The 128542-nt window shown below is 44.3% G+C and overlaps 2 protein-coding genes across 2 annotated transcripts; both read left to right on the forward strand.

Annotated features, from left to right (window-relative positions):
• Nucleotides 1-703: 703 nt before the first annotated feature.
• Nucleotides 704-34266, forward strand: LOC127215516 (threonine--tRNA ligase 2, cytoplasmic-like; the record flags this gene model as incomplete). The annotated part of the gene is given in 17 exon segments (XM_051175932.1): nucleotides 704-825; nucleotides 2835-2917; nucleotides 2920-2951; nucleotides 6471-6535; nucleotides 7506-7584; nucleotides 8974-8991; nucleotides 8993-9121; nucleotides 10265-10372; nucleotides 17460-17626; nucleotides 18382-18544; nucleotides 23191-23328; nucleotides 25901-25978; nucleotides 26081-26181; nucleotides 27734-27838; nucleotides 31479-31551; nucleotides 32698-32812; nucleotides 34029-34266. Coding segments are annotated over 17 exon segments (1725 nt in total), but the record flags the coding sequence as incomplete, so codon positions are not given.
• A 1541-nt stretch (nucleotides 34267-35807) lies between these two features.
• LOC127215515 (TM2 domain-containing protein 3-like) lies at nucleotides 35808-45231 on the forward strand. Its single transcript, XM_051175930.1, is given in 7 exon segments — nucleotides 35808-35930; nucleotides 36216-36308; nucleotides 37443-37478; nucleotides 37481-37626; nucleotides 40825-40999; nucleotides 42156-42231; nucleotides 44908-45231. Coding segments are annotated over 7 exon segments (783 nt in total). The 5' UTR covers nucleotides 35808-35839; the 3' UTR covers nucleotides 45074-45231.
• Nucleotides 45232-128542: the final 83311 nt, after the last annotated feature.

The raw sequence follows: 128542 nt of genomic DNA on the forward strand, positions 1-128542 counted from the left end.
TAATTTTAATTCACAAGTAAACTTAAAATTAATTCTTTATAAACTAAGCTAATTTGTTTGTCTTAGTTACATTTTAAATAATACTATTTCTTGAAATTTGAAACTAGTCAGTTTTCTCTTGAATTTGTGGGGCTGATAACCTGCCCTTTGGACTATGGTAATTTGTGCTCAACCCATACCGGGGTCTCCAGCTCCCAGCAACATTCCCTGGCTTATCTTTTCCTTCTTGAGCCATCTTTCCAACTTTTCTCAAACTTCCATAGTCGCAAAGCATAGAAACTCTCTGCATGGCAGGAGACTGCTATGCAGATGTGAAATCTCACTGACTCTGGTGGTAATATCCCCGGGGAGCCGCTTCTCTGTCTGTGTTGTGTCCAGACGGCTGTCTTCGAGAAACTGAACTGGTACCCTCCCACCCCAAGTCGCACCATGAGAGGATGGGCTGGTTCTGAACAGTCAAGGGCACAGGAGGAAAAGTGGGGAGTAGCTGCACCATGGCTGCAGTGCTCAGCAAAGAAATCCTGAGATAGACCAAGTTCTCCCAGAGTATCGCCAGGATGCAGGGGATATTCCCATCCAAGCAGGCAGTGGAGACTCTATTCTTGGTATTTATCCTCAACATCCATCCCTTGCTCCACATGTTATCCTACTCTGATGTCCCATGAGAGTTTTGGAAGCACAGCTTTCCTGTCCACACCTTCAGGTGTACTGGCACGCCAGTGCCCACATACTATTGGAGGCCATGGAACTTTACTATGGAGGTCATCTGAGCTACGGCCCACCCATTGAGAATGGCTTTTATTACGACATGTTCATTGAAGACAGGTAAGGCTGCCCAAAGTGCTGGGTTCTGCTTGCATGTGTACATGCCATTGTTTTATGGTTACATGTTATAGCTCAGTCACAGTATATTGTGTAATTATCAAACAAAATTATTTTTCTAAATGAGCCTAGATTGGAGAGCAACTTTCAACATACCTACTAGAGCATGACACCAATTCAAACCCAAAACATGTGCTCCATGCCAGAGAGCAGTTGTCTGCTTCTGCTAACAATGGTCGAGGCACTGTCAACGTTGCCGAACATCGTGCACACTTGAGTGCCAGGTGGTGGTGGCTCACAGGGTCTCACAGTCAGTAGGTCTGTGTGTAGAACACAGCATGATGGCCCTGCCTCTCTCGCCCACCACTGCTCTGTATCCCTCACGGTTCCTAGGGACACCACCTAGAACAAACCAAAACCTTATGTCCTTCTAATTCGTCCGTTTCTAATACCTCCATCTATCCCAGCCCAAGTTCAAACTCCCCTATGCTCCTCACTACTCCATCTAGCAGCCCTGTCTAGTTTTCCATTTTTATCTCCTAAACATTTCTGTCAGTTTCTTTCCCTCACGCAGACTCACAGCATCTCCTACTTGGGCAAATGAAGAACATCTTGCCTTTGCCTGTCACTCTCATTCTGTGTAATGACGTCTCTCACAGCATATCTGGCATTATGTAGTGGGGGCTTTTGTTTTTAGTTTTTGTTTGTTTATTTGTTTTTGAGATACAGTCTCACTATATAACCCTGACTGGCCTGAAACTTACTATGTAGACCAGGCTTGCTTCCACATGCTGGGATTAAAGGCATGTGTCATCACACCCAAGCCGGCTTAGCAATGTTTCTCATAGTCATTTCCAGTCTGAACTGTTTTTACCTGTAAGTTTAGAGGGTACTCCAGCCTATGGGTTGCATCAAACTGTGGGATGCAATCCCTTTGGGGGTCACATATCAGATATTTACAATACAATTCATAACAATAGCAAAATTACAGTTATGAAGTATCACTGAAATAATTTTATGGTTGGGGGTCACCACAATGAGGAACTTTATTAAAGGGTGGAACCATTAGGAAGGCTTTAGAGTATGTTTATTTATAATGCTTGAACCCTAAATATATGAGGTTTTTGTTTATCTTGGCTGTTTTGTTTGGTTTCCCCACATAACAACTGATTCTCAGCTCTCTGGATAAATTAACCAGGGCTAACCCAGACCTTCAGCTCAAGTCTCAGTCCTGTGGCAAGGGTGCCACATTGCTGATGCCAGTCACAAGTGGAAGCTTTCTGTATGTCCGACCCACAACCCACTACTTGGGTTCAGGAGTTGGTAGACTAGGCTGATAGAAAACTATTGATTTATTATGGCCATTCCAACCGGTACAAATGAGCTGCCAGGAAGAATATGGTGCTCGCCCATGTCTCTTGGGCTGTACTACCTGCTTTTGGCAGCTTTTGGAGCCTTGTTGTTCAGTGATTTTTCATGGATGTTTTTGTAACATACACATATTCAGTGAAATCACTCGGCCATTGATGATAGACTTTTTCTCCATCCCTTCTTGCTTTCTAGAGGGGGGCTTGGGGCTAACGCCCCACCTCTAGTAATCCCTTGGTCTCTGGAGGTCTCCTTCATGCTATTAGTACAGTGAAGGCTTGGTTGCTGATCAAGACACTCTTATCGAAGCAGTATATATAGTGCCCTCTCTTGTTATCATACCCCAGTTTCATGCAGGCAAATAAGAGTTTTCTGGATGTTTACCTGACAGTGACTCTCAACCTTCCTAATGCTGCTCACACATACCTTCCTCTGAGGCTAGCTCCTACCAGCCACACTGAGGTAAGGATATGGGGGAGCCCATCATACAGCTCTCCTGAACAAAAGTATGTGCCACTAAAGCACTAACACAGTTGAGCAGGTGTGCCGATTAGCAGTGACGGGTAACAGGACCAAGGTAGAGGAGGTGGATGGCATCTGGAAGATCATACCAAGCTCAGGTCTCTTCTTCTTTGGTATTTAAGAGTGGTGTCCAGCAGTGAGTTGTCTGCCCTGGAGAACATATGTAAAACTATCATCAAAGAGAAGCAACCCTTTGAAAGAATGGAACAGAAAGAGACTCACTCCTGGAAATGTTTAAGGTACTGGGGAGAACAGCATAAAATTCTCTCACTAAGAAGGAATAGTAAAAGCTATTAACATAGACTAGCCTTTTCTTCCCTGTTGATTTTCTGTTGGCTTAGAGGCTGCACCTGAATCTATTGACATTTTAACACTGTCTATGCCCTATAGTCACCCTGCTCCAGACTATAGCCTGGCTGGATTTCAGATCCTACTGGCTACCATTTTGCAACTAGTCTCTATTATTCTGTTTACCAATAAAGACTTGGAGCTGTTTGTTGGGGGTGAAAACCTGATAGATCGAGAAACTAAGAAGCAACAGCTGATCTTTTTGGCCAGAGACCCAGCAAGAGAAGCATCTCTTCACTCATCCTAAAATCTCTAAGTCCCTCCCTCCCTACTCCTTCCTGTGTCTCTCTATCCATATTCCTGACTCCTCCATCCTCTCCATGGCTAATTCTTATCAACTGTTCTTTGGATCCACCCCGGATAATTTTATTAACACAGTATCAGAGTTTCCACGGTTGATCAAATATCTCAAAACACTTGACCAGTTGCTGGTTGTACAGTCTGAAGAGCTGTTGTGAGGGTATCAGTAGTCACATGTACTGGCCCGCAGAGCTGTTGTGAGAGTGTCAGTGGTCCATGTACAGTCTGCAGAGCTGTTATGAGGGTGTCTGCAGTCACACGTGCAGCCTGCAGAGCTGTTGAAGTATGTCAATGTTCACTTGCTCTGCCATTTCCTCTTGTTTCCTGGAGACATTTCAGGCAGGTAAAGACCAGGTGAGAATTTTCATGTATGTTTATAGGTCTGATCATAGTGGAGTATGCCTACTATTGCAATGCTGGGAATTACTGATCTTCTTGGAGAATGAAGTGTTGCTTAATTCTAAAGCAGAAAGTATGGCTAATTAACACATGAACTAAAAATGTGACCACTGCTCTCAAAATATATATTTATAATCCTCAAAATATATCACAAAATCCTCTTTTACCTTCTTCACTCCCTCCCTTTGAATTGTTTGTTTATGTGTGTACATGTTGCCTGTGTGTATGTCTGTGTACCATGTGCATGCTTATGGCTGTGGCAGCCAGAAGAGGGATTTGGATCCCCTGGAACTGGAGTTACAGACAGCTTGTTAGTCTCCATGTGAGCACTGGGAATCAGACCTGGGCCTTCTGCAAGAGCAGAATGCTAGCTAATATTCCAGAAGCCCCTCTCTGAGCTCTTAATTAACCTTCTTGTTTGTTTTAAATATTTAACGTGGAGTGGCTTGCATAAGACTTTATGGGTGCCTTTTTTATTTTTTTTTTTTTAACCAATGTACTTTAATAAATTAGATTTTTTTTTCTTTTAAATAATACAATATCAAAGAAAATGCATACTTTGAAAATACAGCAATGTCAGTTTAGGGGACTGAATTTAAGAGCTAGGTGGTTTGGGTTAAAGATACAATTATTACTTTTTGTATGGTAAAATATGTGAAAGTAACAGTATTAGGGTTTCTATTGCTGCGAAGAGACACCATGACCATGGCAACTCTTACAAAGGAAAAAATTTAATTGGGGTGGCTTATAGTTTCAGTTGTTTAGTCCATTATCATCATAGTGTGTGACATGATGTCATGCAGTGTCATCTGCAGTCAACAGAAAGTGGTCTAAACTATGTGTAGTTTAGCATGGGAGGCCTTATGGCCAGCCCTCACAGTGACACACCTCCTAATAATGCCACTCCCTATGAGCTTATAGGAGCCACTTACATTCACATTACCACAGTAACATTACAATTTTAACTATTTTTGAATACACAGTTCTGTGTCATTAAGTATATATGAAAACATCAGCTCTATCAACTCACAGGATGATTTCCGTCTTCCAGAGTGACAACTCTACCATTGAGGGCCAACTCTCCTTTTCCTCCACAGCCCACCCTGGCATGCAGCCCTCTGCTTACTATTCTGTGAATTTGATAAGAACCTCAGTTCAATGAATCACTTGCTATTTACTTTTGTGACTGGCTTGTTTCACTCACTGTAAGGCCCTCAGGAGTCACTAGTATTGCAGAGTGTGTCAGAATTTTCTTCTTTTTTTCTTAAGGCTAAATAATAACCTCTTCCGTGTGTGTGTGTGTGTGTGTGTGTGTGTGTGTCTTTGTGTTTGTCATTTCATCTGCCCATAGATACTGGAATTGTTTATATTCTAACAATTGTGTACACACTGATATGAATGTGAACATAAAGATTTGTTTGAAATGCTGATTATGTATAATATTTATATAATATACATATCAGAAATGGAATTGCTGCATCATGGGGTACTTCAGTTTTAATTTTTCAGGACCTTCCACAGCATTTTCCAGGGCAGTCTCACCATTTATAGTCTACCCAGTTTTTCCACATTCTCTCCCATACTAGTTTTCTGGCTTTTGTTTTTAAGGCACCCATTCATTGGGTGGCTGAAGTAGTGTCTCATTGCACTTTCCTTAGGACATAATGAAGCCGAGTTTATAGTGCACATACTGTGTACCTTCCTTGGAGTCTGCTAAGGCCTGTTAGCTGTCTTTGAATGAGAGTGGACTTAGTTGTGGTTTGGTTTGCTTTATAACAACTTACATGTTCCTGGTGTCAGTCTGTAACCATCAGTCTATTACAGATGTTACTTCCGTTCTGCTAGCTGCCTTGACTTTTCAGCTGCTCCTAAAACTAACCATACCAGCTTTTGTGAAGGAGAATGCCTTGACTTGAACATACTGGGATGAAACAGTTACATTGTACAAATGTGTTTTTTTTTTTCTCCCGATAGCTGTTTTTAGTTATTTAATATGAATTAATACTTGATACTGCAATTATTACAATGAAAGCAGAGAAAATTACCCTAGTTTGCTAACTGTAATGATACCATGGCTTTTTAGCAAATGAAGTGATGTGGTATAAACTTTGTAATAATGGAAATGTGCCTTAAGAATTGGATTTTACTTATGTAGTTAAAATGGGATCTTCTAGAAGAATGCTGTCCAATAGAATCTGTGCCAAGTGTATAACCTTGAATCACATGACAGCTACACTTTAAGAGTAAAACAAAGATGGAATTAATTTTAAACACATAGTTGATATAAAAAATCTGTGGTTCTGTGTGTTTATACTCATGGCATGGTCATATGTGAGAGCTTACCAATCATGTGACTCTAGGGTCTCGTACTGGACTGTGTGCCTCTTTGCTGTGAGCACAGCATGTCCATAGTGTCCAACACCTCAAACAGAGTAGAGTGTCTCTCAGAGCTTCTTAAAAAGAATAGTTTCCAAGGCATTGGTGGTGCACACCTTTAGCCCAAGCACTCAGGAGACAGAGGCAAGTGGATCTCTGTGAGTTCCAGTCCAGCCTGGTCTAAAGAGCTAGTTCCAGGACAGGCTCTAAAGCAATACAGAGAAACCCTGTCTGCAAAAACCACAAGAAAAAAAAAAAAAAAAAAAAAAAAAAAAAAAAGAATAGTTTCCCCATTAGAAAAATTTTGTAATAATATGTGGACGTTTTCTTTGTAGTACAATAAATTTAAATGCCGGATTCTGAAGGAGAAAGTCAACACTCCAACAACCACTGTCTACAGGTTTGTGTGTACCAGTTTTAAGAGGCTCAGTGGGGTCTTGGAGCTTAGCAGGAACTGCCCTGAACCCTGGTTGGGAACAGAGTGTGACTTTCTGGCTTTATCACAGTGATGGGACAGTTTACAAGGATGTCTCTACATACATAGTGTCTTCAGAAGTTCGTGTGAGGTGTTTGGATTTGCACAGAGAGAGCGATTTGAGGCTTGATGGGTCCCCCTCCTCTCACTGACCCTGAGTTAAAGTGTGCCCCACACATGTAAAGAGTAAGTCTTTCCTAAAACCTGTGTCCTGGCTGCCTTCCTGTGCTGTAATAAAACAGGCCGAGCAAAAGCAGGTGAGTGGAGGAGGTGCTTTACTTGGCTTATCCCTGGTTCAGTGGGTCCCTGAAGAATGTCAAGGCAAGAACCCAAGCAGGCACTTGAAACAGAAACCACGAAGAAGGAAGGCAGAGACAGGCAGAGCTCCATCTTCAAGGCCCATCTGATCTACATAGAGTTCCAGGACACCCAGGACTACATAAAGAGACCTTGTTTCAAAAAAACAAACTAACCAACAAAAATGAAAACAAAGGGAGAGGGAAGAAAGGAAAGAAAGGAGAGAGAGAGGGAGGGGAAGAAAGAAAGGAGGGAGAGAGATGGGGGAAGGGGAGGGAGAGAATGAGCAAGGGAGAGACTGAGAGACCCTGCTTCCTGACTTGTTCTTTGCTAGCTTCTTACATGGCTGGTGACCACCTGCCCAGGAAGGTGCTTTCCATGCTGGGCTGGGCCCTGCTGTGTCAATTAAGACAATCAAGACAAGTCCACAGACCAACCTGATAAAAACAATTAGTCAATTGAGACACTGCTTCAGGTGATTCTAGGCTGTGTCAAATTGACAGTTAATGCTAACTGGGACAATATGATAATGTGGTCTATAATGAACAGTCCAAAAAATCTTTAACATTCTGGGTATGTCTTAAATCTCTCATTATAGGTGTGGTCCATTAATTGACCTTTGTAAAGGCCCCCATGTAAGACACACTGGAAAAATTAAAGCCATAAAAATTTTCAAGGTAAGGATTTTTTAAAATTTGTAAATATAACAAACAAGGTAAACTACATAAGGGATTTCACTATGTCTGCTTTAGTCTGAACATGATAGTATTTTAAATTCTTCATTCTTATTTCACTAAAGGAAATGTTTTATAATCTTGATAATTAAAACACTATGTAGCTTTTGATTATTTAATCTTATTCTAAATGTTATAATGCATATCTTTTTATATGGCTGTTTCTTAAAGATTTATCTTTGTTGTGAGTCTGTGTGTGTGTGTGTGTGTGTGTGTGTGTGTGTGTGTGTGTGTGTCTGTGTCCCTGCAGAGACCAGAATTGTCAGATCGCTGAAGTTACTGCCTGATGTCAGGAACTGAACTCAGATCTTCTGTAAGAGCAGCAAATGCTCTTACCTACTGAGCCATCCCTCTAATCCTCTATATAGTTTTTAAATATACTGTTCCTTATTTAGATGTCCTTGTGTTCACAGGTTTCACATTCATGGATTTAATCAACTGACAGATGGAAATATTTGAAAAACAAATTGTGCCTATGTTGAGCATGTATAGACGACTATGCACATGGGGGTTGGGGATGGTGGGGGTGGGGGGTGGTAGTGATGCCATCATTTCCTAAACAGCACATCAAAATGGATGTATACATAGTATTTATTTTGCATTTGGTACTTTAGAGGTGGCTTAAAGTATACAGCACTTTGCACAGGTTATGTGCAAATGCATCATTTATTTAAGATACTCGTTTGCAGATTGAGGTGTCTGTAGAGGAGGTAGAACTAACCTCTGCAGACACCAAGGACAACTGTGCAGTAGAGTTTCTAGATTGCCCAATGAAGAGAAAATAAGAGCATCTTTCTGCATGTGAGAATAATGCACCACAGGCAGAAAAGAAAGGCAGAAGGGGTGGAACCCTGCCCTAGCAATCATAAGCAGCAGAGCTGACTTTGAGGTCCCAGCCTTTCTGGACCTTGGTTTTCTTTCTGGACCTGGGTCTTAATTATCCACCACCCACTGATGCTTTTCACTTCAAGCCATAGACCAGAGCGGCTGACACTTCATGAACCTCTGGCCTTTTCTGGTTCCAGCTTGGTGATCACAGCTGCTCCCCTAGTCGTTCCTCCTTCCTGTTCTCTGTCACTTTCATTCCTAGAAGCCACAGGGGACTTTATGAAATTTGATGATTAGTGCTATAATTTGGATGTAAAATTTTTTTTTATTAGACTCAATTTAAGACTCTTCTGAGCACTACAAAATCTGTATCTGAGGATTGTGTATGCCATAATAGAAAACTGCATTCACATTGTAGAGTGGTGTTACTGTCAAATGTTTGATTAAAAAACAAAACAAACAAACAACAACAAAAATAAAACACAGTATCTTGCTGATGTTTAGAATTCCTCAACATATTGGGGAAGGCAATCCTGAGATGGAAACATTGCAGAGGATCTATGGAATATCCTTTCCTGATAGCAAAATGATGAAGGGCTGGGAGAAGTTCCAAGAGGAAGCCAAGAGCCGGGACCACAGGAAAATCGGGAAGGTATACCCACACCATCGTCACCCAGACACGCCTTTGTTGCCCATGACTGTCCCTCACAAACCAAAATCTTAAGAGTAATATTTCTTCTTCTCTCTTTTATGGTCTGTTCTGTTGATATTTGTTGCCTGCAGCTGAGTTCTACCATATCCACACTCCAAAAGTCTGCTAACCAGTTCCCATTCTTGTAAGGAGTCAGGGTTTTTTCCGCCCACCGCCTGGTCTTGTCCCACCGCCGCGCCAACCCCAATTAACACACTGAGACTCTGTATTAGATATAATTCTGTTGGTCCGTTACTTGTTTCGGATAGCTATGTCTTAAGTATTAACCCATTTCGTTAATCTAATATTTCCACATGGTCTTCTTACCAGGGAAAGGGGCCAGTGTCTCGTCTCCCCAGTCTCTCCATCTTGACTCCTCCCTTCCTACTTCCTCTTTCCTCCTTGTCTCCTAGTCCCACCTATCTTGCTTTTCTATTGGCCAACAGTGCTTTATTCATTAACCAGTATGAGAAACATATATACATAATGGCATTTCCCATCACGTCCTCTTATCTTTTGTTAGCATTTTAAAAGCTCTTGTGAGAGTTTATTTTTTCATGATATAAAAATAAAGTAGGGATTTTCATCTCCATCCTTCAAGGATTGAGCTATGTCATGTGATGGGCAAATATTCATTTATGAAGCTATCCACATTTGTTGTGAGGAGTAGTTGACAGTGGGGGCTGCTAGGAGACACTCCATGCACAGGCGCAGACTCTCAGGGGTTGGCACCATAGGAAGGGTCACATCACTTGAAACCCACCTTCTGCAATGGACCTTTTATCTTATGTTATCCCTACATGAGACCTATGTATAAATGTTGGATGAAAACTCAGTCAATTAGCTACTGATTTATACTAAAAAAAAAATGAGTAGTAAATAAAAAAAGATAACAGAAAAGCAAATTGAAGCTAAGTAAATATAAGTGATCATTTTACATGTGCTGTTTTATATACATTATATATCTGGATAGATACTGAGGAACTTTGGGATGCCTAGTAATAGATGATGGGAGGGTAAAATGACATTTTATGACTGTCACATCAGGTATGGTAAACATTAAGAAGAGATGAAATTTGAAATGCAATTATTGTTTCAATCTAGGAACAAGAACTTTTCTTCTTCCATGACCTGAGCCCTGGAAGCTGCTTCTTTCTCCCAAGAGGGGCCTTCATTTATAATACACTTACAGATTTCATCACGAGTAAGTTAGTTTTGGGAAATATTCTTATTTATCTGCATTCTATATGTTATTATCTTCTCTCATAATTAAGTGTTTCCATTAAATTTTAGTACTATAAGAATTTGTATTACTATCATATATTACTATAAAATGTCAGATTCTGACATGGAGATGGGTTACTTTCTAGAATTTCATAAAATACAGGCGTTGCCCTAGGTCTGTAAGGGTGTGGAACATTAGCGGTCTACTGAGTGTACATCTCCTGTGGCCGAGAATGCTCTGAGGGGGCACTGCTTCTCAAAGGTGGCTAATGGGCTCTCAATGCATCTGCTCACTACAGTGTGACCACCAGGTGACCAGACATCTCCAGGAGGAGATGAAGTTGTATTGACACCCTGAGGTTGAGCATGCTCTGTGTTGCAGGCTTAGGACTTCGAAGATACTGTTCAGAGATGGGCCATTTGGACTGCTGAAGTAATTTTCCAGCCTTCCCCCCTGTTTAGTCTTTTGTGTAACAATTATAGCCTTGTACTGCGGCTTGCTCTTGACATATCTGTGGTGATCCCTTAAGAGTGTTTTGTTTAGAATATAGTGGGCCTTATGGTTGGTTCCTGTTGTTACCTTAGTTTGTGTGAAGGGATTCAGATGTTTCCACAGTCGAACTGTCCTTCAGTGCATTTCTCAGAACATACTGAGCAGTGAGCAGTGAGTGAGGCATGCTCTTCCTAGTTTTACTACCTGATTTCTGTGATTACTGATCACTCTCGGACACCCCCCCCCAAAGACTGCCGTGCTGCCTACAGTTCATTTGCAGAGGCTGCAGTTGACTCAGTAAATTTGTCTTCAGATCTGTTATGAAGACAATACTCCAGTCTTACCTTCATGCTCCATTCTGTGACCTCATGTCCACCTTAGCACCTCCTTCTGTTCTTCTCCATGCTGGCTGCTGTCTTCATGTCTGGGATTCTGAACTCCTGTTCTGAGCATGTCTTCCACCTGCTTGTTTCTCATTAACTCTCATCCAAGGGATCACTTTCTTCAGGGCCTTTCTGGGGAAAGGTGCATTCATCACATGTGCTGGGCCTCTTCCTTCTCTTCCTTCCCTTCTGGCACTGTGCCTATGGAGACTGAGGTTGACTCTCTGGGGTAGCACTTAGCCTGTGTTCCTTCCAATAAGGACAGTCACTATAAGGCAGTAGATCAGGGGCAAGGGAGTGAGGCCTGAAGGGTTGTTGAGGCGTCTGGAGATTTTGGTGGGTGGCAATGACTACCCACTGCTCCTGTCTTGTGTTCTTTGCTTAGATGTCAGCACAGCCCTGGTACCTGAAGCTCTGGGTTGAGGTGTGGACCATGGAGAATAAACACAAAGCCTTTATAGTGGTCTTAAAGGGCTCTCTTATCTTTTATAGATGCAAGACAGACATGGCTGATGATCAGGCCCAAGTCTGATTGTGTGGGTTGCTGCATTGGAAAGCATTTAAATACACAACCCCAGGGGTCTCTAATGTCAAGGTAAGGGCTGAGCCCCTTAAATTCTGAATACCCTTGTGTGAAGTAATTGGTCTCAGCATGTATAAAAGAACTTCCAATGAACTCAGCTAATTTTTATGTTGTTTTTTTTTTTAACCTTGTTTTTTTTTTTTTTTAAATGGGGATTCATATAGTTCAGGCTAGCCTTGAACTTGCTATATATCCAAGGATGGCTGAATTCCTGGATTTTTCCTGCCCCCCTGCCCAAGTGTTGAGGTTACAGGAAGTGCCACTATACCTAGCAACTTCAGATAGTTGTAGCCCTAATTTTCAGTCGGGGGATTTTGATTCTTTCCTCTTCAATAATTTTTCAATTATGTGTCTTATATAATATATAGAATAACTAGAGAATGATGCTGTCTTCCAGTGGGATTTTTCACCCTTTTCCAAGATGGAAAACCACAACTCAATGTCCTGGTTAATTTTGTTCATTTGTTTGTTTGTTTTGACACAAGCTGGATGGAACCTTAATAGAGAAAATGCATCCATCAGATTGGCCTGTAGGCAAGTCTGTGGTTATTTTCTTGATTGATGATTGATGTAGGAAGAAGGTCCAGTCTCTGTGGGTGATACCATTCCTAGGCAGGTGGTCCTGGGTTGTATAAGAAAGGTAGCTGAGCAAGCTATGGGGAGCAAACATGCAACACCCCTTCATAGCCTCTGCATCAGTTTATGCCTCCAAGTTCCTGCCTTTAGTTCCTGCCCTGACTTCCCTAGGTGATGGAATATGACCTGAGAGTTTTAAGCTGAAATAAAGCCTTTCCTCCCCCGAGCTGCTTTTGGCATGAGACCCATGTGGTTTACTTTCATTCTGTTGGAAGGACATGGTTCAATGTGTCTCTATTTGACATGCTAACAGGCTCCAAATGTCAGCTCTGCCCCCTCTCCTGTGTTCTGCTACTGAGGAACAAACTATTCCAGTCTCATCTGGTTGATACACCACTGAATGTCCAATAAGATCTGGTTTGAGTACAGATGAGGTTCTTTAGTAGCAAGTACCTCCCTCTCTATCTTTAGACCTTTGAATGGGAGATATAAGGCACCCCTTAGCTACCTCCCTCCATCCTCACATTATATAAAGATGCTGGAGGGAAAGGATACAGTAGACAGTTCACTTCAGAGATGGCTGGATGGCTGGGGAGGGGAGGATGGTAACAAGGCTGTAGAAATTCTAATGTCTACCAGTTGTCCCTGGGCCCACCTGGTCTTCCCTGTGCTGACATCTGTCAACACAGATTAGCTTTGTCTGGTCTTAAACTTCATGCAAGTGGGATCACACAGTACTTGTTTTATCTTGATGCTTCTTTTGTTCAACTTTGTTTCTGAGAGTCAACCAAGAGGTGGTAGTATGATAGGGGTTGGCAGCGTTATTCAGGTATCCCATTTTGTGGGTGCAATACATGATATTCCACTATCCTGTAGGTATTTAGTTCCCCTCCAGTTTAGAGCTACTATACCCAGTCTACTGTGAACATTATTTTCTTCCAGTGCATACAACTGCTCACTTCTGGTAATTGAAATCACAGGACAGTTGTTTGGACCAAGCTTCTATGCTGGACTAACAAGGCAAAATGGAGTCAACCATGCTAAGGTTTATCACCAAGCAAAGGGCCTGCTGCTTACCTCACCTTCAGAGAGACCTGGGTCAGAGAGGGACTAGCCATACTCCTTCAACAGGCCGTTTTCTGTTGGCATGAGAGTGACATTTCCCTCTGTGTTCATCTCTTAAATGAAGTAATGTAGAATATCCAAAGCTACCACATCAGCTTTTTCTTGTTTTCTGTCTCCTGTTCCCTTCTGACAAGGAAAATAACTTTGAGATGAGTGGTTCACTTTTGGCTTTTATTTCCTTCTTAAGTCTTCCTCTGTCCTTGAAACCAGATGCCTTTCTTGAGTTTTCAGAGCATTTGCCCTTCTTTAAGGAATGAAATGTAGCTCAGTTCTAGAGCAGAGAGTAGAGCCATTTAAGATACTAAATTGTAATTTTGTCCTTTAGTGTTCTCTTTAAAAGGATTGCTAGGTCATGGGGTATTTTTATTTTATTGTAGACTGATTTTGAGTCACAGTCTTATTATATCCACATTAGCCTCCTCTTGCAATCCTCTTGCCCCGCCTCCCATTTCTAGATATTAAAGATGCATACCACCACATCCAAGCAAAACTTGCTTTTCTTCCATATTTTCCTCTTTTATGTGCTGGGGTGGATAGTAGAGATTGAATACAGTACTCAATTTTATTTTGAGACAAGGTCCATTTAGGTTGACTCTTGGATTTGTAATGAAAAAATCTCCATGTTCATGTATTGATAGAGTTAATATTGTGAACATGACTGTCTTACCAAAATGAATCTGTACATTCAGTCCAATCCCAGTCAAAACCTCATTCTTCACAGAAATAGAAAAAAATTAATTCACATGGATACACAAAATATACCAGATAGCCAGATCAGTCCTGAGCAAAAAGAATAATGATGCTAAGGTACTTCCATACCTGATTTCAATTTATACTACAAAGCCACAGTAATGATAATAAGAAAAGCATTGGTCACTAAGTATGATGGCACTTGCCTTTAATCTCAGCACTTGGGAAGCAGAGGCAGGTAGATCCCTGTGAATTCCATGTCATCCTGGTCTACATTGAGACCCTGTCTCAGACAAACAAAACAGAATACCTAGCATGGTACTGTCATAAACATAGATACAAAGATCACAGAAAAAAAAAAGTCCATGTGAAGATGCCATCAAGATTCTGTAGGAGACCAGATGGAGGGGCATGCTGCTGGTTTGTGGGCAAGGCTGGTGTGGTGGCTAGTTTTATGTCAACTTGACATTCAGGCTGTCTTCTGAGAGGAGGGGGACCTCCTAAATTAAGAAAATGCTTCCATAAGAAGGGGCTGTAGGCAAGCCTGTAAGGCATTTTCTTAATGCTTGATGGGGGAGGAGAACCCCATTGTGGGTGGTGCCATCCCTGAGCATGTGGACCTGAGTTCTATAAGAAAGCAGGTTGAGCAAGTCATGGGAAGTGAGCCATCTTGAACAAACCAGTGGGCAGCACCCCTCCATGGACTCTGCATCAGCTCCTGCCTCCAGGATCCTGTGCTGTTTGAGTTCCTGTTCTGACTTCCTTCAATGATGGACTATGATATGGAAGAGTAACCAAATAAACCTTTTCCCTCCCAAGTACTGTTGGTGCTGTTGTCACAGCAATAAAAACTCCAACTTAGACAGCTGGGTCATGGGCACTGCTAGGTCCAGAAGCTTGCTCTTTCTCATGATTGCCTTTCTTTGCTCTTGAAAAATTGACAGCACAGTGTCAGACAATAGTTTCACTCAACTTTTTCTGTTGAAAAGTTCAAATCTGTAGAAAAAGGTGCAATGAGCATGCATTGATTTCATTGGGATGTATCAGTTGGTAGCATTTTGCATTCATGCTATCCTATATGTGATTACATATTATATGTGTGTTATAGAGAGATACATATTACCTATGTGTGTATATTTTATATTAAAAATGAAGTATCTCTTGACTTCCAGACATGATGGGATATGCCTGAGAGGCCAAGGCAAGGAAGCTTATAAGTGTGAGGGCCAACCTGGGCTAATGGTGAAACTCTGTCTAAACAACAACAAAAGATTCATCTGTAAATAAACATGGTATCTACTGATACTTTGCTTCATAGAAAACTGTCTTATTTGGTTCTGTATGCCATAGCAAATTTCTAGAGATTTAGTGGCATATATATATATATATATATATATATATATATATATATATATATATAATAAAAAGTTATTTTTTTACAGTCGAAGGATTAGAACTCAAGTCGGGTCCCAACAAAGTGAGGTAAGTCTGTTGAGGGCCTGCTCTGGGTTACAGACAGCTGCCTTTTTTGGTAGTTTCATGAGATGCCCAGGGGTCCCTTTGATAGGGGTACTAATCCTTCATTACCTTTATGGCCCAATCAGCTGCCTGAGGTCTCACCTGCTATTGTCATCTTTTAGGGTTAAGTTTTCAACAAATGGATTTGAGGAGAGAATACAAAACTTTATTCAAGAATAGTTTGGCATGATTTTTAAACACCTTGATAAAACATTGATATCTAATGTGGGTAATTTTTTTTGAACATCTCCTTAGTTCTGCCTTAGAAGAGGTCTCTAATAAACACAATATACACTTACATGTGCACATACACATAGACCCTTGGTTTCCAAGATTATCTTTATTTGAATGTATAGAAGTATCTGTTATAATTACCAAATAATTGCCACTATTCATGTAACATATAACTTTGTTGAGGGTTTCTAAACTAGACAAACATGCAGGGTAGTTAAGTGTCCTGCTAGGTAGCTGAGGACCAGTATGTCTGCCATTGTACTGTGAGTTGTGCTTTGCTGGAAAACACCAGGGATAGCTCTTTCCACCATAAAAGTATGCTTTTTTTTTTTTTATATGTGAGAAATATATTTTAAATTGTTTGAAGTATGGTGATCTAAATTTGTGTTATGTGTTTATTAAGTTATTTACAAATGACTTAAGTGTTTCTAAGAAAATATCAACCAAATTAATATGTTGAATTAAAGATAGAAATAAAATTTTAAAACTTCTCAGGGGGGGTGGGTATTTCTCCTTTCTTAGTCTCATGGAGTTAATGAAGGTGCTAATAGGTGGGAGAAGCTGCTGTGGCTTCATAGACACCAACTACTCAGTTTTTTTGTACTTAAAACTGGATGGGCCAGTACTATAACATGGAACATGCCATCCAGACTTACAAATTATAAAATTATTAGGTCTTCTAAATCATAGGGTAAAGGTGTTATCGTTTACTAAGAACACAGGACTTTGAAGTTTTTAGTTATAGTTAAATAAGATACTATGCATGTAGAATTTCATTTACTAAGTTTGAAAGGACTGAAACATGTGTGTCTATACTTTTGCATCTGTTTGAATTTATGTTCTGTAAGATACCCGAACAGTTTAAAAGAGGAAGAATTCATTTTGGCCCCCAGCATCAGAGAGTCCATTGTTGGCTGGCTCTGCCATCTGGGGACTGTGCTGAGGCAGGGTAGAAGGGCTGGAGAAGCAAAGCAACTCACCTCCTGACAGCCAGGAACACAGGAAACCAGATTCAGAAGATGTAGACCCTAGGCAGACATCCAGGGATGAATGTCCTCCAAACAGGCCCTGCCTCTGAAAGTTTCCATCACTGCCCAATAATATCATCAAATTTGGAATCCAAGAGTGAGTTAATCGACTGATGAAGTCAGAGTTCTCACAGCTCAGCCCTCTCTCAAGGCTGGAGTGCAGCTGTGGACCGGTCCTTCAGCACATGAGCCTTCTAGGGCATACTTCATTTCCAAATGGCAGTACTGTGGTGTGCTGTGAAATAAATACACTTTGAATATGCAAACTTCTTGTTCATAATCCACAAAACTGCCACTCTTAAACCTGCCACACCCCAAACCTGAGGAAACAGTATTTAATAGAAGATGACATGATCTTGAGTAAAAACAAGTTGCTCATAGTATTGCTCTGCTTGGAGTTGTGCTGTAACTTGGTAGATTTTAACATCAACCATTTATCTTCAAGGAGGAATATCACAAGCGTAACTTCACTGAAGTGATCTCTCCTAACATGTACAACAGTAAACTCTGGGAAACCTCGGGCCACTGGCAGCATTACAGTAGCAACATGTTCACCTTTGATATTGAAAAGGACACTTTTGCCCTCAAACCCATGAACTGTCCAGGGCACTGGTGAGTACCGGACACGAAGGGGAGCCTGCATGTGCACATAGCACCTCATCAGAGTTAGCTTTACATATTGTTGCTTTGCATTTTTAAGTGATTTCCTGTAATGGGAAGAGTGGAGGCAGTTGATCATCTTACCTCATCATTTCATTCTAGAGAATGAAACTTCTGTTTAAAATGTGCCTGGTCTTTGGCAGGCAAGGAATGTTAGCTGGGAACTCTCATTTTCTACATTTCTCAGAGAGTAATAGTTTGCATTGATTTTATAGATCATTGTATTTGTCTTCCTAATTATAATATACTTCAAATATGCATGTTCATCAGTTATTTAATTCACATACTATTTGGGTGATTGCAATAAGATCCACAAAGTCCTGATCAGTGGATGATTCTGCGGGTGGGCGGGGGGTGGGGTGGAGGGAGGTGGGTGGTGGATGTGGAGAGGCAGCATTTCAGGAAGCGGATAGCATAGACAGGATTCTTTCTCAGTGCTGTGGTGATGGCAGCTCACAGTTGGTCTTCCTAGAAGAGGGCTAGAGCTATCAGTCACTTTTATGGCACATTGTTAGTATGTGAGGCATAGGGTTCAATCTCAGGGCCCAAACAATAAATAAAAAATAATAATAGGAGAAAAAAGAATTGCCTGTTGATTGAAGACCCAGCACAAGGCATTTGTACATCTTGAGATTTAGTTTCAGAGTGTTAGATGTTCACTTTTCTCTCCATCATGTAAAGTATGTTCAATCTCGTATTTTTTCTAGTTTAATGTTTGCCCATCGCCCACGATCCTGGAGGGAAATGCCCGTTCGATTTGCTGATTTTGGAGTTCTTCACAGAAATGAACTGTCAGGAACTTTAAGTGGCTTAACCAGAGTTAGGCGCTTCCAGCAGGATGATGCTCACATCTTCTGCATGGTGGAGCAGGTAAGCAACGATATTGGGGAGGACTGGCTCTGCAGACCTACAGCTCAGTGTCTTCTAGCTGCTGTGCAGTATGAGGTGTGCCCTTGCCTCTGCACATTCACAAAGAGAAACCTTTCCTGGTCCTCTGGTTTAGAGTTAAGAGGCCAATCATTTCCTGGCATTGTGTTTATTGTTTTCCTCACTTACTTTATTAACTCAAGTTCCACAAGTGGGATATTTTAAGGGGAATTGGGGTATTGTTTTCAGTGTATTGCCTGGAACTTAGTTTTACCTTTTCAAATTAAAATTGCCATGCAAGGGTCTCCATCAAACACTGCTAGACAGTTTGATCTGGCATAGAACAACAGCATGTGGATAGTTTGCCAAGAGATGCTGCACTATATGACATGTCTCAGGAAACTTAAAGGATTCGATAAATATAATGTTTCCTGACCATTGAAATCACTGTAAAAAACAATATTAGAAATCTGTTTGGAAACTAAACAACACTCTTTTAAATGACCCATAGATCAAAGGAAAAATACAAACTAAAATGAGAAAATATGATCTATGCAATAAAAATAAAAACACATCATAAATTATGGGATGTCATTAAAATGATGTCCATAGGTACATTTTTATCACCCCAGCTTCTACTTAAACCAAGAAAAGACAAAGAGCCAGTAATATCCAGTGTAAGACAAAGAAAGAAAATAAAGTAATAATAAGTGTGCTGTCTAGTTTTTATGGCAACTTGATGCAAACCAAGCTTAGTTTGGATGAAGGAACCTCAATTGAAGAAATACCACCACCAGATTGCTTGTTGACAAGCTCATGGTGAATTTTCTTAATTGATGTTTGATATGGTAGGGCCCAGCTCACTGGGGCAATGCCACTCCTGGGATGATGGTTCTGAATTCTATAAGAAATTGAGCATGCCATGAGGAGAAAGCCAGTAAGCAGAACCCCTCCATGTCCTCTACTTTAGTTCCTGCCATGGCTTCTCTCAGTTATGGACTGTGATATGGAAGTGTAAGCAAAAGAAACCCTTTCCTCCCCAAGTTTATTTTGGTCATGATGTCTCATCACAGCAATTGAAACCTTATCTAAGACAATGGGCAAACAAGAGACTTATTTGGTTCTTAAATTCCCCCTCAAGTTTGTTACTGAAGGCATGGCCCCTAGCTGGTGGTGCTCCTGGGAGGTAGTGGAAACCTTAGAAAGTGAGCCTTATCAGAAGAAGTCATGGGAGTACCATGAAAGGATCTTGAGTCTCAGCCCTGTCCAAGGGTCATGAGGTGAAGCAGCCTTGCCCTACTTCAGGCTCCTTGCCAGGATGCAAGTACCAGAAACAACAGAGTCAACTGAAAACAGAAAAATAAGAGAGGACACCAACAAAACCCAAAAAGCGGGTTCTCTGACAGGATCAACAAAATTCCTAAGCTTAAGAAAAATGTTAGAAATAGGGTGTCATTGGTAGAGACTCCTCAGATACTCAGGGGGTAAGGCATATGTTTTTATCATTGCAAAAAGACTTTTTTAGACCAACAAATAAATAGACTAAGTTTAAATATTTGATTAGAAAGCCGCCAAAGTCACATGCTTCAGACATGTTTATGAATAACATTATGTTAATAAATTTGGCAACTTGGATAAAGTAGACAGATGTTTAAAAACTGCAAACTAAAAGCCTTTACTCAAGTAGAATTCAATGAGTAGCCTTGTGGCCATCACAGAAATTGAATTGACAATGCATGTTGGTTTCACTGACTCTAAACACTGAAGAAAATTCTAGACTGAATGTTAAAGAAAACTGAAGCAGAAGAAGTCATTATCAACTCATCCTAGGAGGATTCCAGTGCTCTGAAACAAAACATGACAAAGATATTTCTAGAAAAGACTGATCTGAATGTGATACACAAAGGGCACTGTGTCTTAACCAAGAGGAGTCTATCCCAGAAATGGAAGATGTATAATGTTAGATACTGGTTTAATATTACAAAATGAAGCATTGCAATTTACAGTATTCTCCAACTGAAAGAAAAGAAAATGTATCTTGAAGCTGAAGAGATTGCTCAGTGATCAAGAACACATGCAATTATTGTTCATGCTGAGAGCCCCAAGTTTGGTCCCCAGTATCTACATGATGTACAGACATTCATGCAGGCAAAACACTCATACACATAAAAACAATTTTAAAAAAAGAAGAAGGAACATCTCAATAATTATCCTATCAGTGGATGCTGGAAAAGCATCAGACAAAATCCAACATTTGTTTCCCACTGAAAACTCTTAAGAAAGAAGGAAGAGGAGATAACTTCCTCAACCTAATGACAGATACCTCTGAAAAACCTAAGTAGAAGCAAAATAAGATATCACCTCTCATTGGTTCCATTACTAATTATTGTCCCGGGGGAATTTTTGTTCCAGGGAATCTCTTAATGAAAGAGAGATATATAAACAAATAAGCAAGAGAGAAATAAACAAGCATCCAGGTTAGAAAGAAAATGGAAATGTTTTACTTGTAGATTGTTTGGCCATGTTGAGGCCATGTACTTTCTGCTCTGGAGTCAGAGCTACCCAGCTGTTGAGCAGCAAGAATGAGCCCTTTCACCCTTGGGAGTCTTGAAGAAAAATTCCACTCCCACCTGGGAGTAACCAGTCTGGAACAGTATTAGTAAGAAAAACCAAAACAATTTTCTGATCCAGAATCTCATCCTAAATGCCCAGGACTCAGAAACTAAAAACACTCATTGTGCCAATAATCAGGAGCACCTCACCTTGAGTGAGAAAGGACAGCCAACCCTTGAACAGCAGCACTATTCAGCACTGTTACCTCTCTTGCATCACAGGATTCCTTGGGATAATAATTACTATTAGAACCAATGAGAGGTGACATCTTTATCTTGCTCCTACTTAGGTTTTTCAGAAGTGCCTGCCATTAGGTCGAAGAAGTTCTCTTCCTTCTTTCTTAAGAGATGACTGCCATGTTGACATTATCGGATGAAGGTTTTCAAGATTTGTTCGTGTGTGTGTGTGTGTGTGTGTGTGTGTGTGTGTGTGTGTGTGTGTGTGTGTTATATTCAGACACCCACAGAGGCCAATAGAGGGCATCAAAATCCCTGCTTGAGTCACAGGCTTCCTAATGTGGGTGTTGGGGAATCTGACTTGAGCTATCTCTCCAGCTCTATGACAAAGATATTAAAGCAGCCATCATAATGTTTTTTGGAGACAGTTACAAAACCATTTCAAACCAATAAGAACCATTCCAAGACTCAGAAACGGGAAAATTCCAAGGAAGAAATAAAGATCACAGTGAAGAACTAAGTAGAAATTTAATGGAATGTGTAATTAAAAGCCCAAATAAAAACTCAGTAATTGGATCCATGAGCAGAACATAGGAGACAGGAAAATCTATAGATATAAAAATAGAATCTGAAAGGCAGGAAATGAAACTGGGGAAGGGACTGGCCACACATGACTTCCACCTGACCTCCATGTCCTCACCCTCTGCAGGGACATGGGAGGGGATGATGATGACTGAGAACTTTTAAAATCCATTAAAAGACCAAACCTCCAGAGTCAGGAAGTCAAGTGCTCCGAACAGAACACACCCAGAAAAATCTATACTAAAATGTGAGTTAAATGTGAAAACAAAAAAAAAGAAGAGGAAGAGGAAGAAGAAGAAGAAAAATAATAATAATAAGAAGGAGGAGGAGGAGGAGAAGAAGGAGAAGAAGAAGGGCAGAGCAAAGGAAATGAAGAGTTAGAAGAGAAAAACATCCCAATTTGAATGATAGCTTTTCACATGGTGGTCAGCAGTGGATCCGCCTTTTTCAAGGACTAAAAGAACTGTTGTCCTAGAATTCCCAGTCTAGAGAAAATATCCTTCAGGAGTGATGGAGAGGTAAAGATACCAGCCATGCCACAGAAGGATGGCTATGAGTAGAGAGTGAGGCAGAGGATCGGAACATGAGGGACTTTAAAATTGTGAAAGTAAAAATAGGTAAACATTCTGTTTTCCTTCTGAGTTTTCTAAGTTATGCCCAGTGGTTGAAGCAAAAAAATATATCCTTGCCTGATATGGTCCTGAATAAACAGAGAGGAAATGCTTAAGCAAATGATGCTATTAAATGGAGGAGGGTAAAAGGAAGTGGAGTTTCTACATTCATTTGAACTTGTAACTCATGACACCTGTAGGTTACAATGCTATACAGAACCCAGAGAAAACTAAAATCATATATGCAGAGATACACTAAGATGCCCGTGTATAGGTCTCAAAAGAAATTTTAGTCAGTGTTAGCAATGGAAGGTGCCATCTGCATGGTGTTAAAGCCAAGCTTTGTGGGGTTGGAGGGATGCCTTGTTGGTGAACACTGCTGCTCTTGCAGAGGACCCGGACTCAGTCCCCAGCATCTACATCAGAGCTTACAACCATCTATAATTCCTTTTCTAAGGGATCTGATACCTGCTTCTGGCCTCTGCAGGCACAGGCATACATGTGGGGCACATACATACAGGCAAACATACTCACATAAAAATTCTTAAAAGCTTTTTTAAAAATCAGTTTTAGTGACTATTTGACACAAATAATTTGTTGTTTAAAATGCCATGAGTGAATTTTAAGTTGGTGTTCCATTTGAGTGTTTCAACTGCTTTAATTTCAGATTGAAGAAGAAATAAAGGGGTGCTTGCACTTTTTGCAGTCTGTTTACTCAACGTTTGGCTTCTCCTTTCAATTAAACCTGTCAACACGGCCTGAGCACTTCCTAGGAGAGACTGAGATGTGGGATGAGGCTGAAAGGGTAAGCACTGTGACAAATGTCACACGCCTGAGAAACTGCCCTTCCCTGGGGTTGTAAACTGAGGAGTCGGGGAGTGAGTATGCACACTGTGGAGTATGGCTGGCCAGTTCTCACCACCTCAGCAACCATCTGTTTTACACTCTGAAGCTGATGTGAGATTTCATTAATTGTCTTCAGTGCTGGTCCACCTTCTCTAGAACACTCACAGACAGGAGTGAGAAGAATGGGGGCCACTGTATGGAGAGTGTAACAGTTACGTTCACTTAGGGAGTAGATGGGGGCTGGGCAGAGGTGCAGACTCGGGCTTGAGCTGTGATAGGGTCTCCTCCTCACACACACCCCTGCCCTGTGCCCAAACTATACTCTTCTTCCCTGCCTACTGAATGGAGGACCAAAGTCCATTGAGACCTCCCCTAGGAAGGATGCTGACTCCAAAAGCTCTGTGGGGAACTACATCTCACTGAGGATCAGGACTGAAAAGAGATGTAATGGTGGTGGCTGTGCCAGGGTGACAACACCTACTGCATGAGGCTGTGCTCAGGAACGTAAATGAATTCATGTGTAGGAGCTAATAATGGGCCTAGTGCCGGGCAGATGTGCAGTTGGTCTGTGTGTCGTCATCACCATCAGTCTCACTCAAACCATTTAGAATGGATGGGCATGGCATGGGGATAATGGGCAAGAAGTCTTGACATTTTTGCTTTTTGATTGATGTGGCTAAAGTTTCGCAGACAAGCCTGACGTCTCCCAGGAATATGGCATTACAGGGTAGACCTTCCTCTCTTATGGTGGCTTTCTTCCACAGTGGTCACCTTTGATCATCTGGGAGTTAGGGAGATGAATGTTTAAGGGGTTTTATTTTATTGTTTCTGCACTGTTGTCCTCGTCGCTTTCTTCCCAAGTCACTGTGATGGCTTGGAAACAATCAAAGCTTTCTTAGCCCTCTGTAGTCAGCTCTGCTCCCATTGCACTCCCTCACCCTGTCCACAGAGGCCTGATAACAATTTGGTGACCCCTGCTTTATAGTCTTCTCCAAACCTTGGCCTATCTTTGGATTTTTAATACGTTGGGAGCTCCAAGACCCTCCAATTGCTGTCATGGGACATCAGTTTCTCTGTCTAGTAGACATTCTCCTTCAGAAACAGTACAGTTGAGGAGGAGACCCCTCACCCCACAAGCCTGGAAAGCACTTCTATGCAGGTGTATTTTCTTGGTCCTAAGAGAGGGGGTGGCTGCTCCTATAGAGCTAAGCCCACTAGGGATGTTGGTGGCTTCTCAGGAATAAAATTCTCTCTGTTAAGAACACACCCTGACTGGGACCCTGGAAAAGCCCACCAAGACCCCAGGAATCAGTTTTGTGGTAATTCCAGCTGCAATGCAGAAGTACCACCTCCCAAAAGACCCCCTGCCTACCAAGTGTCAAACCTTTCTTTGGCCACAGTGTATGGGGTTGTGACAGAAACCTGGGTGGAGTTTCACATATTGTATCTTGTGCTCTCCAGGGAAGCTGGCCCAGGGTTTCTTCTATTAGTATTCACCTGGACATTCACTCACTATAAGTAAGTGCCAAGCATCTTCACCATAAAGCCTGAGCTGGCTAAAGCTGAACATGAAAGTGAGGTTCCATCTCTATACCAGTAAGACATAAGGGTTGCCCCCCCAACTGAAGCCAAGTCAAAGAAATACAAAGAGAAGTAGTGCAGTTCTGTCTTTGTCTTCCCTCCCACCACACACAGTGAGAAAGGGAATCAGGACCAAGGCTGTCAGCCATCATCATGTGTGGAAGCCCCACCTACAAAGAGATATAGTTGTCAGACACATCACCAGGGGACACATTGTTCTGCTTTGTTTTTGCCAGCTTGTCACAAACCTAGACATATCTGGGAAGGGAAAATCTCAATTGAGGATTACCTCCATCAGATTGGCCTGCAGGCATGTCTCATGTCTGTGGGACATTTTCTTGATTGCTGATTGATGTGGGAGGGGCCCAGTTCACTGAAAGTGCTGTCCTTGGGCAGGAGGCCCTGAAAGGTACAAGAATAAATAAATAAATAAACAAACAAACAAATAAATAAAGCCAAATATGAGCGTGTTCCCTTGTGGTCCCTTCTTCAGTCCTGCCCCTTGGCTCCTGCCCTGACTTTGCTCTGTGATGACTGTGACCTGGGCCTTGTAAGATGAAATAAACTGTCCTTTCTCAAGTTAGTTTTGGTCATGGTCTTATCACAGCAACAGAGAAGCAAACCAGGAGACACCTGCTGTCAGTGTGTAAGACAAAGAGGGCCTTCACTGGAAGGAAGGCCTTTTCTAGAATCCCTTAGAACAATTTAGGAAACAGTGCATTTCCCCCAGTTGAAATGTACATACACTTCAGAGTCAGAATCATGTGATCATCCTTGCATTGTCCTCACTCAGCAGTTTATTGAAGGCAAAAGACACTTGATAAACATGCATTGAATGAAGGTAGGATGTAATTAATATGTATAGATACTGATGAGCTATATGGGCAAAAGGATGAGTATGTAATAAAGAAGACATTTTTAATGATCTTTTTTTTTTTTTAAACAAAAAGCAACTGCAGAATAGCTTGATGGAATTTGGAAAACCATGGAAAATGAGCCCAGGAGATGGAGCATTCTATGGCCCTAAAGTAAGTAGAGCATATACCTGAGAAACAAGAAAAGAAAAAGAAAGAGAAGGTTAGAAAAAATATATAAAGACTGTCTCTAAGCAAATATTGCTTAATTTACAGATTGACATAAAAATTAAAGATGCTATTGGCAGATACCATCAGTGTGCTACAATTCAGCTGGACTTCCAACTGCCTATTAGGTTTAACCTCACATATGTTAGGTGAGTGATTCTAATATCTTCATTATTTGTCCTAAGATCATGGGCAATACAAACATAAGCACCATTGAGTTCTAGTGTCTAGGTTGTGTACTAACACTTGTGGACTTATATATAATCTGGGGATTGTCCTCATGCAATTATACAGCTAGGTCAAAATTCTTAAGACTGGCTACTTTATAAAGCAACTTAATTTATTTGACTAAAATTCTGGCAGCACTAAAGTCCAAACAGCATGACAATGGCATCTGGCTCTCATGTCTAAAAATTCCTCAGTTCAAAAGGACAGAACTCAGAGTTAATAACTCTGGAGTGGAGTGTCCTGTCTGCCTTCCTACAAGTCAGTAGTCACCTGCTTGGGGGAAAAAAAAAAAAAAAACAAGACAAAAGGATTTCAGAAGCAGTGACACAGTGCAGAGTGACAAGGAGTGAACCTAAGAAATAGAGGGTGTGATATTTGTATGGTGTGTGCATCAGGAGATTGTATCAAAGGCAAAACAGTAACTTAAGCGAAGGTTCAATCCACATTCTTGGAATGGGAAGAATCAATATGGGAATCATTGGTTCTTGTCTAATTTACATAGGAAGTCTAATCCTCTGGAATTGTTTGTAGGGCCTGGGCATTCATTCTGAGATTTGTTGGATAATAGAAGTATGTACGAGTAGCTTTTGGTCAATAGTTGAATGAAATGACGATGAAACAGAAAATGTTGGACGCACAGAGGCTATCCTACCTTCATTTCCCACACGAAACAGCAAAGAACATTTAGGAATATTCCATATTGTTCCACCTGTGGAGCAGGTGACATCTGCATAGGTCCATGTAGGAACAAGATCATGATGCTCTTGAGTACCTTCCCCCATCCCCTCCCTGCCAAGCTCCCTGGGATCTACCAGACTTCTGCCAGAATCTGCAGTGACCATCAGCGGCAGTGTTCAGCATCCAGTTTTAACACACGTGCATTAGGTTTGTTTTGTTTGTCTCGGGTGAGACTGTCTTCCATGTCATGGGTTACATGTGCTGAGTAACCAAGCTTTACCGTCTGAGAGTGTACACAGGTCTTGGTGCGTCTTGCTTCATTGAAGTTGGCAGTTACAGTTGGCTTCATCGTTTTCTCCTATAGAGAAATGATGAACTGTAAATTATGTGTCTTGGCAGTGTGTGGTCTGAGAGGTAAATTTTACTGGTAGACTCTAAAATGAATGTCAGAAGTATTTTGGAAAAATAAAGCTTACAATGGAGCAGTGGATGAGGCAAGAATTGGATTAAATAAGACTAGCTGTGAGTGGACATTTGTGAAGCTCAGAAAGGGTTCGTGGAGTTCACTATACCCTTCAGCTTTTGTGTATTAAAGTGTTCTCTGATAAAGTGATTTACAAATAAATGATTAGTGAGAAAGGCAAAGTCTCAGGAAAGCTGCCAATAAAAACAATTTCCTGATGAAGATACCAAAAAGAAATTAATAATAATAACAAGCAACACTGAATATAGGGCAAGGGGTAAACCTATAGCCAGTCTTAAGGAAATACCTAACATGAGTTTCCATGTTTTCAGTAAAGATGGGGATGACAAGAGCAGGCCCGTGATCATTCACCGTGCCATTCTGGGATCCGTGGAAAGGATGCTAGCCATTCTCTCAGAGAACTACAGCGGGAAGTGGTAAGTGACGTGCAAGCAAGGCTGAGTGACTCCTTCAAAGTTAAGTCTGAGCAGATTAAATTTCTGCCTCATAGTTAGCAAGTGTCCATGCAGCAAATGGAGAATTCTTGTTCCATTTGCCGGGTTGGGAAACAGGAATACAGGCAGAGTGGCATCAAACTGTAACTCTATGTTGAAGAGTTACCTTTTCACCTTTTTCCAGCCCACCAGAGTTTCAGCTGTTGTCTGGAAAACATGTCCTCTCCTATGGTTTCATGCCTTATCACTGCCTTCCCTTTCAACTTTGATTGTTACCCTGGGGAATCCCTGTGGCTTGTGACCACAGAGGACAACACATGCATCTGACTCACGTATGACACACACAGTATCCAGCACCAGCGTAGAGAAGCTGCCCCAGCAGTACAGGCCCAGTAAGGAAAGGCAATATTGTGTGCTGCAGCTTGGGGTCGAAGGAAGACTGGCCACAGGTGTGGTGAGTGATCGCAAGGCCAAATATGGAGAAGTAATCAGAATGAAAAAAATAGATGACAGGATTGGGAAAAAGGGATAATGGTCATATCATCCATGGGACTTCTGCTGGATGGTCTTGTGTCAACTTGACATGTCATCTGAGAGGAGGGAACCTCAATTGAGAAAATGCCTCTCTATGGGATCTGGTTGTAAGATCGTTTTTTTTTTTAATTATTTATTTTTTACATTCCAATCCCAGTTTCCCCTCCCTCCTTTCCTCCCACTCCCCCTCATCTGCTCCATGGAGAGGATAAAGCCTCTCCTAGGAAGTCTACTAAGTCTGTACCATCATCTCTCTGAGGCAAGGACCAAGGCACCTCTCCACCCCCATACCCCAGTGTCTAGGCTAAGCAAGGTATCTCTCCATATAGAATGGACTCCACTAAGTTAGTTTGTGCATTAGTGTTAAATCTTGGACCCACTGCCAGTGATCTCAAATATTGTCCCAGACACACCATTGTCACCTATATTAAGGGAGTCTAGTTCAGTCTTATGCAGGATCCCCATTTGTCAGACCTGAGCCAGTGATCTCTCACTAGCTTGGGTCAACTGTTTCTGTGGGTTTGCCCATCATGGTCTTGACTCCTTTGTTCATATTATCACTCCTCCCTTGCTTCGATTGTACTCCAGGAGTTTGTGGATTTTTGCAGTAAGATGTTTTTGTAAGTAGTGATTGGTGGGGGAGAGCCCAGCCCATTGAGGGTGGTCCTATCCCTGGGCTGGTGGTCCTGGGTTCTATAAGAAAGCAGGCTGAGCAGGCATGGGGAGCAAGACAGTAAGCAGCACCCCTCCATGGCCTCCGCATCAGTTCCTGCTTCCAGATTCCTGCCCTGCTTGAGTTCCTGTCCTGGCTTCCTTTGGTGATGGACAATAGTGTGGAAGTGTATGCAGTATAAACCCTTTATCCCAAGTTGCTTTAGTCACAGTTTTTTATCATAGCAATAGAAACTAAGACAGCTATTATGGTGGCATTACCCAGCAAAAGGCCCTCACTGTTGAGTTTTTTGAATATTCAAGAGAACTCAATCAGTGGTTCACAAACTGGGGCCAACAGGGGCTATTCATGGACTCCACCACATGAATGTGATCTCATTTGGTTCCACATTGCTAAAACTTTTCTGAGAACTCAATTCTCATCAGTAAAGACCAGTCCTTATCCATGGGAACAGCCAGCTAGTTTGGGGCAGTTGACTGTTTTAGGTCTCTTTCATTATTCAAGACAGATGCCAGAAGCTAGTGATTTCCTTAGAAAAGATGGAAACCCTGGATGTTGTTTTGTTCTGCTCTGCCAGCAGTACCATGTAGCACTTTCTTAGCAGAGAAGTGAGGAGGTGAGCCATCATCACTGGACTCACCAACAGCATGGTAACAGCTGGTACTAAGGTAACACACCCTAGGATACTGATGCTGCAAGCCAACAGCCACCAGTGGAACAATAGCTCCTGTCTGCTAATAGAGCTTAGTTCTGTCTCCAGAGCTATTGTCCCTACAAAAAATCCTTGCAGCTCCCATAGTAGACTTTGGGTACCACTGCCAGGGCCACTTCCTCATTTTCCTTTGAAAGTTCTGTGTAATGGAATCAGTCTTGCCAGGTGATGCTGCCTTCTTGGTGACACTGTCCCGCAGCAGCATGCTGTGCTCATCTGTCTGAGCAGTGAAAGTAAGGTGGGAAATTTCTGAATTGAGCATCTTGCAAAGACCCTGCATTGCTAGCAAGTCTGTGTGTGTCCCAAATAACTCACCTAGAGCCATGCACTGTGGTCTCACAGAGTTTCGATCTACAGAGGCCAAAAATGCATGCTGCTGTGTATGAGTTAGCATGTTTATATCTCTGAACAGTTGGCTCTGGTTTAAATAGGTAGAAGTAGGTGAGGTGAAATGGGTAGAAATAGGTGTCTTGTGCTGGGATGGAGTAGGGGAAGTGGGCCAAAACCTAAGGGAAACTGGTGGGATGGGGACATGCAGAAGGGGGCAAAAGGTGATCCTGTGTGGAGGGACCAGTCTCTCTTCAGGGACTCGGCCATTCTCCCTGCCAGACTTTTGATGAAAATGTCTCCAAAATTGAGGGTCCCTGGGGGAAACAGCATGTGGGTAGGATGAGACCAGAGTATAGACAGAAACATTTACTTTTAGCTTTATACACGGTGCTTATGAGTTTTGCCATTGTTTGATTATGTTTGTTTTATGTGTTATTTTATTTCTGTCATTTAAGAAAAAGTATGTGAATATGGACATTCATAAGGTAGCAGCTGGGAATAGTCCCATTGTACTCCATTCCACCTTTAACTAAGTTCTCACCACAATGAAGGAAAAGGTCAATGTGTCTCACATCAAACATTGCCCTCTATATTCATTAAAAGCAGCATTGTATTTGACACAATCCTAGGTTCACATGTAGTTGTGAGAAGTAATACAGAGAGCTGTATAATTTGCCCACTTTCCCTCAGTGATAACATGTTGTAGAATTACATAGATGTTGCCATTTCACATGTGCTCAATTCTATGCACGGGTGTGTTTAGTTCCATATGTATCACTGGAAACATGAAGTGATCACCACCAGTCGTAGTACTGAAAAATGCCATCATTTGTAACAACTGCTCATGCCACACATGCACAATCCCTCTGCTATCTACCAATCCCGCAACCGCACACCTATTTTTTTTTCTCCATGATTTTGTCACTTCAAGAATGTCACATAAATGAGTCACATAGAATTCCCTTGAACGCCATCTTTATTCTATCAGTTCACTGTGATTGCTCTTGGTGTTCCAAAGTGTGATTGACCATTTTGGACTGTTCACCCACTGAAGCACAATTGGGTGTTTTCCGTCTGGAGCTGCTCTAAGTAAAGCCACTGTGGATAGCAGTGTGGAGGTGCTGTGTAGACACAAGACTTCTGGAATAGATGCCCAGGAGTGCAATAATGTGTCCTCTCTCTTTTCCTCTCAGATTCCAGGCCTCCTTTTCTGTCTGCTCTGATGCTTCCAACATAAAGTTCCATTTGCTTCTGTGCCATTGTACCAATACCACTGTCTTGTAAAACTTGCCCCGAGAAAGCGTTGCTACTTTTAATCACACAAGTGCTCATTTGAAATGACTCTGAACATACATATTTTACATATTTTCCAGGCCTCTCTGGCTGTCTCCTCGACAGGTAATGGTCATCCCTGTGGGTCCAACTTGTGAAAATTATGCACTTCAGGTAAAATAACAGACATTTGAAGTATACAATAACTTGCCATGTATTTTGTGTCGGATACCATGCATGTATTTTGTGTAGCATACCATGCATGCTTTAAGATAATGCCCAATGGTGGTGGTGCATGCCACACCTTTAATCCCAGCACTTGAGAGGCAGAGGCAGCCAGATCTCTGTGAGTTGGAGGCCAGCCTGGTCTACAGCATGAGTTCTAGGACTGTAGTTCCTTATAAGCATGTTGACAACCTGTGCTTTCAGTCAATGGGAGCAATACGTGAATTGTGTCTGTGGGGCTGCATCAGAACTGCTTCCTTAATGTTTTGGAGAAATGAGTGTTTTTGAGCACTTCACACTTACTCTTTCCCATGTATCTTTACTGGGGTAGAATATCTTATTATCTGCAGCTTATAACATCTGATATTTATTGTCTTACTTTCAGGGGAAGAGGTTAGGAGTCTGGAAGCAGCTTAGCTTGTTGATTTCTATTTTTAAATTTTTTAAAATTTTTGTTTATTTATATATTTGGGATTTTTTTTTTTTTTAAAGACAGGACCTGTCTTCAAATGACTGTAGCCCTGGCTGTCCTGGAACATAAATAAGGCTGCCTCCTGAATGTGGGATTAAAGGTGTGCATCATTATACCTGGCTCATTTATCTTCTCTGTATGAGTGCTTTCCTGCCTGTCTGTCTGTGCCTGGTGCCTGAAGAGTTTAGAAGAGGGTACCAGATCCCCCGGAACTATGAGGGTGGAGTGTTGAGCCATTATGAGTGTGCTGGGAACCAAAACTGGGTCCTCTGCAAGAGCAATACTTGATCTTAACTGCTGAGCCATCTTTTTTAGCCCCCTAGCTGGTTGGTTCTAGCATGGCCTCTTGTAAGCATGCAGCTAAGGACATGAGTACCATGCCCATGTGTGAGCTTCTTCTCAGGCTGTTGGAATGCCCTCCAGAGCAAGGGAGGCTTTGACAACCTAGATTTAATAGTAATACACCCTCCCTTCCGTGTCTTTCTGTGACTCACACAGACCAAGTCTGAATGAAGTGCCAATCACTACACAGGGTGTTAGTACAAGGAGCTGGGAAACCAGGCTTCTGTGGAGCCTGGCTACCATCAATGACATAATGTCAGGCATATCCCTCTGTCTTCTAGGTGTCCAAGGAATGTTTTCAAGAAGGCTTTATGGCTGATGTGGACTTAGATGAGAGCTGTACACTAAATAAGAAGATACGGCATGCACAGCTATTGCAGTATAATTTTATTTTGGGTAATTTAATCTCATACACTTCTTCAATTGCTTGGCTTGGGAATTAAAGAAAATAAAAAGGAGGAAGATGGAGTAACTACTTATTACAAGTCAAGTCGACTGTTGAGTTGTAGCACACGAGGAGTCCGTGCTGCAGCATCACTAGCAGCAGCTAACATTTAAGCCCAAATGGAGACAGACACCAAGATCATTTCTTGGAATTGCACACTTCTGCCCCACCCTGATGCAAGGCCCAGATGCTCCTCTTCGATTTTCTGGTTTATTAGAAATTGGGTCATTAAACTATGTGTAGAAAAGATTCTAAATTTTAAATGATTCAAAGAAAGATGAATAAGTAACATTCTCAGAGATATATAATTGGGTACAAAGTCTAAAAATGTGGCTTTTAAAAAAGAAACAAGTGAAAATTACAATAAAATCAAGAGAAACTGATATTGACATGCCTGAAGTATGGTATGGGTATGTCCTGTAAGTTAAAAGATTCTGTAGCAGAAAGAAAAAATAAAAATAAAAAAAACCCAGACTTGTTCTATCGACAGTTGTTCACTGGTAATGTTTGCCTTGTAGAAAGAATTGGATGTTTCCATCAGGTTCTCGTTGTGTTATAAATCTCATATTATTTTACTGGAAGGGTGCCAGAGTGACTGATGCCAGAAAGAAAAATCAATAGCCAAGGTATTGAAAAAGTAACCAGGAACTCAGCCCTCACTAGGACAGTGTCTCTCCATTTCTAGTTCCTGTTTTGTTCTGACCCTTTATACTTTTGAATAGCCTCTAAATCCCTCTTCACAATTTCTTCTTTCTGTGTGGAAAGGAACATGGATGCACATTCCTGCATCTTCTCACAGCATGGATTACTAGAGAGAACAGGCTTTCCCCCACATCTTAGAAAATTCTGGTTGGCTTGCCTGGATCCAGCCACATATTTCCTTGGAGTCATCAAATAGGATAGAAAGAATCAGATGGCTGTAAAAATTCCCTTCCCATTTGTGTTCCAACACCACAACAGTGTATTCCGAAATAGACAGGAAAGAGGCACAGACACCATCCCTCCCCTCAAGACACTTAACTATTGAGGGGGGAATCTAATGCTCGATAGACTGAAGTTTAGTAAGTAATATTGAGGGGCAATTCAGGCATGTGCTAAATGACTGTTAACTTCATGATTGGTAAATCATTAATATTAAACATGTTTATTTCACTTTCTTTTCTACAGTGGTTGGTGAAAAGGAAAAGGTAAATAATGCAGTAAATGTTCGAACAAGAGACAACAAAATTCATGGAGAAATTCCAATAGCTTCTGTCATTGAAAAATTGAAGAACTTAAAAAATTCACGCACTCTGAATGCTGAGGAAGACTTTTGAAGTCTGCTCCTTGTACTTCTACATTTTCTTGAGAACTTAAGATATTAGTACTTCTAAGAACCTTTGGGCCACTGATAGGCCACTAATGAGTTCATCTAAAACGAAAATGATTATTTGATATATACAGATTATTTGATATATACAGATTTCATTGTGTTCTGAGACTAAACAGGAGAAGCTGGAGAAAGTGACAACACATCAAGACTTCAGAGGGCTCACTGGTAAAATGGTGAGAATGTTATCAAACAGTATGCTGCCTTCTTCCTCCATAGTCTTGCTTCCAGCCTGGGGGCTGTCAGTTTGTGACTACAGCTCTGCCTTGCACATACGAGGCCCTGGGATCCATTCCCAGCGAATGCCACCTCTCAACAAACAACAAAAATAGACTTTAAATAAAAGCCCATGGTCTTTTTGAACATAGGTGTGTGTGTCTTCTTTTCTAATACACATGCCTCAGATATATCTATGGCTGTTTTACTAAAGGCCACTCAGAATGTTCGTGTCCAAAGTTGGAATCATTACATCACTTAGCCCGCAATGGTAAGAGAAGTACTAATATTGTGTTAGTGGCAAAGGACTATGAACCTCAAAGAAATTTTGTGTAATCTGTTATTTGCATTGTAGGTTACAAGTTGCAGTTTTAATGCTTCTAAACCACAATTCCTTATTTATTAAAAAAAAAATTTCCAAATAAAATGCACCACATGGCATTTCTAGAACCTCTGCAATGTATATGCCATGCCACATTGCTTTTCTAGGGATGAATTACTGGGGTGTTCCACTTATTTGCTGAATCAAGTGTTCAAGTGTATTTCTGACTTTTTTGTTTTTTTTTTTTTTTTTTTTTGTTTTTTGTTTTTTTTTTTTTTAATGAGACAGGATCTCAAGTATGTAGACCTGGATGGCCTGGAATTCACGGAGATTTGCCTGTCTGTGCCTGTGGGCTGTATTTCTGAAAATTTAAAATTATTTTGTGTGTATGGTTGTTTCGTCTGCCTGTATATCTGTGCACTATAGGTGCCTGCAAAGGCCAGAAGAGGTCACTAGATCCCTGGAACTGTACTTATGGATGGTTGTGAGCTAACTTGTGGGCCAGGGGTTCCCGAGATAGGTGTGATGGAAACAGTGCAGTTCGCTGAGAGCAGCTCCCCTCCTCAAGGTTGGTCGTCTCTCTCGGTGAGGCAGGGCTGGGATTCTTCCGTGGAAAATCCCACACACTAGGCTCTTACCCAAGGCCCCTGAGGCCTGACCTGCTTTTCCCAGTCTCAGAGGAACTGTAAGAACCGCGTGCCCTCCCCACAAAGTTAGACTGTGGTGAAACCTAAAGCAAAAGTCCTGGGTCCTGGCACCTGGGACCCCGGCCAGCCACCTGTCCCTCTAGGACTACATCCCTAGCTGCATGGGTCAACGTAAATAAATGGGTAACTTCATCACCGCCCTCTCCCAGGCTCCCAGTGGAAAGAGAGGTACACCTCTTCAAAGGGCATGATGTCGATTCAAGTCCGAGCCAGCTCGGGCTGCTGGCCCTCGGTGCTGGGAACCGGCGGTGCCGGTGGCGGAGCCCAGCAGCAGTGCGCCTGCGGGCCGCGCCCGGACACGCCCACTTCGTCGCGCCCCACAGCCCCGCCTCCTGGCCCGGAAGTGCGCGTGCGCACCGGCAAGATGGCGGCTGCGGCAGAGCCGCTGCTGTCTGTCCGCCGTCTGTCCCGCGTGCTGCTCTTCCTCTCCCAGTGCTACATTCTGTCCGGCGATGGTGAGTTCAAGGCCGGGGACCGCACCGGGCGAGCTAGTGGCACGAGGGCCCCAGGACCCGCGGGATGCCGACCGATGACCGGGCGCCGCAGCCCTCCGGGCCGAGGCCGCGGCGCGCTCCAGCCGGGCCGGAAAGCCCCGCGTTCCCCGGCGGCGGTAGCCCAGAACCCGAGTCCACACGGTCGTTTCCGTTTCACGAACCATGTCTGCCCTGCGCAGCCCCTACCTGTGTAGCACACAAACCAAGGGTGCCATATCCCAGGATAACGTGTTTCTCTAATTGTAGGATCCTTAAATTTAGAGCATTCGCAGCCGCTGGCTCAGTCAATAAAGGATCCGGGCCCAACACGCACATTCACAGTAGTTCCCAGGGCAGCAGGTACTAGACATTTTCTATTCTGTAAATGTGCATATTTCTATCGAGCAGGTTTTCCCTCTCTCTGTTTTCGATAAACATTTCTTTAGTGTAAGAAGTCACGTTTTTATTTCGGCTACTTGATGTTATTTAGATATGCAGATAAGGGCAGACAGACATATTCAGTAAGACCGCTTGATATTTGATTTCTTTTTGAAATCTATGATTCACCTCTTTATCCAGCCCCACACTCCTCATTTCTGTTTTATTGTTTTCTACTGCCTCCCAGTACCTTAACCACTGCTATTTTCCCTTGAATTAAAACTACAAAATGTCTATAGTGCATCCCTAATTCTGTGCAAAGGGCAGGATGAATACCTGAAGAACCCCGGTGGGGTTCTGCTATTGAGAGCTTGAGGAAATTACCCCTGTGGGGCCTTTATTTCCTCAATATTTCTGGCCACTGTAGTTAGCCTGACCTGGCCATTTCAAGTTTTGAGATTTGAACTGTCCAGCCTCAGGTCTCACAGAGATCGTAATTGGGGGGGGGGGATGTTTTATAGAGTTGACCACTTTAGGCCAGTTTTCTAAGTAGTCCTGTTTTTGCTAAATGGATGCTGGCTCTGTGGGTTCATCTCTTTGGAGTTCCATTATTTCAGGGACTTGAACTTGAAACTGGCAGAGGTATTTCACAGATTGTAATTTGGCATGCATACTAATAACAGTTATTTTCTAGAATTGGGTGTCAGTGGCCTCATTTTTCTACCAGTAAAAAGACATTGGATTGGATTTGGAGAGATGTATGTTCTGGTTCCAATTCTGCCAAACACTCCCTCTGGGATTTTGCAGACTTTTCCTTGCCCAAGCTTTAGTTTTTAACCTGTGCCTGTAGCTGTTGGGTCTTGTACTTGAACCCAGCACTTTCCCTGCATTGTCTGTCAGTGAGTCTGTCAGATTTCATAGCCACTTGGGAGGCAGGGATGACATGCCTTTTACTAATGTCACACTGGTTACCTGGTCCTAGCTAGCTGGTGACAGAACCCCTCTTAGTACATGTGTCATAGCTAATAGTTGATCTTTCCACCTTAGAGAATTGTCATTCATGGCTAATGATGTCTCTCCACTGTCTTTCACTGTTCTTCTGATCACTATCCATAGAGAATAAGCTGCTCTCCCACCTCACAGAAAGTACTGAAATCCCCCTTACATGATGAAGTGTCCAAGCAATGGTTTGTGTAGCCGCCTTCCTGCAGACTGTGTAGAGTGTGCGACCAATTTCTCCTGTACTTATGGGAAGCCTGTCACTTTTGACTGTACAGTGAAACCTTCTGTTACCTGCATTGTAAGTATTGCAGTTTTCTCATTCCAACTGCATGGAGTATAGCGTTAGTAATGTAGCTTACACTGGTTAGAACCAGGCATGTGTCAGGATATATCTGGAAATAATTTGATATTGGTCTTTTATGACCACACTGCAAAATATTTTTTAACTATTACATTTGGTTCTAGGAGTTTATCTCAGTGGTAGAACACATACTTCGTATAGCCATTCCCCCCCCAAAAAAATGGAAGTCTTGGGCTGAGAAGATAGCTCACTTGGTAAGATACTTGCTATGCAAGGACAAAGACTGGAGTTTGGACCCCCAGCACCAGTGTAAAACTCTAGTCATGGCTGTGTGCACCTATAATCCCAGCACTGGAGACGCAGACACAAGAGGACTAGCCAGACAATCTAGCAGAATCTAGGACTGGCTGATGGCTTAGTCAGTAAAGCGATTGCTGTGCAAGCCTGAGGACCTGAATTTGGAACTCAAAGTTCAGTAGAGAACTATCAGGGAAGAGACTGCATGTCAGTCTCTGTCTTCTACAAGCAGGTACACAAATGGACACACACAAGAACACATACATATGACACACACTAAAATAAACATTGCTATAAATAAAATCTTCCACCTCCTTCCATACCAAGTTATTCCTGTTTCAGTTATAATGTTAAAAACAGGCTGCTTGTTATTGGGTGGCAATGTTGCTTTGTGGGATTGGAAGGTGTTAGTGTACTAGCCTAAGTCCTTCATGAGTGTCTGCATTCTTAGTAGTGAGAACTGGGGCACAGAGGGACGGTAATGTCCTTTTACTGCAGTGAATTTGCAAAGGGTTCAGTCTTGTCAGTGGTGGGAGGCAGCATAACTCTGTGGCCAGTATTCTGTCAGGGACCTCTCACTTAGATAAAGCCATGTCCATGGCTAGGCCACAGAGAAGAGTTCTACACCAAGTCAGAGTAGAGCAAAGGTTATTGAAGTACAGATATGTGGTGTGCGCACTCTAGACTTGAGAATGGGTGTTGAAAGAGAGAGTGTGTGTTAAGAAAAGGGTACTGTGTACTCCAAGACAAAGTTGCTGTTTTCTTCAAAGTTATACTTGGTGTCTTTACAGTAGCTCTATATATGATCCTATAACTTTCAAGGTTATACTCTTTAAAGGCTGTAATTTATAGCAAGATTCAAAGAATCTGGCTTAAAATTTAAATGAAAAGTATGGCCTGGTTTATTTAGTTTTCCTAAAGCATAGCCTTTGAAATGAAATTGTACAGTGGTTCCATGGAATGTGCTGGGGATGAAGAGGAACCATGATACAGGTACAGACAAGACTCCAGACTTTCTGGCCTTGAGTGAATGCTTGGTCTTACCTTAGGGAAGGAAGCTTTGCTCCTGGACAGTTTGGGTTTTATGGGTTGGTGTGAGATTTTTAACTGTCAGCATGCAGGAAACACAAACTAGACCTCAGAGCAAGGGGCTTCATTCCCTTCCCATGTTCCCATAAACTTTTCTTCTTTCTATCCTGTCTCATTCCTAGTGGTGTAAAGATGGGTTGAGTAGATGCAAGGGATACCTGGTAGCTCTCTGGGAAAATAAGGAAGTGAACCTATCCGGTAGGTGGAAAGGTCAGGTGATTGCCTTTGTTGAGAGACACTGAGCTCTGGCCCCAATTTGATCCTTAATGTGAGCATAGCACATGGCCTCCCCTCAGTTCTAAATTGTGTTTACCCTTGCCTGACTGTGAGCACTTGACACATCAGCCACATGACGGCAGTAACTCAAAGCTCTACCTGTCACATGTTTCTTCTGAGCCCTGAGGTGTTGAAGTGAGATAGAAAACACATCTCCCCATCCTGCTCTTTGTTTCTTTCTTCATTTTCTTTTTCAGTGTATGAATGTTTTGCATATCTTTGCAGCCATCTGCCTCTGGTGCCCTCGGAGGCCAGAAGAGGACATCAGATCCTCCAGAACTGGAATTAGAGATGGTTGTGAACCACTATGTGGGTGCTGGGAATGAACCTGGGTTTTCTGGAAAAAAAAACTTTTGTTTTTTGTGTGTTTGATTTTGAGGGGGACCTTCTTTTTTAATTAAAAAAGCTTTCTTACAGTATATTCTGATCATGCTTTTCCCCTCTCCCATTTCCTTCCCACCTTTGTACTCATCCAACCCCACACACTTTCTTCTCTCTCTTTAAAACCAAGCAAATAGAAACCCAAGAAACACACACACACATATACTCTTTCTACTCTCTCTCTCTCTCTCTCTCTCTCTCTCTCTCTCTCTCTCTCTCTCTCTCTCTCACACACACACACACACACACACACAATTGGAAACCAAAATATACAAGCAAAAGACCAATAAGATGAAAAATGTCCAAACAAAGCTATTTGAGACAAAAAGTCTACAAAAATACCATTGAGTTCGTTTTGTGGTTTTGTGTTGGCCACCATCTTGTCCCAGGCATGGCACCTACCCTGAAATGTAGCAATATACCCAAGGAGACACCATTGGAGAGGAGTAATTTTTCCCATGAAAGTGGGTACCAGTTGCAGACAGTTTCTTGGTTGGGGTGGGAGCCCCCTTACCCACTCTCAGCCTAGGATCCTATCTGCAGTTATTCCTAACCACTGAGCCATCTTCCCAGCCTCTTTGAATATTATACAAATATGAATATACACTATTTAAAAGTTAACGAAAGTGACAAAATACCATTCTGAAACAATAGGGTTTCTCTGTGTAGCCATAGCTTTCCAACAGCTTACTACATAGGAAAAGCTGGCCTTAAACTGAGAGACCCACCTGCCTCTGCCTCTGCCTCTGAGGTGTTGGGATTAAAGGAGTGTACCACCACTACCCTTTTTCCTTTTTCTTTCTCTCTTTCCTTCTTTCTTCCTTCCTTCCTTCCTTTCTGTCTGACTTTATTTATTTTAAGAAGGGGTCTCATTATGTAATTCTGGCTCTCCTGGAACTTACTCTGTAGATCAGACTGGCCTTGAACTTAAAGCAATCCACCATGCACCACCACACCCAGTCCATAGCCTTTTTTCTGTAGGTAAACTATATAGATTTTCCCCCCCCTTGATGCTACTTATGAACCTGCTTCCCTTACTTACTGCCAGGTCCTAAATATACCTTTTAGGGAGTTAATGTCATGTGACTGATCTATAGATGTTGTAACAAGCTGCCATATTATAACTGATTTACTTTGTGCTTTGGTCCTTAGGATCAAGACCTCAACCCCCAGAGGAACTTCATCATCAACATGACTTGCAGGTTTTGCTGGCAGCTTCCTGAAACAGACTATGAGTGTACCAATTCCACAAGCTGTATGACAGTGGCCTGTCCTCGGCAGCGCTATCTTGCCAACTGCACAGTACGAGACCACATTCATTGCTTGGGTAAGGAACAGAGTTTGAGGGAGCAGTAAGCAAACTATCTCAGGTCTAAAACAGATTGAATGTCACCAGGATTAGCTACCAGTCAGTACCAATAGCATGTTATCTGCCTGAGGACATTGCTTGTGTTTGTCCTCTTGCTGTGTCTTCACAGAGGTGACTCATCATCTGAACTTTAGTCCCTGCTTCCTTTCAGGAGAGTGTCTGCCCTTTGTCTTCCAGAATGGCTGCCTTTATTAACATTCCCAGTAATGGACATAGTTTACACTGCTTAATAACTCAACTCTTCTCTAGTACTTCCTATCTTCTATTGACAGTTGCTAGAGTTTATTACGTTGTTTGTAACAACCTTCCATAGCCCTAAGGTTCTTTCCCAGGTTGTGAACTCCATTTTCCTTGGAAGATCTTTGATGATGAACAGAATGGTGTGTGTGTGTGTGTGTTGGGCTGGGGGGGGTGCATATGGAGGCCTGGAATTGGTGTTGAGTGCCTTCCTTGATTACTCTCTACTCTATTGAGGGGGAATCCCTTATTGAGCCCAGAGCACACCAGTTCCAGCTCTGGCTAGTCAGCTGGTCTGGGGGCTTTCCTGTCCCTGCCTCCTCTGTGCTAGGATTACGTGCCTGCTCAGCTTTTCTGTTAGATCTGGAGATGCAAACTCTGATTCTCAGGCTTGCATGCATGAACTCTGTCCCTGGGGCCACCTCTACAGCTGTCACGGACAGAGCTTCTAAAATGTACTTGGGGTCAGAGGTTAAGTTACTTTTGGAATCAGCCCCTTTATCATGTGTTTTTATTGGGTTCCTAGTCTGGGTTTATAAAGATAGAAGGCATTTTCTTTTAAAAAATGCAATGTGGCTTTTCATATTTAGGTTTCTAACCCTTCTGGAATTCATTTTGTACATGGTATAAGGTAGATTCAGTTTTATATTTCTCTCCACATGGTTACCCCCAAGTTAACTAACGTAGGCACTGCACCTGTCCATTAAATGGCAAGGATTTTGTTTCATGCTGTTCGACATAGTAAATGTTTTTGTAAAGGAACTTCAACTTCTTTCAAATTCTAGATTACAAGACCATTGTTCATAAGTAAGTCTCTGTGAGAGTAGTATTTTACGTGCCCATGTTTCAGAAGTATTTCCTTTTTTGTGTGTGTAAGGTAACCGGACTTTCCCAAAACTGCAGTATTGCAACTGGACTGGAGGCTATAAGTGGTCAACTGCTCTGGCTCTGAGGTAAGCTTTGGTCCTGCTGACTTTAAATGTTCCTGGGATTTCTTTGGGCTCCATGGGATCTTCCAGGCATTATACTCTACCAGGCTCATCTTCTCCTGAGCCTCCCACTTAGTGTAGGTAGATGCCAAGAGACAGCAATGGGAGATTAGAAGGACCTCTGTGGAACTGAGTGGCATTAGCTACCCTCCCACCCTACCTCCAAGATGTGACTTGCTGTAACTACTGTTACACACTGTCAGAGACAACCAGATACCCACCCGAATCACTAAAATACTGTGCACTGTTTGAAACAGGTCTCTATTGTATATTGTAACTAGTTTCTGTAGAGAGAATCCATGTGTTCAAACTGAAAACTAGAAAAAAAGAAAAAAAAATTTAAACATTTGTGTGTATGTGTGTGTGCGCGCGCCTGTGCGTGCACATGTGCATGTGTGCACAGCACACATGTGGAAGCCAGAGGGCAATCCAGTGGAGTTGGTTCTTTCCTTCCACTACTGCTTGGGTTCTGGGGATCACACCTGGGTCGCCAGGCTTTTAATACAAGTACCTAAACCTACTGAGCCATCTCACTGGCCCACAAAAACCAGTTTAAATTACCTATAGTTTTTCTTCTAGACAATTGTATACCTATAACTCTTACATAAACGTGAGTGAGTATTGGGTGGAGATGGATGATTCAGTTTGTTGAGTGCTTGCTGACAAGCATGAAAACCCACTGCAGCAGTGCATGCTGGGTCCCACTGGTTCCCAGGGGCTGGGTGAGCTTCAGGGGCAGTCAGGTGATAATAGAGCAAGGCAGCCCCAGTTAGCCTCTGCATACATATATACCATATACTATATGCACAGAAGGGAAGAAAATACACTTGTGTATTATTAAACTTTTCGGCTGTGTCTAAAAGAATTGTACCAGCTCTTCCCACACAAGGAGAAAGCGGGAGGGACTTCAAGGATTGATTGATGGGAAGTTAGGCCCTTCTTCACATCTGAAGTCTTAGATCAGGCCCAGACCTTAAGGCCTGTAGTGTGTGATGCTGGACGGTATTCCACATCTGTCTACTGTTGGTCTTGGGGCTGCTCTGTGCCTACTGGAATGCCTGCTGGCATGCTAACCTAACTACTAATTGCCAGGACACCCTAGTTTTGTTAATCAGAATCTCTGAAGGCATTGCTGAAGGTCCCCTTGGTGGCGACAGTGCCTCTGTATTAGGATCTAGGCTGAGGAAAGAGAAGGACCCTGTCTGGGGGAAGGGGTAATTGAAAACTAAAAGAGGAATTCACAGTGAAAACTCGGAAGCACAAATCCCATCAGGCTGTCTGTGGGCTTTGTCTGTAGTGGCTGAAATTCAGACTCATGACTGACTTTCAGATTGCTCTGTTTGGTTTTTTTTTTTTGTTGTTGTTGTTTTTGAGATAGTTTCTTTTTTGTAGGGGGAGGGAGCAGTTCAAGACAGGGGTTTCTCTGTATAGGTTTGGAGCCTGTCCTAGACCAGGCTGGCCTCGAACTCACAGAGATCCACCTGCCTCTGCCTCCCGAGTGCTGGCATTAAAGGTGTGCACCACCAACACCCAGCTTTGAGATGGGTTCTTGCTGTGCAGTTCTCTCTGGCCTGGAACTTACTATGTTGTCCAGATAGGCCTCACCCTCACAACATTCCTATCTCAACCTCTAAGCACTGGGGTTACAGGTGTGAGCCACCAGGCTGGGTGAAACAACAAACGAGACCTCTTAATTTAAAATAATTTAGTCTGACAGAAAAATTGCAAAGGTGATCTAGAGTTCCCATGTCACTCCTTGCCTGGGATCCCTAAGTGTGTGAACATTTTACATCACATGCTACACTGAGCAAGTTACTGAAGTTTTGAAAGCTTTTTTGTCACAGCTCAACGTGGATTATTCAGAACATTCACTGTAAGGAGATGTCTGCGGGTTTGCTCCAAAATGCCACTTATTCCATGGCACCCTCAGATACCAAAACCTTTTATCAAATAGTGTAGTGCTTGCACAGACCCGTGTACATCCCATGCCTTCACCTTCCATCCTGAGATGGCTTATGCTGTCCAGTGTACATGCTTGTCTTTTGTTGTTTAGGGTTAACAACAAGGAAAAGGCTGTGTTCAGTATAGATAGATGCAGGGTTTTTCTCTTAGTATTTCCTTTCAGTTGGCTCAGATACAGAACCTTCCAGTGGATACAGACTGCTCTGCACTGGGGATGGGGTAGGACACCAGCAGAGTTGGCCATGGGTGGGTACCTGTTGGAGCTGGTTGGCACGCACCTCTCCTCTGCACTGTTAGGAATGTTTGGAGCTTTCCTGTTATAGGCAAGCTTTGTTGGATCCTAGAATTTAAAGGAAATTTAAGAATCACTCAGCGCTAAATCTTTAGGGAGAAGTAACTAAGATTAGATGACTTGACTTGAGTTTGCCAGGTGTGTCAGGTGCCTCAAAGACTCAGTTCCCAACTCCATACCAGCACTTTGCAGGCTGGGTCCCTGCAATGAGAAAACATTGGATTTCAGTAGAGTGTTTCCTAATTTTCCCCTGGCACATGCTGGAATCGTTGTTCACCATTGGCAGCCTTCTTGTCATGGGAGTTAGATCCTCCAGGACCCTTCCCTGCCACGGCAGTAACTGCCTGACTGCACTTACAGAGTTGGGGCCATTCTCTCTTTTGCAGCATCACCCTTGGGGGATTTGGAGCAGATCGCTTCTACCTGGGCCAGTGGCGCGAAGGCCTTGGCAAGCTCTTCAGCTTTGGTGGCCTAGGAATATGGACACTAATCGATGTCTTGCTGATTGGAGTTGGCTATGTGGGACCAGCGGATGGCTCTTTGTACATTTAACTGTGGTTATGTGCCTCAGAGAGCGGTGTGTAGAACAAGTCCTTTGTATGGAAATGGAAGTACTGTGAGGGGTGTATTTATGTTTTTAATGTACAGCATCTGTACTTGGCCTGCCTTGATGAAGGTAAAATAAAGAAATGGAACACTGAACCACACAACCTAGTTATTTGTTTGTTTGTTTTTGCCTAGAATCCTTGTTTTTTTTTTTTTCTATGTGAAAAAAGTTCATCTTAAAGCTAAAAAACAAGATGGCGGAAAGTCCACTGTTGAAAGTCCTGCCTGAGTCCCTTCCGCTTCAGTCATCAGGGAATGGGCTGGAGTTATCCTGCCAGCTAAATTATTACCGTAGACTTCCACCATCTGTAAGTCATGAATGTACCATCATAGTATGATCTATCTGTAAAGAAATAGTTCTGGGTTGAGTTGCCATGTTGGATTCTGTTGACGACACACAGTTGCTGAAAATGAATAAATTACAGGCCACATTAAATCCAAAACAGTTCTTTGTATGTTTCCCATGCTGAAATGTCTTGAATAATGATCATAGCTTACTGATAAACGTAAAACATCGATTTTTTTTCAGCACATCCCTGTGTTCTAACAGGTAGTTTCTCAGTTATCTGGATTATCAACACAATGGAAATGTTTTTAAAAATGTACTTCTATGTGACAAGTATTTTTGAGTGGTTACAGACCTATTGTAGGCCTTTCACAAAAGAGAAAATGGCAATTTAGTCCAGAAGGAGCTTTGAAACATTACTTCTATGCTTCATATCTGCACAAGACTGTTAGCCAACATGCCAGATCGAGAAGACATAAACCATCTCTGGGAATTATCTCTACAAATCTCGTGGGCAGCCTGTCATCCTGGCACTTGGAAGTCTGAGGCAGGGAATAACTATATTGAGGGAGTTTGAGATAGCCAGCTGCAGTTCCAGTTCTGGCCACTAGGAGGTGCATTCCCCCTTATGTTTATGTTCCAGCTCTGTTTGCCAACATTGCCAAGCTTTGAGTTTTCGCCCAGGAGCTTGCTTAGCCTGTGAGAACATAGCAGTACATGCAGCTGTGTGGCCTTTTCTTTCTAAGGTTCAGAGGTTACTTCTCTCTGTGAGACTTGGTTGAGCAGGTATTTCTGTAAAGAAGCCCTTTTTGCTAGTTATCTCTTCCTCCCCTCCTTTACCTCTATGAAAAGACTGTAAGGTTCTCCTTTTGAGGTGGAGCAAGGAAAGTGACTTTGGGATGAGACCAACCTAAACAGGATCGTGAAGGAAGTAATTAGCAACCTGCTGGACAGTTGACCATCCTTGTGGCCTCTGGATCTCAGATGACAAAGCAGCAGTTTTAAAGGTAAAAATGCAAACATCCAGAATCCATAAATAGAGTCCTGAGTGAACTTAGGCCCCAAATTGTACACAGTTTGCCAGAAGGGATAGCTTTTGGCACCAGTAGGACATTAGCCTGTAGTACACTGAGGCTTACTCGATGAGTTCTGAGACGAGTTCTTCCAAATAGGTTAAATAAATTCACAAAGAATGGGAGTCTTGAAACAGCGCTGAACTGATACTTGGCCCCTAAAGGAACCCACAGAAAGAGCCACACTTGCAGAGCCTACCAGAGAAGGAACCATCTGTCGCAGAGCCCATGGGCTGTTCTCATGAAAGGTATAGCTAGCTTGCTCATAGTTTGTTCAGTTGGAGGTCTTGGTGGTCCAAGATCAAAGTGCTGGCAGATGGAGCGATACTGGGGTCCCATGTGTCTTCTAGGCTTTGCCCTTCTAAGTCTCCACATTGTACTCATACACAGGGACCTTCTGGTCTCCTCTAATCGAGGGGTCAACACCATTGCCTAGTCACTTCCTAAAGTCACCTTGGATGTTAAGGTTTAACAGGAGTGGAGGTGGGAAGACTCAGGCATTTATACCCTAGAGTGTGTGCCGTGTGTATGAGGAAGCCATGCGAGCCAGTTCGTCTCTCCTGAGGCAGGAGCGGTCACCGCGGCAGCATCTGTCAGTCATCCATCCCCACAAGTGCTTTGTCAGCACTTGTGTTTTTATCCCATAATTCTTCCCGGGATGGTATCGTGTTATTTATTCCTAACACCCGCTTTATTCAAAGCACAACATCTTGTACTCAGGCCCTTCATACTATCTGCTGAGTGAGTTCTGTGAGTGCCTTGAAACCCTCATCCAGCATTTAAAGCACTGGCGGTTGAGATGCCTGCTGGGAGATAAATATGTCAGTGATACCATGTTAATCTTTCTCCCTTTCTTTCTGTTCTCCCTCCCTCTTCCTCCCCCCCTCCTCTCTCCCTTGCTCCCTCCCTCCAGCCGTCCTTCTTTCTTCCTCTTTTTCCACACAGCTTCCCACATTGCCCAAGGCCTCTTCCTGGGGGACCTCTGTTCGGCCTATGTTAATCTTTTTTCTGCAAATTGCTGGGGGAAATTCTGGTTTATTGTTCTTGTAAAAGAGATTTTTTTTTTTAAGATTTTTTTAAATGTACAGACATTTAAATCTTGGCTGCGTTGTACCACTTTTGAGGACTAGGCCTCTCTCCTATGTTGTGCCATAATTGAATTATATTGGAGCAGCAGCACATCAGTTGCTAAGGAATCTGCAGATGGTTTGAATTAAGAAGCAACAAGTGGAAAATGAGCCATGTCTGCTGGCATTTTCCAAATATGGGGGGAGAACTCAGTGAATATCCATCCGTCATGGCATATCCAGTTAAGATACTCTGGGTGTGGTGGTCTGAAAGAAAATGCTCCCCCATAGGGTGTGGCACTGTTGGGGGTGGGCTCTGAGGTCTCCTGTGCTCAAGCTAACTCAGTTGCTTCTGCAGCCTGTGAATCAAGATGTAGAACTCTCAGGTCCTTCACCACCAAGTCTGCCTGGGTGCCACCATGGCGATAATGAACTAAACCTCCAAAACCAACCTCAATTAAATGTTTTCCTTTGTAAGAGTTGCTTTGTTCACGTTGTCTCTTCACGGTAATAGAAACGTTACCAAAGACACAGGTTAAGTATGATGGACCATGTGAATGTAGGAGAGATGATTTGGCTGTTAAGAGCACTTGCTGCAATTCCAAAGATCCAGGGTTTGGCTCCCAACATGCACATGGCTGCTCACAACCACCTGTAACTCCAGCACCAGGGAAGCCCTTTTGTTACTCTGTGGGTAACCATACCCCACGTACACACATACACACACATTAAAAAGTAAATATTTTTAGCTGTATAAGGAAATTATATATTAAAGTGATTTTTTTCTTATCATATTTGCGTGAATGCACTCAACTACTGAGTCATATCCCCAGTCCTTAAAGTTTTAAAAATTGCATATGCTGATAACATACATTGTACTATGATATAGAGAAGCCAAGAAAATTAGCATGACTATCATCCCACACAGTTACCTTTATTTTTTTTTTTTTTTTTTTTTTTTTTTTTGTGGTAAAGCCACTTAAAATCTACTCCATAAGTTTCTAGTCTAGAACACAGTAACTAGTTCCCATATATACTGGATACATAAATTCTTTTCTTTCTGGTGGTGCTAGGTGTTGAACTCAGGGCTGTAAGGAGTATGGTTTTTCTGCCCACCGCTGGTCTTGTCCCACCGGCGGTCTTGTCCCACCGCCGCGCCAGCCCAAATTAACACACGGAGACTCTGTATTTGATATAATGCTGGTACTAGTTTCTTATCGGCTAGCTCTGCCTTAGTTATTAACCCATTTCTATGTATTTCCATGTGGTCTTACTGGAGAGCAGGGGCCGGCGGTTCTATTCTCTCCCTTCTCTCCATGCTGACTCCTTACTCCTTCCTCTTTCCTCCTTGTCTCCTAGTCCCTCCCTATCTTCCTGGCCTGTGCGACCAAACATCTGACAGATGATTGATAAGAGGTATATTTTAGCTCATGGTTTCAAAGAGGTTTCAGCCTTTCAAGATGGAGGAGGCAGAGACACAGCACCACCCTTTGCAGTGGGAGCATGATGGTATACTCAGGGAGAAGAAAGTTGGATTCAAGGGTAGGCATAACCTTGAATTGACCACACCTAATGACTGATTTTTTTTTTTTTTTTTTACTCTCCAGGTCCCACAAAGATTCCCCCAGCTTCAAAATAGCACCTTAAAGTGGGAGTGAGCATTCAAAACTTGTGGGGAACATTTCACTGTAACACTGCACCTTGGGCCTCTGAAGGTTTATAGTCATCTTATAATGCAAAGTATATTTAGTCCAACTTCACAAGTTGCAGTTATATCATAACATGATTCAAAAAGTCTAAAACCTCAGGACCAGCAAGATGGCTCAGCAGGTAAAGGTGCTTGATTCCAAGCCTGACAATCTAGGGACCCACATGGAAGAAGGAGAGAGCAGACTCCCTCAAGTTGTCATCTGCTTTCCACATGCACTCCATGGCACATACATGTGTACCACACACACACACACACACACACGCACACATGAACACATACATACATATATTCACCAAACACAAATAATAAAATGTAATTTAAAAATTAAGCTCAAAATCTCTTCTGAGACTCAGACAAACCCCTGTACCAAAAGACAAGTTATATCCTTCCAATCTACAATGATGCACATTAAACATTCCCATTCTGAAAGGGAGACATTGGGTCACAGATAGGAAAGATTGAACCAAAGCGAGACCAGCATTTATCTTCATTGGGATGAGGACATGGAGCACATAGTGGCGTCACCTATGCTCCAGCAGGGTTGGGTGGCTCTGTCTCTATGGTCCTACTTTCTGCAGCACACATGGGCTCTCTCTTAGGGTATGTACATTCAGTCAGTGCCTATAGCTTTTCTAAGCACACATTCCAATTATCGGTATCTCCAACATCCTGGGGTATCTGTTCCAACTTAGGCTTCACCTTGGAGTTCCACACTTAGGTCACCAGAGCTTCTTGCCTGAGGTGTGACCCTTCCACACATTGCCTGATGTCACCAGCTTTTCTCGGGATATTAATACAAGCCTCCTCTATCCCATCATTATTTTATTCTATGTCTAAAAATCTTCTGTTAGGTTGAAATGTAGCCATGGTTTCCTGTACCAAAGCTGCATTGGTCTCTGACTGCCTGGGCAACTGACATGGGAAAATACTCCCCTGTGTGGCCCTTTTCCTACGGCATTCTCTGGAACTTTCAGGTGAATTTGCATTTTTATACCATAGAGCAGTGATTTTCAACTTGTATGTTGTGACCTTTCTTGGGGAGGGTGTCTCACAGGGGCCACCCAAGACCATCAGAAAACATACAGATACTCATGTTATTATTCATAACAGTAGCAAAATTACAGTTAAGAAGTAGCAACAAAAATAAGTTTATGGTTAGAGTTACCACAACATGAAGAACTATATTGAACAGTCATAGAATGAGGAAGGCTGAGAACCACTGGCCTAGAACTTCCGTGGGAGGAGGCTCATCCTCAGGGTGCCTTTCCTGTTGCCTAGGGTAAAGCACACTGGTTTCCTTTTACCAATTACTGAAGCTTTGTCCAGACTTGCTTTGTCCACAACTTCAAACACATTCCTTTACCTTTTTTTTTTTTTTTTTTTTTTTTCCAAACTTCATGTTTTTCACATCTTTCTACTGTTCATCTAAAAGCATCTAAAAGTACCCACCATTAACGAGACTATGCCATCTTTGTAGTTTTCTTCTCCAAATAAGTTAGCTCATTATTTCTAATTCAGCTTCACTCTAATTTTCAGGACACATAAGCATAGCAATATCTGTTTTGTTAGAATGTAATGTAACTGGCCTCTAGCCACATTCCCAGTTGAGTTTTTATTCCCATCTAAAACATCATGAGCACATTGTTCACTGGCTGTATTTTGATTAGCCTTCTGGTTTACCTATAATTGCCCACTAAGTGGGTCTTATAGCATTCAAAATTCTCTCTACCTCACAGAAACACACTTTTCTAAGTTTCTCCTGCAAACAAATTCCAAAGGCCAATCATATGGTTAGGTCATCAAACCAGTAGCCCAATTTCTCCTGTACCAATTTTCTACAACAGTTACTTTTATTCTTACTGTGACTGAACACCCAACAGCAGCAACTTTGAGAGGGAAAGACATGTTTTGGCTCCTGGTTCCACATAAGTTTCAGTCCACCAGAAAGATGTAGCATCTGGAGTAGCTACATGCACAGATGCAGGAACATGAAACAGTGGCTATTTATAGGGTACAAACAAGAAGCAGAGAACATAGCCTAAAACCAGAGCTAGGTATGTCCTTCAAAGACTGATCCCTAGTCCCCTACTATTGCCAGCTAGGTTTCAGCCTAAAATCTATGCAGCCTTCAAAACAGTGCCACAAGTTAGGAAATGAGTATTTTAAAACATGAGCCTCTGAGGGACAGTTCAGATTCAATCCAGAACACTTTGCATATTGACTTGATAATCTACAGAAGTTTAGCACACATTCTTGAATTGGAGGTATTGAAATTATCTTCTATAAGCAGTGTTTGCTTACAAAATAATGAAGTGTTGCTTATAACATAGGAGCATAACTTATGCCAACAAGTAAAATAAATTATGTTCCACGAGAACAGTAAGACCAGTTCTTGGCTAAAGCTCACATGAAGAAGGCACCTAATGTGAGACACATGATGGATAACTGATGAGTGAACAATTGGGCATGTCTGAGAGTAAACTGAATACCTACAAGTATTGCTAAAATTTTTGAAAAGGTGATAGAGGGGCTAGAGAGATGGTTCAGCAGTTAGTGCACACTGCTGTTGCAGAGATTCTGAGCAAGGTTCCCAGCATCCATGTTGGGTAGCCCAGAACTGCCTATGACTTTTAGCTCTCTGACACTCTCTTCTGGACTCAACAGGCACCCACATACATAGGCACATAACATGTGTTCATAGATATAATTAAAGTTAAATCTTTTTTTAAAGGATTTTTAGACAATGATAGAGAACAGAACACTGTAAAAAAATTAAATTAAAATGAAAAGAGAAAAATAGCAGGAACCAGCACATCACTCCCCAAAACATGCAAAGACCAGCAAACAAGAAAAAGACAACAAAAAGACAAAAAGAAAGGGGGGTGAAGAGGGGAAGCAATGATCAGGAATATAAAACTACTATAAGTGGTGCTGGTCAGCAAAATGCAGGGTCTCCTACTGGCAGGGAAGGATAGATTGATTTTCAGAAGGGGTCAATGTCTTTATCTTTTCTCTCTTCCTGCTGAGAAGAGGCCAGAGGGAAGGCTGGTGAGCATCAGGATGGAGACTGATGAATATGGAGTCTCCATGAGAAATCAGAGGCAGAAGCATAGCCTGGAGAGAACAGTATAGTCACGAACTCCCCTCCCCACACAAGTGAGTTATAAAATCCAAGTAGGTGAGCTAGGGTTCATGCATTATAGTAAAGATACTACTTTGGCTCTCCATGTCACCTGGAGCTGTTAGTGCACAGGATGCTCAGAGGGGGGTGGGGTGGGGGAATTAATTCATACAACACCAAGAACAAGGATAATTATCATAAAAAGAAAAATGAGCATTAGTGAAAATGTGGTTAGAAAATGAGTCAGCCATCTTGGAAAACAGCATGGTGGTTCTTAGGTGTGTTAAATAGAATGACCACATGATTGGGGAATTATACTTTGAAATGCAAGTCCAAGAGAAATGAAACTACACATACACTTAAACCCTATTTACCATGACATTATTCCTAATGGCAGCAAGAAACAACCCAAATGTCCAGTTGATGAATAGTTCATACACTTAAGTCTCAGCTCTAGCTGAATAGTTATTGGCCCTTGATTGTTTCTGAGAAAGGGGAAGTTAGTTTTCTTCAATGGAGTGATACTTGGTATATCAACCACTCTAGGGCAGAGTCCATACCCAAGAGTAGTCAGCCAATGCTACCCTCACCTGTATACATCAGACTCCAGGGATCTAAGTTAGGGTTTCTATTGCTGTGAAGAGACACCACAACCTTGGCAACTCTTACAAAGCACAATATTTAATTAGGGCTGGCTTATAGTTTCAGAGGTTTAGTTCATTATCATCATGGTAGAACATGGTGGTGTGTAGGCAAATATGGTGCTGGAGAAGGAGCTGAGAGTTTTACCTCTTTATCCATGTCCAGCATAAGGACACTGTGTGTCACACTGGATATACCTTGAGCATCTGAAACCTCAAAGCCATCCACCCCACAGTGACACACTTCCTCCAACAAGGCCATACCTATTCCAACAAGGCCATACCTCCTAAAAGTGCTACTCCCTATGGGCCAAACATTCAAACACATGAGTCTATGGGGTCTGTTTCTATTCAAACTACCACACCAGGCTCTTGAGCCTTTGCGCCAGCGCCTCCCCACGGATTTCTAGGCCTTCGGCCTTGAAGTAGAGGGCGTCATTGGTCTCTCTCATGAGTCTTCCGTCCCCATGAACCAAGGATACCTGGTTTCCCTTGCTTCCTACCCACACAGGGCCACTGGAAGAGCATTCCACCTCTGATGATGTAAGCCAGTCTATTCAATCTCTCATCACTGTCTATCTGCCTGTCTGTCTGTCTGTCTGTCTATCTGTCTATCTATCTATCTATCTATCTATCTATCTATCTATCTATCATTTTTCTAGAGGTTCTTTAGAGGACTTTAATTAATCCAAATACTGTCCGCCTATCTATCTATCTATCTATCTATCTATCTATCTATCTATCTATCATTTTTCTAGTGGTTCTTTAAAGGACTCTAATTAATCCAAATACTCTGTCCATCCATCCATCTGTCTGTTTGTCCATCCATCCATCCATCCATCACTTAATCCAAATACTCTGTCTGCCTATCTATCTATCTATCTATCTATCTATCTATCTATCTATCATTTTTCTAGTGGTTCTTTAGAGGACTCTAAATACTATGTCTGTCTGTCTCTAATTAATCCAAATATTATGTCTGTCTATCTGTCCGTCCATCCGTTCATCCATCCATCATTTTCTAGTGGTTCTTTAGAGGACTATAATTAATCCAAATACTCTGCCTGCCTGCCTGCCTGCCTATCTATCTACCTACCTACCTACCTACCTACCTACCTATCTATCTATCTATCTATCTATCTATCATTTTCTAATGGTTCTTAGAGGTCTCTAATCCAAATAGTTTCTACACTCCCCACTCACATTATTTGGAGGGCCCTTCTGCTAGCAACATTCTTTCTGTTTGACAAAAAAAAAAAAAAAAAAAAAAAAAAAAAAAAATCATCTGAGCATGTTTTGTTTTGGAGTAGAAAAACACTTCTTCAATTTCCTTTACCTGACAACACCTTTATTTTACCTTCATCCCTGAAGATGGTTTTGTTGACTACATTATCCTGGGGTGGTGGGCTTTTTTATGTGGGCACCTTTGCTTTCTGGGTGAGGTGTGCCTTTCCTTTGACAGCCATCAAGTTTTAGTCTTTGTAAGTAAGGGTGCTGTGAAACCACTGGACTGGACAGCTCCATGGGCGGGGGAAATTTATTGTAAATATGAAACTGCTGTGTGGCTGTCTCTCAGGTTGGAGAGAGAGACAGAGAGAGAATAGCCAGAGACATTTGGAGGATTCCAAAGCTGCCATGGCTACTGCTTGGGAAGCAGAGAGAAGTGAAGGCAAGCCTTAGGGGGTAGAATGGTAGGGTGGGGTGGGTTGCCAGTTATAAAAAGAATAGGGTGGGGGCAGCTGCAGCAAGGGAAATGTGCAAGCCAGAAGAGTCTGCCGCTTCCAGCACACGCATCCACATATTTGTCAAAGTTGTTTTATAATCCCTGTCTGGTTGTTCAGACTCCCTGGGCCTGGAGTTCATTTCTGTAACTTACCCCATCTTAAGACAATCTCCTACTTTTTTCTTAAATTGCATTCTTTGATCAAAGGCCCAGACATCATTTGTATGAACTGACTATTAACAGATCAGCAAACACTCGTGCTGTTTCTAACACACTTTTAGGGCAAGGTGAAGCTAGCCTTGCTAGCAGTTGAGGTAGGTTTGGCTTTTGGCGTTGCTAACTGCGTCCTTCAGCTGTCACAGCTTCACAGTTCTCTGCCTGGGGGAAGCGTCTTCTTTGTGCTTAGACGGGGACTAGACAGGAAGATGGTTTTCCCAGCGTTCCACATGTGTGTCGCAGAGGGCTGTTTTTGTGCTCTTACCTCTTCAGGGTAGAATGTGTACTTGTCAATGCTAGCCTTAAGGCAACTGTGGTTTTCTCTGCTGTTCTGTTACAGCCTTACTCTCAGATCCTAAACCTCAATGTGTGGCTTTCAAGGTTTTGCTTTCTCCCCCTCCCAGGGCAGTTAACTTGTGCCTTGGATCTGCAGTAGCTCTTTCTTGGACAGGTATTTTCCCATCTCTACCCACTGGCAGCATGCCTCTACTTGGGATTGGTTTAAGATCCTGGTAAGTGGCTTCCTGTCTTCTGAAGTGAGCCGTGTTTGTGTTTGGTCCTCTCGTTGTAGCCTCTTTCCCTGTATGCTTGGGGCTTGAGGCTGCTTCTGCCTCTTCCAGAGACAAATGGGTTTGCTTTGAGTTTTCTTCATAAGGGAAACATTTTTCCAGTGTGAGGTTTTTGCAGCATAGACTCGGGAAGGGCTAGATTTGATGGACCTGCATACTCAATGCTTGTGAGATTGGGAACACCATAGTCTTCTCTGAGCTGCAGACCCTTCCCACGAGTAATGCCGGAGTGAATACTGTCTCCTCTAGGCCGGCTTCTGCCCTGCTCCAAACTTGCATCCCAGCCCACACTTGACTCAGATTTCCTGCTAAGATTTACCTAATTCTCTCACACATAATGGTAGCCACATGAGTCTCCCATGCCCTGCCAAAGGGTGGAATAAAAAGGCTGCTTGAATCCAGTTTCCCAGTAGGGCCAGATCCACCTGGAGTTCACCTCATCTCAGAGATCCTCAGATCTCTGCTAGATCAAAACAACAGCAACACAAGTATAATTTTGGTGTATTCTTTGTGTTTTTTAAACCATTCTCTGCAGACCCCTTCTACATGGATGGGAGCACAAAGGAAAGGTTGTACATAAAATTATTTTTGTTTCTAAAAATTACATTAATTTTGCTACTGTTAGGAATGTAAGCAATGTATCTGTGTTGTCTGATGGTCTTAGGTGACCTTGCGAAAGGGTCTTTCCACCTTCAATGGGGTTGAAACCCACAGGTTGAGAACACTGTTGTAGATTGAGACAATGTATTTTACAGTTTTTTGGATTTTTTTTATAAGCTGTGCATGATCTGTTTTTCTTCTCATCTTGCAAACTAGGTTGTCAGAAAGAGCCAGGGGCAAAGATTATCCCTCTAAGAGAAATTTCAGGGTTGACACATGATTGGAAAGCTACTTCACTTCTCTTTGCTTTGGGAATTCTCAAGTTGTCTCATTTAAACTTAAGTAGGTCTCTGTAACCAACCAAGGCAGCATGACCCACAGGTTCTTAAGAGAACATGAATCATGCTGTCTTTGGTTTTTAAAGAATATTTATGTGTACACTAGCTCTGTCTATATGACCTCACTTGCATTAGAGTGTGAGCATAAAAACAGACATTCTTGTGATTACCTAATGTTTCAACTTCTATGGGTATGTAAGAAATTACCTCAAGTCTTAGTGGTTTAAAATAGCCCTTTATGTTCCAAGATTCCTGTGGACTGGGCATTTGGATAGGTACAGCAAGAGCCATAATCGGACCTGGTAGGCTTGTGCCTGCAGGCTCCTCTGCATTGGTCTTTTCTTGTGGGTGTGGTTCGGCTTAGCCCCAGTATGCATTTTGGCCTCCTAAAGGTTTGTGTGTTGGAAGCTTGACCACAGCGTGCAGATGTTAGGAGGTGGTGAGGTTTTCAGGAGGTAGAATCTAGTGGGATTTGTTTAGGTTATGGGGGATTGGTATTGTCCTTGGAGGAATTGAGGTAGTTTCCATGGGGTTCTGAATCAGTTCTTGCAGCAGTGAGTTATTATAAAAGAATGAGCCAGATTCCTGTGTCACTCTCCGACTTTTTTTTTTTAAATCACCATGACCTCTCCTTTGCCTATGTGCCCAGGATGCCATCCTCCACAATGTCCTCATCAGAGTCAAGCCAACAGCAGTGCTGTGTTCTTAGACTTTTCAGAACATGGCTCCCTCCTTTCGTAGTACTCACCTCAGATAGTTCTGTCATAATAGGAAGCAGGCTACTGCTGTTGGAAGTCACACATCAGTGGTCATTCAACAGGCCATTGATTGATCCAGCTACAAAGCTCCACCTGCATTTAGGGGAAACAGACAAACTCTAGCTCTAAATGAGGGAAATAAAAAGATCCAAAAAACCACTATAAAACTAGAGCTATGGTGGTGGCCATTTTCAGAAAATATAATTTGCTATAACCAGTCTTTAAAAGATGGAGAAGGTGAAAGTAAGCTGACTATAGTTGCCTAGGAGCCCATTCAGAATCCCTTAGAATTTTCTATCCCCCCCTCCCCCCACACACAATGATTTGTTGTTGTGAGACTTTTTCTGGAAGACATGAAAAAAAGTCTATTTAGCCCATATAAGGACTGACAAGAGACTAAAGTAACGATTCCTCCCAAGTCTACCTTAGTGAACCAGAGTGTGGATAACTTACAGGTAGCTGGATCACTGAAAAGCCAACCGTGAGTGATGATGACTCATGAAGGCTACAACTCTTGAGCTCCCTGATCATTTCCTAGTCAGATTGGCAGGTCAGATAGTCTCTTCTCCGCAGCAGTCCTTACTGGGGAGGGATCGTGGATCCTGTATACTTCAGGAACTTCCTGAGACTTGTGAATGGTTTATTCCCTGAATCTTAAAAGCCCTCCATAGCCAGGCAAAGTGGCAAATGCCTTTAATCCCAGCACTCAAGAGGAACAGGGATAGGCTGTTCTCTGTGAGTTTGGAGCCAACCTGGCCTACAAAGTGAGTTCCCAGAAGTCCTCCATGATGGAATGCACTTAGATGATGCATGAATTTCCAGTTACTCTTTTGTTTGCAACAGCCAGTGACCCTGTTATGAGTTCCTAGTTCATTTTTGTTTCCAAGCGTTTGTTAATCCTGTGTTGTATTCTGAGTCCTATCAGTTAACCAGCTTTTGTCAAAGTTGTGTGGATGAAGTCAGAAAGGATGTGCTTGCCTGGCATAATTCCTTCCCATCACAGAAACTTTTCTTTATTGACTGAGATTTAGAAAACCTTTTCAGCAAATAATGTTAGAATCTGAACTGAGTTTAGAAGTTTTCTTATATCAAGAGAATAGACCAGTATATTGTCCAAATTTCTTCTTTCTGTTTGTTTTTAAGATATGGCCCCCAATAATAATACTATCTATATCAAGAATTATCCAAAGTGGACACTGCAACTTTGAATTATCCATGGTGAAGTGTAATATCCCTAGTGAAATACAGCCAGTCTTCCTTCCACGTCCACATCTAGAGATCCAACCAACTGCAAATTGAAAATATTTTAAAAACACAAACAAACAAACAAAAGACAACGCCTTTGTCTGTACCAAGTATGCACAGGCTTTCCCTCCTTTTCCATCATTCTCTAAGCCACCATTTACAAAGCATTTATATAATACATCATGCTGGGTATCATAAGCAATCTAGAAATGAATTCAAATAAATAGGAGGATGTGATGGATTATATGCAGACATGACATCACTTTTGTAAGTGACTTGATAGCCAGTGACTTTTGATGTGTAGGGGAGGGGGGATATTCCTAGAGTCAGTCCCTCAAGGCTGACTGTAACACCATTCACTTGAGTTAGAATCAGTTTGTAAAAGTATGGGGCAAGCTAGCATTCTGCCCAAAAGAAGCCCTGGCTTGAACCAAGGCCAAACCCTGAGAACGCCAGTGGTTGGTAAGAAGAGAAAGTCAGAAACCATCCTGTTACAAGTTTGGGCGTAAGAACTCTCCTCTTCTCCATCTGCTTTCCCTGTCTGCAGGGCTACCTAGAAGAGGCCGTTTATAGAGAGGGCTGCCTGATGAGCTGGCTTAAGGAGAGCCTCCCTGCCTCTCTGTCTAGATGGCCAAGGTTCAGTTCACCAATGGGTTTGATGCAATTCTTGAATCTTAGCCTCAAATTCATCATCAACAGATAGTGCTTAAGGGACCCATGACAGTGAATATTAATTACCAAACTGACACAATGTGGGATCAGCTAGAAGACATTCGGAGGCTGGGTGAGTTGAGATGGGAGAACTCACCCTAACTGTAAGCAGTGCCATTCAATGGGCTGGGGGCCTAGAGTGAATAAAAGGAAAGAGTGGGCTGAGCAGTATTCCTGTCTCTCTGCTCTGGCAGAGACTATGTGAACAGCTGCCTGCTCATGCTGCCATGCTTCTCTGCCTCAATGGACTGTACACTCAAACCACAAGCCAGGACAAACTTCTACTTCCTTGAATTGCTTTTGCCAGGTATTTTGTCACAGCTACAAGGACAGTTACTGATACAGTTATCAACTGTGTGTGTGATTTCCAAGTCAGGATGAAAGAACACATACTGGAGAGAAACCCTATGAATGTATTTGATGTGGTAAAAGCCTTTGCATGTTATAGTCACCCAGTATGCAACTCTGTCATATGGAGCCACCCGGACACACTGTGTCCAGAGATATCGTGTCCCTATTTCTAAAGTTATCCCTCAACTCCAGGGGTCACAGCTGCTTCCTGAAGTCTTGAATCTTGGATTTTTTTTTTAGGTACCCACACTTGCCCTTTCCCCGATTCCATTTTCTGGTTGACCGAATGAAATGTCTTCAAATGCCAAGCCTTTCGAGCATCAACACAGTATGCAGAGGGTGTTAGATCTGGAAGTATTTCAGATAAGTGACACCCAACCAGTAAAGGCTATGCAAATGTTTCCAATCCCCAGAAATCCCAAGCATTCCTGGTCCTTCCAGAGCATTTCAGGTGAGGAAGATGCTCCCTGAATTTGTGTTAACCCTTTTGCTTTTGGTGCACCCAGTGCAAGTTAGGGTTTCTTTGCTTTCGTCCTTTAGAATGGAGCCTGTCTGCTACTTTCTCTGGCTGCAGCAGAGACAGAATGACCTTTGCCACCGGGTCTCACTCAGAGAGAAAACACAGAAAGATGGCTATTCCCTGAGCACACGATGTCGCTCCCCATCCCAGCTCCAACTTCATTTTTCCACAGCAGAAACAAAAATTCTTCCCTTTTTAAGCCACATACCCCTTCTCACACTTCAACACTTCAAAGCAGTTTCTAACTGAGCTGACCCTCGGGGCCAGCTGCTGCAGCATGATGTATCCAAGACAGAGCAAAGGGTGTGTAACGCATGAAAGGGGATTCCTGGGGAAGTACTTCCGCTAATATGAGATCCCTGTGATGGATACACAATGATTTAAAAACCTTTGCCGGGGCCTGTGACACTGATGAAAAAGGTTTTGTTTTTGTTTGTTTTGACACAGGGTCTTTCTGTGTAGTCCTCACTGTCCTGGAACTCGCTGTAGATCAGGCTGGCCTCGAACTCACAGAGAACCACCTGCCTCTGCCTCCTGAGTGTTGGGATTAAAGGTGTGCACAAGAGGTTGCAGTTTGCCCCCCAACCCCCCCCCCACACATACTTGTCGTGAAGTCAGAAACCTGGTGGATGGGTCAACCTGACCAGGAGGCAGGGAGCAACCAGGAAAGCAAAGAAACCCCTGACCTTTCAAAGTCATGGCTGTGACCTTTAAATACTTGGGGCCTCAGTCTCTTCCTCTGCAAACTGAGGATGAGCTAGCTCAGGGCTTGATGCAGTCATTTAACAAGACTACATAAAACAATGCCAACACCGCCTACATGGCATCATTCGTCCACTCTACTTTACAAACTAGAGGACTGTCCATTCTTATTATCGATGACTGTCTCTGCTCATGGCTTACAGTATCCTCCAGGCTGACAGTGACAGTCACCTCAGCATTACATCTTGATTCTTCAGATTCTAAGGGAGAATTAGGCTGAGGACTCTCCAACTTGTGGGCAAGGCCCTGGCCACAGAGCAGGACAATGCTGGGCTTTCCATGGATAACAATGTCTGCCTGTTGCAGGTACTCTAGGCCTGGCACTTAGGGGAATCCAAAGGCTGCAGGTAGGCAAGTGCCCCAAACAAGTCAACAAGTGTTTGCTCCTTGGACCCTCAGTGGATTATAGTGAGGTACACCATTCAGAAGTCCCAAGAGACTGAATGGTCTAGAAGGCCAGAGTCAGAAGATGCTGCCTTCCAGTGAAGACCCACAGCACCCCGCCCCCCACAGCACCCCGCCCCCCACAGCACCCCCGCCCCCCACAGCACCACCCCCTGCATCCTTGATCCCAGCTCCAGCCACTCTCACTGCTCCTGCAAATCTAAACTAATGGATTACAAAATTGATCACCTGTCAGCTGCACCAAAACAATTCAATTGATTATGGCAATACTCAACTTGACTATTTTGTTATAAGTGACCCTCCTGGATGTTTGTAAATTGCTGTGGTCACACAGTTCCAGCTGACCATTAAAATGAGAATGAACATGTGAGGCCAACAGATGCAGCCACCTGGGGCCTTTTTGTGGGAACCAGATGATCACACTTACGTCATCTTCATCCTACTCCATGGAGCTGCCCAGTTTTCGTTGGAAGGACCCAGGGTCATGAAGGGGAATTAAATTGTGTTTTGAACGTTAGAATGATTTCAGAGGTAACTCTTTCCCTGGCAGGACTGAATTAAAGAGACACCATTGCAGTGAATGCCCTCTTTTGTCAGGTTCTCCTTTCTTGTGTTTAATCTGAAGAGACAGACTCCAGAGCCAAAGCTATTCATCTTGCAACTAGAGGATCCAGCTGTGCGTCTACTGATCGCACATCTGCTTGGATCCAGCTGTGTATCTACTGATGCACATCTGCCTTGGATCCAGCTGTTCATATATTGGTCACACATCTGCTTTGGATCCAGCTGTGTGTCTTCTGATCGCACGATCGCACGTCTGCTTTGGATCCAGCTGTGTGTCTTCTGATCGCACATCTGCTTTGGATCTTAGGTTCCATTCCCAGCACCTACATCAAGTGGCCCATACCAGTTGTTATGCTAGCCCCAGAGGATCTGATGCCCTGTTCTTGCCTCAGTGAGCACCTGTGCCCCCAGGCAGAGTCCCCACACACACACACATACACATAACTAAAAATAAAATAAACCTTTTTTAAAAATGTGTGAAAGGCTTTAAATGAGAGTTCCTTGTGGCAACCGGGTGTCATCATTTTTTTCCCTGAAGCCTGTGTAGACGGAAATTTCTGTCCCATCCAATCCTGCTGCCATTTAGTCCCATATAAACACATAAAGGTTTATATTAATTATAAACTATAAACTCTCTTAATTACTAACCCTTTTCTATTAAGTTGTGTCTCTCCAAGTGGTCTTGGCTTACTGGTGAAGCAGGGGCCTCTCTCTTCCTTGGCAGCTACATGGTGTTTCCCTGGTGTTTCTCTTCCTAGCTCTCCTGGTCCAGTATATACTTCCTGCCTGACTATATCCTGCCTGTCCATTGACCAAAACAGCTTTATACATCAACCAATAAGAGAAATGTATATTCACACCACACAAAAGGACATCCCCCATCATGACTCGGCATGTTTAAGTGCATCTCCAGTGTCATACATATGACATGGGATCTCAACCTCATTACATGCGACCTAGCAGGTTGCCTTACACTATATACTTCAAAATGCTAAGTGATTGTGCTAGGTTTGGCTATTGTCTGTTTAAAACCTGGCTTCCCTGGCAAAACATCAAAAACAAAAACAAAACAAAAAGCAAACTGATTTTCCACACTTAATTTATATGGTCTGCACTTAGTCAGAACATTCTTGGAGACAGACGTAAGGAGTGAGAAAATGAAGTTGTGGTGAGTGGTGTGTCTGGTTAACACTTGTGGAAATCCAAAAGCCAAAGGGTGTAAGTACACTAACTGACAAAACTAAGGGTGTGTGGTTACAACCCTGGTTTTGCCCCTAATGCCATTTATACATCTTTGGGTGATCTCAACCAACATTCCAGGCTAAAGTCAGTGAGCCTCAGAGCTGGGATGTACCTCAGGCAGATTTGCCCCAAACCTCCACTCTCCAGCCTCCTGTCCCATTAAAGAGAAGTGCTCTGTGGGCGGGATCATTAATGCCACCTCCCACATCAATGTGACTTCTACAGACTCCTCTTATACTGTCTTTCCTGCCCTTTAGAGTATAATCAGATGTTTCCTATCCGGATCACCCAGTCCCAAATAAGTGACTCAGAGGCTGAATATGAATTATAAATGCCCTGTCAATAGCTCAGGCTTATTACTAACTAGCTCTTACATTTTTAGGTTAACCCATATTCCTTATTTATGCTCTGTCATCTGCCAGTACCTGTATTAGCATGGCATGTTCATCTCCTGCTCCCTGTGCATCTGTCAACACTGACTCCATCCTTCTCCTTCCCATCCTCCATAGTTTGGTTGTCCCACTTGTATTTTCTGCCTGGCTACTGACCAATGCTTTGTTAAAGCAATTTGAATGACCGATCTTTACAGTATACAAGAGGATTATTCCACAGCAGTGCAGCTATACCCCTCCACGTTTCTGTTCCCGAAGCCTCTGAAGGTCACTGTGCCCAGGGCCATATGCTGTCTTCACTGTGCCACTTTATAACAGGACGTAGACCTATCTGACTGCAAGGCACCTGGGACTGAGTGGGCATGGGTATTCTTTGGACACTGTCAGAGCTGCTAGGATGGTCGGATGAGTGCAGGAAGGGCTTAGAAGAGGTGAGCTAGACAAGGAGGTCTCAGAATGGCCAGACAGCGGAGCAGGTGGAAAGGTGGGCTGGCTGCTGGGAAAGGGTTTCTGGCATGTTGGAATTTTAGGAAGACCAAAGCAGAGGAAATACATCAAAGCGCAGCATTTAGAAAGGCACGTGGCTGCTCACGAAACTCAGCCAAAGACCAAAAAGACCTTTCTCCACCCCCAGACTACGATGGCCACAGCCTTCGGGATTCTGAACCCCTAGACCCACATTACAGTCACTGAGGTCAGCTGTTTTTCTGATGGGTGTAGAAGGACAGATGGGCTGAGCTGTCTAGGCAGAGCTGGAGAGACTACATACATCCCCTCAAGTGCAGAACTCAACTTTTTTGAAAGCACCTGGGGTTTCCTGAGCAACACCTCCCACTAGAGGCTGTCTCCTCGCTCACAATTAACCTCTGCCCACTGCCTTTCCCAAGAAAATGAGGCTGATGACATGATAAGCACATGAAGAATGCTTAGAAGATAAGCCTGGTGACATGATAAGCATGTGAAAACAATACTAAGGAATTGAGGCTGCTGACATGGTTAGCATGTAAACATACTGCAGCGCTCTCCCAGCCAGGATGCAGGGATTCTAATGACAACAGGGCTTAGCCAACAGAACAGAGCAGTTGCCAGTGCTGTCAGTGCAGATTGCAGCTGAGGTGAGAGGGCTCACCTTTCTATCCCCATTAGCATGTCCCTACACAGCCCAAAGACCCTCTGCAAGGCTCTACAGGGCCACCTCTACCCTGGCTGCAGGACGGGTATTTACATAGATTAGAAATCTATTGTGAGCATCTAACTGGGGATCCCTCTCTTCTCTAACCCCTGTCTCTCTTTCCCTGAGCCTGTCGTCCTCCATTCTTTCACCTGTCATCCCTATACCCTATCATCTTCTCAGTCATCATCCCTGTGCCCCACGGTTTCACCCGCCATACCTACTCTCTCTTTCCTGAATCCTGTATCCTCCCTTGCCTCATTCTCCCAAACTCACCCCTGTCATTTTTATCCCCGCTCCCCTTCTCCCTCATCTCATAGCCCCTTATTCTCTATCTCTATATCTCTGTCCTGATGAGAGCAGGTGATAGGCACTGGTCAGGTAGGGCAAGGGTACCATGGCAGTTTATGTAAGAATGTCGCCATAGGCTCTAACAATTGAAATCTTCGTTCTTGTGTTAGTGGCCCTGTTTGTGGGGAGTGTAGGAGGCTTTGCTGGAGGGACTGAATCACAGGGGATGGCTTTTGAGGTTTTAATCCCTGTGCCTTTCCAGTTCACTCTGCTTCCTGTTTGCAGTTCGAGATGTAAGCTTGCTGCTCCAGTCTCTGTGTCTATCTGCTGTCACACTTCCCTGCTGTGATGGTGAAGGACTCTAACCATCTGGAACCATACGCCCAAATAAACCCTTCCTTCTATAAGATGCCTTGGTTGTGGTGTGTTCTCACAGCAGCAGAAACATAACAAGCGCAGATGTTCAAGGGTGTCCTTGCTGGAGGAAAGCCAGCAGAGAGAGCTAGTCCCCACTTCTCTGTTGCCCTGGACATGTGCACTTCTGCCCAGAGGCTGTACCCACATGGCCTCAGGACAAAAACTGGGAGCAGCACCTGAACACCTCCAGGCTAACTGGACTGACCAGATCATTCCCAAACTTCACCCTGGCTGTCTTAAGTCCTTTAAGGAGTAGCTAGATGGCACCCCATTTCCTCCCTGCTTTATAGGTGCCCCCTGTAACTCTCACCTATGAAGCTATAATAAATTTCTCTCCAAAACTCATTCTCTGCCATCCATGATTTTCATTTTTCCCATGAAATCATCACATGTTGTGATAACATCACAAATGCCACTAGCTCAGGATGGCTTTGATGGCCATTGAGTCTGCAGGAACGTGCCTCCCTAAGAAAGGCTTTTTCTCAAGGATACCCATTTTCCCATATCAATCCTGCTGTCTTAATCCGCACCCTCCTTATCCTCACAGCAGCTTTGCTTCTCTGCATTTGCTTCTTTCCTCCTCCCATCCTTTCTTCCTCCCTACTCATTAGTTGTTCTTATCCTGCCCCGCCCCCCAGAGGCCACAAGCATAGCAATCTCTTCTACCAGATGATCAAAACCAGTTCCTCTATGGTAGACTTTTGGGATGCAAAACCTCTCTTTTGTGCCCTATGGAGCTGTCACAGCTCACAGAATCCCTTGCCGGTGTCCCTTGGGTTTGCAGGTTTCCTCTGGAGCAGGATCCGCGTGCTCAGGATGGCTTGAACTCAGGTCCTATTGGCAGCATCCCCTTCATCCTGCTTTGGGACAAGCTATTTCTCTGTGGTTTTTCTGTACTACCAGCTCCCTCCATAGTCTACACCATGAGCTCCCTGGTCTCCTCACTGCTCTTCCTCCTGTCTGGGAGGTGGTAGGACTCTGTCTTCAAGCTTCTTCACTGGGCTTGATGTGGGGGGAGGGGTGGGGACAGGTGGACAGGCTTTCTCCACTCCCTAGTATGGGAGGAAAGAGCTCCTGTCGCATGGCTTCCAAAGTTTCTGAACAAAATCCTGTCTCTTCCCAGCAGCCTGCCAAGACTCATCCTCCTCAAAGGGTTGCAGGAAGTTTAGGGCCCTGCTAACAGGTCTCAAGATGGACCAGTTCTTAGATGTATAGCCCAGCATGCTCAGGGTGTGCCACACTCTAACAAGCAGCTGTTCTTTGTTATTACAAAGTGGTGAACTTATAAAGGGGGAACTTACTTAGTACAAGGTCCTGGAAGTTCAGGATGTGGTATTTACTATGGCCCAGTCCTGGTGAGAACCTTGTGGCCATAGGCACTGAAGAGAACAGTTTCACTGTGCTGTTAGTTTGTATCTGCTCTCAGTTTTAGTCCTGTGGCCATGTAGATACAGCCGCTGGGCAGAGGTGCTCATTTAGGCTACAACAAGGAAACATGAACTTGATACCAGGAGCTTCAGTCACAGGAGGATTGAGAGCATCACTTCAAGAATTCACACGACTTTGATCCCAGCACTTGGGAGGCAGAGACAAGCCGATCTCTGTGAGTTCAAGGTCAGCCTGATCTATAGATCGAGTTCCAGGACAGGCTCCAAAGCAGTACAGAGAAACTCTGTCTTGAAAACCAAACAAACAAACAAAAAAGAATTGCATCCATCACAACGGGTCATAGGCATGTTCGTATGTGTGTGAGTTATTTTCTTGATTAAATATTGATATGGAAGGCCCCACATGGTGGGCAGTGCCATTCTCAAGCAGGTGGTCCTGGGTTGTATAAGAAAACAGGCTGGACACAGCAGCTAGAGCAAGTCAGTGAGCCGTGTTTCTCCGTGGTCTCTGCTTCTGTTCCTGCCTCCAGGTTCCTGCCTTGGTTCCCTCAATGATGGACCTTTGAGCCAAACAGGCCCTTTTCTCCCCAAGCTGTGTTTAGCCAGTGTTTTATCACAACAATAGGAGCAGATCAGAATGCTCACCATCTCCAGCCAGGAGCAGAGAGAGATGAATGACACCAAACTCAGATGTTTTTGTTTGTTTAATTGGTTTTTGTTGTTTTCAGACAGGATTTTTTCCTGTATAACCATCCTGGCTGTTCTAGAACTTGCTTTGCAAGGCAGAACAGTCCAAGTGTATCTGCCCCAGTGGAAGTGTTAAGGGAGAGTTCTACAAGGATGAGACAGATTGGCATCTCGTTAAAGCCAGCACAGTATTGGGAAGATAGCTCAATGGAGAGAACATTTGCCAAGCAACACAAGGACCCTAATTCAGATACCCAGATCTCACACAAAGCTGGGTGCTGTGGGACACATCTATAATCTTAACATTTCTACAGTGAGATAGGAGATGGAGGCAGAATTCCCAGAAGCTTACAGGCCAGCTAGCTTGTCCACAGTGGCAAATGAACACTCTGCATCAAACAAGTTAAACAGCCGAGGTTGTTCTCTGACTTCTACATGCATGCCGTGGCCCACAGGAATGCCTATACTCACACTCACACATATGAACAGGCACACTACTCCACCCCACCTCCCACACTCACAAAGTCAGCACTTACTCTGGGCACACTTGTCTGGATTGACTCTTAATCTGTTTATTGGCCACTGGGAAAAGCTGGAAGGAATTGGAAATTCCTCGAGTAGAGATGTGTGTAGCACAGACATCCACAGGGAGGCTCCACCACACCTGGGAAGCATGTCCTTAGCCCCAGCCTTGCACATGGAAATATCCTATGGGAATCAGACACCTGGGCACTCTAGGGACCAGGTTGAGACTAGTACGTGTGTACAATTAAAGCAATCAGAGGGTAGAGTTCCAGGTAGGACCAGATGGGAGCTTGGAGACTAAGTCAGGCAGACAGGGCTCTGGGCCTCTCCCTTCCCTTCCTTCCTCTGCCTCTCTCCTTTCCTTGCCCTCCTCTTCTTCCCTTCCTCCTTCCTTATCAAATGTTTTCTCAAGCACCTCCATCCTGCAGGCCAGTGTGCTATGCACTCTGAATATGAGAACAATCAAAGGAAAGGCTGGGGTGCATCCCAGCAGTAGAACACTGGCCTACCATGTGCAAGGCCCTGGGCTGAGCCTCCAGAGAGGCTCTAGCATTAGAGAAAGTGTCCTAGTTTACTTTGACTGACAACTTGACACAACCTGGAGTCGTCTGAGCAGAAAGTCTCTGTTAAGGGATCACCCAGATCAGTTAGGCTAGTGGGCATGACTGGGGGGCGTGTCTTCCTTGTCTTCCTTGTCTTCTTTGTTCATTAATGTAGGAGAGCCCAACCCTCTGTGGGTGGCACCAGGGATTGGGTTCTACAAAGATCAGTCTGGCCACTGATTGGTGAGTGAGAATGGGTACCATTCCAGGTGGTGGTGATGCCGAGCTGGGTGGACCATGGAATATTAGGGAATGAAACCTGAGAATATTTGATCGGGGATGAACATGAATGGAAGGGTGGCTGGGCACTGGGAAGATGGCAAGGAAGTAACTGTGTCCCTGAGTCTGGATCCCAGGAGTAGTCAGGCTACAATCACAAGCCAAGAGTCCTTGATATTTCTCATGGTGACTAAAGTCGCAGGCACAACCAACATCACTGGGGGAGAGAACATCAAGGTAAGAAATGAGCAGAGGTCACTCTACTCTCTACCACCAGGAGCCTGAAAACCAGGGATACTAGCCTCCTGGCCTGGCCTCGTGTGACATGCCCAGGGACCTCTCTGGGATCTTTGTCTGGAAGGAATGCTGTTTCTGTGAAGGCAATGCTTAGAGATTGCTTAAGTGTCTGTTTGTTTGAGCCTTGTGGCTTGTACATTCACAGAACTCCCTCTCCCCCATGCCTCTCTCTCCCCCTCTCTCTGTGTCTCTCCTCCCCGCTCTACCCACAGATTGTGATCATGGATTCAACCAATCATAGATTGTAAATACACACTGTATAGATGTTTGTTTTTGTTTTGAGACAGGATTTCTCTGTGTAGCCCTGGCTGACCAGAACTCACTCTGTAGACCTTGAACTCACAGAGATCCACCTGCCTCTGCCTCCAGAGAGCTTTGATTAAAGGCGTGCACCTACCTAGTCTTGTACAGATGTGTTTTACCCTCATTATTCCCTAACACATAGCATCTGAAGAATCAATCTTCACACAGCATTTACCCTGTGTGATGGGAGATGTCATTCTGTATATGTTTCTCATGCTGGTTAATAAATAAAGCACTGTTGGCCAATAGGAAAGGAAGATAGGAGGGACTAGGAGACAAGGAGAAAAGAGGAAGTAGTAAGGAGGAGTCAAGATGGAGAGTCTGAAGAAAGCAGTGCAAAGGGTACATGTAAACATTTTACATACCAGACTCAAGCATGGCAGGCTTTGGTCTTCTGGAACTAATCTCAAAGACTACAGTGTATACAGGTAAAAAATGTACGTTGACACACATACATGTATGGATATCTGTAACGATAGATATATGTACACGTGCGTGCACATTCATATAGGGCTGTATATCAGTGTGTGTGCTAGTGTTTTTCTATCTATCCCTCCTAAATATCCTTCTGGTGACTTGGAGCCTTACTTCCAACCTTTCCTCTATCTTTCACGCATGAGACCAAGAAGAGGTACGTTGGCTAACAAGTCCGTGGGTTGGTGACTTGGCCACACTTGGGATAAAGGTAGGGGTGAAAAGAGGAAGAACTGATTACCCCAGGAGGCTCCCTGGACAGCAGTATCCCACAATCCACCATTCCTGCCAGTCCAGCTTTCTCAAAGCAGACAGGGTTTTAGGGAAAGGGGGCCTTGGGATGAGGTCAGGAGTCAGCGCAGTAGGAGTGGGGTGGGGAGGGGGTGGCTTAAAAGCCAGGGGGAGTCTGAATGGGGGAGTTTCTTCTAAGACCTTCCCTTATGTCTCCTCCAGGTCCTCCTGGGTTTGATTCGCCAGAGGAAGATCTTGTTCCTTTCAGGACATGCCACAATGTAGAGTTCACTAAGGCCTGGACTACTCAACCTAGGATGGGCCCCAGCACTAGGAGGGAGGGAGCAGGAAGGAAAAGACCTAGCTGGGAGAAGGGGACCATCTTGGCACAGATCTCTAGGATCTCTGCCTGTGTTTCTCTGAGCTAATGTCACAGGCATGCTCGGGGATCACTTTCTCAGAACCTTTCCCTAGTGCCTTGCCAAGGCGCAGCCAGGCCAAGGCCACCTTCTCACTGACCCCGCCCAAGCTGGACTGTGGATGGTACTTGTGAGGCTCAGGAAGCTTCATTTCCTGGACAGCCTGGGATCCAGGCAGGCAGCAGGCAGGGAACCTCAACCAAGTCATCCCAGCTCTCCTCCCAGACAGCCCCTTGGTAGCAGTGATCATTCCCTTGCCAAGGGTGCCCTGGAAGGTTACAGGGGTGGGCAGGGGAGTGTTTCTATCTCTATGAGGGAATAGCTCATCTGGAGTTTATGTTAGAGGCACTTTGTCCCTGGGAAACTTGCAAGAGTAAGATCAGATGGCTTGCCTGCATTTTGTTTTCTGTGGGGGATGGCTGGTCTATCTGATAGCGTCCTGTGATCTGGGCCTGCTGCTGGTTCCCAGGAATAGACTTTCCCAGCGAGTGTGCAGTGGGTCCCAGCAGGCCTGCTTCAGCTATAGGGCCCCATCCTTGCTTCTATGACCTGGTCCCACCCTCACTGGACCCCTGATGCACTGGGCCAAGAACGAGGTCAGGGCTTTGCGGCTAACACATCTAGGTATAGGTGTTTGATAATGGTCATCTTAACTGACCACACTCAGGAGCCAAACAGTGGCCACCAAGACACCCATTGCTCGGCATAGGGTTGTCCAGGAGTACAGCTGCTGCCAGGCATGATGGAAGGTAGATAAGGTCACAGTGGAAGACCGGAAAGACAGATGTAGTTAATATCCTGCCCTAGCTTCTACCCAGGGCCATCAGAGGGCCTGCTCTGGCTGTAAATATGCTCAGGACCCTTGGCATGTTGCCCAAGGCCTCTGTCCCAGGACTGGCCTGCAGCTGGTTTGTATTGCTCAAGGAAAGCCAACTCTGAAGTGGTCTGGAATTTTATGAACCAGTTGTTATGCACATGCAATTAATTATGTGAACTTGCAACTAAGTATGTTATATGAAAACAAACGCTATGAAAACAAACACTTCCTAATTATTTTGACCACATTTTAAAAAATTACTTATGTGTAGGGCCTGTATCTGTGTATTTTATCAACTCAATAGAAACTAGAGATAATGGCCACAAGACATCTATCCCTTCTAAGCCCATGTTCTGTGATGGGTTGGTGCCTGGAAATTGGCAATGACAGGGAAATTTACACCATGGAAATTGGTCAACACTACAAGTGAAAGCTTAGATATTGTTTTGTTGATTTCCTAGATTGTGATGGGAAAATAGTAACAGATTCATCTTGATAGTTGGTCATAGAATCATACATGGTAGGCTGGATCTAATCAGGAAACAGACATCATGGGGGAGGGGGCTAACAGAATTATTAACCACAGTAAAAGGACAACTTATTGGAGTAGCTACACATACATGAGAAAAGCTGTTATAGATACTGACATTGTTGGACAGAGTGAGATTCAGCTACAGAATGATAGAGAAGGGATCCACATTGCAGAGACCATAGTAGGCAGGCTGGAAGTAGGTGATTAACAATTGAAATTCTGTGTCTGTGGGTGCTCAGTGGGGAGTTTGCAAAGGTGTCTGCCACTGGTGTGGCCTGAGGCACAGGCAGGCTTCATGGTGGGGCTGGGCACTGGTATCTGAGCAGGGAGGGCTGATTGTAGTGTTTGCCAAGCAAGGCTGCAGATGGGTAATGATCTGAGCCTGAAGCTCCAGGAAACTCCACCAACGCTGAGCCAGATGCGCCAGCAGACACCACTAATCTCCTCACATCTGCATTGCCAAGTCCTCCCTCAGCCACCCAGACACATCAGGAAGCCCCATCCACAAGCTATCATGAAGCTGATGGCTTAAAATAATGCATATAGATTCTCTTGCAGTTTGGGGATCAGAAAGTCCAAGCACTTTGGCTCAACTGTTCAATGTGGTAGGAGAGCTCTGAGAGGGAACTACTCCCTTACCTTCCTGATCCCCAGGCAGCTTGGAGTCGCATTTCTGTTGTCTAAAGTAGCAGCTTTGGGCTGGGCAAGATGGCTCAGTAGGTAAAGATACTTGTTTGCCAAGCCTGGAGACCTCAGTTCTAAGCCAGGAACACACATGGCAGACAGAGAAAACTGACTTCTGAATGAAAAATAAAAAATAAAGAGGAAAGGACATGACTGCCCTCCCAAGGTATGGTGGAGGAGAAAGTTTATTCTAGGTAAAAGGGAGAGCACAGCCAGAGGCAGAGACATCTGGGAGAGTCCTGAGTGAACATGACCCTGAGCCCCCCCCCCATGTGCGGGGATGGGGGGAAGGAGAGCAGGGAGAGGAGCTGCCAATCAACAAGGGCAACCTGGGCCAAGAGACTGCCATAGCCAAAATGGCCAAATTATAAAGGGACTGGAAAGGGGAGCAGCCCAGTATCTGAGCTGGAGAGTTCAGGGTAGATTGCTAGCCAGGAGGGGTCTATAACAGATAGACTGAGGGATGCTGGGAGAGTCTGGCAGCCAGTGTCATCTTTGATATGTTGATGGACATCTCAGCCATTGTTCCAGGTTTGAGAACTGACTGTTAAGTCCACTGGTTGAAATAAGACCAACTACCACAATTTTGAATCAAATTTGATACAAGATTTGATTAACTACTGGCCAGGATGATGGATTCTGGCCAGGATCATTCCAGGGTTCCCAGAAAATGGCATTGAGACACATTTTGCAGAGGCTTATAAAGGCAAACCTGTAAGGTTATGCATTTCCCACCAGGTCCAATCAGGGGCAAGCATACATCCTGACATATCTCTTGCTTATGAACCTCCTGCCCACATGTGATCAAGCACATCTGGTACAGTTGGGTCTAAACATCTTGTTTAGGGGAGTGAAAGCTTGTTGCTTGTTATCTTCCATAAACAGTAGCCTCCAGCATTTTAGGAACTGGCTGTCCTTGGACAAGGGTCTTACATGTTAAGACACTATCTTATCACATATTTGAACCAGCACAGTAAAAATGAACAAACAGAAAAATCTGAGAATATACAGTGACAGCTCACCTAGAAAATTCCAGGAAACTTACCTGATCTGATTTGGCATAGAAGTCATCACATTATTGATGGGTAATGAATTCCCAACGTTCATTTCACTGTCTCACTCATTGACATAAATGAAAACCTCAAGGGCTCCCATGTCCAAAGCATACTCAATCACAGGTTAGTTGTGGGCACAAAAGTTGGCAAAACTCAACAAAAGTCCCAGGAGGCATGGTGAATCACACCTATAATCCCAGAGCTGAGAAGTCTCAGGGAGTAGGGTGAAGGGAGTTACAGGTCAGCCTGAGGCTGGTCTTTAAAAAGAAATTGCAAAAACCTCAACAAAAGCAATCTGTGAGAACAAATTACCTGTGAAGCGTTAGGAGACTGATTGGCTGTCTCCTAAGCTAAAAAATGTATCTAGCTATGGAGTGTGTGTGTGTGTGTGTGTGTGTGTGTGTGTGTGTGTGTGTGTGTGTGTGTGTTTTATGAACAGTTTTCCCGCCAGCCTGGTCCCACAGAGGCATCAGTCCCAAATAACCCAGACACTGTATTAGATATAAAACTGTTGGCCTGTTTATAATGTTTCTTATTGGCTAGCTCTGTCTTAAATATTAACCCATTTCTATTAATCTAAGTGTTTCCATGTGGTTTTATCTTACCGGAAAGAGGGTCCAGACTTCTTCTCTCAAGTTCCTATATCTTGACTCTTCTTATTACCTCTCTCAGAATCCTCCTTGTCTCCTTGTCCCACCTATCTTGCTTTCCTATTGGCCAACAGGGCTTTATTCATTAACCAATAAGAGAAACATATTTACAGAATGACATTTCCCATCATGTGTGTCTGTCTCTCTGTATGTGTGTGTATTGCATGTGTATATGTGGAGAGAGAAAAAGAGAGAACCTTCCAGGACCACATGAATACCAAAATTAGTGGATCCTTATAAAAATGATATAGTGTTCACATATAACCTACAGTAATACCCTTCCATGTGTTTTACATGACCTCTAGAGAACTTACAATCTTAATACAATGCTGAAGCATAAATGATTTTATAAGCTATGGCATGATAGGGGTATGCTTCTGTATATATGTTTCTCTTATTGGTTGATGAATAAAACTGTTTGGCCAATACCCAGTAGAGGGAGGAAGATATGCAGGGCTAGGAGAAAGCTGGGGAGAGAGGCAGAGAGGCACCAAAAAGGGATGCTATGGAGGGATTGGGAAGATAGGACGAGCCAGGTGTTGTCCAGTGAGATAAGACCATGTGGAAACACTTAGATTTATAGAAATGGGTTAATAATTAAGACAGCTAGCCAATAAGAAGCCCTAGTCATCAGCCAATAGTTTTATAATTAATATAGCATCTCTGTGTGTTCATTTGAGGCTGAAGCAGCAGGATAAGAAAACTCTGCAACCATGGCAGGGAAGTAAATGTAAAATCCTCCCCAAGTTCTCATCCTTGAGATGAGACAGACATCACAAGCTGATCAGTAACTGCAGAACTCTTTACCACCAAAGATGAACTTGCACTTTAGCACACTTAGTGAAGATTCCCCCCCCCCCCACTCTTGCATACCTTTGCAAGCTTGAAATGCAAAATTTACTCCAACCAGTTCTGGTTTGTCTAGTGACTGTGCTATGGTTCATGTGATAGATGAGAAACAGGTGCCTCCCCAAGGCACCTTCTGAGATCAGCTTAGACCTTCCTTAGTCCCTTGAAATGTGAAGGAATCCAAAGTCTCCATTGGAGAGGTAGTGCTTCCAAGCTGCCTCAGTGAGGATCACTGAGGACTCAAACTTGAGTTTTCAGCCTCTGTGGCTAGTGCTTTTACCTGCTCAGCCATCTCTCCATCCCTCTCTTCTCTTTTGAAAGCTGATAATTTCAGCTACTTATTATAGTGTTGTAGTTCCAGGAAAGCTAACGGAATAATTTCATATTCTTTTTCTTAAGGGAACCTAGACTTGCTCATGCAGAAGTCATTTTCCTGAACCTTGGGTACCAGCTAAGGGCCCAGTTAGAGCTGCTGCAATCTACTAGATTTGGTTTGGGGAGATCAGTTGATGAAATCTATAAAACCCAGAAACTATAGCCCTGCAAATAATATTAAAAGAGATGGCTCAGGGAGTACTTGCTGCTCTTGTAGATAACCTGAAATTGATTCCCAGCACCCACATGGTGGCTCACAACCACTAATAACTCCAGTTCTAGGGTGTTTGGCATGCTCTACTGGATTCCTCCAGCACCAGGCATGCACACAGTACACTTACATACATGAGGGCAAATCCTCAATCACACAAAATAAAATAAATCTTTTAAGAAAGCAAAAGACTAAGGGGCTGGAGAAATGGCTCAGTAGTTCAGAGTGCTTGCTGTTCTTGCTGAGGATCCAGGCTTGGTTCCCAGCACCCACAAGGTGGCTCACAATGTCTGTAACTCCAGTTTCAGGGGCTCCCATACCCTCTTCTGACCTCTGCAGGCACTGAGCATGCATATGGTACACATACATACATTCAGGCAAAACACTCATACACATGACATAAAGTAAATCAATCAATCAATCAATCAATCATGTATGTATGTATGTATATCTTGAGACTCAAGAGGCTGGGGTTCCAGAACCATGGTATCCATGCAGATACTTGCCTTGCCTGGCCCAACACTCCTTAGATCCTAGTCATGTCACAAACTCATGCAATGTCTGATGGGAATCCAGTAGCATGCTGGGAAAGGTGATTGCTTGGAAGGCAGAACTCACAAAGTAGAGGCTGTGTAAAGCACATAGAGAATATGAAAGGAAATATCACAGGGAGCCCTTGGTGTGATTCAGGTTCTCCAGAGAAATAAAATCAGGAGGAGATATATGTGTATTGTGGGGGGCAGGGAATAGATTCTGTTACCTGATTAATGCTGAGATGGTCCATGAAAAGTCATCTTCTGCAGACTTAGGGGTGGGGGTGGGGATGGGGGGTGTGGTGGAGCTCTGTCCCAGAAGCAGTAAACCTTAGAACTACACAATGATGTGGTCCCTAGTGTTAGGCCAAAGGCCCAAGAGCAAGTCCAAGGGCAGAGGAACCTGGACACTGATGTTCAAGGACAGCAGCATAAGAAATATGTCTGGTCTGGAAGGAAGAGCCAGAGATAGAAAGGAAAGAAGGGAGGGGAAGGAGAGATGGAGGAAGAGAGGGAGAGAGAGGGAGGGAAAGCGGGAAGGGAGAAGAGGGAGGGGAGGGGGAGGAGGGAGGGAGAGAGGAAATGGGAGGAGGGAGGGAGGAGGAGGGAGGAAAGAGGGGAGGAGGGATGGAGGAGAAAGAGAGAGGGAAGAGAAGGAGGGATGAGAGAGGGGAGGGGGAGGAGGGAGGGAGAGAGGGGAGGAAGGAGGGAGAGAGGGAAGGGAGGAGGGAGGAAAGAAGGAAGGATATAAAGAGAGGCAGGAAAAGGGAATCTTTCTCCTTCCATTGCTCTATTCTGTCAGGGGACCCCACCTGCCCCTTCAACCCTGCAAACTGAATGGAGCCTCACCCAAATTGAGGAGGCATCTTCTCCACTCGGTCTGATAACCCACATGCCAGTCTTCTCTGGACACATTCATTGTCACATGCTGAAGTATGCTTTCCCTGCTCCCTTGGCATCCCTCAACTCAGTCAAGCCGACCTCCCAAGTTATCCATCGCACTTAGAGTTACCCATTACATTTACTGCATTATACAAATAATGCATAAATACATAGATCTGCTGGATTTGGGGTACACATAGGTAAATAAGGCAGGGTTTCAATTCTCAGGTCTCCCAGAGCATGGGACAGACAAACAGCATCCTGGAAGAGCACAATGGGCCCACTAGAAGTACCCATAACAATTTTGATTGACAGCCTGGGAAGGGAGGATCACTGACTTTGACAGTTTTCTAATTGGTTCATTCTGAGGGGGCAGGAACTGTGGGCTGGCCTCACTGGCCCCTGAACAGATATCTCCAACCTAGAGAATATGTTGCTGCTCGTGGTGGTGCTTCAGGAATTCTTGGCTGCTGGTAAATATTACATTCCATCATATTTGCAAAGAAGAAGGGAGGTTAGAACCTAAAAGTGCAATATATACCAAGGAGCTTCTTCTTGCCTCACCCACAGAAGTCACAGAATATAAACGAAAGTGTTCTTTTGGTTTCTAAATGTATAAGTATCTACAAGCACACACACACAAAGAAAGCATAAGTAACATTTCAAACTGTAGCCCCCAGTGGATGACATGAGTAGCATCAGTCAGAAACGTTGATTCTGTAATCCAGCCTGGGGTCAGAAGGTATCCTGGCAGCAGACAATAATGATGATGACTTCAAATGCAAAGAGACAGCAGAAGCAGGTAGGAAGGTGCCCTTAACTCAGCTGGGCATTCAGAAGGCTTCCCTTTGTGATTTGATGCCTGGTTTCAAAAGGCTTTGAGGAAATAGCATCTTTTATTTATGATAGGTGCTAAGTGTATCTAGTCTGCTACTTGGAAATGATGGGACTCTATGTTTCTGAGCCATTCTGATATTTCCATCACTCATGTCAGTTTTTCCCTAATGTCCATTTACCAGTTCTCAGGTAGAGACGTTGGATCTGAAAACTGCAATCACTGGACCTTTGAGGTAAGAAAGGTGAACACTATTTACTGAGTCCTTATTCCAGGCAGGCCAGGCAGGGAATGTCAGTAATCATGAGCTCTCTCTGGGAGGTGCTGTGATTATAATGTGACTTCTCATTTCAAGGGAAAGGAAGGCATAGGCAGAGAAGTGGTCCCATGGGTAGCCATCCTCTTCTGGGTCTGTCTGGGTGCCTCACTCATCCTTCCTGCTCAGTGCCTGTTGGACCCCACAGTATTGACTATTTCCAGCTTGACTTAAGGTCCCGTAGTTCAAGCTTGTCCAAGGCTGAATAACAGGATGTCTGGCCAAAGGTGTGGCTACTTGAAGTCTTGCATCTAGATAATAGGATATTTGACTTAGGGTGTGGTTACTAGATGTTTTGAGTATTAAGGAGGCAATTACATTTGTTTGCTCCTTGTATCCTGGTAAGGAAGTCTTTTGCCCTCCCCTTTTGCTTAGGGTATATAAGGGCTATGAGTAATCAACTTGGGGAGTCTGCAGTATTCAAGAGCCCTCCTGACTGTATCTTCTGTCTCTCGTCCTTTTTCTCAATCCCCACTCTCCTTTTCAGGCATGTTAGAACAGGTCGGCCTGTACCATCCCATGACGAGAGCTATTTCTATTGGGTAGGGCAGGGAGAATGGGATGCTCACCCATATGGTCTCAGTTTGTCGTTGAAGAGATGAGGGAGGGAATAATGCCCGCCAGACCACTTTTCAAGTTTTTATTAAAACACCTAGCATACATCATGACATTTTCATAAATATATACCATTGTACATGTTCATATTCCTCGGTTGTCTTCCCTTGTTCCCTGCTCTGTATCGCCACGTGCACATACAACTGGAGGAAAGGGGACAGCACAAACACACCACCTTCCCTCCAATTATAAAGGGAAATGGACACAGTTCTCTAGATGAATCCTCATATTTTATCAGCCAGAAATGGTCACAAGCTTGTTCCTAAACCCAATCGCTGGTAGAGAGACACATGATTTTTTTTTCTTTTGAGGTTGATAATTTTATTACTTACTTTCCTTCTTGCTATGTCAAAATACCTGACAAAAGGAATTTGGGGAGGGAGAAGTTTGTCACGGCTCTGAGTTTGAGTCATGGTAGGAAGGCTGGTAAGCTGGAACCTGAGGCAGCAGATGACATAGATTTGCTTCTGCAACCAGGAAGCAGACAGAGAGAAGTGCTTGTGTTCTGCTTACTTTCTTCTTTTTACTCAGCCTGGGAGAAGCCTGTGGAATGCTGATGCTCACTTCCAGGGTATGTCTTCTCTCCCTGTTCGAACCTCTGTGAAAACACACTCACAGACACATTTAGATGTGTTTTAATGGTGATTCTAAAACTAGTCAGGTTGGTAATTAATTGTGCTGGATAGCTTTGTGTCAGCTTGACACGTTAAAGTCATCTGAGAGGAGTGAACCGAAATTAAGAAAAAGCCTCCAGAAGACCAGGTTGTAGGCAAGGCTGTAGGGCATTGTCTAAATTAGTAATTGGTGAGGGAGGGACCAGATCATTGTGTATGTATGTGTGGGGGCATCCCTGGGCTGGTGGTTCTACAAGAAAGCAGGTTGAGCAAGCCAATAAGCAGCATCCTCCATGCCTCTACATCAGCTCCTGCCTTCAGGTTCCTGCCCTTTTGAGTTCCTGTCCTGACTTCCTTCAATAATGGGCTACTATGTGGAATTGTAAGGCAAATAAATCCTTTCCTGCCCAAGTTGTCTTGGTCATGATGTTTTATCAGAGCAATAGTAACCCTAACAAAGACAATAATGAAGATGAACCACCACACTGAGTATGTTGCTCTCCAGACAAAACCAAAGTCAAGGCAAGGAAAACTGGATGAACAAAGGATGAGACTTGCTATTATAGAAAGTCATCCCTAGTCTGGTAGAATGTTTTGAGCTTTTTGGGTGAAAGGTCTACATTTGGAGTCTTCCCTCAGCACTCTTGGAGAGGATGTGCATGGTGTGTGCATGTGCAGTCAGGTACATGGGTGCTCCCATATGTATGTGCATTTATTGCAGGGTTAGTGAGCATCTCTGACAACCACCCCCATTTCATACAGCTGAATAAAAAAAAAAAAAGATCACTTCATCACACGAGAATAGGACATCATGGACAATTCTTGTGTCCTAGATAAGCATCCTACCAACTACACCTCTAAACTAGAGCAACAGGAATTCTCGCGCTTCATCAGAAATTTTCTGATGCAACACAGGCCTGCTGAGGTGGACTGAGGATCTCATGACAGATGGGCATCTGTAAGATTAGCAGAAATAAGGAAGAGATGAGCCCGCTGTTGGCGAGTACATCTCATCTCTCTATCTCAAGTGAAGTCTCTGAGACATTCTTCATCCCTTCCCTGGGGAGCTAGGAAATGACTGGATTCCCCTGTATGTGTGTAGTTTAATATAAGTGCCCGTTAAATTTCATCTGCAATTTAGGGAACTCTATCTGATTGGTTGTTTTGGTCAGCTTTGGGATATTGGTCTGAAAAAGGGTCATAAATTTTTTTTCAATTTTGTTCCTGTGCCTTTTATACTTTAATATGCCCCTGCAGACTTGCTGAGCCGGATGTTCAGGCTGGAGAGAGAAATAGTTCCCAAGAAGAGTCATCTACCCCATGAAAGGATTTCAACCAAAGAAGAGTCTTCTTGACCTTTAAGGACTTTAAGTCTAGCTGGGACTCAAATGGTATGTGGTGTTGTGGTGAAGGTACACATATTTCATCTGGGCTCCTTCTTCAGATTCCTTCTTTATTCTCTTTACCAGGGCTCACCTCAATCTTGCTGCAGGGTTTGACATTTGAATCAAATAAGCCATTGGAGAACTCACTTTTTTCTGGGGCGGGGTGAGAAGGGAACACTAAAGCTGGGCCAATAATAGCCTGGAGCTATTGGGCAACAGGCTGCCTATGCCATTGGTCCAGCTGTGCCTGAAGCCCAGTATTCCCCAGGAAGTTCCCACTGGTAAGCATTTTGAATTGGAATGTCATTATTTGCAACTAAAAGAGTTATGAATGACATGAATAGCTCTTGAGTCCTTTTGACCCAAATCTAGGTGTGCATCCAGTGTGCCTTATGTTACCTCTGTCCTGTTCTGTAATGAGTGGTTTGAGCAGCTGCTGCCGTCCACCCTTGGTACTACACACATGCCAAGACCACCCAAGGGCTGTCCTCTGTGCTCCAGCCTGGGCGCTCTACTCTAAACAGACTTGCCTATTGTTGTGGTAGCAGAGGGAAAAGTGGAAATTCCCAAGACCTCTGGAGCCCAAAACATCGTAAGTCCCAGACTGGACACTGTTTCATTCAGATTTTGCATTGATTGCTTTGTAACTGTATCCTGGTTCCTTTTGAAAGACACACAGAGTGTGGACCCTCACGCTCCGACTCAGGAAAGGCGACACCCCAAATCACTCATGAGAAGCGGTCTTGATGCAAACTGCATGAGGAATTTTTATTCCAAGTGCACTGGGGTCCACAGTCATACGCCACGCAGGGGTAGAGGACTGAGGACCCTGAGTGCAGAATTGAGACAGCTTTTATAGGGTTACAACAAAGCCTGTGCATCGTAAACCAATCATCTCATAGCATCAAGGGCCCATGCAGTGCGGGCCAATCAATTTAAACCATTTTATAGTTTTTAGACCAATCATTTTAAGTTATCCAAGCCCGTACTTTATAGACCAATCAATTTAAACCATCCAAGCCTGCACTTTATAGACCAATCAGTTTTCTATAGCCCTAGAGGTCTGCATTTGTGCAGGCTCCTAGGTGGGGTAACAAATGGCAGTTAAGTTAGGTCACTGGGGCGGGGGGTTTCACAAGCAGTTTACTGAAGTCAGATAAGCAGTAGTTAGCTCATTTCCTGTCATCTTATGAGGCCAGGATCATGTACTCAAGGGCCTGTCATAAACAGCAAGGAGTGTGACCTTTTGCCAATTAACTGCCAGAGGACAGAGTCTGGAATTTAAGGTATTTAGTGTTGGGATTACAGGGGTGTACCACCACTGTCCAGATCTTTCTTTCTTTTTAAAAGACAGCATTTTTTTTTACGTAACCAAGGGTCCCAATGGGAGGGAGCTGAGGCCCATGTCCTTGGGCTACTTTATCCCATCCTTATCTTTGGAGATGCATTCTTCCATCTGAAAAGTCAAAGCGGTGTATCCTGGGAAACTAGAGTCAGTAAAGGTGTGGCAAGGGAGGTGAGGCTGAGGCTCCATCCTGCTCACTGGTAGGGATGGTAGAGGAGATGTGTCATCTTTTTTGTAGCAATGAAACTGATGGACTTGTGTTTGCAAGAATCAGGAGAGGTAGCATGTGGTGGGTGTGGACTGATGTTGTAGAGGTGAGAGGGGGTGGATTCCTCGATCAGGGCTGTGGGGAAAGCCAATGGTGGGCCTCACTCTTTCTAACTTCCTGATCGTGCCAGAGACAGGAGCTCAACTTCTACAGTGTCAATCAGTCCTGAAGCCACATGGAGAGCCTGTTTCTTTAAGTGACTTACTACATACCCAATGCCCTCAATTAACCCATGATCTTGGTCTATTTCACACTGCTGCAATACAGCACTTGAAACTGAATAATTCATAAAGAGCAGAAATTTCTTGCAGTTCTGGGAGCCTAGTAATCCAAGTCTGTGGCATCTATATCTAGAGACACTTCATGCTGCCTCATCCCATGACAGAAAGCAGAAATACAGAGGGGCATATGCATGAGAGAGAAAATAGGACAAACCTCAAATTTTTCTTTCTTTTTTCTTAAAAAAAAGTTTTATTGGTGTTTTTGCCTACATGTATATTGAAAGACCCTCAGAGCGTGGGCCTTCACGCTCAGACTCAGGGGCAACACCCCAAATCACTCACGAGAAGTGGTCTTGGCAAACTGCATGAGGAATTTTTATTCCAAGTGCACTGGGGTCCACAGTCATATGCCATGCAGGGGTAGGACTGAGGACCCTGAGTGAAGAATTGAGTCAGCTTTTATAGGGTTACAACAAAGCCTGTGCATCGTAAACCAATCATCTCATAGCATCAAGAGCCAATCAATTTAAACCATTTTATAATTTTTAGACCAATCATTTTAAGTCATCCAAGCCCACGCTTTATAGACCAACCAGTTTTCTATAAAAGGGGGTCTGCATTTGTGCGGGCTCCTGGGTGGGGTGACAAATGGCAGTTAGGTTAGGTTACTGGGGCAGGGGTTTCACAAGCAGTTTATGAAGTCAGATAAGGGGCAAGGAATGTGACCTTTCGCCTATTTACTGGCAGAGGACAGGGTCTGGATTTTAAGGTATTTAGGGCTTTTTAGATAGTATTTTTTAACTTCTAGCTTCCTGGGGTCTTTTGAGAATTAGGCTGTATTTTTCCATCCTTACAATAGCTGTATGAGAGTGTCAGATCTCCTGGAATTGGAGTTATAGACCGTTGTGAGCTGTCATGTGGGTGCTGGGGATTGAACCTGGATCCTCTGAAAGAACAGCCAGTGCTCTTTTTTTTTTTTTTTTTTTTTTTTACATCAAAAATCTTTTTTCCCCCTTTTTAAATTTAAATTGAAGCAAAGTATTTTTTACATGTCAATCCCAGTTCCCGCACCCTCCCATCCTCCCCTATCACCCACACCAACCCCCATCTCATCTCCTTTCTGCTCCCTAGGGAGGGTGAGGCCTTCCATGGGGAATCTTCAAAGTCTGTCATATAATTTGGAGCAGGCCCTAGGCCCTCCCTCATGTGTCTAGGCTGAAAGAGTATCCCTCTATGTGGAATAGGCTCCCAAAGTCCATTCATATGCTAGGGATAAATACTGATCCACTACCAGAGGTCATGTAGACTACCCAGTTCTCCTAACTAACACCCACATTCAGGGGGTCTGTGTTGGTCCTATGCTGGTTTCCCCAGCTATCAGACTGGGGTGCATGAGCTCCCCCTTGTTCAGGTCAGCTGATTCTGTGGGTTTCTCCAGCCTGGTCTTGACCCATTTGCTCATCACTCCTCCCTCTCTGCAACTCAGGGTTTCAGGGAGCCCAGGCTGGCCCCAAACTCTATGTGTAGCTTGAGCTCTTGATCTTCCTGCCTCCACTCTCAGGGTATTGAGAATCACAGGCCTGTGCCACACATCTGATTTATTCAGTGCTGGAAATCACAGACTTAGGCAAAAGATTAAAAACAAACGGAAGCTAGTTTCACAATGCATATGTATACATACATACTGAAAAGAAGGAAGGAAGACAAAAAGAAAAAGAGATAGGGTGGAGAGAGGGAGGCATGGCTTTATAAACACTCAAGATATGCTTAGGTCAAGAGGAAGGCTTTGTGGAAGGACTGTACAGGAGATGAGAGTGAGAATTGGGTCTGGAACCCCAAGGATGCAGCCAGAGGTGGGAGCAAGAAGATGAAGGATTGGATTCTCTTTCCTCGTTGCTGGGTAACACAATAGCTCTGGGGCTGAGAATAAATGCAAGTATCCATATTTTTGCTAAATCATCCAGGAAAGAAGGGGAACTGGAGTGTTTTCAATTCTCCTCTGACTAATCACAGATTGTAAATTGATGAAAGTTCATGAACTTTCTTTTCTCTCTTTCTACTTTTCTCTCTCTTTTCTTCTTCCTTCCTTCCTTTCTTTCTTCCTTTCTTTCCTTCTTTCTTTTTTGTTCTCTTTGGTTTTTTTGAGACAGGGTTTCTCTGTGTAGCCCTAGCTGACCTGAAACTCTCTGTAGACCAGCCTGGCTTCAAACACACAGAAATCTGTCTGCCTCTGCTTCCCAAGTGTTGGGATTACAGGGGTGTACCACCACTGTCCAGATCTTTCTTTCTTTTTAAAAGACAGCATTTTTTTTTTTACGTAACCCAGGCTAGCTTCAAACTCACGATCCTCCTGCTTCAGCCTCCTGAAGGTGAGGATTGCAGATAAATACCACCATACCCAAAACTATTTTGTTTGCCTGGTGAATTAATAATGGCGGATTTTTTTTTTTTAAGAAAAAGAAATTCCTAACAGCACAAAAATGTGTGGAAAGAGCAGATGTTGGAGTTTCTTTCTCAACTCTTTTGTTCAATCTTTGCTGCTCTAGCAGAGATGGGGTTGAGGCAGGGACTCATAGAATTGGGAGACAGAGTGAAATTTTCTCTTGGTGGTGGAGGGCAGGGAGCGGTGAGGGCCATGCACAGGAGGGCTAAAAGGCAGGAGGAGCAGACAGAAAAGAAGGCTGTTTGGAAGGGCTAGGCCCTGTTGTCCTAATCAACCCCGTTATCCATTCCTCTGGTGGACAAATGTTATCTGTGATAGTTGCTGATGTTAAAATGGAGTCATTTAAATGAAAATCAAACTCAATGCATCTGGGAGGCCATCAAGTGGGTGTTTTGCAGACCAGAACTACTGAAAAGACTGCTGAATCTAACTTTGCAATCAAGGCCATGGTTGTGAGGACGTGTGTCTATCACAGCCAGTGGGAACCATAACGTTCATGACTGTGGAGCCAGGGTTACTCCCATGAAGACATCTCCGTGGCAACACTGAGTTGCTGGGCTGTAGCTAGTAATGGACATGGCCACCAATCAGCAATACCTTCTGCACCATTGGTCTTTTTTCAAGGCAGCTCACACAGACCTCTTTTTCTCTCTCAAGTTTCCACTCCACTCAACCCCCTGGGATGTGATCAGTCATAGCGTGCATCTTTCAGGTTATAGTCCTTTGCTCATGCCTGGACATATTTGCTTTTCTCTGCAAAGTCTCTGCTTGTTGTTTAGGTTGAAAAATCCACCCAACCGTGACCAATACCATCACCAGCTGCCATGTTAGGCTCATGGCAGGTCCTATGCCAGTCTTCCTTGTTGGGAAGTTTCAACCACAGTCAGGACTTTTCAGCTGGGGCCACAGCACTTGCCTCCTCGCCATTTCCTAGGAGAGGTCCCTGACTACCATGCTTTCCCACCAGCCTTCAGTTCTGCTGCTACCCACTTCCATCTTTGCAACCCTGAAGGGTTCTCAGTCACATTTTGATATCGAGTGTACTTGAACACGTTTATATGCACTTGAAACACTTCTGGAAATTGCCTGCCTCTAACCTTCATCTGTTTTCTGGGAGGCCATTTCTTCTTTCTCTTTCTTTCCTTTTGTTTTGTTTTGAGGTCTTCTTTGAAGCCCAGACTGGCTTTAAACTCTGCGCTCTCCTTCCTTGGCCACTTGGGGTTTAAGTTTGAGCTGTGTCTACTCTTGCTGGTGTGAAGTACCTTTTTACATATGCACATTAAACCTTGATCCATTATACATGGCAAACATTGTCACTCAGCATCTGCTTTTGGTCTGTTTAGAAAGACTTGAGTAGGTGGGACAGAGCTCTCCCATGTGTACTTTTCCCCCACACCTAGACTTCCTCTGACTGTCAACATCCCCATGAGTGGGACATTTGTAACAGCCGAGGAACTGACACACCACTACGATGGTGTTGTGTACCATTACCCCACAGAATCCATCCTTTGCACGGGGATTTGCTTGTGCCATTGCACCATCTGTGGATTTGGATGAGTGTGTAATGCTGTATCCACCCCCTACACTATCATGAGTGGCAGTGTAGCAGCCCTGGCCGAGCTCTGTGCTCTGCCTGCCCATCACCCCCTCCCCCTAACCATTGACCACTATTCATTTCTTTACCTCATCTGTTTTCTTTTTGTTAGTGGGAGTTCTCCATTGGGGGAGGTATGGGATGGGGTGAAGTAGGGGAGTAGAATACAGACTTTTAACTTCTGTGTAATCAGTTCTATGTGTTCCTTTTATGGAAACTAGGTTCTGATTCTTGGTTGGAAAAGTCCTTCTCAATTCCAGGATTATAGTAATATTTTCCATATTTTCTCCTGGTTTTTTCATGGCTGAGTTTTACTTTTTGCATGTGGTCTGTGAGGTAGGGATCGAAGGTGCTCTTTTGTTTTTTTTTCTTTCTTTCCTTCCTTCCTTTCTTCCTTCCTTCCTTTTTTCCCCAAAACACCTAATGCATGACAAATCATGTTTAGCACTGCTATTAATTAATACTGGAAGTCTAATAATGCATATTACTTACTAATGTATTAAAAAGGAAAAATATCCATCCTGATCTGCTTATATTTAAAATTCTCCCACCCAGTCTGATAAAAATCCTCAATAAACAAAAATATAAGAAACATTCTTTGTCAAAATAAATAAGCTACTGAGTCAGCATCAGCTTGTTCACTGTCACAAATGCTCCACAGTGATGTAAAATGTTAAACATGGGAAGTAGTGAGAGCTGAGGGCTTTGTGAAACTTTAAAAAAAAATTTCGGGACAGGATTTCTCTGTGTAGCCCTAGCTGTTCTGAAACTAGCTCTTGTAGACCAGATGGCTTTGAACTCACAGAGATCCACCTGCCTCTGCCTCCCGGATGCTGGGATTAAAGGCGTGCACCACTGCTCATAAACAAATAAGCCACAGTATCACCACAGAAACATCACACATTTGTGCATTAAACTCAGGAGACATTAGTGTGTCCTTGACACCACCGCGTTTTTGCCCAGCAGCCTCAGTCTGTCCCCAGAGTCTTTACTTTCTCACTGTCCACTCTCACTGGTGTGATGGTTACCTGTGGTTTGGTCAGAGCCTGAAGCTAGAGAGAAAACTGATAGGAGAGGGAAGATAGTGCCATTTGACCACCTAAGTCCTGTTCTTTGAGCAGCATGGACTTCTTGGTATGTAAATCATATCTTGTCTATTCTGTCTGGAGAGTGAAGAAATGTAGACCTTGTTCAACATGAGCTTGCTGGTTCTCTGGGATGCCACACTCCTCAGCACCATGTTCATTCCTGTTCTCAATTCCTGCCCAGATGCTGCACTGGTTTAGGCCAGGTACTTCTTACATATGTCGTGAGCCTGCATCCTTCAGTGGTTCATGGAGCACTGATGCTCTTACATGCCACGCCTTTAGCATAGCTTCCCATTCATCTAGGTCTTTAACACATGGTTCATCTTTGCTATGAGTCCTCCCTCCCAGAGCTCTCCAGCCCTTGGCTCCAGGATAAGACACTTCATATCCAGGCTGCTGCTCAGATGCAGTCCTGGGGCTTCTGTCTGCTCGTCTGGATTTGGAGTTATTGGTTTCCCTTTGGTGGTTTCCTTTGTCTTGCTTTACTCTAATAGTCTCTCTTTTAAGGAGAAATGCACCATCATTTAATGGTTATGTTTATCTGTATATGTTTATGTACATGTATGTATGTGTGCACATGTGGGTGTGTTTGTGAGTGTATACCTATATGTGTATGAGTGTATCTTCTCATGTGTGAGTATGGAAGCCAGAGCTTGACACTATGTGTCTTCCTCTTTCCACCTAGGTATTTGAGGCAGGGTTTCTCATGGAACCTGGCCTTGCCATTTAGGCTAGTCTTGCTGTCTACCTAGTAAGCCCGCAGGAGTCATCTGGCTCTACTGGATTACAGATGTGTACCACTACATTTGCTTTCATGAGGGTACTCTTGAGGTGACTCAAGCTTCTCATGCTTATACCTCCAGAACCTAGGCTAATGTTTTATATTCAGAGGGTCCCAGTGTGCATCTGCACACTTAGCTGTCACTTTGGCTGCATTGTTGGGTTGACACCATCTTCCTTCAGGCTCTGAAGTTTCTGTTTCATAGTTTGCAGCTCCTGGTGAAGCCATAAGTCTTCTACTTGTCTGATTCTCATTCCTTTGAGGGCTATCTGTCCTCTCTCTGCTGGCAGCTTTTTAGGATTTTCTTTTCTTTGTGAGATTTATCCTGTCTATTCTGAAAATCCATCACGTGTGTTTCGATGGGGACCACTGTGTCACTCAGAATGCTTTCAGCTGCAAGTAATTGAATACACACTGTGTGTGTGGCAACTGAGAAGATAAGGAGATGGATTGACTCACACACTACCAAACTCCACAGCGGCGCAGTACCGGTTGCCTCAGTCTCGCTGTCAAACCCCACCGTCTCTCTGACCTCTTCTGCCATCCCTTCCCTAACCTCAGTTTCCTGCCAGCCAATGCTACCCTTTTCACCTAACTGCTGGTCAGTGCTTCTGGGTCTTGCTCCCCACACTCTTGCCTTTCGATGTCCAAAGCAGAAGAGGAAGCTATGTTTTTCCTCATGTCTTGTTTTAAGAATGTAGAAATCCATCGCAGAGTCCCTCCTGGGAGGATTTTCTAACATCTCATCATCTAGATTTGGGGCCTAAACCTCTTCCATGTGTGTAGCCAGATCTGTCATGACTAGGTCTAGGCTTTGGACTGCACAAACAATTGTGAAGAATTGAAAGGTCAAGGTTGTGTTATAAGGAAGGAGGGAAGATGTCTAGGCTATTTCTTTTCAAAATGTTTCCGTGTTTCTTTTGTGCTTTCAAACAGGGAGTGAGTCAAAATAATCTCAAGACTATGCCAAACAGTTCTAAATGATGCGATCTTCTTAGGAGCAAGGACATAGAGACAGACAGGTAGATTAGGAACTAGAACCACCGGTCCATTAATGTCGCTAACCAACCCTTATTTTTCCTCTTATTAATAAAACTTCATTAAATAAAACTCTGTTTTTGAGATATACAGAAAAGAATGTCTTCATCATACCCTCCAGTCGTAAAAACACATGATCACAGTACCAAGACTCACCACTAGGGGTTCCCCCGACGCTAGGGTTCCTAGCTTTCCTGAGTCCTGTTGTAGAGTGCCAGCCCTGAATGAAACAGCCTCCCTCTTCACCAGATCAGCTGTGCCCCATTGACATTCTCTCACAGACGAGGGGATGGAGAGAGTCACTGGACCCTCACCAAGATTCCGGCTGCTCCCTCCCACACTTCCCAGTCATTAGTAAGCAATTCCATCTGATGGCACATGTGAGTGTCGTGAGGTGACTGAGTACATCTGCTGGAAAAGACTGGGGAAGGAGCTCCTTCTGGGAGGCGATGGGGAAGCCATCAGCCATGCTGGGTGAAGACTTCACAGTGTATCTGCTCCGGGTCACCTACACTCCTACAGTCTCTCACATCCTGGGAGTGCAGCTGATAAACTCCCTTCGGAACTTCAGTGGACTTGTACTTTGGGTTTGTGGCTGGAATCTTACAAGGAGGGGACAGACATTTCTTAAGAGTCCTAGGATAGGAATTCTCACAGTGTACCCTGAAGGGAGGGGTGCTGAAACTGAACCATGGCAAATTGAGAATCATCCCCTTCCAATATGCCCATGCCTGCGGTGCCCTGACAAGAGCAAAGGAAGCTGAGCTGTCTTTGCTGCCTACAGTTAAAACGCATCAGTTGGGAAAAGTTGGGGACACTTCAAGAGGAAAACAATGCCTTTACATTTTAGCTTTTGCTTTTGCTAAGGTGAGATTCAAAACTGTTCCACGACCCATTTTGCAGATGTATAGGGCATTTATTTATCCACTCATCCACTGATGGATGCCTAGGCTGCTTCCATCAGTGAATAGAAAAGCATATCTGTGAAATAAATATGTGCAAGTATTTCTGTGGTATTTTACCCGAGTCCACAGGTATGTGTCTAAGAGTGGTATGCTGGGTCATATTGTATTTTCAGTTTTTTGAGAAACCTTCACACTGATTTATTTCCATAGTGGCTGCAGCTAGTCTTGAATTCATAATCCTCTTGCTTATATCTGGGACTCTCTCTCTCTCTCTTTCTCTCTCTCTCTCTCTCTCTCTCTCTCTCTCTCTCTCTCTCTCTCTGATGTGTGTGTGTGTTGTGAGAGTTCACTTTTTGTTTTGCTTTAATAGAATTGACATTCTAGCTATCACCAGATCCTTTCTATGTGCCCTCAGAAGGAGTCAATGCAGCTGACACCTTGACCTGTTCACCCCTCCCAATTAAAAGAAAACACATCCCCAAAGGCTGATGCTGGACAGTCTTCAGTCTGTCCACTTCCTAGCCTTGAGAATGCTTGCCTTTGCCACAGGCACGATGGGCTACTCACGCTCCCATTCTTTTGTTTCCCTATGATGGCTTGAGTGGCTTTGAAGATGTGCCAGTTCCACTAGACATATCAGTCACAGATCTGTGTGCCTTGTTGCTCTGATAGTGCGGTCAAAAATACAACGTATGCAGTGGCAGCCCACTCCTCTTTCCTCCCTCAGCTCCTTCCAGCCAACTCCAGGCTCTGAAATCCTTGCTTCTGCAGACACCGCTGTAGCAGAGAGTGTGGTGTGAGCAGTGCGGCTTCCAGCTTTAATCTCGGCACTAATTCCCTGTGAGTGCGGCAAGAGTGTCCCGAGCGTCCTGCACCTCAGCGTCTTCAGAACTCAAGTGAGAACATTAAGACATTTTTTTTCCTGACTTGACACAATTAATTTTTACAATACTCTTTTAGTTTAGTTGTCTTTTTAATACTTTCTATTATTTATTTGGTTGGTTATTTTTGGTTTTTCAAGGCAGGGTTTTTCTGTGTAGCCCTGGCTGTCCTGGAACTTGCTTTGTAGATCAGGCTGGCCTTGTACTCAGAGATCAGCCTGCTTTGCCTCCCAAGTACTGGGATTAAAGGCATGCACTATCATGCATGGCTTATTTGTTTATTATTATTATTTATTATTATTATTATTATTATTATTATGTAATAACAAAATTTCTTCAATTTCTTTTCCTTTCCAAACTCTTTCATACATCCCTCCTGCTCTCTTTCAAATTCATGGCCTTTTTTCCCTATTAATTGTTATTGCATGCATATACGTATATGCATATATATTCCTAAATATTACCTGTTCAGTCTATATAATGTTACCTATATGTATAGGATATTTTATATTAAACCTCTGATCTAATGGAACTTAAGCTGTTTAATATTCCTCATGAGTCAATTGAATTGAGACATTCACACATTTTCCCTTCCACAGAAATGAAATCTGGATATCTTGATATCTCAGCCTACAGGTTATAATCACAGCTGCTTATGACAGAGACCTCTATTGTTTCAGTAAAAAAAAAAAAAATGGTTTCTTGTTTTTTCATTTCAAGGTGTTTTTTTTTCAATAGATACTTTGGCTATCACAATATATCGATTAGAACTATGTTGTGAGTGACAGTCACTCAAGTCAAACTATTAATAAGGGGAACTTATTATTGGCTTTTCATAAACCTAATCTGTTTATGAGAAATGAATCTATTAGATATTGGCAGTTTGTTCATTTCTCAGCAGCTTATGGACCTAAGCTTAGATCACACAGTCTAAACACCTAGCTATAGCTGTATCCTGGACTCTTAAAACTCTCTGCTTGGTGTTTAGTATCAAGCACGGAACTGTACACCTCTGGCCTACAAAAGCCATGCCCTGGACCACTCTGCAGACTCTTTTTCTGCTCTCTCTCTCTCTCTGTATCTTTCTGTCTGTCTCTCTGCCTCTCTGTCTCTGTCTCTCTTACACACACACACACACACACACACACACACACACACACACACACTGGGTCACCAGTGAGACCTTTGTGTTTAGGGAGTCTGGTACACTTGAGCCTTCCATCCTCTCGCCTCCTGGGGCAGAAGTTATCTGGGTGAATTGTGAGGGTGTCCGTTCACAGGGCAGGAGAGACATTGTGCTGGGCCTTCAGCATTTTATCACAGCATAAATCTGGCCTCAGGTTCAACTGTGCACTGAATACTTTAGGGAGTGGAAAATATCCCATTTCACCGCATCCTCGGTTTCTCTCTGGACAACAGTGGAACACATTAGAAGAACTATTAGCTCTAGTTTTCCCTAGTATGTGGGCATGGATCTTTAAACGAGAGTGTGTCCCATAGACGAAACCAGTTAAGTACTTGCTCCCCAGTTGCTAGCACCTTGTGGAAAAGCTCAGGAGGCGCGGCCCTTCTGGAGGAAGTGTGTCACTGGGGGCAGACTTTGAGGCTTCAAAGCCATGTGCATTTCCCAGCTCTCACTGTGCTTCTCATTAGCAGCTCGGACTGTGAGCACTCGGATTCTGCTCCAACCACCATGGCTGCCGGCTGCTGCCACACTCTCCAGTCACGATGAACTACCAACCCCCTGGGACTGTAAGCCAAGTAGCCTTTCTTTCTATAAGCTGCCTTGGCCATGTTGCTTTAACACAACAAGTACAGAAGTTGGCACCAGGAAGTAGGCTATTGCTGTGACAGGTTCTGACCATGCTGGGCTTTGTAGGTGTGTGGAAGGCTTTGGGACTTTGACTTAGGAAGGTTATTGAACATTGCAAATCAAGCTTAGCTGACAGCTATGTAGTCTGAAGAGGTTTCAGAAGGGAACAATGTTAGCAACTGTACTAGAGATCGGTCCTGTGATATTTTGGTGGAAAAAAAAAAAAGTGGCTGTTTTCTGACCATGCCCTAAGAACTTGCCTGAGGGTAAATTGAAAAATAATGGATTAATTTCTTTGGCACAGGCAATCCTAAAATAGCCTGCCCCCAACCAGATAATCTTCCAATTTATCAAAGAGAGTGTACAGCCTTTTCTGCCCATGAAATTGCAATCAAATGTTGCTGCAAGGGGCCCAGGACATACCTCGATGGATCAGTAGCCAAATGTGGCAGTATTGTCCATGAAGTGTTGGCTATAAAATCATGAAAGATTCGAGAGAAAGCAGGTTGTGGAATCTCCTCCCATGGTTTCAGAAAGCCAGCAGGGAGTCCCTTTGTGAATGCCCTGAGATGAGAGGACCCAGGAAACCACTGAGGGAAGCTCTGAGAGCTCTTTTCCCAGTGTGGCCATCAGGTGGCTGTAGGAGTGTGGGTTTACATGTGGGCCCTCAGTTCTATTCCACTGTTCAGTATGTTTATTTTCATGCAGGAACCATGCTGATCTTTTACTATAACTCCATAGCATCACTTGAAGTCAGGGAAGGTGACTCCAACAGCAGTTCTTTTATTGTTCAGCATCTTTGGTCTTTGTGTTTTCCATGTGCATTTTAGGATTTCCTTTTCTTTCTCTGAAGAATTGTATTGGAATTTTGATGAAGATTGCATTGAACCTGTACATTGATGAAAAGATGTTCAATATTAGGGGAAATGCAAATGAGTACTTCATGAGATGCCACTACGTGGGTATTAGAATGGACAACACCAGGACAGCGTCAGCTGTGAGATTATAAAGGAACTGGAATCCCATGCTGCTTGCTAGAGTGTAAAATGCTCAGGCACTGTGGGAAAAGCTCACAACATTGAACACACATCTACTCTGGTTCAGCATGTCTACTCCTATCTGCTTAAGAGAAACAAAGACATATATCCACAAATACCTGAATACATGTGGCAACTTTGTTTAGCCATTCTCCCCTTCAATATTACCAAATGTCATTCAACAGGAAAATAGATAACACCACGCATATATGCAGATCCCTGTAGTGCAATACGCCCACAATGTGGACTATTCCACTGTTGCCTAGCAATAAACCACTAGGGGTATGCCACAGCAAGGATGAACATGAAAGGGCTACTCTGATTGGAAGAAGCCGGCCCCAGAGTCTGTGTCCTGTGTGATTCCATTTACATGGCGCACTCCTGAGAAGGCAAGACTGTGAGGGCATCGTGGTAGCGGGAGGATGGCGCAGCAGAGGGCACAGCTGCAGAAGGACAGGTCAAGTTTGTGGGGGGTGGGGGTGGGGGTGGTGACATCAGCATTCCGTATCTGGGTTGCCGTAGTGGTTAATGCACTGTAAACTCATTAAAATAGCAAAACTCACTAAACAGAAATAACTTTGTTCTGGTGGTGCTGAGGAATTGAACCTGAGGCATTTCACTGAGCTATGCAAAAGCTCCCGAGCTCATTAAAAGTGACACCTTTTAAAAATATATCAATATATTAATTAAAAAATCTTTCCAGGGTGAATTTCTAGGACCTTGACTGACACCCTCCCATTACTGCTTCAAAGCATCTTCAGGGGTTCCCTGTCCTACTAGGACAGGATTTATTAGTCACTTCCTGAATTGCTAGGACAACATGCCTGCAAAACCAACGCCAGGAAGGGTTTGTTTTGGAATCAAGTCCATCATGGTGGCAAAATGAGAAACCTAGCTGCTCATTTTGCTCCCACAGCCAAGAAGCTGATCGAATAAATGCTAGCACAGAGCTTATGTTTTATTCAGTCTAAGATCTCAGGGCAGAGAATAGTGCCACCTGTACCTGAGGTGGGTCTTCTTGCCTCATTAATCTACAGACTCCTCTCTATGTGATTCTAGACCATGTCAAGTTGACAGTATTAGCTATCACACAGTGAACCTTCAAGCTGTTTCCAGCTGGCCCTATCACACAGGATGACAGAACGGAGGCATCTGGTCTCTGGCCTCACCTAGCCCTGTGGCTGCTCCTGATAGCCCCCAATCCTGAGATGTGTCTAAGGGGGAAGCAGGCATTTCTACTTGCAAACAACACCTGGGAATTTTCAGCAGGAACCTTCGCGCTCATCGCACACAAGTAGGAGTATCAGGGAATCCCATTCTCCCTTCTGTCTCCCTGCAACCGACCAAGGTCTGATGGTGTCCTCTTGACCACCGCTTCACTTGGTTCAGGACACAACTCTCAGGCTGCAGGTGCAGGCCTCCAGCTGCTCTCCAGTCCCCACTCAACTCAGTCCTCCCAGAATCCTCTACTGTTTATTGGCTGGTATCACTGGGTCAGAAGATACAAAACCAGTTTAGACTTGGTCAGCAAACTTGACAGTGGCTTTCCTGTAGCTAGTTGCTTGTGTCCCTTTGGAAGTGTGGGAGATGTTTTGTTGATGTCCTCAGTAGTAAGGCCTCTCAGTCAACAGAGACTACAGGACAACAGCAGCTGGAACAGCTGGCAGGGCCTGACCTTGGTTAACCTGCTGGAAAATGTTCCCTAGGAAGATCTGTCTTGTGTAGTGAGTCTTTCTCTGTCCTACCAGCCAGCTCCCAAATAATGACACAGAGACTTCTTTTTTTTTTTTTTTTTTTTTTTGGCATTTCAACTTTTATTTGAAAACAACTTAAATTTTTAGACAAATGATTTTTAGTATACTAATTTGAATTTGTTTTTATACAGAATATAAAGATTTCCCTCATTAATCTTCCATGTGAAGGAAATTACAGGCCAGAAGAAAGACACACTCCGCGCACAAAGTACACCTCATATGTGTGGCACAGCAGACACATGGTGTCTCGAACCTTTAATCCTGCATGTAAATTAGGATCGAGTGGTGACATCACACACTAAGGGCGGGGAGGAGAAATATTCTAGTCAGTCAGACCCAAGAAGCAAACATGACACAGAAACTGCAAATAAGACCAAGTCGGCAACTTTAGTTACAACAGTGCAGGTCAGTGGGGCTTGTGCAGCTATCATGCACACACGGATACTGTGAGGAGGAGCTATGAGAGAGAGGCTCAACAGTGAGGAGGGGCTGTGAGAGAGAGGCTCAACAGTGAGGAGGAGCTATGAGAGAGAGGCTCAACAGTGAGGAGGGGCTGTGAGAGAGAGGCTCAACAGTGAGGAGGGGCTGTGAGAGAGAGGCTCAACAGTGAGGAGGGGCTATGAGAGAGAGGCTCAACAGTGAGGAGGGGCTGTGAGAGAGAGGCTCAACAGTGAGGAGGGGCCATGTGACTCCTGGCTTTTACCTGTCCTGCATGTCCTGCTTCCTCTGTGTCTGACTGGTGACCCCTCCCCCATCCTTCCCAGAGCTCTCTTTGTCTGGAAGTCTGATCTATACCTCGTGCCTGGCTTTGCCATTTAACTTTTTATTAAACCAGTCACAGTGACATATCTTTACACAGTGTAATCACATATCTTGCAACAGTCTGGAGTATCAGCAGAGTATGATCCTGGAGAAGCAGGTTCTCCCTTCCCACTGCACATTCAGGGAAGAGCAATCACTTTTATGCTGAAGAGAGCCCAGCACAGTTACTCCATGGAGGCTGCTGAGCAGAGAGAGCCTGCTAAAACCGACACTCTTCACCAATTCTCTCTCTCTCTGCCTCTCTCTGTCTCTCTGTCTCTTTCTCTCCCTCTCCCTCTCTCTCTCTCTCTCTCTCTCTCACACACACACACACACACACACACACACACAAGACACACCAGCTCTGGCCAAGACTAATGCCTTCTCTGGTACGGTGTCAAGAAACTCCCTGTCATAAGTCCTAAAAGCCGGACAAGGCTAAGGACAAATATCCCTCAAAGACCCAGATGCTAGAGTTAGGGGGCCTGCCCTGAAGGTAATAACATCCCAAGATTTTAGAAAGGCTTTTCCAAATGGATACTTCAACAGGTGCAACTCGCCTGTCTAGAGAGGATGAGAGGCCTCAAAGTGAGTGGCAGATGCCCACCCAAAGCTGTCTTACCACAAGGATCTGCCAAGCTGCTTCTGCATGCAGAAAACAAGTAGTGTCCATCTTGTTCCTTGTGTCTCGACCACTGGGGAGGTGTATTCAGACACACTGATGCCAACACTTTTCCTAGGAATTGGTAAAGCAATCTTTTTAAAACCATGCTCACAAGGCTGAAGAGATGGCTCAGGGCTTAGCATATGTATGACTTTTCCAGAGGATCTGAGCTCAATTCCTAGCTCCCACATCAGACAGCTCATAACTCCTTGTAAATCTAGTCTGGGGATCCAACGGTCCTAGCATCCATGGTACCTGTATTCATGTACATGTTACCACACACAGGCACAGATACATTCACATAATTAAAATAAATACAAATATCCTTTAAATGCTCACATTTTGAATACCAATAGGTACTCCTAATGATGTAAAACCAACACTCACACTGGCCACACCCACCTCTAACCCTCCTTGTTATCTGTTACCACATGAAATACTTCATCATTCCTTGTCCCTGAAATTCTGAATGGCTTCTCCTGATTAAGACCCAACTGGGGTCTGGGATTATAGCCTAGAGCAGTCGTTCTCAACCTTCCTAATACTGTGACCCTTTAATACAGTCCCTCATGTTGTGGTGACCCCCCAACCATAAAATTATTTTTGTTGCTACTTCATAATTATAATTTTGCTACTATTATGAATCATAAGAATCTATATTTTCCTATGGTCTTAGACAACCCCTGTGAAAGGGCTGTTTGATTCTCCCCACTCCCTCAAGGGGCCGCTACACTACAGGTTGAGAACTGCTGGCTTAGTGAAGGGTATCTGTACATGGGCCTGGGTTCAATCCCCAGCACAGGAGGAGGACAGCATCTGCACACCAGGACCTGTCTGTAAATGACTTTACTTATTTTCTTGGATAATGACCATTTGGTATATAAGACTAACTTCTCTCTTCTACGTGGAAATACTTCCTGTCTTGGATAAAAATTCCAAATGGTGCATTGTTACGAGTAGGTTTTTCCCCGCTGGTCTGGTCTCACTGCCATGCCAGCCCCAATTAACACACAGAGACTCTGCATTTGATATTATGCTGTTGGCCAGTTACTAGTTTCTTATCAGCTAGCTCTATCTTACATATGAACCCATTTCTATTAATCTAACTATTCCCACATGGTCTTATCTTACCGGAGAGAGGGGGCTGGAGGTTCTGCTCTCTTCAGTCTCGCCAATGTTGACTCCTCCCTACAACTTCCTCGAATCCTCCTTGTCTCCTAGTCCTGCCTATCTTGCTTTCCTATTGGCCAACAGTGCTTTATTTATTAATCAGTATGAGAAACATATTTACAGAATGACATCTCCCATCAGTGCATAAAATCAAATGGTAGCAGTCTTCAGGATTTTAGTCCTTTTCTGTTTCAATTCCCAAGAGTGTGAAAACCTACAGAAGTTAGGATCAGGAGCAAAATGAGGACCTCTAACCCTAACAGCTGATGTGGCCTCCCCTCTCAGCCGCTGGTGTTCATGGCCACTGGTGCTCAGGGCCCACTGATGCTCACAGACAGGCCTGCTGGTACTCACTGCCCACTGGTGCCTACTGCCCACTGGCATTCACAGACATTGTTTTTAACCTGATTTTTAAGATCTGTTCACACTTCTACCTCCCTTCCCCATAACTTCAAGAGTAAGCCTTTGCCAAGCAATCAAAGTCCTTGATTCACACTCAGATGTACACAGTTGCTACCTGTCTGTCCACACTCTGTCCTCATTCTCACTCTTACCAAGCAGCTGTCCTGGTACCCGATGCCCTACCACCTGCCTCTGGACCCCTAGGTCCCAGAATGCCATTGCTCCCTCTCCAGATCCCCTGGCTTCCTGCTTCTTGGATCCCTCTATCTTTCTCCCTGGACCATACCCTCCCCTCTTATCCCAGGTCTCATTGCCTCCCTCTCCCCGCCCCTCCCCTTCCTTCCTCCCTTCAGACCTCATTGCTGCCATCCTATCCTTCCATTGTCTCCTCCCTCCCCTCCGCCCTCCCACCCCACCCCTGCTGCCGCCATGCATCTGTTTGCTCCCCTTCACACCCCCACCCCTGGCTCTTCTGAACCTTAGCCTTGTGTCCACTCCCTTAACCATAGAATTTCAATTTTATTTCTTCAGAGCTAAAGTATTCTTCTTTGAAATCTGGGTGTCAACTCAACACTCCTGTTCCCAGTTTCACGGGGAATGGTTTTCCCTGTCTTGCTTTCTGTCAGACATTTGATAACAGCCTGACTGGAGACACCTGATCTCATCACTCCTGAGATCTGTTCTCGATTCTCCCCTGTGTGACTCCTGCAGTGAGACCCAGCTTACTTCATGGGATTTTTTCCCTTCCAGATTAATGCTATTAACTACAGTCTGCTGAATCTGTGGGTCCAAGGAGCAGTTTTACACTGCGGAAACTTAGTTAGACACTAGAGACCACCATTGCCCAACGTCTTGATGGATGTTCCCTGGGATCTCACTCTGAAAGAAGTATTCCCAGGCTTTCACGGCCTCAAGCAGAGAGATTTCACCACACTTTTACTCTGGGAAGAAAGATCCTTTTTTTGTATCCAAATACTAATAGATGCTCAGCTAAAGTAAGGGTGCCCCCTACGGGCAGTTTGTGGTATAGCAAGAGCTCCAAATAGCGATTCTTCCCTATCTCCCAATGGCTTCCTTCCATCTGGGATGGGAACAAATAGAGAATAAGGCTATCTTCTTCAAAATTGGAAATGAACGACTCATTTTCTTTTCATTTAAATTTATTTTAAAGGACACATAAAAGTTTAAAAATCATTTATCAATAGATTATCATGCCGTTTTGATAGCACATGTATACTGTGTAATCTGTGCTATACCTCTAAACATTTCCACAGTCTTTGAAGGGTCCTGTTTTCTCTTCTGCATCTCCCATCAGTGTGTAAACCCAAGACAGTGCTCAGTCTTTGGGATCCTAGAGGCTTTCCTCTGTCTTGAACTAAATGGATGAAAAGTAATCAGGAGGGGCATCCTGGAGGAGGTAACAAGATGTGAGTGTGGCCTAGAAGAATTTAGATCGGCTGCAAAGAAGTAAAGGAACTCCCAGAGGGGGACCCTGAGGACACGGATCTGTTTCCTTTTGAGTCACAGAGGTTAAACCACAAGGCTGGAACTCACCACAGTAGGTGCCTGAGTTAGAAATGGGCCTCTCCCCTCCTGAGTAAGGTTGCCAGAGAAAATACAGGCTGCCTGGGTTAAATTTGAATGTCAGACAAACAACAAATAATGTTATATGTGGGTGTGAGGCCAGTGCACTTTGGAGAAATACACATGAATAAAACTGTTCATTGTTCATCTGAAATACAATCCAAGTCAAATTTAATTGGCCATCCTGGTTTCTTCCTTCTAACCTCGGCAGACCTTCCCCCCAAGAATGCTAATGTCACATCGTTTCAGTGATGTCACATGGTTTCTGAGGAAGGGTCAGCCTACGTGCCTCAGAGGCAGCGAGGGGACACTGGGACTTGATCCTTTGTTCATTTTTCCTTTGTCACCTGCTGGATGGTGACCCAGCCTTGTCTTCAGAAAGTGCAGTCAGAGGTGCCATCCTGTTGCACGGTGGGGGCACTATGCTGAGTTTCCACATCTGTTGAGGGGATCTGTTGAGAAAATGCTGCGGCTGAACACAACTTGACGTTTCACTATAGCAAGATGGAACAAGCCACCTATGGGAGCTTTAAAATTCATCTTATGGAATTGTTTTTAAGAAGGACAGGCATTTGGTAGTCACACAAAGCCACATCCAGTTCCATGAAAAAAAAAAAAAAAGTGCCAGTCTTGGCAACATGGCCACTTGGGCCATCTCAGAAGCCAAGGACATCTATGCCTGGCTGGCTTGAGCAGTTTCTCACCTAAGGGTTGGGGCACATGACAAACACAGATGATCCAAAACAGAGTTGGCCCACTCAGTATTTATAAATAGCAACACTCCCAAGAGTCCGGATCTACGCTGTTTTCAGGGAAAATAAGGTAAGAGGACTTTGTAGCTGCTGACTCATGTCTTCCAGGAGGTTAGCCTTGACTTCCTAATGACGGCTCTCACCTTGCTTTCCCATTGGCCCAGTGACGATAGGGAAGAGTATCTGCCTTGGGGGTTAGAACTGTTTTAAATGGAATAATCTCTGTCAAACTCTGCTGGCACTAACATCTACTCAACAAATGACAGTCATTAGCATCGTAGTGAGTGGAGTGATGGCCCCACCAAAAATGCCCCACCCTCATGCTTAGAACCTGTGAGTTTGTCATGCCTCAGGACCAAAGGGGCTTCACAGGGGTGATCACTGTTTAAAAATTAGAAGTAGGGAGATGCTCCTGGATTTTCTTGGGGGAGCCCCCTCTCATCACATAAATCCTTTACATCAGAGACCCTTCCATTGCTATGGTTACAGGAAAGCTCTGAAGATGGCAGAAGATGCCCCAAGCCAAGGAATATGAACATTCTCTTGAAACTGAAGGATGGTGGAGTGGGTTCCTAGCTAGGGCCACTAGAGAGGAGTGTGGCCTGCTAAGGTCTTGTTTTGAAATCAAGGAGTCCTATGCCAGACTTCTGACATCGCTTGTTTTTGTTTGTGTGTAGTTTCAGCATCAACAGAAACCTAAAATAGTCAAAATCATTGCTGTAGATTGTGTTCTTTCAAATCAATACCATGTATTTTATGCTTTTTGAAGAACACATGTACACAATGTCTGAAAGAGAACAGACTTCATATCTCAATGGATGACAAATACTGTGTCAGAAATATAGGGAAAATCAGAATGTTTGTGACCAGGGAAATTTTAGAAACATGTTTTTTAAGGGTGTGTGTGTGTGTGTGTGTGTGTGTGTGTGTGTGTGTGTGTGTGTGTGTGTTTGGTTGTCCTCTATCTTATTTTTTCTGACAAGGTCTCTCACTGAGTTGGGAGTCTACCTACTTGTCTAGGCTGGCTGACCAGCAAACACCAGAGATCCTCCTATCTCTACCTCTCCAGAATTGGGATTATAGCCTTTTATATATGTTCTGGGGATTCCACTAACTCAGGTCCTTGTGCAATAAGCACTTTTCTGTGGGTATTCATGTTTCAAAGAATTACACTTCCCTACATTTGAAATGTTTTCTACCGTGATCTGTAATACGCCAGAATTAGGGGGAGATTTTTATTTAAAGGGGAAGTCCCTGGGAAGTACAAATGGAATGAGTTGAGTGGAAATGGGATCCCACTGGGAAAGTCTGTTGGGGCCATCAGAGCATGGGGGTAAGGGCTGAGCCTTCGCTTCTGGGATGTCAACATGGGTCTTTGGATCAAAAAGAACACAGGATGAAGCAGCCAGGTGACACCCATCATGCTTACTTGTAATGATCTTTCTAAATGCTCTACAGAAGGCCTGCTCTGAAAGGTTATATATGTCAATGAAAGCAGCTCAGTCCTCTCGCTCTCCTCATCAGTCAGCCTTGCTCAAGCTAGAGCTTGGGTTCTTGCTGGGAGCAGGGATGCCCAGGCATTCGGGACTCACCATGCTATTCATTTCTGAGTTAAGTGCCCTGCAGACTTTACACTGTCTACAGGTAAATCACCAAGCAACTATGGAGCAAGCACTGGGGAGCAGGAGGGGACCCAGTGTCCCCAAGCACCCAAGGACATTCTGAGTGCACAGGACACTGAATCTGGTTTTCTTAAGCTATTTCTTCTGAGGGGACAGAAGTAAAGACTGTCTTGGGCCTCATCTCATGCCTCCCCCAGTTTTGGAAGGTGCATGAGCAACCATGAGATTTTATAGTTCTTTGTGTTGCCATAGATTAGTGGAAGAGATCAACTCTTCCTACTATGAACAGGCACATGCCTGGTGTCTGAGTTGTTGGAAGCTACCAATATGAGTAAGGACTTCCGAATGGGTTGTGGATATGCACGTGACCCTGGACAAAGCTGTTATGTGTGGCTACCCAATGCTTCTTCTGGTTTTGGGTCTGACCTAGGTGGCCATCCTGCCTGGGGCTGAGCTCCACCACGGCAGCTGCAGTGGTGTGGATGTGGTTTGTCTCCACCCAAGCTCTTGTGGAAAATTGGTTGCAACATAAGAGGATTGGGAGGAGTGGCTTTGAAGAGGTGATTAGGTTGGTGAGAGGCATGAATGGCTCTTGTAAGGCTGGTTCTTGAAGAAATTGATTCACTCCCTGAGAGTGGACTTTAACGTTTGTGCAGTTTCCTTGGTGTGATGGTTTGAATGAAAAGCCCCCCCATAAGCTTCTATGTTTGAATGTTTGGTTCCCAGTTAGTGCAACTGTTTGGGAAGGATTAGGAGGTGTGGCCTCATTGGAGGAGGCGTGGACTTGTTGGATGTGGCCTTGTTGGAGGAGGTGTATCACTGGGGTGGGCAAAGCCCACACTAGCCCCAGTCTCTCCTTCTACCAGTTGCCTGTGGATCAGGATGTAAAGTTCTCAGCTCCTGCTCCAGCCCATGCCTGTTTGCCTCCTACAAGATAGTATTTGACTAATCCTCTAAAACTGTAAGCAAGTCCCCAATTAAATGCTTCTTGCTCTAGTTGCCATGGTCTTAGCATTTGAGCTGTGATGATCCGCACCCCTACCCCACCCCATCTGCCTGTCAGAGATCTTTAGCATCGCTTGCTGTGCCTGGAGCACACATATCCACCTCTGGTGTGCTTTGGTGGCCTCAGGGTTGGGGGTGAGAACCCAGCCAATTCTTACCTTTTAGTCCTAAGGGACAGACTTCCTCTATCTCATGGTTCAATGTGATGTTTGCAATGAGATTTTTGTAGATTCCTTTCACTGATCTAGGAGTTCCCTTCCATCCCTAGCTTATGTAAGATTTCTAGTATGAGTAAATGTTGAATTGTACAAACCCCCTTTTCCTTTATTAGTGAGACATAGGAGTTTTTTCTCTAATCTGTCAATGTGGTGAATTAAATTAACTTTTGAATATTAATCCAACCTTATATCTTGGAATATTCATTATGAATCATGAGGTTGATATATAAATACATCAAAATATTAATCATCATTGGCTGCCTAATAGTTTAAGAACTTATACTTGTATTTATGAGAAGGATAAACCTGCAAGTTTTGAAGTTTTACTTTTCATAATGACTTTCCCAAGTTTGGGCATTAAGTTTATTCTTTCCCTATAATATGTTGATATGTTAATGGTGTTTCCTGTTTTGTTTTTACTACTCTTGGAAGAGTTTTTATTAGGTTAATGTTATTTATAACTTAACTATGTGGGTTAGTATGAAGTAGTTTATGTCTGAATTTTTCTTTATAGGAAGTGTCTAAGGGTTTCTATTGCTGTGAAGAGACACCATGACCTTGGCAACTCATAAAGAAAAAACTCTTAATTTAGATGGCTTATGTTTTCAGAGGTTTAGTTTATTATCATCATGGTGTGACATGTAGTATACAGGCAGACATGGTGCTTGAGAAGTAGCTGAGAGTCCTACATCTTGACTTTTAGACAACAGGAAGTGGTCTATTTTACTGGGAGTAGCTTGAGCATAGGAGACCTCAAAGCTCAACCCCACAGTGACACACTTTCTCCAACAAAGCCATACCTACTCCAACAAATTCCCACCTCTTAATGTTACCACTACGTTTGAGGGGCAATTTTTCTTTGAAATCAGCACAGGAAGGATTCCTACTTACATGTTGGATAGACAGAAAATTATGTAATTTTCTATTTCCTCTGCTTTCAGTTTTGAACAATTGGAAATAATTTTGCAACTTCATATAAATTTTCAAGTTGATTGGTATAAATCTACCCATAAGTCCTCCTTCTTTATTTCTAATTGTTGTAAGACCTTTCATACAGCCTCTGTTGCATTTCTGAAACTGATGATGCAATATGGGTCACTTCTCACTTCATTTCTTCTTCAAGTTGTGAAGATCTGTTGAGAATCCCCCTTTGTACTCCTTTCCCAGCTGTTTAAAGTTCAACTGACTGATGGCCTCCAATGTCATCCTGTGTCTGAATAAAGCAATTTGCACAGGGTCATGCATCACCACCACCTAGGGTCTGGCTGGTCATTAGAGACATAAAGATCTTCCCAGACCCCAAATCAGAACAATACCCAAGAGCCATTATTAGCTTCTAACCATCATGAATGATTACCCAAGGCTTCCTTTAACTGAATTACATCAGTGTCTCTCTCTCTCTATACTTCTGCCCCTCTCCTGCCCTCCCTCCCCTTCCTTTACTCTTATTTTGTTATTCTCCCAACTCTTTAAGGTGGATACTAGATTATTTTTTAAAAATCTTTAAATTGCAGTAAAAGACACAGAACAAAACATACCATCTTAACCATTTTCAGTGTATAGTGCAGCAGCATTGGGTCCAAATTTCACAACAACCTACCCCCCCCATAACAGCCAAGAAACCCTGGCCCCCACTCCTCCCCGCTGCAACCCTCAGCAACCACCACTCTCTGTGTCTATGAATTTTATTAGTGCAGATATTTTATATAAGTGAAATCATACAGTATTTGTGCATACTCATTAATTTTTAGCCTTTAAAATTTCTCTCACACATTCACTTTAGTGCAGCTTCTCACAGATTTTATATCACACACACACCATACACACACACACCATACGCACACCACCACACACACACACCACACACATACACACACACCACACACACCACACACACACCCTGAACACCCCTCCACACACACAAACACACACACACCCCACATACACCCCAAACACACCCATCATACCCACCCACACACACACACACACACACACACACACATACCCTGAACACCCCCCACACAAACACAAACACACCCTGAACACACCCATCCCCCCAACACACACACATACCCAGAACACCCCACACACACAAACACACCTCGAACACACATCCCCCCCCACACACACACTTAATTTATTTGAGACAGAGTCTAGCTGTGTAGCTCTGGCTGGCCTGGAAGTCACTACATAGACCAGCCTGATCTTGAACTCACAGGAATTCTCCTGCTTCAGCCTTCCAAGTGCTGGGATTAAAGGTGTGCAACATTACATCCAGGAGGCCATATATTCTTATCATTCAGTTCAAAACACTTTCTTAATTCCTCCTGAGTTAACCTCTGACTTATGGATTATTTAGAAGCATATGATTTATGTTGAAAACATGTGTAGTTATTGATTTCTGGCTTAATTATAGTGTGGTGAGAAAATACCCTGTGTAGAATTTCAGTCACTAGGGATGTATTAAAGATGTCTGTCATCCCCAAATTCTGATCAAATGTAACCAATATTCTATGTAGAACTTTTAAAAAGAATGGTCATTCCACAATTGGGAGTGAAGTTATTTAACCAGTTATCTTTCTTCATGGACTGTCATAGCTCTCCATATCCTTGATAATTAAGAAAGGCATGTTAAAATCTCCTACCATGGGCTGTATAGATGGCTCAGAAATTAAAACATTTGCTGTCCTTGCAGAGAATCTGGGTTCAATTCCCAGCTAACAACTGTCTGTAACTCCAGTTCCAGGGATACAAGGTCTTCTGACCTGTTTGGGTGATAAGTATGTATGGAATACATATATGCATGCAGGCAAAAGCACTCATACAAATGAAATAAAATTATTTTTAAGATCTTGTAGAATGGTGAATTTGTCCCTTTTGTTTTTGAAGTATTACACAGAGTTCTAGAATACCACGATTGTTTCACAGTCTTCATTTAGATTTACCTGCCCCTTTGTTTATTCATTCATATATTCCTTTATTCATGAATGCTCTTATTTGATACATGGTCCTAGGTCAGCATCATTTCCTTCCAGGGCATTGAACCTGTGGCTCCATTGTCCACTGGCTGACATGGTTTCCTTTGGAGGAAACATGGCTTGGTCAATGGCTGCTTCTTGATTTTTCTATTTGTTTTCCAGTTTTAGACGTATGTGTCTGTGGTTTTCATTTTATTTATTTTTTATCCCACAAGCACACACAGCAAGCTGCCTTACTGGGTGAGCTGTACCACCTGCCCTGTACTGCTCTTCCTGAGTAGACAGCTCTGTTTTCCTAACTTTTAGACCAACCTCAATCACCATCACTTCAGATACTGCATCCTTCTCCCAGCAGCCCATCCTTTTGGAGCTCTAATAGTGCATTTTCTTTCAAAGTATAAAATCTACATGTCTTTTTATGCTTAATCTGCATATATTTTTCTAACTTGCCTCCATAATTACTTATTTTCTCCAGCTTTGGCTAAACTTAACCATTACCTTAAGTTTAGCTGTATTTTTTAAGTTCTAAGTTTTCTATTTATTGCTTCTGTGATGTTACTAAAAATATTCATATTTTACTTCTGGCATGAATTAACCTCGTTATTGTAAAGGTTTTTCACTTTGCTTTTGGGACAGTGCCCAGTGCATAGCCTTAGCTGTCCTCCAACTCATCCTCCTGCTGTAGCCTCCCAAGAGTGGGTTAATAGGCGTGCCACACCCAGATATTTTAAAGTGATTATGAGTATCGTAACACCAGCATCAGAATTCAGAATCTCCAGTGGATCTGATTCTAATGTTTATTCCCACCCCCTGCCATTTTGTCCAAACCCCATCACTTGTCATATCTGTTTTCTTTTTCATTAAATATTAGGCATTTTGTATAAAATTGTAAAAGATACTAGGGATCCTGGGTGGCATCCTTCTCTAGATTGTACAAGATACTAGGGACTAAGGTCAGCAAGCATCCTTCTCTGGGTTGTAGAAGACACTTGGGGTCCTAGGCAACACCCTTCTCTGGGAGAATATTTGGTTTTACCTCTGCCTATCACCTCAGAATGAGTGAGAGAATGTAACCTTCCCATTTGAGGACATTCAAACCAGACATCAGCTTTAGTCTCAGAGTATACCCAGGCTGAGTAACCTCCTCGGCTTGCCTTGAACTAAAGGGTTTCTCAGAACAGGCAGATCCAGAACAGAAGCCAGACAGATGCACCAAGGTAGAAGGTCACCATAGGTGGCTCTGTAGGACCTCCAAAATGTTGGGGTGTTTCTTTGACTTCTCCCTTTGCAAGCCACTTGTGCCAATTTTTGCCCCCTGCCCCATGATGTAGTCCTACCCAGCTTTTTGATGTCACTGTCCGCTGTCTCGGGGTTCTCAGCATTGCAAGGCAACTGTGAACGGCCAATGTCTTGAAACAGGAAGAGGAACCCAGTTTCAAGCTTATCCCCACCCACACCCTGATTTCTCCTCTCTCCAGGAACTTGTTTTTTTTTTTTTTTTTTTTTTTCAAGTCTTCCCTGTCCAAGGTTTACTCCAGTGTCTTCAAGCAGCTGGTGGTTAAGTAGCTTTTTTCTAGTTGTTCTCAATGGGAGGCGTGGGGTCTGAAACAATCTAGTTCAACATCATTGGAAGCAGAAATTAGACTTCGTGATCTCAGAGCTTGGAGTGGTGCCAAAATGCCCTCCAGAAAGATGGCAGAACCTTAGCTTTCAGTTGTGGTAAGGAAGGGTGGGTTCTCTGAATCTTCCCAACACTGGGTGTCACTGTTGATACCAAAGACACTTCATCTTTATGGCTTTGCCATTTGCTTCCAGGTTTACTCCCCCTGTGACTCCTGAGAGGTGGGAACCTTCTTTCCTATTTCAGCCATTGTATTGGGTGAGAAACATTTGAAACACTGCCCAGCAGATCTGATGGATGGAAACTGGAAAACAAGGAAAACAGGCTGTGGGTGAGCATGTGGACAGAATTCACCCAAGAAGCTGGTTCATCATTGACCACTCCTTCACCAACAGCAGTTGCCCTATGATGGGAGCAACTTTGTGCTGTAGACGCAGCTCAGGAACTGTAATCCTGACTACAAAGGCTGGGTGCTGACATGGGGATATGCTGGTGCTGGGTGTCTGTGACGCTGTCACCAGTGGAGTAATTAAGAAAAATTCAAAGTCAACATTCGAAGTTCCAAGGGTAAGGGTGGGCATGCACCCTCTTCATGCTTCCAACCATGAGCGACCATCATCACAGTCAACAAAGACGGAGTTGCCTGTGCAAGGAGATCGTCTTGACAGCCACTGAAGCCCATGGCAGGAGACCAGGCTGGAACATGAGGTCTCAGAAATGCCATCCTTCCAACTGCAGGTCCCATATAGAGGGTGTGAGTCTTCCACAGCAGAACACATTTGTGTCTGGGTCAATTTCAGGTGTTTGCATTTGAAACCATTCCTTTGGCATGTGCCACAGCAGCTGGACTCAGGCTATTAATGAGTCATCTTAAACACAAGAGGGAAGAAGGTCAAAGCGTTCTTAGCTGAGGAGGGGAGAAAGCAGCCCTGCTATTTGCCTGAATCTCCAACCAATTCTCTCTGAGCTCCTTTGTGGCCATGAAGGCCGGAATTCTGGAGCCAAATCTGGGCATCCCACAATGGTGGGTTCAAAGAGGGGGTTTCTAATTACCACTCAGGAGCCCTCACACCTTTATCCAGTAAATGTATAATTGGGAGTTCCTGTTTGAGACTGAAATCTCAGGCGACTGAGAAGTTTCCCACTGGTCTAAATGGTCTTTTATAGCACAGGCTTCTTTCCAGATACAGCTCCCCCCCGCCCAAAGGCTTTATGCAGCAGTTAATGGCTGCAAGCAAATACCCAAACCTCAGATCCTGACTGTGCCAAATTCTTCCCTGGGAGGGGAGACTCTCACAGTAGCGTTTGTTGTAAGTTGCTCGGAACAGGGAATGTTTTACACCCATAAATAACTGCTTTGAGGAGATGAGAGGGACAGGTGAGCCATGGCAAGGCTTTCTTTCCAAGAGGGACAGTAAACTTATTATGCCTCGAGAAATTTCCAAGGATGTCCCATATATTCCTCTCAGGAAATACCCTGTAATTTTCCTTCCTTCCGTGCCAATTTTCCTCACTTTTTATCTTAATGAAGAAGGTTTGCTGCCACCCGTGTTAGCGCGGGTCTCTTTAGCAGTTTTTCCATATTGTTATTGGGGAGACTGGGTCCCTTCCAGACTCCCTCTCCGCCCACACATACGGTTAGGTCGTAACTGGCTGTCCAGATGGTGTCAGCAGACGGGAGGGGGTGGAAGGGGAGAGGGGATGAGGGGGGGGTTCTGTGACACCATTCACCGGATGGATACACCTTCACAGCCAGAGTCGCAGGAAATCACCCGCTGATAGAGACAAGATGAGGGTGGGCCAGAGGGCACTGGACTCTCAGAGACTGTTGTGGAACGGGGTCTCCTGTTACCACGCTGAGGAGGTGAGGGTCTCCTGTAGCAGTTTCTCATCAGCAGTGTAAGGAAAGCTGGGGAATAAGGAAAGCTTAGGTTGAAATCGTTAAAAGGTGCATGCTTAGAAAGGAAGGGCGGGTCCTGGGTGGGGCCTGTTACCTGAACACATTCTCAGAAATCAGCAGACTGGCACTGTTGTGGGAGCCAGCCTGTGAAGCGAGGCCAGCCGGGGTTTCATGGTCTGGGATACACACAGTCAGGTCTCCGGTTCCAACTTTACTCCAATCTCGCTTTGTTTGGGAATTCAGCTAATTAGCTGCTGGCTGTGGGCACCCCCCCCCCATCCTCACAGATACACAACCCCTCTGCCCACTGAAAGCACTGTCTTTGCTATGAGGAGAAAATCAAAGGTAGGGAAGAGCCTGGTACAGACCCGTGCTCTGTAATGTAGTGTTGGCAATTTGCCGGTTCAATACTTCCCACGACAAGAATAAGGAACCTACCTAACACTTGCTCAGTAAGTACCTCCTAGACTAGCTAACACGGGAAACGGAAGAAGCAAAGAAGAGATGCATCGAGGACCAACACAGAGACAAGAGTAGTGAGAAGGCCAGGCCTCCCTGACCCACCAGGTCCCAAGGATATCTTCTTAGGCCCACCTCTCCTGGACCACCACCCCTTGCCATTCCTCCTGGCCTGTACTTGCAACTCCAGCCAGGGCAGGACTACGCTCCCTGCCCTCATGTCCTTCATGTCTAGGGACACAATCCCTTCTAGAACCCACTCTGATCATGTAGACAGAGGTTTGTTTGTTTGTTTCATGTGTGCTTGCAGCCAAGAAGAAGGCACCAGATCTCATTATACATGTACCGTGTAGGTGCTGGGAATTGAACTCAGGACCTCTGGAAGAGCAGCTAGTGCTCTTAACCTCTGGAGCCATCTCTCTCCTCGGTTTTATGCCTCCTCTGTGTTGGTTTCTAGCTCAAGTGAGGTCTCTTCCTGGGCCCAGTGAGCATCCACAAACACGGGAGGGGGATGTTGTGAGTGGAGTCTGGGATGTAGGAAGGGCAGGTATATGAAAAGCCCACCACTGCCCCCATGCTGGGATGTTTTCTGGACTGCCTGAAGAGGAGGCTGCATGTTGAGGTATGCTTGTCTCCTCCACAGGACAGTAGTGCCACAGAATACTCCCTAAGTCCCTGCCCACCATGCCCTTTGGTGGGTTCTGACAGCCATCATAAAACCAAGTGTTTGACCAGATTGGTCGCTCAACAGGATACTGTTTAGGGTGCAAAGGTGGGCAGAAGAGGAGATGAGAAAGGGTAGTATTAGGTTGTGGGGAGGGTTTTGGAAGAAGCCTTCCACCCTCAGGCCAAATAAAGGGCAGAGTGAGTTGGGCTGTGTGAACACAGAAGCCACAGTCAGAACCCAAGGCCTGGGCCGGTGAAGTGGCTGCATCCAAGTCTGATAAGTGTGATGACCTCAGTTCCATCTCAGGACCCACACAACAGAAGGAGAGCACCAGCTGCTGCTAGTTGTCTTCTGATCTTCAGGTACATGCCATGGCTTGCACACATACGCATGCGCGCACGAGCCTGCCCCCCCCACTGCATAGTTAGTTAATTGACCAATTAAGCTAACAAAAAGTCATAACCCAGGACCTGACCACAGCCGAGTTGGGCTTTCCCTTCCGACCTCTGGAGATGAATTATAAGAATCCCATAAGGCCCCTGGGAGTCCGCCCAGTTCGAACAGAGCAATGCTTTTGGAGCTCAGGAAAATATCTTCTGTGTGCCCAACAGAAGGAAGAAGGCCTTTGGGTCAGGGGAGGATTCTGAGGGGGAAATGAGGGTATGATGGGGCCCGGGAGGGAGGGCACTGGCCCCAGGGCTTGAGTCCACTCACATCTAAGGAAGCATCTAAGGTAAGACTGGCAAGGTATGACAACAGAGATGGGCGGCTGGTGGATGAGCAATGGGCAGGGATTTGGAGGGGATTTTGTGTCCTGGAGCCTTGACCTCTTGGCTATTCTCTGCCTCCCAGGTGTACCCCCATGCCCCAAAGCGATTCAGTCAAGGGAGTAAACCCAGGCACTCTCAGAAAAGGATGCATTGAGGATAGGACCCATAGTTGGACTTCCCTTTGGACACGGAGACTTACTATTAATTATGAAAGCTTGGCCCATAGCTTAGGCTTTTCCTAACTAGCTTGTATAACTTAAATTAACCCATTTATTTTCATCTATGTTCTGTTGCATGGCTTATGACTTCACTCTCCTGCACTGCACAAACCGCTTCCTCTGTGTCGGACTGGTGACTGCCTTTCTTCCTCCCAGAGTCCTCTCTGTCCCTGAAGCCCTACCCCCCACCTCTTTCTAGCTATTGGCCATTCAGCCACAGCAATACACCTTCACCCCGTGTACAAATATCCCACAAGGATTCGACCATCTCTCAAACCCGTAGCACCTGGGTCCCAGAGAGATGGGCAGTGGGAACCTTTCTAGTCCTCACCTCTCCCCAATATCACAAATGACAGGCAAGGGAAAGGAGAACATGGGGAGGACTCCTACCTTCCCCAGCTCCCAGTTTGTGAAGGACATGGAAGGGAGAACTCTGGGAAAGAGGTTCCTGCTCTCCCTCCAGTCTGTCCCCAGAGGCTGGCTACCCTGTGAACCCCACTGTGGCCTAGAAACTGGCTCAGTGGTGGGAGTAGGTTTCTGATGGTTCTCCCTGCTGTTCCCAAAGTCTTTCCCCCTGCCACACTCCCCAGCAGCCCAGCCATGCTGTCCACTTCCATCCCAGAGCAGCGCCATTGCCTAGACCTGGATCCTAGAATCTGGTTCCTCTGCCCCTAAGCTAGCCCTGTATCCTCACTGAACATCAGCTACTCTAGTCCCCACCGTGGGAGCCTTGGTCCCTGTCTTGCCTCTGAAGGTCTGTATTCCTGTCCTGAAAAGGGATTCTCTCTATGCTGTCTAGTTGCGGTGACCTGTGGACCTCCATGCTGGAAAGCTGAGACCTTTGACCCTTTTCTTCCTTCTCCCCATCTCTCACAACAGCCTCCTGCCAGTTGAGATGCCCATGCCTAGAAGTGGACATGGGAATTGCACGTTCCCATTACTCTTGCACCCTTCTGAAATCTGCATGTGAGCCCCAGTGGAAACAAACACTGCAACCAAAAGTACAATGACTTTTTGTGTTTCATGTGCTATGTGTTTAGATCAAGAACTGTACTGGGGCTGGATAGCCAACTCAGTAGATAGAATGCTTGCTGAGGGCTGGAGAGATGGCTCGGCCATTAAAGGCTAGGCTCACAACCAAAAATATAAGAATGTTTGCTGAAGACTTGAGTTCAATCCCAGTATTTGAAAAGTGGCTGGGTGTGGTTGTGTGTCTGTGGAGGATGACATCAGAAAGGTGGCTGGGACTTGCAGCTTCATTTAGATGCCCTGAATCAAAGGAATAGTAGAACTATAGAAGGACGTCAGCCTCCTCCTAGGGCCTCTGTGTGCAAACACACATTTGTGCATACACCACACACTCATAGCAATACTATACACTGTCTCTTCACACACACACACACACACACACACAGAGAGAGAGAGAGAGAGAGAGAGAGAGAGAGAGAGAGAGAGTAGTCACCTTGGTTCAGACTCTTCAGAAATTCAAACCTGGCAAATAATAAGAAGGTTGCAAAGAAAAGCCATGTTCTCCTCTGTTTCTACTGAAGTCTAGTCCTGAACAGAGAGGTCTCGCCCAGTTATGGAACTTTTCTGACCCCTGATGATGGCAGGGTTCCATAGAGAAATTCGTTAATGGGAAGTAGGGGCAGATATAAAAGAGGGGGCATACCAGATACTGCCTAGGGTTAGGAAATAGTTGGTGAGGTTCCCTCCACCCTGCAGCTTCTCAAGAAAATCTGAGGTAGGTCATGGCCTTGGCTGCTGTATTTCACAACCACAGTGTATCTGTTCAGTGTGTGGCAACTTGTATTTTGAAAACTCGAAATGCAAAAGTTCACATGAATATTTTAGTACCATTTTTAGCTGAAGCATTCCAGGCTAAACCCTTAATTAACCTCTATCTGCAAGATGTTTGAAGACGAAAGTTTGGTCAGGAATGTATTAGTGACCCAGCAGGAGCCTACTCTCACCCCAGCACACACTACCCATAATGTCCTTCACAAAGGCCAGCCACACCCACCTGAAACACAGGAGGGAAGACACGCCAGCAAGGAGCAGGGCCTTATAGGCAGACAGCTCACACTCCTTCCCCTGCTGTCGCTTAACTTCATCTACTTCTTACAGGGCCATAAGGCATAGGCTATCTGAGCACGGTGTTCTTAGATACCTGCTGTGACCCCTTTCATATGAGAAATTCATACTGTTTTTAGTTTTATAGTACAAATAATGCTAACTTATTGTTGAAACATTAAAATTGTGAATAAACTATAATTTGTGAAATCCTAGCACCCACAAAGGCAAAGGTAGGCAGATTTTTGTGAGTTCAAGACCAACCTGGTCTACAAAGCAAGTTCCAGGCCATCTAGGTCTACAGAATGAGAGCCTGTCTTGATGCAGGTATAAGAAAGACAGAAGGAATTCGAGAGACACACACATAGAGAGAACAAATTTAAGAATTATGGGAAAACAAGTGTATAGCTGCCCCAACCCCCTGTTCTGAAGTTTCCAACCACATCCACCCCACACGCTACTCTAGGTTGTTACAGCTGAGAAACAAATTGTTCTGGGACTGAATAACACAGCAAACAACCACTTATTAACCTGGGCCAGGAGAAGAATTTGCACAAGGTGGATGGCTCATCGATGCCCCATGATGACCGGTCTCAGTCTGGAACAGCAAAATGTTCAAAATCACAAAAGGCTATTCTCTCACATTTCCAACAGTCTGGTGGTCATTGGTCGTGTCTTCACGAGTTTATAGCTCCCCTTGGGCGATGGCAGCTGGGTTCCAGGAGTTGTCTCAGGATAGAGGGAGCCTGACCTAAGTGGCTCTTCTAACTAGCTGCAGAAATCGTAGGCATCACTTCCACAAACTCCAATTAGTGCAGTGGTCCTCAACCTTCCTAATACTGCCACCCTTCAGTATAGTGCCTTATGTTGCGGTGACCCGCAACCACAGAATGAAAATTTTTCATTGCTGCTTCATAAAGGTAAATATCTGTGTTTTCAGCTGGTCTTAGGCGACCCCTGTAGATGGGTTGTTCAACCCCCAAAGGTATCCTGACCTACAGGTTGAGAACTACTGAAAAATTTCATAAACACTACAGCCTGCCAAGTTCAAGGAGAGGGAAGAAAGCTTTATCTCCAGACAGGAAACAGGAAGGTTTTAGAGAGAGACTTTGGGATGAGAAACACTCCGAGCCATTGAAGAAACTTTTAATATGCTGCTAAACATTTTTAAAAGCTTTATCCTTATGTGCACATGTTGTGTGCATGTGTGTGTGTGTGTGTGTGTGTGTGTGTGTGTGTGTGTGTGTGGTATGAATGTATATCCATGTGTGCTGATACTCAGAGGTTATGAGAAGGTGTGGGGTCTTGCTCTATAAGAGCAAGAGGTGTGCTCTCTGAGACATCTCCCGGCCCCAACTGCCATGTTAAATTTTAATGTTATCATACTGCCCAATCATATTTTAAAGAATTCATTTATTCTTTGGTAATTTCACATGTAAATACAATGCATTTAAATCAGAGCCACCCCTTGCTCCCCCACATCCATTTCCTGTGGTCACCCCTTCTCATTTCCCTCTCAACTTCATGTTTTCAGGTGGTGGCCCTTTGCCTTCTTCCCCCCCCCCCCTGCTATAACCCACAGTGTTCAGTTAGTGGTGGGTACCATCCTCTTTTACTGATGACTGACAGTCTCCCAGTGTGACATCTTCACCTCATGCACATAGCTCAAAGACGTGAGATGTGGTACATGTAGACCCCTGTTTGCTACCCCTGCTACCAAGGTAACCAGCAGCTGGAGGATTCCCTGTACCTTTCAAGTCAGCAGCCCTCACACTGTCAGAGGTATCCTATCTCCTACCCCATTGCCAAAGATGAGTTTTCAGCTGATGTTTCCCAGGATGAGTTATTGATGGCTTCCCATGTCAATCTTTGCCTGGATGCCTATGTGGTTCCTATGTTTTATGGGTATGCCATGGGTTATTTAACCAATAACCTGTGGCTCAAACACTGGTGTTTTTTATAGTTTCCATTAAGGAGGGTTCTGGGTAGATGCCTAACTAAGCTGTGTCACCACAGTCCATCTCCTAAAAACAGTTCTATGCTTTTATCCCCAGGTCCAGACTCTTAGGAACCACAATGGGGTATACAAGCTGGGCAGGTGGCGCTAGTTAGAAGGAATCCTCAGTTTCGGGATTGACTACCTGAAACTGGCTTGGGCAACTGGAAAAAAGAGGGTAATTTCTGCCAGCATCTTGGAGGAGGTATTGGGATTTGAACCCAGGGCTTCGTACATGATAGGCAGCTGTCTACCCCTGTGTAACATCTAAAACCCTCTTTTGATTTTGCCATGTTTGCTGCCCTGGCTGGCCTTGAACTTGTGACTCTCCTGCCTCAGCTTCCACTGAGCTAGGATAACAGGTCCCCTAGTTTGCTCTTTACTGCTGTGATGAAACCTAGTAACCAAGAACAACTTAGGTGAGGAACCTGTTTATCTGGCTTTCACTCCCGGGTCATGGTGCACCATCCCGGGAAGTCATGGCAGGAATTCAAATCAGGAAGCTGGAGATAGGAACAAAGCAGAGACCATGGAGAGGTGCTGCTTACGGGCTTGCTCTGCATGGCTTGCTCAGCCTACTTTGTTATACAATCCAGGACCACCTGTCCAAAGGAGACAACTACAGGCTAATCGGATGGGGCAAATCCTCATGGGAGATTCCCTCTCCCCAGATGACTGTGGTTTGTGTCGAGGTGACAAAAATTAACCAGCATTACACACCTTATTTTCATTACCTATGTCAATCATGTACGGCTACCACGCCCAGGACTGAGCATGGGCAGTGGCGTTGCTTTTCTGTCCTTCACACCTTCCACCTCTGCTTCTCAGAGTGGGAGAGGCTCGCCACCTTCCCAGGTCTCCTTCGCAATGCTTATGCCGAAACTGACCTTGTGACTGAGTGGCCCAGCCTCGCTTTATGTGACTCTCTTTGTCTCATAGAGCTAAGTATTTCCTATAAGGTGTGGTCCGATTTGCCCACAATTATGCAAGATGAAAGGGAGGGAAGAGGAGAGTGAGGAGAAGAGAGGGAGAAAGAGAGGGGGAGGCAGTCAGGAGGAAGAGAGACGCCATTGTTCTAATTTTACCAGGAGGGAAGTAAGGGCTTGTGGAGTCATATATCACTAGTTGGCTTACAAATAAAGACACAAGAGGCCACTGGTGTTCAAACACAGGATGCAGACATTCTGTCTGCAAGCCCCCCCCCAAGGAAAATTAAATTCCAAAAATATTTGTACTGACTTAAAAAATACGTCTCCCTTGAGTCCCCCACTTTCGCCACATTCCCCATTTGTGTGCTGAATCCTCTCTCTCTCTCTCTCTCTCTCTCTCTCTCTCTCTCTCTCTCTCATTTAAACAGGAATGGAAGTAATCCACTAAAGCCAAAGCCAAGATTAGCAAGGATGTCCTGTAAACGGAAAGAACACACTGTGTGGAAGGTGAGGGGAAGTGAGAGAAAGCAGGAGAAGCCCCTGCATGGTGGGCTGACTCTTGGTGATGAGAATTAAAGGGAACACACTGAGGGGGGCTCAGTGCTTAGAACACGGGCAGGAGCATGGAAGGTGAGCCCTGGTGATGGGTGAGATGAGCATGTGCTATCCTGAGGTTCTGGGACACAACAGGCTGGTGAGAATGTCTTAGTGCACTTACAAGAGGGCATCAGTAGGCAGTGACTTTGGTGATGCAGAGCCTGACACAGCCAGGTGGGCAGGCAGGCCTAGGTACCACCTGATGATGGAGCCATCATCTTTCATGGTGTCCCTGATGTTATGGGGTGCTACAGTGCCACAACAACAGGACCTACAACCCCTTCTACTACTGTCTGTATTGGGTAATCATTGTGACCCTGTCCCCAGAGGGCACAGGGCAGATTCACTGTAAACCCTGTTTAGCTACTTTTCTTCTTGTAACAAAATACGGGACAAATTTAGACAGGGAGGGTATGTTTTGACCCACAGTTTGAGGAGATGGTCCACCACAGTGCATGGTGGGAAGAGTGTGAGGAAGCTGAGAGGGAAATGGTTACATGATGCAAGTGTATCTTGACCTGCTTTCCTCTGTGTTCAGTCCAGGCCCCGCGTGTGTGGAATGGCACTACTCACGTTTAGGGTGTATCCTTGTGCCTTGTGTAATCCAGTCTAGGAACTCCCTCACAGACATTCCCAGGGCATGGCCGCTTAAGTGACTATAGATCTTGTCCAGCTGACAACCAATATTTACCCTCACAAGTAGGCTAACACCCAAACACACTGCATTTGAGCTGAGCTCTTCCTCTGCTGGCCCCACAGGCTCCTAGCCATCTGTTAACTCCAAATGCACTCGGTCCGATTTCAAGCCTTGTGACTTGTCCCTGTAGTCTGTAACAGTTCCAATTGTTTAAAAGTCCAAAGTCTAAGTCTCTCTGAGACTCAAGGCACCCCCTTCACTGAGAGCTCCTATAAAATTAAAAAAAAAAAGCACATATGTAACTCCACTGGACAATGTCGTAGAATATATGTTCCTGTTGCAGTAGGGAGAATGAGGGCTCAGCGAGGAAAGACTGAACTTCAGCAACACTGAAGCTGTACTGCAAACACCAAATCTGGAGAGTATGATGGGATTGATGGAATTACCTAGGCTCCCCAGGTCCCACATCCCCAGCTCTGCTGCCTGCAGCACACACACCCCTCTCTTAGTCTGGCTTCCTCCATGCCTCCAGCTTCCTTGGTGGATATCCCTCAGTCCTAGCATTCCCCGGAATGCTGGGGCCTCCACTGCAACAAAGGCTTTCCCTTCTCAGCTTCACACGGTGGTCCCTGAAGGGACTCTGACCCCGATACATACTGATGTTCCTTTGGTGCAAGCCTCCACAATTCTGTTACAAATGTACTTTAATGCCGGCAAAACTGTTAGCTATGGCAGGGATGGAGTTTCAAGCTGTCGCCACAACAGCCTGGAAAGTTCCCTTAATCTTTTAGGCATCTCAACTCAAGGATCAGATAAATCTGGATCCTTGCCTCTGATCCAGAAGAGAATTCCTAAACAAGCCAGCACAAAGCAGAGTTGAGGTTTATAAAGGCAGTCTGAGGGGTTAGAGCAATGGTTCAGTGGATAGAGTGTTTACCCTTCAAGCTCAAGGACCTAAGTTTGTAGTGCCAGGATCCACAACACATACGGGTGTGGAAATGTATGCTTATAACTAGGAAATTGAGACAGGTGGATCCCAGGAGGCTGCTGGGCAGCCAGTTGAGGCCCACATGTGAGCTCCAAGTTCACAAAGAGATAGACACTCTCAATATAAGATGAGGAGCTGGAATTCTGCTTGCTGCTCTTCCAGAGAACCTGGGTCAGTTCCCTGTATCCACCCTGGGTGACTCACAACTCCCTGTAAACCAAGTCCCAGGGGACCCAAGGCCCCTCTCCTGGCCTCTTCAGATACTACATGAACACGCATACACTTGGGCATGCATCCATGTACATTAAATAAATAAATATTTAAAAGGAAATATTTATCTATTTATTGTCTTTATCTTTTCAAGACAGTGTTTCTCTGTGTAGCCCTGGCTGTCCTGGAACTCATTCTATAGACCAGGCTGGCCTGAAACTCAGAAATCTGCCTACCTCTGCCTCCTGAATGCTGCAATTAAAGGCATGTACCACCACATGGCATAAATAATTTAAAACAAAAAAGGAGAAGATAAAAGCGATAGAGGAGTGAACCCAGTGTTGACCTGGGGCCCCAGATGCACCTACTGGTGAGGGTACCACACACAAGTGTGCACACACCACACATGTGCCCTACTCATGTGCACACAAAGGCATTTTTACGAGGCTATGAAAAGGGGCTGGCTAGAAAGGCTCAAAGAACATTGCGGTGGACTGAATGGGAAGAAAGATTAAGGGTGGGCTTTCAAAGACCACATCCCTCCAGTTAGCCCCCAGATGTGCTCCCAGATGCTGCCCAGTGCCACACCCGCCTGCCTGCTGCCATGCTCCCTGCCGTCACAGCATGGATCTGACCCCTTCAAACCATGAGCCCCAACTTAAACACATTCTTTCATAAGTTGCCTTGGTCATGGTTTGGTAGTTTGAATAAGAGTGGTCCCACAGACTTATAAGGAAGGTTAAATGCTTGATGCCGAGTTAGTGGAACTGTTTGGGAGGAATTAGAAGGTGTAGCCTTGCTTGACTGGGTGTGTCCCTGGAGGAGGTGTGTCACTGGGAGTGAGCTTTGAATTTTCAAAAGCCCATACCAGGCTCTCCATTCGCCCGCTGCCTGTGGATCAGGATGTAAAGCTCTCAGCTACTGCTCCAGTATCATGCCTGTCTGATTTCTGCCATGATGATCACGGACTAACCTTCTGAAACTGTAAGCAAGCCCCCATTAAATGCTTATAAGAGTTGCCTTGTTCACGGTATCTCTCACAGCAATAGAGCAGGTGACTAAGATGTGTGGTGTCTTATCACAGCAAAAGTGTCTAAGACGAACACCACACTTCAATGCCTTTACAATAGCCACACACAACATGGTAAGTTCTGACGTTATTATTTTTAAAGAGTTACCAAATAAAACTATTGGGTGGTTCCTGGGGGAAGAGTACTTGACAGGATTACACTTGGTAATATAAAACTGTAGAGTGCGAGGCTGTAGAAGTGAGAATATCTATACCATAATCAAAGTCAGTGAGGGAGAAGGGTAAGGCCTGCCATTAATACAGCTTCAATGCTGTTTTTCCATGAAATGCCTGTACACAAAGGGAACATTTCTTCTGTGAAAGCAAACTTCACAGCAAATCTTAATTCTACTAGAAATTCTGTCTACCAAGCAGTAAGAGGTTTCATACAGCCAGACTAGCGTGAGGGGTTCCCTTTCTTCCCCACATTCCTATTATTCCCCCCTGCCTTCCTGACTTGTCAAAACCAGGCCCACACGAATGATGTCTCTGAGCTCTGCTGGCTGCTCAGGATACAGCCTTCCCCTTAAAATCAGCCTCCTGGCCTCTGTGTGCTGACCTTGGGGAAACCTCTTATTGTAGCTGTTGCTCTGAGCAGGGATCCCCTTCTGGGGCACTTTCAGCTTGAGCTCCCTGTTTTCAGATGACTTTGTAACAGAGCCTTCAGTGCTGGGGTCTTGGCCTCTGAGCGCAGTTCCCACTGCCCCAGATTCTCTTTAATGGTGCACCCTCTTTACTTCTCTGCACCCCCCTCATCACAGCTTTGGACTTGCTCACACTCCCTTGCATGCCAAGCCTTATGCTTTTCATGTCTTTCCATTCTCCTTAATATCTGAAAACGAGCAATGGGCCACAGCCATGCCACAGCCTGAGAGCTAGCCGTCTTGAAACTTCCTCCACCAAACAAAGTAGTCCATCCCTTGTGATTCAGTTTTCAGAACACGGGCAGATGGAAGCCAGATTCTTTGACAGAATATTCCCCAAATGGTCTCCCTGGCTCAGTTCCATATTGAGTCTTTGTTCTCTGGAGTTCCATGAACTGGGCCTTCATTTTTCACATTTCTCTTGGAATTCTAGTCTTCCAAATTCCCACCAGAAGAGCCCACTAATCTGTTTTCTAGGCTCCTCTACCCCACAGCTACAAACCCTTCCACATTCCTCCCATCAAACAGTTCAAAGGGCCTCAAATCAGATTCCTGGTATTGATTTTCTGTGTTAGTTATTTCTCCCATTGCTGCAACAAACTATGTAAGAAGAGCACCATAAAGTTGGTGAAGTTCACTTTGTCTCACAGGTTGAGGATATATTCGGAGTGTCAACTGAAGCCTTGGTGGCAGGAGTGTGAGACAGCTGGTCTCATTGCACACAGCCATGAAGCAGACTGAATTCTGGTACTCAACTCACCTTCTCCCTTTTATCCAGCTGGGGACCCCAGTGCACGGACTGGTACTATCCACATTTAGAGTGGATCTCTCTAGCTCAATTAACAAACTCTAGAAACTACTGTGCAGACATGGACAAAAGTTTGTCTCCTACGTAATTCTGGGTCCTGTCAAGCTGACAATCAGTATTAACTCTGACAGTCCCAAAGGCCCTTTGGTCCATTTGTAGGATGGTTCTAGGAATATTCTATGGCAGGCAGGCAATATGCTGGAGGAGTCAGAGCTCAATGAGAATTGACAGCCCTGGTTCTAGATACATTTTTTTCTTTTCTCTTTTCTTTTTTCTTTCTTGTTCGTTTGCTTGCTTGTTTTTTGTTTTTTGTTTTTTGGTTTTTTTTTCAACTTGACATAAGCTACAGTTCTTTGGGATGAGGAATCTTGGTTGAGAAAATGCTTACATCACATGGCCTGTAGGTAAGTATCTGGGGCATTTTCTTGATTAATTGTTTGTGTTTCTAGTGTCTGGATTGTGTTTCTAGTCCTGGGTTGTATAAGAAAGCTAGCTGAGTGAAGCCATGAGGAGTAAGCCAGTAAATCGTGTTCCTCTATGGCTTCTGCTTGAGTTCCTGTCTCCAGGTTCCTGCCTTGAGTTCCTGCTCTGACTTCCCCCAGTGATGAACAGTGATGTGGAAGTATAAGCCAAATGAACCCTTTCCTCCCCAGGTTGTTTTTGGTATGATGTTTTATCACAGCAACAGATACCCTAAGGCAGAGACTTGGAGAGCTCAATACCATCCAAAGCATGAAAACTGAGCCCAAAGAAGTCCTTGCCATGGCCTTACAAGGAAGGCACTGACAAGGATCCAGAGACGAGAGAGACAGAGAAAGAGACACACAGAGAGAGAGAGGGACAGCAGAGAGAGGGGGAGAGAGCAGAGAGAGGGAGAGGGAGAGATAGAGATAGAGAGAGATAGAGAGAGAGAGAGAGAGAGAGAGAGAGAGAGAGAGAGAGAGAGAGAGAGAGAGAGAGAGAGAAAGCCGAGTCATTAGCCAACATCCTAGAACCAGAGCCTGGCCAGCTAGAGCACTATCTAATGAAGGCCAATTTTCCCAACTTCCTTCTTCTCCAATTCTGTTCCAGTTGCTCTCATGGGTCTTTTGCATTGTCCAGATGAGATGGGTGTTACCAGGAAGGCTATGGGTCTGGTGATTTCTGTCTACCATGCCTTTCATGATGTCCACCATGTCCATTCAGGACACCATCTCTTGGAAGAAAGTTGGTGGTCACAGCATGCTCCACAGACTGGGTGTGCTGCATGGGGGTTGGAGCCAGATTTTGAATACAGCTTGAACTTCTTCCCAGAGGGTCATGTATTAGAAGCTTGGTCCCCGGTGTGTCAATGTGAGAGGCAATAGAACTTTTAACACACAGGGCTCAGTGAAAGGTACTTAGGTCATTGGGTATGCTACCCCTGGGAGGAATAAACTAGCTCTCGTTGGACTCCAGTTATTTCCCAGCAGAGTGAAGAGGAGATTGACTCCACTGTCTGGCTTCCTGTCTTACCATGTGATATCTCTCTTTGTACACACTTCTGCCATAAAACCATTGCTATCATGTGACACAACCTAGAGGAGTCCTTCTGACTAGGAATATAGAAGACTGCCTGATCTTGAAGCTTCAGCTTACAAAACTGTAAGTCAAATAACCCCTTTTCTTTATAAAATATCCAGCTTGGGTCTCACACCAGAGATGCTGAGAACATGGTAGTTGCTTGGTCCTTGAGGCCAGGTGTCATGGCACTCAGGGTAGTCCCATAGTGGATGTGTCATGCTGGAAAGGTAGACAACCTGGTAGCTGCTCAGCCCACAAGGCTGGATGCTTCCACCAGTCCCAATCTGGCACCGAAAATCTAGAGGGTTCCTGGAGAGACACTGATCTGGAGCGATCCTGTGTTGATAGTGGAGGCCTGGGAATGTTGGCTTAGACCTCAACGAGGAAATGAGCAGCGGCAGCAACAACAACAATGGAAACCAACTCAGCAACAAGAGAAAAGACCAGGGGATGGAGGACAAGTGATCTCCCTACTGCCATGTTCTTTTCCACCTGGGTGGCTACATGGACATTGTCATCCACATTTGGGACTGGGATTCCCTTATTAGTTAAGAGACTCAGGACAATTCTGCAGGGAGGCTCCCTACTCAGGTGATTCTGATTTGCAGCAGTTGACATTAAAACCAACTGTCATAGGGATTCTGGCATAAAGGACTGTTGTAAGGTATGTCCCCCACTGGTGAGCTTTTTCATTTCCCCAAAGCAGAGGTCATGAGAAGAGAAGCCTATAGCTCTCACCATGTACCTTAGAGCACAGAGGCTCTGCCAGTCCTCCTAGCCACTCTCTCTGGTGTCTCTTTCTTCCTGGCTCCAAGTCCCATTTGCTCCTCCCTTGCCTGAAGAAATCCCTCCACACGCCTCCTCCAGCCCAGAAACCTAACTCCTTGGATCACAAGCTTGAGTGATAAATGCATGGTTGTTTTGTTTCTTTAGTGTCCTGAAAGATGATGTTAAACAAAAATCTTTGAGTTACAGTCCCCACAATTACTACCTTAGCTTTCTGTTTTCCTTTTCAGAAAATCCCTTGATGAGTTGCCTATTTCCGCTGTCCCTTTAGCTACTACCTAGTCAGCCATCCACCCTATCCCACCATAGACAGCACCTAAAAAGGTCATCACCAGTTGTCCCCAATCTACCAAACCTAGCAGCTAGTACTGTGTGGTACTGGTCAGCTCAGTGCTTCTCAACCCCTGTGCCACGGCCCCTTTGGGAGTTGCATATCAGATAGATATCTCACATATCAGATATTTACAATATGATTAATAATAATAGTGAAATTACAGTTGTGAAGTAGCAATTGTATGCTTGGGAGTCACCACAACACGAGGAACCCTATTAAAGGGTCGAAGCATTAAGAGGGTTGAGAACCATTGCTCTAGCTAACTGTGTCTTCCTCTCTCCAGTGAGGGCTCAGGGTTCAGTTGGATCCACTTCCTCTGATGAGTCGAGAGAATCTCTTGGTCTCAAATTCTACTTGTGTCTAGTGACTTCGCCAGTCTCTCCAGTTTGCTCTGGGCTATCCGTATCCCCAGGCAGCCATGAAAGCCTCACTGGCCAATCTGAGTGATCTTCTGTAGCATGTGGCATTCTTCAGCTGGCTCATTCCACAGCAGGACAGTGTTCATCCCTTGGCCCACACGTGATTCTTCTTGGTTCCCCTTTTTCATTCCCTGTCTACTATCCTGTTTTCTCTTGTAATGAGAGACCAGGGCCTGAGGACTTAATCAAGAAAGAGGTTTATCTGGCCCCTGTTCCTGAGGCATAAGGGCTCAGCCTTCATGAAACCCTGGGGGCTGATGACATCACATTGGGGGTGGCAGTAAAATTGTGAGAGATCATCCTGTCAGACCAGGCACCAGAGCAAGAGAGGCCAGTCTTGCCCTCTAAAACTACCATGTGTGGAGGACTAACTCGGGTTCCCACAATAGTTGTCAATCCCTCCCAGAGGCAACATCCCCAGTGACCTAGCCAACTCTGCCCACCTTGGGGTCCACAGCCTCTCAATCTCATGACACTGGAGACCAAACCACTGACCCACAAACCCTTGAGGGACAAAGCATGTGGTTCTTCTGCAACATTGTCCTCCCTGTGAACATCTCCAGCCTGGTCCATCCTCACTGCTTCCTGCCTGGATCACTACAGCCTCACCTCACTTCCCACAGCCCCATCTGTGTGGCCTCATCATGTGGAAAGTGTGACCTGTTCATGCAGAGGTCAAAATGACACTCTTCCTTTAGATGTCTCCGTAACTGCCTGTGTCACACACAGAAAGCTCCTACACTGGCCCCGAGGCTCCAGTGACACCAACTTCTAGCAGTGTGCACCCCTCACATTTTTGTGCACCCCCACACCTTTTTATGTTCTCCCCTCCCAATTCACTCACCTCAGAGCTTCACGGTTCCCTCTCTGAGATCCTTGCTCCATTGTAGAGAGCCTGTCTCAGCTCGGAGTGAAACTGTGCACATTCCTATCTTTTCCCCTCTGCTCACTCCCATCTATCTGTATGCAATTTATTTACTGACCTGTCAGTTTTACTTCTCAGTCAGATAGTGAGGAGCTGGGGGACCCACGGAAGCAGGAGAGTGTGCCACTGCATCTCTAGGGCTCCCAAGACATACTGTTCCAGCATTTCCCATAGGCCAACACCAAATTCAGTGTTTTTAGACAAAAACAAGATCACACACGAAGCTGCATTTAGGGTAGTTCATCATGTTCCATCTAAATCAATCAAGACAATCCCTCACAGACATGCCTACAGACCAACCTGACACAGACAATCCCTCACAGACATGCCTACAGGCCAACCTGACATAGACAATCCCTCACAGACATGCCTACAGACCAACCTGACACAGACAATCCCTCACAGACATGCCTACAGACCAACCTGACACAGACAATCCCTCACAGACATGCCTACAGGCCAACCAGACATAGACAATCCCCTCCACAGACATGCCCACAGGCCAACCTGACACAGACAATCCCTCACAGACATGCCTACAGGCCAACCTGACATAGACACTTCCTGACAGACTCTTCCCAGGGGTTTCTAGATTGTGTCAAGTTGACAACAAAGCTAAGGGGCTGAATTCACACACAAAGCATAGAGGAGTCACGAAGAGAATCAGGTGGAAATGGGAAGGGTGTGAGTGGGAACTGAGGGGGGCAGGACCTGACAGATGGGTCTTGCACATAGATGCGTTATCAACAGGGATATTGAAGTGGGAGGAGCAGACCTGGTGGCAGGGAAAACTGAGGCCCAGGGGGAGAGGCAACAAAAGGGAGTGAGGATGGTGAGAGCAAAAGCTCCAGTGAGAGCAGACGCCCCGAAACGAAAGCAAGCCAATGCAGACGAATTTTATGCTGATTTAAAGCACAGGAGTGCTGAGTGTCAGTGCACGGTTAGAAAACATGGACCATGAAAACAAGACTATTTAGGTGTAAGATGGAAAGGATTGTGCCTAGCGTTATGACACGAATTAACCTTGAGAACACTGAGTTAAGGAAGCCAGGCTCAGAAAATAAATGTGTTGCATGGTTCTATGAGTGGAGTACTCCTGCGGGAGGCAGAGATGGGAAGTAAGATGGTGATTGTTGGTACCCGGAGAGAAGGGTCTGGAGAGTTGCAGCTTAGGGAAGATGAGGAAGTTCTGGAAACAGGTGGCAATGACTGGACAGAAGTCATTGTGTGCCATGACCAATGGGGAATTTTACTGCATGTGTTTCATCACAGTATAAAAATAAGAATTTTAAATCTAACAGATACATTAAAAATAAGACGGTATTCTTTCATGAACACATACACGTATACTTTAAAACATGCCAGACTATTAAGCGGGGTGGGCATAGCAAAGGCTACAGATGGACAAGATATATAAATGGTCCACGGACAGTGAACTCTGCCTGAATCTAGAAAATGGTACTCAAGGATGGCATAGTCAATTAGTTGGATGATAGAAAACCCCTCTCTGCAGGAGTTTCAGGGGTCCTAGAACCTCCCCAGTGTAAACAGTGGGTTCCCTATACTCCTAGGGCACTCTCAGTCTCTTCAAACTTCAGTCTATTATAAGGTCCCTCTGTCTGCCTGACTCTCTACTGCTAATTCGAAAGGCTGAACCCTAAGTGGCCAGCTGCTGCTCCCCAAGTCTTTGTCCCAACTTGGCCAACCAACTGCCCAGATTCTAGCACCCATGGCTAGCACACTCAATGAAGCTTATGCATACAGTAGGTGCTCAGACTAAGGGAGAA

The sequence above is a fragment of the Phodopus roborovskii genome, unplaced genomic scaffold (genome assembly GCF_943737965.1).
Source record: "Phodopus roborovskii unplaced genomic scaffold, PHOROB, whole genome shotgun sequence".
NCBI lineage: Eukaryota > Metazoa > Chordata > Mammalia > Rodentia > Cricetidae > Phodopus > Phodopus roborovskii.